The sequence below is a fragment of the Magallana gigas genome, chromosome 6 (assembly GCF_963853765.1).
Source record: "Magallana gigas chromosome 6, xbMagGiga1.1, whole genome shotgun sequence".
NCBI lineage: Eukaryota > Metazoa > Mollusca > Bivalvia > Ostreida > Ostreidae > Magallana > Magallana gigas.
Window position 1 is genome coordinate 28,203,001 of NC_088858.1, and position 131,638 is coordinate 28,334,638.

General features: G+C 32.8%; 2 protein-coding genes across 9 annotated transcripts; one reads left to right on the forward strand and one right to left on the reverse strand.

Moving 5' to 3' along the window:
* Positions 1 to 8,637: 8,637 nt before the first annotated feature.
* LOC105326630 (integrator complex subunit 14) lies at positions 8,638 to 49,653 on the reverse strand. 4 transcript variants are annotated; one of them, XM_066086612.1, is made up of 11 exons: positions 48,927 to 49,010; positions 44,177 to 44,249; positions 39,928 to 40,124; positions 39,612 to 39,782; positions 25,688 to 26,070; positions 24,864 to 25,015; positions 14,810 to 14,930; positions 14,475 to 14,554; positions 10,131 to 10,303; positions 9,428 to 9,493; positions 8,638 to 9,150 (listed from the first exon to the last, which is right to left on the reverse strand). In XM_066086612.1, the coding sequence occupies exons 3-11, from the start codon at positions 40,087 to 40,089 to the stop codon at positions 8,923 to 8,925; spliced, it is 1,536 nt and encodes a 511-aa protein (XP_065942684.1). In that variant the 5' UTR covers positions 40,090 to 40,124; positions 44,177 to 44,249; positions 48,927 to 49,010; the 3' UTR covers positions 8,638 to 8,922. The 4 variants fall into 4 exon arrangements, with proteins under 4 accessions (XP_065942684.1, XP_065942687.1, XP_065942683.1 ...); XM_066086615.1 differs by lacking the exons at positions 44,177 to 44,249; positions 48,927 to 49,010 and adding an exon at positions 49,635 to 49,653; XM_066086611.1 differs by lacking the exon at positions 44,177 to 44,249 and having other exon boundaries at positions 48,927 to 49,018.
* Positions 49,101 to 121,164, forward strand: LOC105342947 (sodium/potassium/calcium exchanger 2). 5 transcript variants are annotated; one of them, XM_066086606.1, is made up of 10 exons: positions 49,101 to 49,234; positions 63,693 to 63,832; positions 85,299 to 85,396; positions 92,794 to 93,649; positions 99,225 to 99,333; positions 99,902 to 100,179; positions 100,787 to 100,915; positions 104,231 to 104,350; positions 119,156 to 119,292; positions 119,788 to 121,164. In XM_066086606.1, the coding sequence occupies exons 4-10, from the start codon at positions 92,846 to 92,848 to the stop codon at positions 120,032 to 120,034; spliced, it is 1,824 nt and encodes a 607-aa protein (XP_065942678.1). In that variant the 5' UTR covers positions 49,101 to 49,234; positions 63,693 to 63,832; positions 85,299 to 85,396; positions 92,794 to 92,845; the 3' UTR covers positions 120,035 to 121,164. The 5 variants fall into 5 exon arrangements, with proteins under 5 accessions (XP_065942678.1, XP_065942682.1, XP_065942680.1 ...); XM_066086610.1 differs by having other exon boundaries at positions 100,790 to 100,915; XM_066086608.1 differs by lacking the exon at positions 49,101 to 49,234 and adding an exon at positions 61,760 to 61,780.
* The last annotated feature ends 10,474 nt before the right edge of the window (positions 121,165 to 131,638 follow it).

Genomic DNA, 131,638 nt, shown 5'->3' on the forward strand with positions numbered 1-131,638 from the left:
TTGCATTTTTATACACTATTTTTTTTCTTTGTAAATACAATGCCAAAGATCTCGGGTACAGGGCAGACTTTAATTGTTATCAAAACACAATTCATACAAGCAATAAATCTGCTTAAAAAAATAGAAAATGTAAAGAAAATATGTAAAACCCCGAACAGTTTATCAGTGTTCTCACTTGCTAAATTGAACTGATATCTTTAAAGGTGCACGTGGATGCTCTGATGTGATTATAATTAACTATGAACAAACGAGAGAAGGGTGAGGAATGTTAGCCAGTTCTATTTTCGTCTTTAATCCAATTCTATAGAAGAGCTGTAATTATGTATTAATAATATAATCAAAACATCTGCAATTCATTTTAGAAATATGGTTATCATAATGCAATAAAAATGCAGCTCAAAGAGGGGTTTGTATAATATTTGTATTTCGTTAGTTGGCCAAGTCCACCATCGACGCACTTCGAATACAAATATAAGACGATATCTGTAGTAGGATCGTTGACTAGAATAAGTAAATAGAATGTCGTTCACACAAGTCATATGCATAAAATTAGAAACAGGCCAGGAAAAGTGAATACCAAAATAGGTGTTTCGAAGGGAAAATAGAAAGTGGGACTCAGAGAGGTATGTTTGTTTGGCCATTACAGCAAAACTCGTTAGAACGAATTTCAAGGAACCATAGAAAAACTTTATATAGCCGTAATACGCTATAAGTTTAAAACGAATTCGTATGTAATATTATAGCGAATTCGTTATAAAATAATCTATGGAGGGTAATCGTGTTCAATAATCCAAACATGTAAACTTGTAAATCTGAATATGCAATCGTGTTGAAGTGTGAGCCTGAGTATGAATGAGTGTAATTTTGATCGTATAACCTAAAACATAGGTAATCATAGATTACTAAGCTCACCGAGACGGAGCATCACCCTTATGAGACATCACCTACATAAGACCACCTTTATCATTTTATATGAAAATCATACTTTATGATCTTGGATATTCATGGATTCTGTTTTGACAAAATATCGTATATCATCTGATAAAATTTTTTATGATAATCATATGTTCATATGTTAATCAATACAATGATATAAAATTAAATATTGCATCATGTCATATTTATAATATATATCATATAATACAATAAAATACCGTAATAAACAATAATGAGATATGATATTGTAATGTATAATATGACATTGTATTGTGTTATACCTTATTGTATTTGATCACATAATACAATATCATAAAATATTATACAATATAGTATTATATTACAATATCATATTCAGAATACATCATAACATTGAAACATGATATTATATTGTATAATATAGTATGATATTGTATTGAATGACACTGAAACATATTTGATACATTATATGATATTATATCATATAATACAATATAATTTGATTCCAACATTGTATCTTATCAAATGATGCAATATCATGTGATAAAGTAAAATATTATAAAATACATTATTATATTATACATATTGTATCATATGACACAATAATATATATTACAATATCATATAATACAATTTCATGTGATATGATAATATATCATAAAAACCAATATCATATCATACAATATCGTATGATACAATATAATATTATATTACAATATCATATAATACAATTTCATGTGATATAATTCTATATTACTGAAACCAATATCATATTATACAATATTGTATGATACAATATTATAGAATATACAATATTGTATCATAGGATACAATATAATATTTTGCAATATCTTATGTAATTGTATCATGTGATAAAATAATAAATTAAAAATACAATATAATATTATACAATATTGTATCATAATATACAATACTATACATAACAATATCATGATACAATATCATAAAATAAAAAAAAATGATACAATAGCATATTGTATCGTATAACTTTTATAATATAACATATGATATCATTTTGTATCATATCAAACAATATTGTTTCATATCATACAAAACTATATCATAGAAATCATGTTATATCATTTATCAACAAACACATCTATCTATCGAGCTGGTTTGAGTGAGGTAGGAGATTTCTTTAGCATCCTTGATAATGGAGATCAGGCTCTGCATCTGAAGCAACCTCTGCATTTAATTTATGATAAAGTTAAATCAACTATGCAAGCTATCATCTATAAAACATGTGACCTGTTCCAAAAAACTAATCCTCATCCAGCATCCGAAACCTATGGCTCAGATTCAGCATTCAAGCCCATCAGGTGCATTGGTATCATAAGACGCATCATCCATGCAAGTTTGGTGAAGTTTGGACCAGTAATAACTAAGATATCATCATCAGAGGGCACTAGCAATTAAAACCTTAACTTCCTCCAGCATCCGCAACCTATGGCTCAGATTCAGCATCCATGCCTGTCAGGTGCATCTGTATATTAAGACACACCATCCATTCAAGTTTGGTGAAGTTAGGACCTGTAATAACTAAGATTTATTTTTTACCATCCTTGATAATGGAGATCAAGCTCTGCATCTGAAGCTACCTCTGCAATTCATTCATATTACAGTTAAATCAACTATGCAAGTTTGAAATAGTACTATCATCTATTAAACATGTGACCTGTTCCTAAAAACTTAACTTTATCCAGCATCCGAAACCAGACTCAGCATTCAAGCCTGTCAGGTGCATCAGTATCATAAGATACACCATCCATGGAAGTCTGGTGAAGTAAGGACAAGTAATAACTAAGATATCATCATCAGAGGGCACCTGTTTCAAAAACTTTATTTAACCAGCTCTTAAAACCTTAACCTCCTCCAGCATCCGAAACCTATTGCTCAGATTCAGCATTCAAGCTTGTCAGGTGCATCAGTATCATAAGACGCACCATCCATACAAGTTTGGTGAAGTTAGGACCAGTAGTAACTAAGATATAATCATCAGAGGGCACCTGCAACAAAAACTTTAACCAGCTCTAAAAACCTTAACCTCTTCCAGCACCCGAAACCTATTGCTCAGATTCAGCATTCAAGCTTGTCAGGTGCATCAGTATCATAAGACGCATCATCCATACAAGTTTGGTGAAGTTAGGACCAGTAGTAACTTAGATATTGCTATCAATGGGCACCCGCAACAAAAACTTTAACCTGCTCCAAAAACCTTAACCTCCTCCAGCATCCGAAACCTATAGCTTAGATTCAGCACTCAAGCCTGTCTGGTGCATCAGTATCATAAGGCACACCATCCATGCAAGTTTGGTGAAGAACGGACCAGCAGTAACTTAGATATTGCTATCAAAGGGCACCTGCAACAAAAACTTTAACCTGGTCCAACAACCTTAAACTCATCCAGCATCTAAAATTTAGGACCCAGATTCAGCATCCAAGTCTTTCAATTCCATAAGTAGTCCAGATGCATCATCCATGCAAGTTTGGTGAAGATAGGACAAGTAATAGCTTGGATACAGGACCTGCAACAAAAACTTTAACCAGGTCCGGACGCCGACGCCACCGCCGACGCCGAGGGTATAGCATAAGCTCTCCTTGACTTCGTCTCGGTGAGCTAAAAACTCAGGGATAAACACTTTATAGTTGACCCCACAAGCCTTCAATCTAATTTTTTATACAGATGCTTAATTGCAGCTGTAAAATGCTGTTTGTTATTTACATTTAACCTGCTACTATAATACACACTTTCCATCTGCAATCCCTGCATTTGTATTTCCGTTTTCTGAAATATCACGGATGACATGTTACAAATTGACAAATGAAAAGTCTACAAGTTCGTCGAATTTTGACATGACCATATATGGAAACAGTGACGTCACTGTTAGAAAAAGGCAAACTGCAGGTAAAGGCATGCCGTAATCGCGGGAATAGGGACGGAGTAAATAAAAAATATATTATGTAGGCCTATGTATTACCATATTATCTCTGAATAACAACATTTCTTAGAAAGTATTTTTCGGAAAATCAAATTATGAGATTGGTGTACATTTTATCAAGAGAATGTATATAAGATGCGAGTGAAGAATTCGACCAGCTTCAGATATCTTCTTAGAACTGAAAAAAATACATTTAATGACTTTGTTTGAATACACGTGTATAAAGATATATACGCCATTTTATTACAGTACATGCAACAAATTGTTAAAGTATAGGCCTCGGCTGAATTAAGAAAATATCTCCAAAAGCATCCTTATCGCTATCATAAAGTTGGGACAAGAACCCCCCCCCCCTCCCCCCCCCCCCCCCAGCGAAAAATTACACGGGATCGGCCACCTGAGTTGCAAAGTTATCGATAAGAAAAACAAACTATATAAACTTAAGGCATTGGTTTTGAGATTGTGATTAATATGAGACATAAGAAGCGACACCCTCTTTAAAAAGAAAATAAATAAAAATTCCAAAGGTAAGGTTAACTGTCGTGAAATTAAAATGTGTATCAATTAAGAAATGTTTCATTGCATTGTCGGCAATATATAGGGAAAAAAGCCTATCATGGAGGTAAAAATTGGCTTTTTTATATTTCAAGCAATTATTAACAGATATGAGCATGACGTCCTGAATGTCGGTTCAATACAGACTCACTTTGTGAAGTTGGTTGAATTTTCTGGAGAGCTATTATAATTCAGCTTTACAGCAACTTGTGAACTAGCTGCATGTCTATAGCTCCCGGTCTGAAAAAATTCGGATGGACGACCTGGGAGCTACAGTGCCTTCCATAATTAAAAACATCGATTTACGGTGCACAAAAATATGCCCTGTTTTTTTTATTATTATTATTGAAGATTGTGTTATTGTTCATCTTCACTTGCACAACAAAATAAAAGTATAAATACATGTAGAGTAACATAAATTTTTCCGCGAAAAATTACCAGATCTTTGCAGGTCGTTTATTCTAACTATTTCAGAAAAATAACAAGAGTAAATCTTGTCAATGTGACAGCAAACCGGTTTTCTTTTGTGTGAACAGTATTCATAATCCATTTGTCAATCCTGAATTGATAAATACTACCTATCCAAAGAAATGAGGTACTCTACATGCAATGTTTTTGCCCAAAAACAGCTGATAATTTTTCATAAATTATCAGAAATCAAAATCATAGCAATTTGCATACCTTTGATATATGTATAATTGATCTGCAAAAGAACACCTTCCTATCTTAAAAACAGTTCGAGAAGTTATCGGAACAATAAAGGTACCTTTTTGGCAGCCACTCGCCCGCTCACCATTTTTACTATTTCAATAATCGGTTAAGGAGGCTGGGGGTCGAAATATAATGTAATATAAAACTATCAGATTTATTTGAAAAATTTTATATACGATTTCCGAAGCTATCAACTACTATTTGATAAAGAAAAATTTCATATATTTTAATATAAAATTTTGATCATTTTCTTTTATTTTTATATGGAGCTCTTCTTTTAAAGGAGATCAATATTGTCTAAAATGGCAGCCACCCCCAGCCCCCTTAAAAATTCTCTCTCAAAATTCTTAGCATTTAGAAGCAATGGAGTTACACCACGGCGGTCTTCGAACCCCATGCCGCTCAAAATATAATTACCCCCTTAGAAAATTTCTTGATCCGTCTCACTTCTAGAAAAGAGTACGCATTAACTTATATTCTAGTTTATTACATGTCAAGTTTTTTTTTTTTAAAGAAATAAGATATTAGGCATTTCCTTTTATAATACCATGAGAATTATATTACGGAAATTAGCGCATTCGTCACATCGGCAACGATTTTTTTTATACATGAACCTCTTCCTGTTTGGTCCGCAGATACATTCGAGGTGTTTTTCCGAGCTCGCCGGAAAGGCCCGAGAAGTTGCGATTGCCTGCTGTAAGGGGCAGATAACTCTTTCAGTAACGATAACTCTAGTTTATGGGAAGACTGAATAGGTTCATAAAAGGAAACTTATTTGCAAATGTAAATATACAGAATTGAACGTTTTCGCTTTTCTATAGGTTCACATAAGGAAAAATATTTGCAATTGTAAATATAGGATATTGTGAAATGTGACCCCTCAGTAGACTAACCAAAAATAAATATCCGAATTTTACACTAATTTTTGCACATACTTAATCTTTGACATTTTTACTTTTATGGAATACCATTTTTACCAAAAATAAGATCATATGCAATATAAATAACTAAATTTTCAGTTGGTGTTCACGGTTAACATCAAGTTCCCTTTATTATAGCCCCCCCCCTGCCCCCATCACTTTATAAACGATTAAAATACATGAGAGCATAAAGGTACATTTTATCCCTCCACTACTCACTATACTCTGTCCCGATTCTTTGCTTCCACCACTTTTTGCATGATATTTCGATAATGATAAATACCTTTGTGCTCAAACTATGTTCATCCACTAATATGAAAAATGTCCAGATTATCTGTTTTGAAACGTCCCCTCTACTGCTTTAGGTTTCAATACACATCCCAAAATAAAAAGTCCACGGGGATTTTGCATTGCATTAGCCATTAACTAGCCCGGATGATAACGTTAAAAATTTGCACAAGGTGTCCCGAGTACTTCCGAACGGAGAAAAGATGTAACTAAAACATTCCCCATTATAAATCTCTGTAAGAAATTTGTTTACGTCCCTGTAAACTTTTATGAGAGAAAAAGGATAATTTGTCAATGAAGATATTTTCGATATTTTCCATTTCATCAATTACAACTGAACTTCTTTCACATGTATGTGTATTCTTATTAAAAATCATCAACAAGTGATGGAAGCAATAACTTGGGACAGACTATAGTTATTGTATTTTTATTTTTAAAAACCCTATATGTGAGAGAAGAAAAGTGTACCTCAATGCACCAGAATGAATGCACTCAATTCCTCAAATTAAAAACATTGAAAAATTTGATAGGCCTTCTCCATTGTAAACGATCAAATCTTTACTCACTTGATTGATGAATAAACTTAACTGAAAAATGTTGTCACATATGTTAAAGAGTTATAATTCAAATTTATGTATTGGCAGGCATGTCGCTCAAATGTACCAAGGCCCACCCATTATTTTCATTTTATTGCTGAAAAAACAAATGTTTACAAACAAAGATGATTTTCCGTTGCAATAATTTTTTTAGAACACGGATAATGCTTTTATCCTCATAATAATAATGTGTCAGGACTATGGAAACTGTTTAAAAGACGTCGTTTTTATTTACTTGTGTTCGAAAAACTATCAAATATTTGTGCAGATTTTATGCAATTCATCGTTGAAGAAGGGGCACCAGAAAGTAGTTACAGCATATCATCCTTTTAGCAAGACATTTCTATTGATCAACCAAAATTTCAGCGTCAATTGTAGAATTATAAGAAAGATACATAGCTTTGTTCAAGTCATGTTCACATGAGTTTATTACATTCAACTTTAAGATTTTTAAACTTGGTATTTCCTATTCAGCATAGCTGCATTTAAAATATAAACGAACTAAAGCATGGCCTCAGCTTTAAGTACAAACATACAGTAGCATTGTGAGCAATTAAAGCTTGCTTTTAACTCGAAGATTGACTCTCAGGTTAGTAAATAGAAATTTGTAAACAATTAAAACAAGAGAAAAATGCACTAAACAAAGAAAAAACACAATTTATTTTTCATCTTATATATACTTATATATTTCTAGCAACGAGAATAATCACCGTTTAGATTGAAATTGATGAGCATTTTAATAAAACATGGTGCATTAATCAACCATTACGTAGAGATCGTACCGAATTACATGTACCCACATAATAAATATTATTCTATTATACTTACATGTTTTAGTGACTTTGCCTGTGATAACACTACGTATCGATTTTGTACTATACAGTCCAATAACTTCAATGGGGCGCCAGCGGGGTTTGCTTTTTTATATTTAAACATTTAATCGAAGAGTGGCTGAAAATTATGTAAATATAAGTAATAAGGAATCATTCGTCGAATATTATGAGATGATTATTTTGGTCGGGGCTTATGGACTTCGTTTCCCGAAGTGCGATGATACTCTTATGAGTATTGCACTTTATTGGAAGACGATGGAAGTCTTGTTGTCTTTATGTATAAGACATTTAAAGATGAATAAATTTTCACCGATTTTAACAAAAAATATGGTCCTTAATAGTAATAAGGAATGGAGGTCATGAATTTAAAAGATCAACGTCCATTCTTTCCATGGGCCTAGAACCTACTTAATAAATTTGGTCAGAATAAACCTAGTAGGTTCTGAGAAGAAGCTGAAAATGTTTAAATGTTGCCAACCATGGAAGATGCACCATGAGAGAGGTAGCATGAATGAATTATAATGAACTAACAATATTGTTACAAATTACTTTAGTGACTTGAAAATACTTAAAATAAAGAATTTGATTTGACCATGTAACATTATCCCATTGAACATTCATTCAGCCATAAACACAGTTGTTGAAAAACAATCACTCATCATAAATCTTTTACAGATAATGTAAGACTAAACTAGTAGACATAATGAATTCATATTTTTCTCTTAAACATACTTTATCTTATGTGTTATGTTTAAGATATAAAAAGATTTGCAGTTATGTGTCTGTCTATTATGAAATTTTTCTTTAGAATACTGTTTAATGCTACCATCATGTTTTCAAACAAACTGATAAACAATAATGTTGGCACTGTAGCATTTTATTTCATTTTGCCACATGAACATCTGAAGAAAAAAAAATGTTAGGTCATTCAAAATCAACATTTTATGAGGTTGCAAGCAATTCTTCTCATTCTACCATACTTTTATTGAAGAACAACTTTTATCTTCATATTTGCATCGTTGAATGCAATTTTGCTTCCCACCAATTTGACCAAATTTTCAGTCCAAATAGAGACAAGGCTGAATATGATTGATTCAGTTTTTCTTTCTGTGATTCTGCACCTTTCTATAACACTAGGTTCTAATCATGTTGTATCTTGATTGAAATTGGTCCTCAATGGAAGAATGACTTGTGCAATGTCTGTAGCCATCTCACTCCTCAGCACATTAGCAGCATGGGTCAGCTGGAGTGCAGCGTCCGGATGTGCTGATCCAGGCAGCATAGTGCACTCTCTATCCAACATGGACGCCATGGCTTCAAAAAGGTCATGAAATCCAAAGGATAATGCAGCTCTCCGCAGTCTGTTTAACTCCTTCAATCCAGCAAAGAGTTTACCATTCATTAGCCAAAACTACTCTCCAATTTCAGAATCATTGAATAAAAAAATTGAATTGATAGGCTTTCTGAATATAATTCAAGCAAAACAAATTTCAATAGAACTGTGAAGAAACCCTGCACTTACTTACTTCATCACCTGTATTAGCTAGGTCATACTATCTTTTAATCCAAACTTTCAATTTTAATGTGTACAGCTGTTTATGCTGTGAAATAAATTTTGATATTTATAGAACAAAAAACAAAGAATTCACCTTATAGAATTGCTGATGTTTCTCTGGTAACTTTCTGGCATGTCTGAGTACTTTTTGTATGTCAGCCTAAAAGGTGAGATGTTTCACTATTGGTAATCATGTTAGATGGCATTCTTTAAGGTATTCAATGTATAATGAAGAGATGTTGAAAATTTTTGAATCAGTTTAAACTAGTTAAATATGTGTTTCTAGATAACAATAAAAGTGAAATTAACCAAATTCACATGACTGACAACATGTAAGAAGCCGGTCATTTTGAACCTTAAAACTTTTTAAAGAGTTATCTCCCCTTGTTAAAAAGAAGAACATTTTAATTTCGTCAAAATATCTGCGGTAAATGTTTCATTTTATTTCATATTTTAAAAGAGAGAAAGTTTATGCATGTATTAACCAAGAGAGTTTTACAAATTTTAAGTTACTTTTTACAATATCTTATTAAAACATACGTTGTCCATAGACTCCAATGCAAAATTCAAGGTGTAATTAGTTGGACCATAATCAATATTTTGAAAATTCCTTTGGTGGAGTATTTTTATTTTATAACATCTTCAAAATGATATCATGTTTAAGAATATCGGACCATTCATTTATTAGGTACAAAACATGGTCGTTATACATCGAATACCTTAAGTTTTTTTATTAAAAATCTTGAAAGGATTTTATGGGTTGTTTTTTTTTTTTTTTTTTTAGATAATCAGCTGACCTGGAGTCCAGATGGTTTAATCCACACAACACAACTCTGTGCATAGCTGTGTTTCTCTGCGGGTCGGATTGGGAACGGAGTCTTGTTGTCATCCTCTCCATAGGGTGGTTCAACAAAGTCAGAGATGGGAGCCAGGTTTTTTATATTGCCAATCCAACTGACAGGCTCTCGACCTGTAAATATGTTTCATATCGACGACAGCTCAAACGCACCGAACAGATATAACATAATAAAACATCTAAGTGATTTTCATTCCCTGCATTTTTTAAACATATCCTGAAATTAATGGATTTATAAAAAGAATTGTGTTTATAACTAATCAAAGGAAAACATGTGGTATTGTGCATTTCTTGCCTAAGTTCTATAGAAAGCTTCAAAACAAGTTTGAAAATAGTTGTAAAATGAAAGCGTACTGTATCGAAAACAAGTATGTACAGGTTATCATCCTTAGGATGTCATAATCAAATAACGCCATAAAGATTGTTTTATTTTCCGTTGATAAATTAATGTTTGTTAGCAAAAATATGGGTGTTTTCCGATGGTTGTACAACTTGGAAATATCAACTGCAAGCTTGCTCAAGTACCATTGTTAACTATGATGTGTATAATTATATAAACGAAAACTTTTGTAAAAATTGTACTTGAGCAGACTTGTGCTCTTTTGCTTCCATAGGCAAAAATATTTAAAGAAAAATGACAAAATTTCAAATGTTAAATTTAGAATAACATTTGTTTGATTGCAGAATAAGTTATAAATCCCTGAAAATTGCTCATTTTCCTTTAAGGTGGTATGGTAACACTTCCATATTGTGACATACTGTTTATCAAAATAAACAATAAAATGAAGTGTAATTATATAAGTCTTTTCTTTCCCATTATTGTCACCTAACAGCGTAGCACAGTGGGTTAGTGGGTTTATTACGAATCTGTAAGTCATGAGTTGAATCTCGCTTGGGGTTTTACAATTTTTACCTCTCCAAATATTTTAAAAAGCTATTTTTTGGTTTAATATTGTAAATATATAGGGATGTCAACGAGTACTGAGTATTCGACTATCGCTCGGTCACACTAATCATCGACTAAAATTTTCTTAGAAGATTACTCGTAATAAAGTAATATATAAATTTAAAAATATTATCAATTTAGTCTTAACACGGCAGTTTTTGTTCTACAAATGTTGAAAACAGTTTTTCTTTTATCGACATGTTTGATTCGTAAGTTACGCTTTTTTCTTTGATGTCTCTTGTATAGTTTTGAAGCGGCTAATAATTAATCTCTTTTGTTTTACTTAGACAGACATTTACCGTTACCTGAGAACAATTTGTGTTTCTTCTATGTTATTTATTGGATTAGATGTTTGTATAATCAAAACTTTAATCACATCAATAATTATATCTTAAGGACATTGTTTACTCAGTGTTGGAGTTCTCAAATCCGGATTGTTAAAAAGTTCAATTTCATGAGTATAAATTATTATTGACATAACAATCGATATTTTTACTAAATTATGGAATTAGGCTCTGACAAAGTTTGACTTTTAGCAAAACAGGAAATTCGGACTAAATTTTTCAGATTTTGTTTTCCACTGAAATATTTTTGGTAGTACTATTATATTTAAAGCTAAGATTTAATTTGATAGTCAACATAATTTTGCATATTTTCTGTTGGTTTTATTTTGCTTTTTCATTTAGATAATCGTATGGCACACACTACAAAAGTATTTAAAAAAATGCTTAAAAATGATAAAAGACATCATATCTCAAAATTTTGATCATTGACCTCATTAAAATTTTTTGCCAGCAGAGAAAGGTCAAAATACTTAGTTTAATACTATAAATGTTTTAGCATTATCATCATTCAGTTTTTTGTTATAATGAATCAAAACTGGTTAGTAATTTGAAAACTGATAGAGGAAATTTGGACTAGAATATCAATGAAAATTGTGAATGAAAACTTAATGCTACATGTATGTATATATTTAATGTCACTACCATTCATAAACTGTATTTCATTTGTTGAGGAGTTAATCAATTTGTATTATTTTCACAATTAAGAAAATCTCAATCATAGTGTAAAATTTTTATGGATTTTTCTTAAATTTTCAAAAAATATTCAATGGCCATTAACTCAAGAAGTAGGTCATTGACCTACTTTTTTGAAAGTGAAGAATAACACTACCATGTAAGGTCTATAACACACAATAGTTGGTTTTTCATTATCATTAGTGGAATTTTTTTTCATTCTGAATAAACATCATCCTTAAGGCATTTGTTTTTATAATCATTAAACTTTGATTATTGATCAGGCAAGGACAATGACTTAGTACCATGGAACAGGTCACATTTGATTTGCCTATGATGATACGGAGCTAAATTATATGAAAGAGTCACAGGAAATCAAATACATTTGGTATATGTTATAAGTTTTTAGATGTTCTTTAATTTAAGATAAGATAAATGTGGCAATAACATTATTTGATTAAAAACAGACTCTCAGTTTCAAATATGCTAAAATCATCGAGTACTCGACTATCACTCGACTAAAGCCTCCAATTAATCGACTAAGCCAACCGAGTAAAATTGACATCCCTAATTGTAAAATTTGAAAATTCTAAACCAGTGAAAGTCTGTCAGTTATAATGTACTTTAATCCTCATTAATATTGAAAGATGTCCATACCACCTTTAAGTTCAAGAGGCATAACTCTGTCAAAAATCAGCGGACCAAACTCAAATTCGAACTCAGCCTGTATATTTATAAGATACATCCATATATCAAATTTGAGTTGAGAGTGGGCAAAAGTTGTTGAGATAATGATTGGAAAGTGAATGATGACAAAATGACAGAAGGGCGGAAGGCCAGAAGGACAGAACTGGGTAACACTATATGTCCCAGCCATTTCATGACTATAAAGAATGAATATAAAGATCAGTGTGATAAACATCGATCCTCTGTAAAATGTTTTATGAAGATTTGATTTTGATACGATACTATTTAAAAGTTGGTTAATTTAGGAGGCAGATATTTGACCATATCAAATGTAGTCTGTTGTACATTTCTGGTATATTTCTATAAGGATAATTAATATTGTTCTATAACTGTGCAATTAACAGTCCTCAATATTTTCACTTATGTGTTCAGCTAGGTTTTGTTTTTCATGGTTGGTGGATGTATCCATTCAATTTTACAACATATGTAATCTATATCACCTCAGTGACTGGTTATCTGGTGTTAGTAGAATTCTATTTCCACACACATGTATTTATCAGGTAATCTGACTACATTTATAGGTCTATTTCCAATAATCCAATAAGAACCTATCTTATTTACTTTAACATTAAGAAAGCCAATATCAGTCCAAGAGTGCAAGGGAAAGTGTGCTGGAATCGAACAAAAATTTTTCATAAATTTATCATTTCCTTTTCCCATCTCTTTCAGTGTTGGCCTGAATGCTTAGTTTTTGGTTTTTTTGTGTGTTTTTTACATGTCAAGATATTAGTAAAAGGTTAAACCAAATGGACTGGGGAAGGGGGCTGTATTTCATTGGAATTGTCATAAATAATGTATGCTCACTTAATTCTGCAAGATTAATGTTTTATCTCTACTTGTCATTTCCATAAATTCCCACCATTGTCATAATTCTCTTCTAAATATTGACATTTGCAATTTTGTCTCCAGGTGTTTTGTTTCAGTAAAACACTTTAACAAACTGGGATTATCTGACATAGCTCTATGGTCTTTCCATAGCACAAGAACTCGAATTTCTCCCAAAAAATACCTCAATGAATCAATAACATTTATATAATCACTGGTTTTATATTCACTTTTTTGTAGAACTAACATCATTTACTCTAAGGACTCAATCATTTTCTGGTATGATACATTTTGTCAAGCAATGTGTTTCTTCATTTTGCATGTTTTGTGGCCCTGTTATGACATATTTGCTTGTCATTTCTACTATGGTTTCATCAACATTCTTTACGGATTTAACAAAATCACAATTTCAAGGGTACCAGTACTTCAATTCATGGACAGTTATCCTGTCAATTTACAAAATGTTACACGTATTAGAAATTGCACTTCAATAAACATTTAATTCTGTGAATCAACTCAACAAAATCTACAAAAATTGGCATACACCGAATATTGAGGAAACAACAGGAAACACCCAAATCCTGGGTGTTAGGCAAATGCTTCTATCATGCTCTGATTGAGTGTAATATGAATGACTATAGGCTATTTGTTAATAACTAATTAATGAATCTGAATTTACCTCTTATTTATTTAAATATTTAAGGTTTTCTAAGCCACTGATTGAATCGGTTGAATCAATGATAATACCTACCTGGTTCCAACAAACTCAGCATTAGATTGCTTTTCTTTTTGCTATCAGCCCAGGAGTATAAAATCCCATACCAATTTTCTCTAAAATTTAAAATTTTGCATATAAATATGATATCAAATTATAAATTTTAATAACATTGCACTGACATTTTTAAAAAATATTATCAAAATAAATTTTCTTGAAAAAGAATTGTACTATTTTTTTGTTTTCAAGGAAGTTTTCTTAAATTGACCATGCAGATTTTCACATTTTCAATGCTGGCAGGGCAAGTCCCTAAGTGTTATAATTCACGGACCCCGTCTTCTGATACATATACTTGATGCCCCAATACTTACGCAACATGTGCAAGGGCCACCATGCCTTCTACTTTCAAACTTCCGTGAAGAAGAACAGTAAAGCTTGGAATCTTGCCATCTTCTTGTGTTGATTCTTCTTCTTCCTTTTTATTTTCAGAATCTGGGCCAGTAAAAGAAAAATCTGTTTATCTTTCATTGGAAAGAGTCATAGCACTTTCAGTCAATTCAGCTGATTTTCAATAAATGTCACTTTGATATAATCTTGGTACATGTATTACAATTGAAATTAATTGCCCTTTAAAAAGCCCTTTAAATGCCCACGTAATATTATCATTGAGTTCAGAGGTCCAGAGTTGTATAATTTGACACGTACCAGGTACCGTAATGTATCGTGTATAATACGCACTCGTGTATAATACGCACCCCCCAAAGTTGACCATAAAAGGGCAAAAAAACAGCAGGTGCTATGTATAACATGCACCCAAAAAATGGCGAAATCAACGGCCGCCATTTCCCCCCAAACTATCGTTGTTTCATGATAATTTTATAATCCATGCGCAATTTCTTTAATTTTGTGATTGGAACATAGCACAGTGATGAAAAATGACGGCCGCCATTTTTCCAAATAACTATCGATGTTTACTGATAATTTTATAACCCAAGCGAAATTACTGTAATTTCGATCGTGATCGGAACATGGCCCAAGCGATATTAGAGTAAAAGTTCTTACAATTTTACTTAAAACAGACGCCATGATTTACATGGGCGGTATCAAATATCATTAGACGCTTCGTAAAGAGTTTCTTATACAACAGCAGAGAAGTTGCATGAAGATCATCATAGGTAGAGAAGAACGGCAACCGAGCTTAGTGCTTAAAAGTAATAATTTAATGTTTGCAGATATAAACCAAAACATCAAAAGAAATGATTTAATCGATTAATTATAGTCAAACTCATTGATCGTTGTTAAATAAACATTCTGAAGAAACGTGTGTATGTCGTATATCGTCATTATCAAGTCGTACAAATGATCGATGTATTTTTAGCAGTGTCTATGTAAAGCAATGACGTTTTACTGCATAACTGGACACGGAGTAATCAAGTTTAATAAAATCAGAATAATCGCTAATGTACTTGAAAAAACCCTAAGAACAGCCAATAAAATGATTATGTGCTGATTCATAAGGGACTGTATGTAATCATTGAATACATCAAAGAAAAGAAACAGAGATTAATCCAAAAGTAATGTCACACAATGCATCACTTTTATTATGAGTGCATGATATATCAAAATTTACACAATAATCATAATTTTAATTGACTATTTGATGCAATTTCAATGAATAATCAAAATCATTAATGATATAAATTCTCAAAACATTACACATTGTTTAGGTTGAGGTTTTTAGTACAGAGTAAATTACACAGTTCAAACATAGGTAATCACAGATAACAAAGCTCACCAAGACGAGGCATTACCCTTATGAGACATCACCTTTATGAGACCACCTTTATCAATGTTAATCAATACAATAATATAAAATACAATATTAAGTCCTATCATGCTTACAATATTTATCATATAATACAATAAAATATCGTAATAAACAATAATGAGATATGATATTATAACATATGATATGACATTGTATTGTGTTATACATTATTGTCACATGAAACAATTTCATAATATATTATAATACAATATAGTATAATATGATACAATATCATATAAAAATGTGATAAAATTATATTGTATAATATAGTATAATATTGCATTGTATGATACTGATATCATATTTTATACATAAAATGATACTGTATCATATGATACAATATAATTTGATACAACATTGTATCATATCAAATAATACAATATCATGTGATAAAGTAAAATATTATATAATACAATATCATAATATACATTTTGTATCATATGATACAATAATATATATTACAATATCATATTAACAAGTTCATGTGATAAAATAATATATCATATTAACCAATATCATATAAACCAATACCATATGATACGATATTATATAATATTACAATATCATATAATACAATTTCATGTGATATAATTCTATATTATAGAAACCAGTATCATATTATACAATATCATATGATGCAATATTATAGAATATACAATATTGTATCATAGGATATATTGCAATAACATATGTAACAATATCATGTGATAAAATAATAAATTAATAATACAATATAATATTAAACAATATTGTATCATAATATACAATACTATACATTACAATATCATGATACAATTTCATATCATAAAATATCAAAAAAATTGAAACAATGTCATATCGTATCCTATAACTTTTTACAATATAACATATGATATTTTATCTCATACGTGTGATGTATATTACCCGTGTGCTATATCAAACGGGTGATGCTTTATCAAATACTTCCAGTCCGAAATATTTGTGACACAACCCCTCGCTTCAACGTTTCAGTGACCTATTTTCGGAGAGTTGCTAGTACTTTCAACATAACTCTATCTATAACAAAAATTGATGTAAAATGGATATGTCAAAGATTTAAATTAAAAATATGAAGGAAAACACATAATTGCGTAGCATTAGTGTCAGAACCGGGGGCTATTGTGGGGGGGGGGGGGGAGGGGGGGGGGGGGGTTATACGTAACCGTAAAAACAAGACCCTTTTTTCTTTGTTTGTCAAGATTTTTTATAAGTTTAGCCCCCTTCCAACTTTCAATTTTCTTTGTGTAGTTTATAAAACTGCAAATCACATTAACTATCAAAGAGTTCATCCTGACGACGCGATGAAAAAAGAGCGCTCTGGTTATGTTTATATACAAGAACTTACTGAAATAATATTTCATAAGACTTTTATTCCACCACTAGTAAGCATCCTTATTCACTATTTTCAATTTCTAATCATAAGGCTAGTGTTTGTTTTATAAAACCTTAACAACTGTTCTTCGTTCGAGTCAATTCAAACTAACGAGCATTCGCAACTTTGTGTATGTCAACAAACTTGATTATTTTTAAAAGTCTTCTGATCAGTATTTCCACTTAATAAATTGAATAAGCTCTAAGAAAAATTATTTAGAGCTAAAAAATTATTTCAAGGCTTGTTTCAGTGAAACTTTACTTTAAAAGAGTTAGAATTTACATGTATCTCAGAAATGACGTACTAAATTGTATTGAGCAAGGTCACAATAACCGTAAAACACAACATAGCATCATCGCTTTTAATCTTTGAAAAAATCAATTCAGGTCATATAAGGGACTGTCTCAAAAGATTCATTATATAAATTAAATTGTATGAGATAAATAGAACATCTATAATTGTGTGATTTTATATTTGCTTTATCCAACTCGTTGAAATGGTAATATTTGCTCGGCAAGCCTCGCGAATATATACACCATTTCAACTCGTGGGATAAAGCAAATATAAAATCACACAATATAGATATCCTCTATATATTGTATCATATTAAACAATAGTGTTTCATATCATACAATATTATATCATAAGAATCATGTTATATTATTTAACAACAACCACATCTATCTATCAAGCAGGCTTGAGTGAGGTAGGAGATTTCTTTAGCATCTTTGATAATGGAGATCAGGCTCTGCATCTGAAGCAACCAGTGCGTTTCATTTATAATATATATATATTCTAGCAGCCAAAACAATCGCTGTTTATACTGAAAATGCTGAGCATCTTAACAAAACACGTTGTATTCATCAACCATTATGTAGAGATCATACCGAATTACCAATAGAATGTATCGTATTTATAATAATTATGTTGTAAGTGCATCAGATTTTGCTCATTTTGCGCAGGTTAACAATCAGCTGTCTGATTTACCGAAGTCTATATTTGATTCGATACGTTAAAATTCCAAAATACAGGTGATAGTTCCCCTCAAGTTAAAAAACATAGCGAAAATGAAACAAAAATCAAAACAATCTAAAATCACTGTCACAAGTGAAAATGTCAATGTATTGAAAGATTTAACCTCTACTTACTTCACGAAATCGGCACATATATATTTGGCATGTTTCAAGTATCCCTTCGCACATAAACTGTTGCACAACAAGCAAATTCATCTTTTCCATTTTGACCCGTTTGTCCCCGTTTGTCATTCAAACATGGCTGCTTCAAACAAAGAACTTTCGTTTTCGATATGGAATACCGAACCCGAAGTTATAAACTGATTGACCGCGATTATCTCTTTATTTTTTTAAATTACTCAAATTTGAAACAGAATTAGCCCTTAATTTTTGCAATTTATATTTTCCTTTCCATAAGGATTATTTATGCTAAATTACGTTGAATTTGACTCAGTAGTTCTTGAGAAGAAGATTTTTTTAAATGTACCCCCCTTTTTCTACAGTTTCAAGGTTTTCTCCGTTTTAAATAAAGATCAGTCTTTTATTTCTGCAATTTATAATCACCTTTCCATAAGGATTCTCTGTGCTAAATTTGGTTGAAATTGGCTAAGTAGTTTTAGAGAAGAAGTTTAAAATGTGAAAAGTTTACGGACAGACAGATGGACGATGGACAAACTGTGATCAGAAAAGCTCACTTGAGATTTCAGCTCAGGTGAGCTAAAAACTACAAGGCTGATTGCTACCATTTTTGGTGTGAGGCATCCCTATGGTAAGAGGAATCTGAATTGTGAAATTCATGGCTCTACCACCCCCGGGGCGCCACATGTGGTGCCAAATATGCAAAAAAGGCCAAATTTTCAAAAATCTTCTTCTCTACTCCCACACATATGAGGAAAAAAATGGTTGCCTAGTTATGATGTCCATGAAGCCCTCTACCAAAATTGTGAAATTCATGGCCCCTGGGTCAGGGGTTCAGGGTCTAGGGTGGGGCCAATATGGCCATATAGTAAAAATGTATAAAATCTTAGAAAATCTTCTTCTCTACTACAATATACAGCCTACTCCGGATAAATTCAAATTCAGGGGACCATGCAAATTATTTCAATATATCCGCATTTTAATATAAGCGATATTGACTGATGTGAAGCCGCCATTTTTGAAAGTTCAATCCCGATGTAAGAATAGAAAACCAAACCCCAACAAATTATTTGGTCATCATTCATTTATAACAGTGGATTATTACATTATTAGTCCTTAAAAGTTTGATTAAAATTATATCCGTAAAATTTGTAAGTTTCATATTGTTACTTTCTTAAAGCTCATCCTAATCTCCGGTCGCATTCTTTTACGTTTTAGAGAAAAATCACCAGACTCAATTGCTTCAAAAACTGCTGAATGCTGCTTATATATCATCATACGTGTACTCGCGATAATCTCAAAATCCTTAGCTTTTTCGAATTTAGGCTTTGTCCTTTTATCAATAGCCATAACTAGTTCGTATTTAGTGCCCGAAGATAAGTTTTCTCTTTTCCGTGGGGTTTCCATATTACGTCTAGCCTCAATACATCCGTATACGTAAAAAAAAAAATCAACAGTGAATAAATTTAACTATTTAAAAGAAGTATAAAAACACAGATGATGAGAATTTATCATCAATTCACACCTTTGTATATCAACCAGTCAGTCTAGCATAATTACTGTCACCAACAGTGACGACAGCCGCCACGGAGTACTTCAATATAACCGTTATAAAAACAACTAATTATCACCTATGGGGACCGATCAGTGGCTTCAATATAAGCAATATTATATAAATAGTGCCTGTTTGGGAGGGTAACAGTTGAAATTGACACCCCGAGAAAACCATTGTCAACCGACGCGAAGCGGAGGTTGACAATGGTTTTCGAGGGGTGTCAATTTCAACTGTTATCCTCCTAAACAGGCACTATTTATTTTGTTATACTGAATGTCTTAATTTTTAAGAAAATTTTACTGCTTTTATATAGGAATAACGTGAATTCTACAGCGAACCGTACGCGCATAATTTTCGCAAATGTAACAATTTGTAATGTTACCCGTTGCTAAGTGCGTTGCTAAGTGCGCTGAGGGTAATAGAACGGATTATGAACTGTGTCTTAACCAATCAGATTTCAATATTTAACATGAAAGTATAACAATTCAAAATAGTCGATTTTATTATATCCGTTAAATCAATGCAAAGAAAATGAGAGGCAAAAACTGGGGATTAATTTCTATTTCAAAATAAGCGGAAGTTCAAAATAAGCAATTTCAATATAAGTGGAGAAAGCTGTATATTTGTTAAAAACTAAATGCATGATTATGATGTCCTTAAGGCCCTCTACCAAAATTGTGAAATTCATGACCCTTGTGTCAGGGATTCAGGCTCTAGCGTGGGGCCAATATGGCCATACAGTAAAAATGCATTAAATCTTCAAAAATCTTCTCTACTCCAATTTATATTTGTTAAAAACTAAATGCCTGGTTGTGATGTCCATGAGGCCCTCTACCAAAATTGTTAAAATTCATGACCCCTGGGCCAGGGGTTCAGGCTCTAGGGTGAGGCCAATATGGCCATATAGTAAAAATGCATCAAATCTTAGAAAATCTTCTTCTCTACTCCCATATATATTTGTTAAAAACTAAATGCCTGGTTGTGATGTCCATGACGCTCTCTACCAAAATTGTGAAATTCATGACCCCTGGGCCAGGGGTTCAGGCTCTACGGTGACTGAATACATGGTTATGATGTCCACTAACTCCTCTACCTAAATTGTGAATTTCATCGCCCCTGGGTCAGGGGTTCAGGACATGGGAGGGAGGGAGCAATAGAGTGTTAATGCATATAATGTTTAAAAATTTTCTTCTCTATTCTCACACATCTGTATAAAAAACTGACCTATAATTATGTTTACCAGGAAGTTCTCTACTGAAATTTTAATTTTCATGTTCCCTGGAGTATGGGTTTTGACTCTAGGGCAGGGCCAAAATGGATGTATAGGTGTTAATGCATATGATGTTAAAAAATTATCTTCTTTTCTCCCACACACCTGAAAGGAAAACTGAATTCATGATTTTGTAGACCAGATCTGTCAGTTTTTCACCAAAATTATAGGTTTCACAGTTCTTTTTCAAAGATTTCAGGCAGGGAGGTGGTCGTCATTACAAATTTATAATTTTTCTACTCCAGAATGAAACCTACCGTAATTAATTAAATGCATATATGAGACTCCTTGACAAGTTTGTGTAAGGGTTATACGCTACTCAGGTGACCGTTAAGGCCAATTGGCTTCTTGTTTTTTAAATTGGGTTATATATAAGTCAGGTTGCTTAATGTATTTCATAGAATCAGACAGCAAAATTGCTGCAAATTTATGAATTTAATGATTAAAATGATTAAAACTGTTTTAAGGTATGTATTCTTATCTCAGTAATTAACTAAAGCCTATATAATTGTCACCAGGATAGGAAATTCCTACTTTCTACTTTACTTATGAAGAAGCATATGATTATCCATGAGACAGTAACTTTTTTTAAGCCACATATTTTTTTCAATGTGAAAGCCATGTGACGTCAATTTTTTTAATAAATATTTTTATTTGTACTGGTCCTATCATTGTGATAAATTTTGCCTGGTCCCTTAAATTAATAAATAATTAAATTGATAAAACATCCACAACTGAGTGCAAAGCTAAGCTCAAACCATTTCTTAGGAGTTAAGCCAAAACACACCACAAAGAGTGATGAAGTCAAGGTTATCAAGAAAGTCAAATTTGCCCATGATGGATACCATGGAATAAATTTTAAAAAAGAAAAACAAGAGGCCCAGGGGCCACATTGCTTACCTGAGCAACAATTGCCTTAACTCTGATCAAATAAGCATAATTACAGTATCAAAATATCTTAAAATTGACAACTAAGTACAGTAGATTTTACTCAATATTTTTTAAAATCTGTGGATTTTTATCCACATATTTTTATGGTAAATATCAAGCCCCTTTTGTTGTTGTATCTGTAAAAAAAAATTCTATTTCTATATAACACCCCCCCTTTATGGCCCCACTTTTCTCTAGGGAATCATGGTTTGATCAAACTTTAATCTGAAAAACCTGTGCTTTCATACAAGTTACTGCTTTTTGGACTGAAAACTTTCCCAGAAAAATACTTATCATAAGAATTATTTTTAGCAAAAGGAATCGTTAGAATAATATTTAGAAGTATTTTGATCATTTTGCCGCTTCTTCAAAATCGACATTATCCACTTCAGAGTCAATGTCTTACGATGACGTCAGTTGAAACTTTGAAATAACAACTGACAAAAATAAATGTAGTGCATTTTTATTGCAGCGTCAATAATTAAAATTAAAAACATTACTTGCAAAATAAAAACATATGCAAGATCCTTTCAAGTTCTGTGTGAGTGGAAATTAGGTATCTTTTTATCTATTACAAATAAAATTAAATTTGATATGTAAACATCCTTTTATTCTATATAACTCTATATGTAAAATGGCTGTCACGACAAATTTATAGGACCAAACTATCTGACAGGACATATAACATAAAAACTATCTGATCAATTTTGTTTTTATTTGGCAGAAAGTTAACTTATATGTTATCCTTCCATTGCTGAAAATGGAAAGAAAATCATATGTTTGTAATTTTTTACATATGAAACTAAAAATGAAAACCCCCTTTTTCCTATATAATCTTATATAAAACGTCAGGGATGATTCAAACATATTACCAAAATTTGAGCACAGCAAACAGATAAACTATCCGTTTAATTTACTTTATATTTTGCACATAGTTTACTCAGAAGTTGACATTTATTTCACTGTAAAAAATTAAAAGGAAATTGTATGTTTGAAACATTCTCCCCCGAGACTCCTTCACATTCATTATAATTAACACCTACTGCCCAATTGTCGAGCGTCCAAGCTAGAGCTCAGAGCCAGCCTGGGGTTTGAACGGTCTCAAATTTAACTTGATTAGATAATAGTCTCAAAAGACAATAAAATAAAATTTATTATGAAATAGAGTTTAAATATTCTTATTTTTCTTTTATACGACCGACCGATTACTGATTCTGAAACCGGTTACCATAGTTCTGACCAAGTAATCGGTTAACAAGTTAGAGATTGCCATCCCTACTTCTTAGAAATTTTGCTAAACACTAAACTTAAAATAAAAAGTTACTGAAAGGCAGCAGGAGAGAAGATAGACAAACCGTATACATGACTAGGGATGAAAAAAGCTTTGATAATTCTTCCTTTAAGGTAGTCCATCCATAACAATCACATTTCATATCTAATAGATTGCAAGTTCAATCACTAAAATCTTAGTGTGATTTTAAGGGGTTTATTGAATAATAAAGATTCCCCTCTGAAATAAAAAAAATAATATTGAATATTGACAAATTTATCATATGTTGATGTGGAAGTCTATAAGAAAAATGCATTTTTAAGTATATTTTTTAGTACAAGTAATTTCTCCACATTTCTCTTGGTAAAACGTTGCAAAAATTTACCCTTTATTTGAATATGCTAAAATAGTTCATAATTTATAATTACATTACATATTTTCAAAAAATGATGTTTTAAAATTTTTGTAAAGGGCAGACAACTCTTTTTAAAAGTTTTCAGTGCAAAAAGTTCAATTACTTGACTACATACATACCCCCGAGTTTGGTTTTTGTCAGCCTCATAATAACTTTTAAAGATGTATTTGATGTAGTATAGATCAATCAAAATTGTTAAATTCGTCTTAGTTATGGATGGACTACCTTAGACAGATTCTAAACATTACCAACTTAAGGTGCCTCACTACACCGTGAAATTGTTTCTCAAATCAGCAGAAAATTACTTGATTATGACAGAAAGCATGATGGATAAAAAGTAAATATGTCAAATAGGCGAAAAAATGTACAATTTTAGATAAAAAATGATGTTTTCAAAAATTTCATTCAGTAAACATAAACAAAAGCCCCAGGTGGATTCGAACTCATGACCTGCGGTTCACAAGTCTGATACTTTAACCACTGAGCTATGACAATATACATCTGAATCGATTGATACAAACAGTTTAACAAAACATTTAAATCGCCATCTTGTGACGTAGTGTCTTAAAAAGTATAAGTCTCGGTGTAGTGAAGTACCTTAAGAGAGAATACCCACCATTGTCAGCAGCCTTGAGTTCTTTCGAGGGGAGAGGGAGGACCAGATGTCGGGAAAGGGCTTGAGGACTGGCGACGTCGGCGATGTCCACAAAGCCCAGGATCTCCAGACAGGAGCCCACCTCCTGATGCACCTCTTCAAATTCCTCCACCCTGTGTCAGAACAAACACTCAATCATTGCGCTCCTTAACATGGCATTGATTACTTAATGGTCTTTGATTTGTTTGTGTTAAAGAGTTAAGTTGGAAAATCAATGAATATGACCTATGAGTGCAGTGTAAGTTAAAGGATGTTTAACTCTTCCTCACCAATTCTTTGCATTGAAAAATTATACTAAAATTTTAAACAGCAAAAATGGGGTCCCAGCTTACATGTATGTCAAAATTCTGTATGTGTACATATTTATGGTCACATCTCATCAAAATGATGTTTAACGCAAATAAGATTTCAAATCCCAAAATGAATATTGCATATTGGCATTTTACTTGCTAAAATGCTTTGAAAATTTCTATCAGTTGGGGGTCTCTTAATTACATACACCGTTTTGACTTTCAAATCTGCTCAAACAAGATTTCTGCTGAAAAATAACATCCCTGAATTGTTCTAACATGTTATTTTAATACTAGTACATGTCCAGTAAAACACAGTTATAAAGAACACATTTATTATGAATTGACACTTACAGCAAGTGATATTCATTCCTCATGACTTTATTACATGTTGTAAACTTGACGGATATGACAAAATTTGCTTATAACTAAGCAAAACTGCCTGTCCTTGGCACTTAATTATAACCATGTTTTACTAATTATTTAAAAACTTACACATTATATGGATCTGGGGGAGGAAATAACTGAATTGAACATTTGAAGTTTCCACATCTCAATATTCCATTGTATGGTTTGAAGTACTTCTCCTGCAGTCTTGTAAACATGGCTTCCACTGACTGTAGGGTTAGGGCATTGTCTGGTACACACACCTCTCCTCCCTGTCCATTCATCTCTATCAGTTTTTCAAACAAAGGGAAAGAACTCTTCAGATCTGGGTCATTGGGATTACTGATGACCATGATGTGTAATTTACAAGGAAATTTGAAGGGAAGAGGGAACTTGTCCTCTCCACTTGATTCCCTTTGATCCCAGGTCTCCAGGGAATTTTTCAGGGATCTGTGACCAATGCCTGTTTTGCCATCTGTGACAAGGATCACCTGATGTGTTAAAATAAATAAGTTCATGTCAAAATGCAGACCATTTTCTAAATTTTTGTATACTGTAAAAGTGGTTATTTACACATGGAGTAAATATACACTAGTTTCTCGGTAAGATTAAAACTTTGTAAAACACTTCTTGCATGATGTAAATCACATATCCGCGTAATTAATACCCAAGCGTATTGCTTGACTCCAGAAAACGCGTACTTTATCACCTGTGTATTTAATTAACACTTTTGCAGTAAAGATTCAGTGCACAAAATAATTAAATTCAATTAAAATAAAATGAATATTAATTTCAGTTGATATGCAATGAGTGATTTAAAAGTGATTAGTCAGACAGGCAGACAAACAAACAGAAAAAAATGTTGGTTGACAGGTGAACCAAGTCATGTTGGTTCAGGTGAGCTAAAAAAAAAAGCATATAAAATGACTTTTTTGATTGTCACTGACATTATTAAGCTTGTAGCGAGTATTTGAATTGTCATATATAAAAGTTCTAAAAAATACAACTCAGATTTGTAAATTATATCATGTATTATTTTGCATCTTTCAGAGCAAAAAAATAAAAACCTTAAAAAACAATAGATGTTTGTGAAACACTTATGCCCCCTCCATTGAAAACATCCACAAAGAAAATGAACGTTGACTGCAAATAATTGGAATTTTTCTAAATCCAAGGGACATAACTCTGTCGAAAATTGCTCTATCATACCCAAAATCAAACTCAATCTAGATATTTTTTAAATAAACCTGTATACCAAATTTCATATCAATATGTGCATCCTCTGCGAAGAAAATAAACGAAAACAGCAAATAAATTAAAAAAAATCTACGTCCAAGGGACATAACTCTGTCAAACATAGGTAATCACAGATTACAAAGCTCACCGAGACGAGACATCACCCTTATGAGACTTCACCTTTATGAAACCACCTTTATCATATTAAATGAAAATCATACTTTATGATCTTGGATATTCATGGATTCTGTTTTGACACAATATCGTATATCATCTGTTAAAAAATTGTATGATAATCATATGTTCATATGTTAATCAATGCAATAATATAAAATTAAATATTGCATCCTATCATATTTATAACATATATCATATAACACAATAAAATACCATAATAAACAATGATGAGATATGATATTGTAACGTATGATATGACATTGTATTGTGTTATACGTTATTGTATTTGATCACATAATACAATATCATAATATATAAAACAATATAGTATTATAGTACAATATCATATTACATAATACATCATAACATTGAAACATATGATATTATATTGTATAAAATAGTATGATATTGTATGATACTGTATCGTTTTTTTATAATACATAATATGATATTGTATCATATGATACAATATAATTTGATATGTACAACATTGTATCATATCAAATGATACAATATTATGTGATAAAGTAAAATATTATATAATACAATATTATATTATACATATTGTATCATATGATACAATAATATATTTTACAATATCATACAAAACAATTTCATGTGATGTGATAATATATCATATTATAAACCAATATCATATTATACAATATCGTATGATACAATATTATATAATATTACAGTATCATATTATACAATTTCATGTGATATAATTATATATTACAGAAACTTATATCATATTATACAATATCGTATGATACAATATTATAGAATATACAATATTGTGTCATAGGATACAATATTATATTTTGCAATATCTTATGTTATAGTATCATGTGATAAAATAATAAATTTATAATACAATATAATATTATACCATATTATATCATAATATACAATACTATACATAACAATATCATGATACAATATCATAATATAAAATATTTAAAATTGATTCAATATCATATCATATCATATAACTTTTTATAATAATACATATGATATTATATTGTATCATATTAAACAATATTGTTTCATACCATACAATTCTATATCATAGGAATCATGTTATATCATTTATCAACAAACACATCTATCTATCGAGCAGGTTTGAGTGAGGTAGGAGATTTCTTTAGCATCCTTGGTAATGGAGATCAGGCTCTGCATCTGAAGCAACCTCTGTGTTTCATTTATAATATAGTTAAATCAACTATGCAAGCTATCATCTATAAAACATGTGACCTGTTCCAAAAAACTAAACCTTATCCAGCATCCGAAACCTATGGCTCAGATTCAGCATTCAAGCCTGTCGGGTGCATCAGTATACATAAGACGCATCTCCATGCAAGTTTGGTGAAGTTCAGACCAGTAATAACTAAGATATCATCATCAGAGGGCACTAGCAATTAAAACCTTAACCTGCTCCAGCATCCGCAACCTATGGCTCAGATTCAACATCCATGCCTGTCAGGTGCATCTGTATCATAAGACACACCATCCATTCAAGTTTGGTGAAGTTAGGACCTGTAATAACTAAGATATATTTTTAAGCATCCTTGATAATGGAGATCAAGCTCTGCATCTGAAGCTTCCTCTGTGATTCATTCATATTACAGTTTAACCAACTATGCAAGTTTGAAATAGTACTATTATCTATTAAACATGTGACCTGTTCAAAAAAACTTAACCATATCCAGCATCTGAAACCTATGGCTCAGACTCAGCATTCAAGCCTGCCAGGTGCATCAGTATCATAAGACGCACCATCCATGGAAGTCTGGTGAAGTTAGGACAAGTAATAACTAAGAAATAATCATCAGAGGGCACCTGTTTTAAAAACTTTAACCAGCTCAAAAACCTTAACCTTCTCCAGCCTCCAAAACCTATGGCTCAGATTCAGCATTCAAGCCTGTCTGGTGCATCAGTATCATAAGACGCACTATCCATGGAAGTCTGGTGAAGTTAGAACAAGTAGTAACTAAGATATAATCATCAGAGGGCACCTGCAACAAAAACTGGTCCAACAACCTTAACCTCCTCCAGCATCTGAAATTTAGGACTCAGATTCAGCATCCAAGTCTTTCAAGTCCATAAGTAGGTCCAGATGCATCATCCATGCAAGTTTGGTGAAGATAGGACAAGTAATAGCTTAGATACAGGACCTGCAACAAAAACTTTAACCAGGTCCGGACGCCGACGCCGACACCGACACCGACGCCGAGGGTATAGCATAAGCTCCCCCTGACTTCGTCTCGGTGAGCTAAAAATTGCTCAATCATACCCAATATCAAACTTGACCTGGATATTATCATGATAAACCTAGGCCTTTAACCAAATTTTATTTTATATCTGTTCATCCTCTACGAAGAAAATGAGTGGAAACTGTAAATAACTGGAATTTTCAAATGTCCAAGGGCCATAACTCAGTCGTAAAATTGCTTGATCGTACCTATTATCGAACTTGATCTAGATATTATCATGAAAAATCTGTATTCCAAATTTAATTTCAATATGTTCATCCTCTGTGTAGAAAATGAACGGAAACTGTTGGTGGACCAACCGACCGACATGCAGACAGACAGCAGCAAAGCAATATGCCCTCCCTTCTTTGAAGGGGGGGGGGGGGGGGGGCATAAAAACGAATCCACTTTGTAGATCAATAAGCCTACACACCTCAAAGCATTACCTAGTAGTGTGGCATATGAACCTTATCACATATCAATAAAGGTCCCTTAAAAGTGTCATTAAAACTGCCTTCAAAATGTTGTAATGGAATCACTTCTTGCAGATAAAAAGATCAAAAGAAGAAAGAACATGAGAATAATGGCTCATAAATTATATGAACCACAGAAACAGACGTCAACAAACTGTAATTAAGGCATGGAAAGGTTTCAAATAATTATCTCATTTTAAATCAAAGTACTGAAGAACTGACGGGAGTTGATTTTGTCAATGTTTATTTTAAAATCAATGATATGTTATTTTGCATGACAAGTACAGGTAGTTTCTGATATGTATTTGAATTACACACATTTTTATAATATGAATTTTTGGACTTTTTCGACAAGAATGTCGAGAAACCCCCATATGAATCATGTTAAATAATATTTAAAGATAAAATTAATTCAATCAAACTATGTATATCAGTCATAGAAATATTTCTTGTATGGATCCAAGCAATATTGAACTCTAGTCTGGTTCAAACAAATGCTTGGCTGACACTGTAAATCTCCGACAAGTATTTACGGAGACAGCCGAGCGTCGAGTTGAATGAGACTATATTCAACTCTGGCGTAGGAATACATACGACTATAAAAAATATTTAAATTGTTCGTACCATTTAAAATCTGACTATTTTCAAGGTATTTATAAATAATTTTCCTTGAAAAACAATGCTTTAGCATACATTTCATTGAATTTATCAATTATTTTCAATAACTAAGTCTTGTCAGCAGCAATGATTTGTGCTGAGGTCCAAACACTGTTTCACTTTCGGTTTGTCTGAGTAACTGCATAGGAGAGTTGATTAAATTAACTCCCAAAAATGTCAAAACAGTAGTACATTGAAAAAGGTCTGCTAAAATTAGTTGGTGGTTTTTTTTAAAGGGAGGGGACAGCTTATTTATATAATCCTCAAGTTTTGAATACTATGCACCAAAAATCATTCTTTTTTCTGTTGTGTTATTTAATTATACCCGCACTTTCTAAAGAAAGGTCGGGTATATTGTTGTTACCCTGTTCCGTCCGTCCGTCCATCCGTCCGTCCGTCTGTCACGTTTTACTTTCTCAAACTGCTCTTACATCTTATAAACCAGCAAACTGAACTCTTGGAGTTTGATTTGGGGTATCATGTTGTTTTGTAAAAAGGTTTCAAAAATTCTCTGTTAGTCCTGGGGGTCAAATAATTGGTAAAAAATGACGTTTTTTAAAAAAAAACCTTCTTCCTCGAACTCCTCCTACATTTTCAACAGTAGACAAATCATCTTTTGGAATATGTTTTAGGGTATCCTATAGATGCGCAATAAAGTTTCGGAATTTTCAATTTTGTCCTGGGGGTCATTTAATGGCTAAAAAATGACGTTTTTTTTTTACAAAAAAACTGGTTTCAAAAACGTCATTTTTTTTTTGCAGTAGCCAAATGATCTTCTAGAATATGATTGGGGGTGTCATGTTGAGGCGTGATCAGGTTCCAGAATTTTTTTTCTATTAAGGGGATCAGTGGGCAACAAAAAATGATGTTTTTTGGCCAAAAAAATATGGTTCCCAGAACTCCTCTTACAACTTTTGGAGTTGCTACGTCATCTCTTGGGTTATAATTGGGGCTGTCCTATAGATGTGCAATAAGGTTTTAAAAATTTAAATTTCATCCAGGGAGTCAAATAGTAGCAGAAAATTGACGTTTATCACTCAAAAAAACCCATAGATCCCAGAACTCCTCTTATGATTTAATGGAAAGACACATCATATCTTGGTATATGATAGGGACTGTTCTATAGATATGCAGTAAGGTTTTAAAAATTTAGATTTCATCCAGGGAGTCAAAAAGTAGCAGAAAGCAAAAAGAAAATGACGTTTTTGAAACAGGTTTTTTTGTAAAAAAAAAACCATCATTTTTTAGCAATTAATTGACCCCCAGGACAAAATTGAAAATTCCGAAACCTTATTGCGCATCTATAGGATACCTTTTTACAAAACAACATGACACCCCAAATCAAACTCTAAGAGGACAGATTGCTGGTTTATAAGATGTAAGAGCAGTTTGAGAAAGTAAAACACGACAGACGGACGGACGGATGGACGGACGGACAGACAGACGGATGGAACAGGGTAACAACAATATACCCGACCTTTCTTTAGTTAAGTTAACATGCAAGATAAATATGTTGACATGCAACATATTTATGTTGACATGCAACTTAGTTATGTTGACATACAACTTATAAGTTGCATGTCAACATATTTATCTCGCATGTAAACATAACTAAGTTGCATGTCGACATATTTATCTCGCATGTCAACATAAATAAGTTGCATGTTAACATAAATAAGTTGCATGTTGACATAAATAAGTTGCATGTCAGCATATTTATCTTGCATGTCAACATAAATAAGTTGCATGTTGACATAAAAAGGTAGCATCTAGCATCTTGGATGTCACAGATGGGCGATATTTGAGATTTTTTATAATTCTTATCTAATTGCAATTTTCTTGCATGTCAACATAATTATGTTACATGTTGACATACATGTAATTATCTTGCATGTCAACATATTTATCTTGCATGTCAACATATTTGATAGAAAAATAACTTGCACACAAGGGGCAGAGATATGCCACCATACATTTTCTAATGGTCAAATAAAATTTAAAAGTCAATTGTTAATTTATAAGCAAGATACAGGACTTACTATTCTTTGTCATGTAAACATTAAGGCTTGTGTCCTGTTTTTGTTTACATAGGTTCAATATCCCAGTAAAAAAAATTGTTAAAGCTGATTTGTCTATCTTTTTATTCATTTTAAGCATAAGTAAACAGTTTCTAACCTTTAACACATTCATTTTGGGTCTATAATCGCAAGTTTCACCTCAAGATTCAAAATGTTAACAAAAGTTTTGTTTACATAGCAAAGAATTGTAAGCTCTGTAAATTTATTATAACTCAGCAAATGACACTAAAATTTTGGTTGCCTATTTAAAATACATTACTAAAGCATTTTAAACATTAAAATCAGAAAAATTATTTTTGCCCGAAATCGTGACCATACCCCTTTAAAGGGAAGGTGAAGAGTTGTTTAATGTCGTTTTTGGAGAGACTGTAGGCATTCTAGATATATTTTAAAATGTTAGTCAAAAGTGGACAAAACTCCAAGATTTGTTACTTATTTCCTTCATATTACATAGAAATTGAGTTAAAAACACTAATTTTCATTGTGTCTACTAAAAATTTCAGTCACAGTACACCTTTTCAAACAAAGCTATTGTTATAAAGCATCATTAAAAGAATTTATATCTTGAATTTTATAAATCTGTAGGTATATAACTATCATTTACTAGAACTTGACCTTAAAGGAACAGCTATGGGAATGAAAATGACCCCAACTTATGCCACCCTCACACTAGGATACTAAGGAAAGAAAAATGTACGAAAAAAATTAAACAACAATTTAATCAACAAACCACAGATAATATAAAAACTGGATGGAAAAGATGTCTTGACAACTGTTTTATTATTTGGAATGAGGGTGACACCAATTAATTTAGCACTATTTTTAGATACATGTATTGTGAATAATCGGGATCCTAGAGGAAAATACACACTGTTTTCTTTTTCTGGATGATCTTATATCTGCATTCGGAGAAAATATAGCAACAGACATGCATATTACGAACCAACAGATACCCATCAATACCTTCATTTCAGTTCTGGCTATCCCATTTATAATCAACATGCAATTCCATACACCTTAGCAAGGCGTGAGTGTACCATGGTAAATGACAATGAAAGGAGAAATGGGCGTTTACATGAATTAAAACCAAGCCTGATTAAATGAAGTTATCCACAAGGAATCAGAGAATGGTATTACAAAAGTGATGGAACAAGAAAACCCTATTAATCCTCCTAAAAGCAACAGCTCTTATCCAATTTTAAAAATATTACCACAAGTTACTACAGGTAATCATAATACATGTAATAGAAATATAATTCATCTTAACAACATTCTACAAACTGATGAAAAAATGTCCAAAGTTGTGAATAAATACAACTTCATCAACAGTATAGAGTCAACTCACTTTCTTTAGTAGATAGGTGGGTCCCAGTCTTATTCACTCTCATTATTCACTCTCATCTTAAGGTATCTCACTCCTAACGTTTTGAATTCATTGCGCAGATGTTCATTATAAAATATTTCAAATGAATATGATTTTATTAATTTAATTCCCACAGAAAGATCATCATTTCATAATTACACAATATTCATAAAGAAAATCAATTTGAATTCAAGAAACAAACAATTAAGTTTTGGGGGGAACTATTTTCTCGTGCTGAAGGTTTTTATGACAAAAATGACAATTGTTTGAATTTTCAATATACTTTTCTTTTTATTATACTATATTCATTATTCACATTTTGAACATTTGATAGGTTTGTGACATGTTCTATAGGTTCTTTGTGACTTGTACAAAACTAAATTTTGAGAGAGTGACAGATGTTTAGCATAAAATCAAGCAAATATATATATAGAAAATGTCTGAATTTTATGAAGCCAAATTTTGCGAGAATTTTACCTTTGAAGCCATAATCCCAAATATAAAAGGACTATGTGTGGTTTTATGCATTTTTTGCCCCCCAAATTAAAGTTTTATGAAGGGCTTTAAAAATAAGGGTGAAGATAGTTAGAATCATTTAAAAAATAAGGGTGCAAAAGGTTATCACCACAGTGACGTCATAATGTAGAAATGAAGTCATGAAGATTTTGATAAATTGATGTTTTGAAGCAAAATATGGGTGTTTTCCGATGGTTTTTCGACTGGGAAACATTGAGCGCAGGCTTGCTCAAGTACCATTTTTTAGTATAATGTGTATAATTAACTGAAGAAAAACATATGTTAAAATCTTACTTCAGCAGACCTGCGCTCTATACTTCAGAATGCAAAATATAAAGCAAAAATGAGAATATTTTCATCTGTTTGCTTTGCGGGAATAAGGTCATATAGTTGACGTCATAGATTAATAGCAAATGAGCAATGGTGGTTAAAATCAAGATCAAAGTGATAGGCGTCCACTGTACAATGATTTTTGAAGATTTGATTTTTATAGGGCACTACCGTATTTTTCGGGGCATATGTCAATGTGGGGCATAGGCCGAATTGCTCATTTTTAGACAAAATTCAAGAAAAATCCTTAGACTAGCCTAATTGGGGGATAAGCCGATTTTCAATCGATGATTACTATAGTGAAAGTATGACCGCTGATTAAGAAAGTCACCGTATTAAGCATATACTTTCAGAATATCGATGTAGAAAGTCAAAAGAGTAATTAAAGTTATTAAATTTGCTTAACATATATATTTCAAGCAATTTTTAAAAATTAATCTGTGTTTTGTGGCTGTTTGGTCTCTTCCGTATTCGTCGGTGTATCGTTGTGTATCGTAATTTTACATAGTGTAAATTTAATTGCAACACCAACCTCCGTGGTTCTGTCTGGTAGAACTAAGTATAATATTTTACCAAATCTTTTATATTTTATTAATACCTTATTGCTAAATCTCATTTAATCAAGTTATACTTTGAAAGCTACTTGTAAATACGGGGTATGGCGTCCATTAGCTCAACACATGGTTTCATATTCAAATAGAGTTATCATCCGTAATCGCTATGAATGAGAAAACGAAATACTAAACATTTGTGTTCTTTCCATTAATTAATTAAATAGTGACTTGTCGTTATGCAGAGAAGTTGTAATGTTAAAAACACAGTTAATGCAATGAAGTGTAACGGTGTTCACTAGGCTACGTGCCCCCAGGCTGTGTTTTAGTCACGGGTTTCACACCTTTGTATATACACACGACACCAGAATACCGTTATTTCATCCAACAGAAAATTAATTGTGAAAACACATAGCATTTGATTTATTCTACACCCAAGACCAGTGATTCCTACGAACGCAGACATGAAGAATTCACCAAAATTCAGTCATATTACATTCTACTCGGTTTCGTTTTCTTTTTTACTACGCAATAATAGTTTCCAGGGTTCATACACGAACGTGGGAAAAAAATTCTTTTGATTGGGATTTGATTGGGATTGTAAAGAAATACCTTGTACAGTGCTGCACATTTTATTACTCACGATGTCATTACAAAAATTATCAACGGGACAACTATCGAACAATAGTTCAAACGGATGAAAAAAACCAACCCTCATAATAAATTGCTACAACAGTACAACGGATAAAAACAGTGGATTTTATATTTTACTGTTAAATTTTTTTAACTTTGAGTCTAAGAATAGCCGATCCCGGGGGATAGGCCGGGGCTCGCTCATCGGAGGAAAAAAATACCGGCCTATGCCCCGAAAAATACGGTATTTAAAAATTGGTTAAAATTGGGGGCAGATATTAGACCATACCGCACATAGTCCTTTGACATCACTGACCCCCATGTTTTATTATGTCAAAATGATACTGAATACATATCTAGGCAAACTGGATTAATCTTATAAAATTCTTGATATTTAAAATGTTTTTATTTCAAATTAAAATGTAACTATTATAGAAATTATCTCTTTTAAGTGCAAAAAGATCACACAAAAATTTCTGCATCTTAGTATAAATTTTATTCGTAATCCGGCCTTCTATTCAGTGTGACCATGCATTGTGCATATAATTAAAAACGATATTTCAAGAAAAAAAGTCTGCTTAATCACGCGGGTAGGTTAAGGCAACTCCGAGTTTAATGACCTTCAAAATTATGATCAATTTAAAAACTGTTTATTTTCATGAAAACAGTGCTGAATATTAATACCAAGTGAATGTGTTCACCAAGATTTTATTTTTCTACTTCGGAATCGACTCGATCTTTGAAGCTGCCGTACCATGGTATCAGGTGACAGTTAAAAATAGATCACTTTTTTACCTTAACAAAAAATCAAAAAGTGTAACACTACCCCGAAGTTCATTTGTATGTTTGCTACAATAATTCGATCGGCAATTAGTTCATGTTTATTAGTATTACTGCTAGAATCCTATTGTTAATCGCATAAAATAAATATTGTAAATATTAATCGGAAACCCTCTCAACTTCTATAATTTCATTGAAAATATTCGTATTTTTCATTTAAAACAACGAAGCACAGGATTCTAACAGCACTTTTCAAGTAGTTTAGGTCATATACCGTTGATATTTACTAAAGTCATCTTTCATAATATCCGGGGTAGTGTTACACTTTTGCCTTTTTTTGTACACTGCACTGACAGAGGAAAGGCTGGTCAAGCCATATAAATGTTGATCTGCTTACCTTATAAAACTCACTGAATAAACAAAATATCCATGTCTGTATTATCCTGATTATATCCTAACTGACACTCATCTAAATCTTAGGTATCTGTATTGAATAAATCTTATTTCGGCATTGTTTACACTGCATTCCGATGATTTGTCTCCCGACATTATCTTCTCTATTAAACATGCTTGTGACGTCATCAATGATGATTATACGTAATAGAGAGAAATCGAAGATATATTCAGTTAGAAGAGTGTCTAGTGATATTTTATGTCTGTAGTTATTGTAATTTAAACCAGAGATAAAGTTAAAATCGACAAGTTTCTGTCAGTGAGTAAAATATGACATTCTGCTGCTTATTGTGACGTCATATTGATCAGAGGAATTTGATCGCTGAGAGTTGCCTTATCACACCCGCGCAAAAATACTGACAACAAATCCTAATCAGGCTGAAATTGCATTTTAGGTGCAAAAAGGTCAAATTAAATTGGCCATAACTCAGAGGGATGAACACTGACCTCCCATTATCTTTGTATTTTTTAAGTATGTTTTGTCTACAGATTTCAATGATATACTTCTTAAGAATTCTTGAAACAAGAACATTGAGGAGTGGGATACCTTAAAATCATTTCAATTATGGTAGTTTCTATATTAATACGGTATACAATTATAGCCATTTGATAAGTCAATACATGGTTTTATAGGCCTGATGAGAATATATCGACCAATGACAAAGTCTGAGATTGATCTACTCTCATCAGGTCTATAAAACCATCTATTGACCACTATCAAAAGGCTATAATTGTTTTATTATAATAAATCTAAAACTTACACTCCTAAGAGTATATTAGTAAAATATATTAGTAAAATATTTGGTTCATGCATATAAATGTATAAGCATTGATTTCACTATTGTGGCATCATAATGTTGCATATGCCAATAACTGTATTTAGTCATGAAATTCAGGTCATATACAATCATCTGTGAAAAATGGTCGAATAGTTTTTGAAAAATTGTGTGCACAAAATTTGAAAAAGAAAATAATAAACAGTACGAAAACAACGAGGTCTTTTGCTGGAAACGGAAGACCTTAATGAATCCATAGCATCCACTGCAACACAATAAATATAACCTTCAAAAAAGTAAAATCACACCTTTTTAGGTCAAATGATTTACTCAGATGACCTATTGCTATCAATAATTGTATGTTGTCATGCATCACTATTAATTTTGAACATTTTCAACTTATTCTCTAAAATTACTGAGCCAATCTTGTGAAGGCCACAGCGTTGGGGGATCTGGAGTTTTGCTGGTCATAATGGTAATATACTGTGGCTACATAAAATTAATTTTTAGATTCTCATCCTGATATGAAAAAATATGGGGTGAATGGACGGATTTTAATTATTAATTTTTTTTTAATACCCTTTTCACCGTTCATGTTTGAGAAATAACAACTAGCTGCTGTATTCTTTAAATTGTAAATGCTTATATGAGTACACAAGCCCACATTTAATCTTTGAATTCCATTTTTATTTCAACTTAACTGTTGAAAATGCATAAAGACATTTGTATCCTTATGATAATTTTAACAAACATGACTAAAATCAAACGTAATCCACATGTTTAGGCAGCCATTAAAATGTTTTTTATTTTTTGTATACCAAGTCCAATTTTATTCCTGAAATTTTTTTCCACACAATTAAAAAAAAAATAAAAATAAAATGCATCGGGGCGGGCCATTTTCAGAGGGGCAGGCGGAGATGGCAATCTAAAAATTAATTTTATGTGGCCTTAGTGTTTGAGGTTTTGTAGAACATGCAGATTTTTGGGAAACTTCATTTCTTGGACAATGAATATTGATCATGGATGACAATTCTTAAGAATTTTATAAAACATGCAATTTTGTGTAAACCTTCCAATTTGTGGACATTAGACATTGACTGTACCTGTTATGTTTATTACTTGCCAATAATTACAGTATCTGCAACATTGTTTTTTTTTTACAAAACTGTCCCATCTTTTAGTGTGTATATCCCATTGTATTGTGCCTTTACTATTCTTTCCTATCATGCATGAATCCTATTATTTATTATTCGACTTACTCCTTTTTCTGCTGATCATATCATGTTTTCCATTTTTCAGGTACCATGTAGTTCGTTTAGTGTGTAAAGAGGTATAGAGATTTTTCCCATTATTTTGCCTATGATATAATGAGAAGTCCTTTTTCTATATAAATAGATATTGGTACCTGTAACAATGTGACAGTATGACAACAGTACATTACCTGTGCCAGTGTGACAGTGGGAGGATAGTACATTATCTGTGAGAGTATGACGACAGTGTGACAACAGTAAATTATCTGTGAGAGGGTGACCGTCTGACAACAGTACATTACCTGTAAGAGTCTGACAACAAATTGAATACATTACCTGTGAGAGTGTAACCACAGTACATAAACTGTGAAGGGGTGACAACAGTACATTACTTGTGAGAGTCTGACAACAGTACATTACTTGTGAGAGTGTGACAACAGTACATTACTTGTGAGAGTGTGACAACAGTACATTACTTGTGAGAGTGTGACAACAGTACATTACCTGTGAAGGGGTGACAGAGTTCCACTCTTCAGTGACCACAGATGACACTCCTGTCAGTGCAGCCTCAATACAAGACTTGTTGTACTCCTCCACATTATTTAGGGCAGACTTAATGGACTCATAATTTCTTGTAAATGGAACAAGCTGTTCCCACAGATATGAAAACACCAACTACAATGTCAAAATTGCCCTCGTTTATACACAAACCATATTTGATTTAAGACTAGAGTTTTCAAACGTATTTCAAATACAATATTTAAATACATATCATGGTTCGCTTGAGTAACTTAAGGAACATCTGATGTCATAGTCTTACCAGAGAGGTAAACTCCAATTTAAAGTTACTAGATAGGTAGTCTAAAAAGCTATTAATTCCATGAATAGCTAGATGCTTTCTTTGGTATTCTTCAGTACAGTCCGGAATTACGACAGGTCTGCTCATAGACAGAGACACATCAAGAGCAATTACAGTAGGCATTGTCGCCTTTTATTATGGAGTGTTTTTCTTTCAGCCTGCAAAGTGAAAAACATTCATTTGAAATTAAATTTTTAAATGAACAATATTATCATATACATGTATAATACATTCATATTTAAGAGGACTGGATGGTCATGGCCATTTTAAGGTTTTATTTACCTCGATATGAAGAAGAGCTCTGTATAAAAATATACAAAAATGCTAAAAATTTAAAGTCAACATATTTGGATTTTTATTTACGAAATGTTAGTTTATGGCCAAAATTATCATATATATCAGGGCATATCTGATGGTTAATTTGTTGGCCACCTAGCCTCCTTATTATTAATCTATCATCCTCTTAAAGGGGGCATGGTTTATACTTTTTTTTCAAATTTTAGTATTCCTAAGTGGAATGTACTTTGTTTAAATGAAAATACATTATTTCAAAATAAAAATTTGTAAATAAGAAGTTAAACACTAAAAAAATTTAGATTATATGTTCACTATGAATTTGCAGATAGAAAATTTAAGGAAAACCAGAACTTATATAAAACCGAAGTTAACAAAAACATGGCATGAACTTTGATTAAATAACAAACAAGATCCCAGGGACCACATTGCTCATCTGAGCACTAAGAGCCAACAAAAGCTTTAGACTGTATTTAGAGTATCATATACAAAATACAGTAAAAGTTGGTTATAGCAAAGTCCTACAGACCAATGGAATTACTTTATTATATCTGTAATTCGTTATATCTGTATAACGAATTTGTAATAATATCTAAAGCGAATTCACTATTAAAATGTTTCACCACACTATAATTTTTGCTCATTGAGGCTTAAAATAAAAATGCATTACTTTTATACTTAATTATTAATCGGATTGTGAATTGAAAAAAATATATGAAAATAAATTCATTCAATTGAACTATTTAGTCTGCAAACTTTTTTAAACTGTAAAGAAATTCTTTATAAAGATGTTAAATTTGGTTATTATTCACCTCTACGGGACTCAAAATCAGTTTGCTATATCCGTAAATCCGTTATTTCCGAATTCGTTATATCCGTAATATTTTGCAAAGATTTGTTACGAATTTTATCGAGTACTCGAAAAACTTCGCTATTTCAGAGAATTTGTTATATCTGTGCTTGTACTAAACGAGTTTTTCTATATTTAGAGAATTTTGATTTTCAAAGATTTTCAATTCTTTCTCCAACATATAAATTAAACATTCAGCTCCTTTTGTTGATTTACTTTTTAAGAGGGAGATTTTTGAAAGATTTTTCCTTATCTATTTCATGAAAAAATATGAACCCCCATCCACAATTGTGGCTTCACCCTACCCCTGTATTAATGAATATATTCAACAGATGATATTATTCATAAAAGTCATAAATTCCTCTATCTTTATGCATTAAAATAGTTTTTATAACAATTTCACATTCTGGTAAATATGATTTCTCTAGGAGAAAACGTATCCTAAGTCTAGGGTACATTTTCTCTTGGTTCGTTTCCTCTTGTGTAGGTTTTCTCCTGACACCCTCATTCCTACTCATTAGCTATATAAACACACTTTCATATAAAATCCAGGGAGTATATCTTAGAACAAGAGTCCCATGGGCCACATCACTCACCAACAATAGGCATGATAAAATCAGCTTCATGGAGTCATAATACAAACTATCTGGACAATGTAGTATAATACATGTTGATCCTGTATAAATAAAAATCAATTTTTTCCACTGGATATTTTATGTTTATTATCATTCCCTTTTTAGTCCCTTTGAAACAGGATGATTTTACAGTAATATCACATGTTGAGCATTGCAGCTCTCAAAAAGATCCCCAAAATTTTTTTTTGTATGGGATATAAACCTACATCAAACTCTGAACCCCTTGTGAGACCCAAACATCCAGGAATCATCCAGAAGCCAAAATCTAAAAACATTAAATAATCACCTGGCTGATTAGTTTCTGAGAAGAAGATTTTTAAAGATTTACTCTATATATTCCTATGTAAAAATTCCACCCCATTGTGGCCCCACTCTACCCCCAGAAATCATCATTTTTACAACTTTGAATCTAAACTACCTGAGGATACTTCCAAAAAAGTTTCAGCTTTCCTGGCTTACGGTATTAGTTTCTGAGAAGACAATTTTTAAAGATTTACTCTATACATTTCTATGTAGAAATTTGATCCCTAATCATGGCCCCACTCTACCCCTGGGGGTAATGATTTTCACAACTTTAAATATACACTACCTGAGAATGCTTCCACACAAGTTTCAGCTTTCCTGGCTAATTAGTTTCTGAGAAGAATGTTTTTAAAGATTTACTCTATATATTCCTTTGTAAAAAGTTGACTCCCACCATTGTGGCCCCACCCTACTCCCGGGGGTCTTGATATTTACAACTTTGAATCTTCACTACCTCGGAATGCCTCCACACAAGTTTCAGCTTTCCTGGTCAAATGGTTTCTTAGATGAAGATTTTTAAAGACTAACTCTAAAAATTCCTATGTAAAAATTCGACCCATCCCCATTGTAGCCCTACCCTACCCTCGGGAGTCATGATTTTCACAAATCTGAATCTATACTACCTTAGAATGCTTCCACAGAAGAAGACTTTTCTGGCCAAATAGTTTTTGAGAAGAAGATTTTTAAAGATTTACTATATATATATTACTATGTTAAAAATCGACCCTACATTGTAGCCCTACCCTACCCTCCGAGGGTCATGATTTTCACAAATCTGAATCAATACTACCTTAGGATGCTTCCACAGAAGAAGGCTTTTCTGGCCAAATAGTTTTAAAGAAGAAGATTTTTAAAGATTTACTATATATATTACTATGTAAAAAATTGACCCTACATTGTAGCCCCACCGTACCCTCTGAGGGTCATGATTTTCAGAAATCTGAATCTATACTACCTTAGGATGCTTCCACATAATTTTCAGCTTTCCTGGCTAAATGGTTCTTGATAGGAAGATTTTTAAAGATTTATTCTGTATATTCCTATGTTACAAATCGACCCTCCCCATACAAGGCCCACCTTACCCCCCAAAGGGTCATGATTTTCACATGTTTGAATCTACACAACCTGAGGATGCTTCCACATAAGTTTCAGCTTTCCTGGCCAAATGGTTTCTGAGAAGAAGGTTTTTAAAGATTTACTCTATATATTCCTATGTATATATTCGACCTCCCATTATGGCCCCATCCTACCCCCGGGAGTCATGATTTTCACAACTTTGAATCTACAATACCTGAGGATGCCTCCACATAAGTTTCAGCTTTCCCGACCTAATGGTTTCTGAGAAGATTGAAGATTTTTAAAGATTTACTCTATATATTTCTATGTTAAAAGTTGACCCCCCATTGTGGCCCCATCCTACCCACAGGGGTCATGATTTTCACACTTTGAAGCTACGCTACCTGAGGATGCTTCCACATAAGTTTCTGCTTTCCTGGCCTAATGGTTTTTGAGAAGAAGATTTTTAAAGATTTACTCTAAATATTTTTATGTAAAAAGTCAAACCCCCATTGTAGCCCCACCTTACCCCCAGGGGTCATGATTTTCACAACCTTAAATCTACACTACCTGAGGATGCTTCCACACAAGTTTCAGCTTTCCTGGCCAAAAGTACCATGATAAGACGATTTTTGAAAATTTTTCGAAAATTTTCATGAATTTTTAATTATCTCCCTTTGTAAGAGGGCTTGGTACTTTGAATCCCCTTAGGGTAAGGATGCTCTGTGCCCAGTTTAGTTGAAATAGGCCCATTGGTTCTTGAGAAGATGTTGAATACATGAAAAGTTTACAGACAGACGACAGACAAAATGTGATCAGAATACAGGTGACTCTCGATGGCACGAACTTCAATTGCTGGAAGTTCATGATCGCTCAAAGTGAGTCTTGGGTCCCGATTTTTTCCCCTATATAACTAAGCAAATTTACTCTTGATTTCTCGATCTCTTGATCTCTCGAAACCCTCTATCTCTCAAAGTCATACTGCAGTCCCGTTATTAATAATCGATAGTTTTTTACTCTCGATACCTCGAAGTGGTTGTTTATATCCAAGCGTTACCTAATTAACACCTACTTGGTCATTTAAATGGCTCCAGGTGTTAGACGCAGGAACCATGTCACGGTTGTTTATTCAGGCAGCACTAGCCCTGCAAGGTGATAATTGTTTGATGATTGACCATGTAGATACCTAATCTATAATTATCACTGACCGTTTTACGATAATTTGGAGATGAAGTGAAAATTAGAAGTAAATTCAGAGGAAGAGATAATTTTTAGCCATGGTCAAAATTTTAGAATTATTAAACTGTAGAAATTATGCTTATCAGCATCATTGGCACTACAATGATTATTACTGATTCAGAACAAGTTCTTACAGCTAGTGAAAGACCCGTACAGTGGGAACAATGGGTGATCATGTTGATACTCATTTATCTAATTTACGACATGTCGTCTCGCGGTCAAGTAATACTGAGCAATCGGTCAATTAGTACTGAGCAATCTGATCATCATAAAATACCGTATATAATTATAGTGTATCATGAATTTATTCAATATTTGTTTGTATATAGTTTAAATATATTCAGGTCTGTATATTGAACTGAAAAGAAAATGTTGTTTAAGCACGTGCGTAATGTTAGCACTGAATAAATGGCTTAACCATAACATCCGGTAAGACTAATTTCAAAACCTTTCGGTAAACCCTGAAAATTCCGAACTCTTGAAAGCTCGAACTCTTGATCCCTCGAAGTTTTTCCCTGGTCCCATGGACTTCTCAATTGCATAGTAAAGAGTTTTATCTTTCAAGTACATGAAGTATGCAGAACTCAAAAACCATCCAAATTTTACGCCTGCAGAATTTTATGAATTTAGCATCTAGTAATATAATAGCTCTTTAAAAAGCTGGCAAATGTACTTTAAAAATACTATGAAAAGATTCCTTAGGACTTGTTTTGTAAATTAATGCACAGAACTTGAAATGGCTGATTAATTCCGCTGTAAGGGGGGCCTAAAATGCATGGGTGCACTGCATTTAGAGGCATCCTTTTGCCTATTTTCCTCATGTTATAAGGACGACAGACCTAATTCACAATGCGCAGATACATTGCGCACCTAAAAGTAGTGATTGTAATGAACACTGAATTCTCAATATTACGTCACAATCACCAAAACTCAATGAAAAATCACTTATGACGCAATATATAGCTGTTCAACGTCATCAATACACACTTTGATATTGAGTGTAGTGGGCGACCTTGCTATCATTTAACATGCTGAAGTACGCTTTTCAACATTATTTAGCATGCACAAATTTTGTAAGGGGATGTCAAAGTTCTGTAATGAGTTTTATATTAGCTCATGATATTTATAAGCATCTACATAGATTATTTAACAGAGTTTGAGCCAGTGAACAAATCATTTACATTCCGATCCGCATCAATACTCGTATTGAGAAAATATACAGTGGCCTTCGGGTATAACGAGATGCTGGGGACATAGTTTTATATCTCGTTATAACCGATACTCGTTATATCCGAGGTTGACATTTTCCAAGGTGGCACATGATCATTGTTCTTTACATTTCAAATAACGTTTATAAACAAGGGATAATAAAATAAATAGTATAATTTATTCTAATTTTGTTGAAAAATAACATACTTACAGTGTATTCATGTAAATGACCATGGAATAAATACGTGTACAATCTATAAACACGTGTTACTTTCACTTCACAAGAGACAAAAACTGTGTGATGGTCGGTTGCTTTTTTTAAAAATTAATTCTTCGGTAAGTTTTAATAACGTCAATCAGTTTTTGTAAAGCACTTAATGTGGAATCTTCGATGTCTGTTTTCTGCATGAAGAAGGTTTGAAAATCGTTACCGCATTTAATGCATCTTTAGTAGAAAATTCTCAAAGTTTTGCCAACACACCAATGTCATCACCACCATTTTCGGTTTCTGTCTCGTCATCATATTTAATTTCAGCCTGAATATAACTAACTTAGTATCTCTGTCGAAAATTAATACCGTAACCAGTGAATCAACACCGACATAATGGGAAGGCTCAATGTCGGTATCGCTATTTTTACAGTCACACGCTTTCTCCACAAGTCCGCTTACTCTTCCAAACTTTCTAAATCTTATTTTTTTTAATTGTAATAAATGTACTCGAAGTTAATCCATAGTCCTTTGCAATTTCACTCTTTATTTTTAATTAATTGTTAACTATTTATAAATAAGTCCTATTACTTTCCTTTTCTTTTACTTCGAAGCCATGACTGTGAACATTGCAGTAAAACAACTCATCATTATTTCTGAATACTTTTAATCTATTGCCCTGTGTATACATACCCGTGAAAATTACATGGCCATACCGTTAGTTACCTGGTACCAGCGTGTGCAATCAGGCGTGCCGCGAGTACCTCGTTATATCCGATAGCACTTACAACTAATGGGCACAAATTTTACCTCATAATATACGGAGTCTCGTTATAAACGATCTCATTATATCCGGAATTTTTTAATAGGAAATAATAAAGAAATAATTTGGGACCAAACAATCATCTCGTTATAAGCGGTACCTCGTTATATCTGAGCTCGTTATACCCGGAGGCCACTGTAGTAAAATTGTCCCTGTGCTTAAGTTTTGAAGTACAGTGTATCTTTTTAAAAAAAATGTGTAGCAAACTCTAATAGTCCTTCGCTTTCATAAATCACCTTCGAAATGATGTACAAATTAGCCTTTTTCTTAGAGTTTGCACAGTACTTTAATGAACAATTGATGCATCGCACTTTGACATGTACCCCAGTACAAAGAAATTTGATGACATGGTTATTTTTTAAATGATATTTATTCAAAATCATAATGGGCGCGCTTGATTTAGCTTAACTTGGTGTACACCAGTGCACATCGGTGTAAACATTTTGTATTAATTTTTGTATATCAAGTGCACTTAAAATGTTTAGTGTACATGGTGTAGGGAAGATAAGAAATATAAGAAAAAGGATGCTGTTTTAACAGGGAATTTGATGTTCAGCAACAATCCAAGGTTTTTTTTTTATTTGAAAATAAACACATTTCAAATTAAATGGCTTTCATACAAAAGACAATTAACTTGCAACTTCTATTCCGATATACTACTAAAAATCATTTGTCAAATTTCCAATCATATTGGTTTCAGTGCTACACCCAACAACACATGCCCCTCACTCGGTGTAGAAAAGTGTACACCCGGTGTACACCTAAATGCTACACCACTGCACTTGATTTACAAAAGTGTACCCGGTGTAAACCTTTTTGGAAAATCAAGCACGCCCAATATAAGTAATGTATTTCAATTTGGATAGAAAATCTATTGCAGATTTTTTTTTAAATTTTTAATTATTTTTTTCTCTGACAAGAATGCTTTTCCCCCTGATGTTCAATTGAAAAAGAAAAGTAATGCACATGTAATATTTTTTGTAATGTTCCCTACTAAAAATCTAATAGACCCCTTCACGGTAACTGCGGTACTGCTCTCTTGCAGGGCAAATTGATATACTTTACCAAAATTTTAGTGAGTAGATAATTAAATGACGTAATTGAAACAATTGACGTTACGTCATATTTCACCAAATTATGTCATTTTGCCCTGCAAAAGAGCAGTCCCGCAGTTACCGTGAAGGGGTTAATTCGATTGCCATGTTATGTTTTGATTGATTGATATATCTTTGGTAACTCTATCTCCTTAATTGCCAAATGAATTATCTTAATAAGTTACAAGTGCATTATTCTCAAATATTAACAAAATTCACACACACACACACATATATATATATATATATATATATATATATATATATATATATATATATATATATATATATACACACACACACACACACACACACACACACACACACTATATTACTTATTAGGTTAGTTACTGACTCACTACGGAAATATATTGGGTTGATCAATCTCATAGATGGCGAGGCGAAGCTGAGCCTTCTATGAGATTGATCAACCCAATATATTTCCGTAGTGAGTCAGTAACTAACCTAATAAGTGTTTTGTTTTCTCGAGGACTTTCAAGCGACATATTTATTCACAAATAGCGATGATCTACGCAAAGCCATGTACAAGATGCCTTACATCTCGTCCAATTTAACTCATTTAAACTCTTCAAAATTTTCAATTTCACCTTACAAATACTCTTTCAAAATCTTTGCTTCACCCATGTTTACTTACAATGTTTTGTTGCTATTCAATTTTAAATGTTTTCTCCCTTTCCTCTGCAGAGATTTGAGCAAATTTCGACGCTGCCATTTTGTTCTGCTCCAGACAAAACAATGTGACGTCAATATTCGAAGGGCAACTACTTTAATCTTAAAGAATTTCAAAGGGCAACTACTCCAAATACTTTAAGAACTTACGGCATGCAGTTTATGTATAAAATACTACGAAATGTCGAAATGAATAAGCGAAGCGTCGACCAATGACGGCCATATTGCCTAATATTATTTCTCACAGAACAAATATAGAGATATATGAGGCAATCACGTGCTATGTTTAAACCAATGAAAATGTGACATTTCAGTCCAAGGGAAAACAAATATATATATATATGTTAATTTTCTTTATAATATATTTTTATAGGGGTCAGTTCTGCTTGTCCACCATCTAAAAACTTTCCTGTAAGCTGGTAAGTACATATAGGCTATACAACTTTGACGTTAAAACTTTTGCGCCCTAATCAATTTACGGCGCACAAAATCTTGCACTACCTTTAAACTAATTATAATCTTATTAATCTCAAAACACCTTGTGCATTTTCTTACTTACTGGCATATAGTGTGTTAGTCTAACGTTGTTTCATCATGTTTGAAACGGAAAAAAGAAACCGGCGCTTCTAAAGTGAAAGTAGAGAGATGACTAAATAAGGGAAGATTATGAAGAAGGGAGTTTTTTTCATAACAATTAATAAATATCTTGATTAATTTAGATTCTTGTGTATGTTTTTACTAATTATTTACCGGTAAAATATGATATTATCGATCTTGCTTAAAAATACCCGAATTTATGCTCTGAATATATTCGACAAATTCCTGATAATAGTACCACCTGCAAGATGCTGAGTAGTCAGCACTCAGGTAACTTTGTTGTAGATGCCATTTTTATTGTTTTCGTGTCTATGAACAAAATATTTAAATATCACCTTGTGATTTTAAGTAGTGACTGCAAAATATGCCTTACTGTCAATATGAATCGTATGATCAACACGTTTCAAGCCCCTGTGTTTCAAGTCGATATATTTTGTTTGTATATACAGAGGCATAAATGTATCTGGTATATATACTGCAGCAACGATTTGTGCATACAAATTTATGTAGCAGGTCAGTGCCGTATAGGTTTTTATCAGTACTTCGCGTTGTGTTTATTTTGTTTTGAGACTGAATTTGACCTTTACATTAAGAATTAAACTTTACTATACTCTGTCCCGAGTTTTTGCTTCCACCACTTTTTGCTTGATATTTCAATAATAGTAAATACCTTTGTGCTCAAACTACGTTCATCCACTAATATGAAAAATGTCCAGATTATCTGTTTTGAAACGCCCCCTCTACCGCTTCGGGTTTCAATACACATCCAAAAATTGAAAGTCTACGGAAATTTTGCATTGCATCAGCCATTATTAAGCCCGGATGATAATGTTAAAAAATTGCGCGATGTATTCCGAGTGTATTCCGAATAGAGAAAAGATGTAAACATTTCCCATTACAAATCTCCGTAAGAAACTTGTTTTCGTTCCTGTGAAATTTTATGAGTGAAAAGGGATAATTGTTCAATGAAGATATCTTGGATATATTCCCTTTCATCGATTTCAATTGTATTTCTTTCACAGGTATGTGTATTTTTATTAAAAATCATCAAAAATTGATGGAAGCAATAACTTGGGACAGACTATCAATTATAAATAAGGTATGAAAACGACTTTACTTTCACTATAGATAAACCAGATATAATAAACCAAAAGTAAATGAAAACCAAGATTAACAATCCTTTATAAATTTATTATAACAAAATAAGAACATAAGTTTACAAGTACTCAAAATCCCCCAACCCTAAAACCTTACCTTAACAGGGACCTCAAATAGACAGACGAGAAGGGGACTCATGAGAAAAGTAGCTAGCAAAACCAGCTGTCTCCCTCCCTCTCTCTGTCTGGAGAAAAGTAGCTAGCGAAACCAGCCATTTCCCTCCGTCAAATAAGGACTTACACGAGTTTATATACAGAAAAGAGAACAAAGACAACTGTCATTAACGTTATTGGCTATTGTATAAAGTGGGCGTTACCAAAGTAATAGAATAAAATCAAATCGGGATCGGAATACTAATAATAATAAATATAAACGAAATCCCGATCTACCACATTTACATGGACAAGTCGGGGATTAAACCAGGTAAAGCTGAGATAGAAGTTACAACTAACCACCAAATAATGTATCATTGGTTAGATGATAGTTTTACAATGCTGGGTTTCCATTGCTTAAACCTAGCTGTTCACTTCCTTCTCTCTTTTTTTTTTTTTTTTTTGGGGGGGGGGGGGGGGGTTAATAAATACAGCATTGCGCAAAGAAATAAAAATTCAGTATTTGTTTTAAACCAAATGGAAGAATTAAATACAGAACTTTATATCAGTTTATAATGATATATGTTTCAGTTGTGCAGTTGGTTCCAGAGATTTACAGTTCTGTATGCTCAGAACTCTAAATATCTATTTTTTTTGTTTTGGATTTGATATTCAATTATAGTAACTGTTCGTAGTTCCAGTTGCCTTCATCAGTTCATGAAAAGCATTTACTTATCATATATTAAATGATCATGCCAAAGAAAGGCAATTTAAATCCTTCTTTCACATTAACTTGGAATATTCAATATTGCCTATACCTTTGTAATTCTAGTCTCTAATAATGTTACTGTAATACTTTCAATATTTTTAGCAAATTTTAACAAAAATAAAAATTACTGTGGTACATAAAAAAAATCATTTTCCTTCGCAAAGATTATTTTCATAAGCAAAACTATAGAAATTCATTACATCAATATTACGGTTGATTTTTGTTTCATAATTTGATTTTTAATTGTTTATGTCATGATTAAAATTAATGTCCAGACTCCATCAAATTCAATGTTTCTATATGTACACAAAAAACCAATGAATGCTTTTCCATGTCAACAAGAATATGCTTTGCAATCTGATGCAGTACATATTATAGCAGCTTTATGAATTGAATGAACTTAATTTTTTTTTCTAAATAAAAAAGTGACCCCATTTTGCATGACTGCATTGACAAGCCTCCTTTTAAACCCTATAAAAGCTTTGAATTAATTTCCTACTTTCAAATTGAGCATTAAGATTTGTAATTACAGCAAAACACCTAATAGATTTGATTGATTATAAAATGACATTGGTAATTGCTGATTAAGAGGATTTTAAGGTTCCTTTAGATAAAATAAAAGATAGAAGACATGTATATTGTAGATAAGATCGGTTATCAGAGCATTTGTATAGATTGTGGAGTTTACAAAGTGGTCTGCTCTGTTGGCCTCATTAACCCGGATTGTTACTGGTAATTACAGGTACCAACAGAGCATTGGAGTGATTTTTACATCATGTATACGTATCAAGGATTATCCTTGTTGGTTCCTTAGCCTACTAAATCTACCAAATCAGTTAGTAGTGTGATTATGAAATGATCAGAAGAAGTAAATATGAAACTTTAATCCCCCCTATTAATTTAATCATTTGATGATCAGACATTGAACCAATATGTGTCTAATTTGCGGACATTGATTAACACTCAAAACAGCTAATCATTTGGAAAGGAAATGGAAATATTTGTTCCATTGACTACATCCAGGGTGTTTTTAGCTCACCTGAGCTGAAAGCTCAAGTGAGCTTTTCTGATCAAAAAAGCTAGAGCCAGGAAGCATTAAAAACTATAATGCTTCAGCTTGTGAGATTACTATGCAAGCATCCTTAAATAATGTAGATTCCAAATAATTAAAACTTTAGCACTGGACTAATACTGTGGCCCCAAGAGGGGTTCAAAGTTTAACATAGAAAGATACATTGAAAATGTTTTTAAAAAGTTTTTCTCGAGAACTATAATGCTACAGTTTGTGAGATTACTATGCAAGGATCCTCAAATTGTGTAAACTCTAATGTAGTGGAACCAAGAGTTATCTTTCTTGATGTTCTGTACAGTCTGAGAGTTATTCCTCTTGAAGTGGAACTCTTCTACGTTCAGTTTTTCAGGCTGTGTACATGTGGTCCCACCGCAGTGCTACACATTTTCATTCCTATGTTACTATTTATGTTGTTCAAGCCAACCATAAACCTCGGACCAATACTGGGTTCCCAGAAAGGGGTTCAATGTTTAAAATAGAAAAAGCATATGCTACGAAATGCAATGTTACAAGGAACTGCTGTTCAGGTGAGCGATGTGGCCCATGGGCCTCTTGTTTTAAAAAGCATGGTATTGCACACGAAAAGCATCAAACATGGCTATGATTTTATTAAGCAACCCAATGTTTATATTTTCAACCACATTTAGAGTGGTTGAACACAAACGATAACTCTATTCTGAATATCATCGCTTAATTCAAATAACCGCTAGATGATTAAATAAGACATATATCTTAATAGATTTTCATGTTTTATCATATATCAAAGTAGGATACCTATAAAAAACAACTAGTACTTATGTATTTTGAGAATATTATCTGAACACTTAAACTTCCGATCGAAATTTCACAGGAACTGAACAAATCTTGGGTTAATCTCGTGAACTCTCATTCGAGCACCTCTAGATTTATTGCTTACTTAACAACGATAAAGAAAACATTCCGCACACATTCGCAGTGGCGAATATTGTAAATACTGGTAATGGTCTGATATTAAGATGCTCACTAATATCAGACTGTCACAAGTAAAATTTTTGACTGCTGGAACAAAGGAATGACATCACAGCAGTGTTTTAATGGTCATTAATTGAACGAATAAAAGAGTATCAATTTCTCAAAAAATATTTTTATGAATTAATTATTCCTTTGAATGCCGTAACATAACATCTTTAAAAATAAAAACCACAACTAGCCACTTAAACATGCTATTGCTTATTCTACACGAAGGTATAGGAATATTTCAGTACTTATTTTTCGCCTTCGACATATGTACAATGTTAACTTTGCAATTAATTTTTTTCTGTTTGTTAGCAATGTTCATGTATCTCATATTCTACTGCAGTTGAATAATATCGTGCTACAGCCTACATAGAAATAATGCTTTTAAAAAATGCAGACTTTACTGGTAAGTTGTAATGGCAAAATACTGAAAGAACTCAAGGCTCTGTTCCATGTACAGATTCAACTGACGTCACAAACGTCAAACAGTTTATTCCCACTTAGCAAACATTCTGAAATTCTCAATTCCCACCTGGCCAACATTTTGATTTTCACACCTGAGTGATCAGGAGGCTATAGTCTGTTTTCACATGTTATGTATTTGCAATCAATTACCTGAGAATAGAAGAGCATTTAATTTTTCCTATAAGATGATTATCAGAATAAGTAAATAAAAATAACCATTTTTTTTTAAAATATAGATTAGCAATTTTCTGCAAGATCATTGCCCTAAACATTTTAAATGTTGAAACCAATACGGGCACTTGCATGATTAAAATGTTTTTGTAAGTAATTTTAATTGGTTTAAATTGGATGTATATAATATATATTCATAAGAATAGACTAGAAACACATATTACTATGTTGCTATATAATGTAATATTTATAATAAGACCCTTGACATTACAATTTAACGCAAATAACACAATTTTGTATCTCATGTTCATGTGTATTTAAATGGTTTGAGAGAATAAACAAATTGAAATTGAGAAGCATTTACTTTTATTATGGCCATTCATTAACAGAATCAAAAGCCTGAAAATTATGAGTTCTTGATTGTTTATGGACTGTTAGTTGAAAGACATAAAAAATCAAAATGCCCAATCTTCAGGTGCAGGTCAACTTTATAGAAAATGACAACGGAAGATTTTATCTTCATAACTAATGATGTATTGATCATCATACACGATTGAAAATATAAGCACTTTACTCTAGTGTTTTTGTGATTTGTTAATTTCATATTCTGTAGATTGGAATTAATCAAAATAATCATAGAAACCAAAGAAAATTGAAAAAAAATTGAAATATGACCCATATATGATGTATAATTAAAATTTTAAATGTGATTCTTATAATTACAAAATTTTTACAATGCAAAGTTTAAGTTTAAAAATCAGCTTATATAATTTTCTCAATTTATGATGAAAATAGACAAGCCATGATATTTGTACCCTATTTAAGGGCGTGAATTATAGGGGAATATGTAACAATTCATTTTTAAAAATTAACATTTTCATCTGAATTAATAAAATAAAATACAGTTCTGGGATAGAAGCTCAATTCATATGTATTCTTCTGTAGGCTAACAATTAACAAATATATATTATTTCTTCTACTTTCATCTGAAAACAGACTATAGCTAACCTGTAATTAAATTCTTTTGTTCTCCACCTGCACTCTATTCCCACTTAGCCAACACAAATCTACCTGTATTTTACCTGTATTTTTTCAAAATGTTGGCTAAGTGGGAAGACACCCGTCAAACTATGACGTCATTGATGATGCACGATGTTAAGCATGAATACACAGTAAAAAATTACTAGATAAAACATGCTTAAGTTCAGTTTATATGCATTTCTTCCTCAAATATTCAATAAAATGATGATTTTGTAAATAATCACAAATAATTACCCTAAAATAGAGTGGTCTGTTTTATTTTCTGTTACTAAAATTTTCAAAATTTGTAAAATACATATTGGCCACACTTGAGTATCTCTAAGAAATTTTGCAGGCAGATGCATTTATGCAATATCTCAGTTTTAAAAGTTTCAAAGAGGTACTCAAGTGTGGCCAATCGCATTCAAATTTGGGAAATACTGCAGTAAAACTACAATTTTCAGCTTTTTTTAACAACCATGGTATGTTTGATGATGTGCTTGTGCTAAACAGGCCCGAGGTGAAAAAATTTCATATATATGCATAGAAGTAGAATATTGTGCCCTATATTATAAGTAATTACAATTTGTATTGTTTCAAACTTGATTTTTGTGGAAATTTTAAGGCACATTTTGATGCCTTGTGGCTCTACCTCTTTGTCTATTGTCTGTTGTTGGCGTTGTAAACTTTTCACATTTTCATCTTCTCCTCCAGAACCACTGGGCAGATTTCAACCAAACTTGGCACAAAGCATCACTGGATGAAGGGGATTCAAATTTGTTCAAATGAAGGGCCACACCCTCTTTAAAGGAGAGATAATTTAGAATTATTGAAAAATTGTCGGTATTTTTCAAAATTCTTTTTCTCAAAAATATTAGGCCAGAAAAGCTGTAACTTATATGCAAGCAGAGAGGTGAAGCGTCCAGATATCTGAAATGTGTCTATTGTTGTCATGAATGATAATGTATTTGTATACAATGGCTCCCTGGTGTTGATACTGGTTTTTTTGTCGTTCATACCAATTTGCAATACATACTAGAATTGTCCGTTGATATGAACATTTTTAAATATAAAGAAACACCCGCTTTATTTTATTATTTTGTCATGAAATATTAACCGGACTATAATGATAACCGAATCTAGTTAAATACTATGTGTAAGTGTGATATGTGCCCTGGCATTTACCATGTTTACATGTACGTAATGTTTTTAACTACCTATTAATTTCTAGAAATGACAATTTCCACAATAAATAATTTATTATAATTTAAAATTCATTTTCTTTTTGGGTCACCTGAGTAAACCCAGGTGACCTATTGCTATCCGTTTTCGTCTGTCGCGTGCGACATGCGTTAATAATTTTACATTTTTAACTTCTTCTTAAAAACTACAAGGCTGATTGTTACCATTTTTGGTATGAGGCATCTCTATGGTAAGAGGAATCTAAATTATGAAATTCATGGCTCTACCACACCAGGGGCGCCTCATGTGGGGCCAAATATGCAAAAGAAAGCCAAATTTTCAAAAATCTTCTTCTCTACTCCCACACATGTGAGGAAAAAACTGGTTGCATAGTAATAATGTCCATGAGGCCTTCTACCAAAATTGTGTATTTCATGGCCCCTGGGTCAGGGGTTCTGGCTCTAGGTTAGGGCCAATATGGCCATATAGTAAAAATGTATTAAATCTTATAAAATCTTCTTCTCTACTACTTTGTTAAAAACTAAATGCATTGTTATGATGTTCATGAAGCCCTCTACCTAAATTTTGAAATTCATGACCCCCTGGGTCAGGGATTCAGGATCTGGGGTGGGGCCAATATGGCCATATAGTTAAAATGTATTATGGTAAATCTTAGGAAATCTTCTTCTCTACTCCCATATATATATTTGTTAAAAACTAAATGCATGATTATGATGTCCATGAGGCCGGCGGGGGGGCCTCTACCAAAATTGTGAAATTCATGACCCCTAGCTGTGTCAGGGGTTCAGGCTATAGGATGGGGCCAATATGGCCATATGGTAAAAATGTATTAAATCTTAGAACATCTTATTCTCTACTCTCATATATATTTGTTAAAAACTAAATGCCTGGTTATGATGTCCATGAGGCCCTCTGCCGAAATTGTGAAATTAATGACCCCTTTTTTAGGGGTTCAGGCTCTAGGGTGGGGCCAATATGGCCAAATAGTAAAAATGTTTTAAATCTTCAAAAAATTCTTCTTCTTTACTCCCACACATGTGGGCAAAAAACTAAATACATGGTTATGATGTCCACTAACTCCTCTACCTAAATTGTGAAATTCATGGCCCCCGGGTCAGGGGTTCAGGGCATGGGGGGAGGGGGGCAATATGGCAATATAGTGTTAATACATATAATGTTTAAAAATTTTCTTCTCTATTTTCACACATCTGTATAAAAAACTGACTTACAATTATGTTTACCAGGAAGTTCTTTACTGAAATTTTAATTTTCAAGGAGTATGGGTTGTGACTCTAGGGCAGGGCCGAAATGGATGTATAGGTGTAAATACTTATAATGTTTAAAAATTATCTTCTTTACTCCCACATGCCTGAAAGGAAAACCCAATTCATGATTTTGTAGACCAGATCTTTAAGTTTTTCGCCAAAATTATAGGTTTCACATGTACAGTTCTTTTTGAAAGATTTCAGGAAGGGAGGTGGTCATCATTACAAATTTACATATGTATAATTTTTCTACTCCAGAATGAAACCTAATTATTAAATGCATATATGAGACTCCTCGACAAGTTTGTGTATGGGTTATATGCTACTCAGGTGACCGTTAAGGCCAATTGGCCTCTTGTTTTAAAATAAAGTCAATTTTATTGATAAAATTAACGTTTATTAGTTGGATCCACCAATGCACTTCCAATGAGTTGACATGCTTTCATTTTGTTTTCTTCTTGTACTTCCGGTTTTGACTTAATCTAACAAAGCATTCATGGGACAATTCGTTTTAAAAAGAATGTTTGAATAGGTAGATGATACAGAAAGCTTTGTAAAAAGTTCCAGTTTTCTTGATTAAGGTCAAGATCTAGTAAATGAAAGGTGCCTACAGGTTTATGAAATTCAAGATAAAAATTCTTTTAATGATGCTTCATAACAATACAGTGAAGTCGCCATTTCCGGGTCACGTCAGGCTGTTTCTTTGATTTTTTGCAAAGGTGTTCTATTTAAAATCTTATACTATATGTATATTGTAAGTACATTTTGTGTGTTATTAAAGTAGTCCGAGTATCGCACTACGTCATAATACGGATTTTACAATATTGGTTCGACTTTTACGAAGCGTTTTAGATACCCGGTATTTATTTTGCTCTACATCGCTGTTGTAAACAATGGCAATAATAAGCAATTAGAACGGTAATGTATGTATTCTATGAGAGATAGAAATGATTAATGTTGAGAAACTCGATTCCGTTAAAGTAAAATGAAAAACGAAGTGTCTGATTAACCAGGATCTCAGGTATGCTTATGTCTTCTTTGTTTTGATGCCCCCCCCCCCCCCCCCCCCGAAATTTTATTTTTCTTTTACTCAAACCAGTTTAAATTTAGAGACAGAAGCTATTTCGAATTTATTCAATCGTCAATTAATTAATGTTTAAATGATATCTAACATTGTTGACAGATCAAGTCAGAAAACTGTAGCAAAATGTGATTTTTACGGATTTTTTCGTCAGGGTCTACTTGGTTTAGAGCTTATAGCGTGAAAAGTAATCTGTCAACATATAATTTATTTTACCAAATCTTTTTTCTAAGATGTCAATCTATAGAATAAACACCATAAATTTAAGTTTGAGTCCATAAAATAGTTTTAAAAAATTACCAAACGCAATACTAGCATTGCATTTTTTGTATTCTATTTTGATACATCAGGTCCATAAAGCGTACTTACTTACAAAAATTTGCGCAAAATTATTGATGAGATATGGCTTAAATAAATATTTATACTCTATTTTGTATGTTCTGTTCTAATTTTTCCAAAATTGGTAATTATTTTTAGGAAAAATGGACGTCTGGCAAATTTCATAATTGTCAATAATTTTCGCAAGGGGGTACACCCGTCTGAGAGGTGATAACAAACAAACTAGCATGTAAACATGCATATTTTCTTTTGTATATGTATTGCTAGAAAGTATATCTATCATTTAAAGCTAAGCTTTTAATGATTGAGCCCATTTGGTGCCGAGTATAGGACTACCTTAAGCATTCATTTTGTTTTTGAATATAAATTCACGGAAACAATATTTACAGAGGCATTTCAACAAGGCATGGTTTCCCCACTTTCGAATCATTTTTAGTTCACCTGAGCTGAAAGCTCAAGTGAGCTATTCTGATTACATTTTGTCTGTCGTCCGTCTGTCCGTTCGTCTGTCTGTCTGTCTGTAAACTTTTCACATTTTCAACATCTTCTCAAGAACCACTGGGCCAATTTCAACCAAACTTGGCATAAAGCATCCTTAGCCTAAGGGGATTCAAAGTTGTGAAAATTAAGGACCACGCCCTTTTGCAAAGGGAGATAATTAGGAAGTTTTACATAGGAATATATAGAGTATATCTTTAAAAATCTTCTTCTCAGAAACTAATCAGCCAGGAAAGCTGACACTTGTGTGGAAGCATCCTCAGGTAATGTAGATTCAAAGTTGTGAAAATCCCGACCCCCGGGGTAGGGTGGGGCCACAATGGGGTGTCAAAGTTTAACATATGAATATATAGAGTAAATCTTTAAAAATCTTCTTCTCAGAAACTAATCAGCCAGGAAAGCTGAAACTTGTATGAAAGCATCCTCAGGTAGTGTAAATTCAAATTTGTGAAAATCATGGCCCCCGGGGGTAGGGTAGGGCCACAATGGGGTGTCGAAGTTTAACATAGGAATATATAGAGTAAATCTTTAAAAATCTTCTCAGAAACTAATCAGCCGGCAAAGCTGAAACTTGTGTGGAAGTATCCTCAGGTAGTGTAAATTCAAAGTTGTGAAAGTCGTGGCCCCCGGTGGTAGGGTGGGGCCACAATGGGGTGTCAAAGTTTAACATATGAATATATAGAGTAAATCTTTAAAAGTCTTCTTCTCAGAAACTAATCAGCCAGGAAAGCTGAAACTTGTATGAAAGCATCTTCAGGTAGTGTAAATTCAAAGTTGTGAAAGTCGTGGCCCCCGGTGGTAGGGTGGGGCCACAATGGGGGATCGAAGTTTAACATATGAATATATAGAGTAAATCTTTAAAAATCTTCTTCTCAGAAACTAATCAGCCAGGAAAGCTGAAACTTGTATGAAAGCATCCTCAGGTAGTGTAAATTCAAAGTTGTGAAAATCATGGCCCCCGGGGGTAGGGTAGGGCCACAATGGGGTGTCGAAGTTTAACATAGGAATATATAGAGTAAATCTTTAAAAATCTTCTCAGAAACTAATCAGCCGGCAAAGCTGAAACTTGTGTGGAAGTATCCTCAGGTAGTGTAAATTCAAAGTTGTGAAAGTCGTGGCCCCCGGTGGTAGGGTGGGGCCACAATGGGGTGTCAAAGTTTAACATATGAATATATAGAGTAAATCTTTAAAAGTCTTCTTCTCAGAAACTAATCAGCCAGGAAAGCTGAAACTTGTGTGAAAGCATCCTCAGGTAGTGTAGATACAAAGTATGTATTATGTATTATTGTGCATTGTCCAGATAGTTTGTATTATGACTCCATTAAGCTGATTTTATCATACCAATTGTTTCTCAGATGAGCGATGTGGCCCATGGGCCTCTTGTCTCCATTTTCGGGTCGTGTAACTTCAAAGTGTTAGTAATGTCGAGTAATCGTCTCAGAACACAATTTTTTTAAAATTTGCAGCAATTAAAAAATAATGCCGATCAGAAAATATATTTACAACTACCGGTACTGATACTTAAGTAACAGGGACCAATTTCCGTATGTAACTGACAGTCGTAATTCACAATGAAATGATCATCATTATGTCATCATGGTGACAAAAAGAAAAATAAACCTTAAGAAAAATAACAAACAAGATAAATAAAATGACACCTGAGCTGGATGGATCATTTTATTCAATTGATTCTCATTTATATCTCTTTCACGTTTTCATAAATCCGCAGAAAAATATGTTTCAGGCATAGTGACCCGCAATTGGGGAAATTCCTTCCGATTGATCAATTAATTGGTGTAAATTTATTTGAGCAGTTATCATTATGAATAATTGTTGACATATAACTGAATGTATGTGAAATATTTTTCATCCATTAACGCCCTTCCACAACTTTTACATCACCTGTGCTGCAGCGTAAATAATGAAAATAGCATGTCAAGATGTGTGACAATCTCCATCTCGAAAGCGCTTGATTTCTAAATTCGTTTTTCGGAGGGTCTGTGAATGTTAATTTGCGAATATCATTTAATGATCAATGTATTTATTAAGTTTGTTATGCTTCAATTTAAACAATGTGACATGAAATGCACACCAGTGACCCAGAATTGGAGATGACCTGGAATTGGCAACTTCACTGTATCTTTGTTTCATAGGGTGTACTGGCGCACCCGGCTTACATTTTTGGTAAACACAATGAAAAATCATGTTTTAAACAACCATTTTCTATGAAATATGAAGGATAAAAGTAACAAATCTCAGAGTTTTATCCATTTTTGAGTTTTGACTAATGAAATATATCTAGAATGCCTCTCCAGTCTCTCCGAAAATGGCATTAAACAAGCTCTTGACCTCCTCTTTAAAATGATGTTAAATTGAATATAGGTACTGGGATTACTTTTCCTGTGATTAAAGATAGAATGTCAAAATATTGTTTTATTTTCTACATACCATAATTCCTTTAAATCCATAAAATACGGGAAAAAGATTCATCAAATCAATTATGACGTCGTTCTAGCTCAAAAAGACAATCTGGAGTCATTTACTAGATCTTGACCTTAATAAGCATATTTTTTATTTGAAATACAGGGATCTTTAAAAAATGCGATGGCACTTGACAGGTGCACAGTTTAAGATATCCAAGCCACGAGCTGTGAGGCGTGACTTATCCTGTCTGGCCAGAACTCTCGGTAATTTTAAAAGTGATTTGGGAAGTCGGTGTTTATACAAGCTACTCATGAGTGTCTAGCACGTAAAAAAGGTGTAAAACTTAATTGACAGGGGTAATCTGTTGTACTGAGTGGGATATCATTAAATTCTAGGGTCCGGTTATATCAGGGACGTGTATCCTAACAGTTAGTATATATGTCCCTGTTATATGAAGAAAGATTAGTAGTGAATCGGTGTTTTGTGGTAAAAACAAACCGTCCGGATCTGGAACGAGGAATTCCGGATAAATGAGAAAAAACAGTGTATAAAAAATCTGTTCCCAAATAAAATAATCCGTAAACTGAAGCGTCCGGTTATCTGGCATCCAGATATCTGAGGCCCCACTGTAGAGTCAAGTTTGTTCTAATCATGGTCCCCTGAGGTAGGGTGCGGCCACAATAGGGGGGTGGATTTTTACATAAGAATGTATCTAGAGAAAATCTTTAAAAATCTTCTTCTCAAAAAATATTTGGCCAGAAAAGCTAAAACTTGTGTGGAGGCATCCTCAGGTAGTGTAAATTTAACTTTGATCAAATCACGGTCACTGGGGGTCGGGTGGGGCCACAATGGGAGGATAAATTTTTACATAGGAATATATAGAGAAAATCTATAAAAAAATCTTCTCAAAAACTTAATGGTTAGGAGGGCTAAAATTTAAGTGGAAGCATCCTCAGATAGTGTAAATTCAAGTTTGTTCAAATCATAGTCCCTGGGGGTAGGGTGGGGCCTCAATGGGGGTATGGATTTTTACATAAGAATGTATCTAGAGAAAATCTTTAGAATCTTCTTCTTAAAAACTAAAAGGCAAGGAGGGCTCAAATTTAAGTGGAAGCATCCTCAAATAGTGTAAATTCAAGTTTGTTCAAATCATAGTCCCTGGGGTAGGGTGGGCCCACAATTTGGGGGGATGAATTTTTACATTGGAATATATTGAGAAAATCTTTAAAAATATTCTGGGAAAGTTTTCAGTCCTAAAAGCAGTAACTTGTATGAAAGCATGGGTTGTGCAAGATTACAGTTCGATCAAACCATGAATTCCATCCATAGAGAAAAATTGGGCCACAATGTGGCGGGGGGGGGGGGGGGGGGTTATATAGGAATAGAGAAAAATCTTCTTACATGTACAACAACTAAAGGGGCTTGGTATTTACCATATATGTATGTGGATAATCAAAAATTTTCAGCAAGGTCTACTGTACTTAGTTGTCAAGAAATTTTGATATTGATACTGTTATGCTAATTTGATCAGAGTTAAGACTCATGTGAGCGCTGTGCCCCCTGGGACTCTTTTTATAATTTAAGAATGCATAAAAAATTGTAATTGCACGGTATGAGTCTCCATTCCTACTGAATATGTATGTACCGGTAATATGTTTTGTATTATCTGCTGTCAAAGTCATTAAATGTATACTTTTAACAAATGTCTGAATGCCAATGTTCAATAAAAGGTTGAGGCAAATATTTTTATGAATGGTTGAACTTTGAGATGGTGTTAACACTTTAAAGTTAAATGCATGATTACCCGGTAAAAGGACAATCACTTCTCCACCACATTAATGTCGTCCCAAAATCTAGTCTTAAAAACTGTAGTGTCTGGAATCGAATGTTAAACAATCTCTCTATAATCCTGGTTGGCAGTATAAACTTCAGAGGTTAATAGATCTCAGAACATATACAGGATTTTTGTCTGTTGATTAATGTTTTATCATTGAAGCAGGATTTCATTCCTTTTATACCCATACTTCTCCCTCCAAATGAAAAGTGATCTTTGCATGATAAGAATGGCTTTTTTCCTATGTTCTTTTGCACAGCAGCCAAAGTTCAGCAGATTAATTCTCTCCCCCTCTTCCTATTGTAATGCAACATTTTAACATAAAAAGATCAACATTGCAGGTTCATTTTCATCATCGGAACATTACTGCTTGCTTGATTAAAGCGATGCTGGGACAATCAAGGAAATTGGCTACTTTATGGCTTCTCCTATACAAGGGCTGCAGTCCAGCCGGAGTCAGTTAAACAAGGAATAAGTCAAGGTAGGATCTATATATAATTATATAGTTCTTCTACTGATTGGAGGTGGGTACTGTGTATATCTCGAAAATGAAAACAGTGATGTTTTATCAAAAATAATTTTTATCCCCTGTTCTGGGATGGGGAGAGGATGTTGATGGATGAAATATATAGTAATTAGCTGGCAAATGTACTTTGGACATCTTGAGCATGAGCCATGAACGATATCTTAGAATTTGTTCAAATCAGTCATAGTCAGAATTGATTTTCAAAATTCTAACTTGTGGTAAACATTTTCATGTTTTGTCACACCTGAGAATTGTTATTCATCATCATGATTTTATGAGGTATATTAACAAATGGTTTTGTCTGTGTTACATGTATTAATTAATGCCTTGGTTAAATGAAATCTGAATCTATATACAGTTATTAAAAAGCTTATGTTTATACAGATGTGGACCTATTTAGACATTTAATTAATTTTGATAAACAAAGGGATTAAGATTGTTATGTCACTAATCTCAAAATTTCTTTAGGATATTTATATTTGATTTGATTTGTAATATGTTTCTAAGACCTGAGAATAATACCCTGAATTATTTGGTTTATGGCTCCACTGAGACCAGCCTTCACAATACCCAATCTAACCAGGAGAATACATCCCGAGAGATTTTCACACAAGTGTCTTGAGAAATGATTTAAAGTCATTCAAGGTTGAGTTTTCTTTCATTTAAAGAGCAATAGTCATTGAATATATTTTAAATTCATTGCAACACGCTGCATCTATGGATTATCCTCCAGCTTTTCAATAATATTGGTTTTATATTTGACTCGAACCAATAAGCTATTGTAGATTTCAAGCATATATGACCAACTTAATATTCATAGTTTAGAATTGTTTGAAAGTATTTGGAACTGTCCTAGGTTACGCATCCTTTCAATTTCTGCTGCTTGTAAAGCATGGCAATATTAATTTATTTTGTCTATAAATATATGGGTATACAATGCATGAATGCAATGCAATGAATTTCAACATGCAGTTTACAATATATTTTGAAATACACACAGTGCTTAAAGTAGATCAATGTACTTTCATGACGTCAAATCGGGTATTGCAAAAATAGACGTAGTCAAGAGCTATTGTTTGCCTGGATGTTAAAATTAAATAGCAAAGGCTCAACGACTACATTGTTGGAGCTAGATTAAAAAATTAAATACCCCCAACTTAATTCTGCACATGTAGAAATACTTATTAGAATTGCCATGTTCCCTCAGTGATTTTCAGGCGACTGTGCTTTAATGGAAAGGAGATTTCGATTCTTTGCTAAAAGGATAATTATCTCTGCAGTGAATAATCAGGTAACAGATATTATTTTTATATTGATTTATTAGAGAAGCTTAATCTGCGATGATGCATTTGAACAGTATTAAGGTGGCAAGATTGAAAAATTGATAGGCCTACAGCTACAGGACCTGGCTTACATAGAAACCAGCAGTCCTCACCAATAAGACAAGATCCATTTGGACAATGCTGATTCACTCTTATATCCCCTCATGCATGGCTATATCAGCATGAAAAAGGGTCAATGTAGTTTGATTAAACTATATCACTGTTTGAAAAATACCAGGACAAGCATTATTAATTATTGGACTATTCTCGATCACCTGCCAAGACATGAGAATTTCATTTACAAAATGATGTACTTCTGTGGATTAATAAGATGAATTATCATTATATATGAAAACAACCTACAATGTTTAAAAGTGAAAGAGTAAGGGTCAATGTAATTCATAAGTAAACAATATTGATACTACACTGAAGTCTGAAGTGTGTCAAATGTAAAACTAAAGTTATTTAGTGATTTAACTTTTTTTAAAGGATGACTGCACTAAGCGCCAGGTTTAGGACCCTTCTTCAGTCACTTCTGTTGCGTTATTTCTTAACCTAATATCACTTTTGTTTAATTTTTTTAAGGTGGTATGGGACATCTGTCGTTATTAATGTGTAATAAAGTACTATATATATAATTGAAAAACTTTCACCGGTTTAGAATTTTCAAATTTTACAATATTTAACCAAAAAATAGATTTTAAAAATATTTGTAAAGGTAAAAATGGTAAAACCCCCAGCGGGATTCGAACTCATGACTTACAAGTTTGTAGTAAACCCTCTAACCCACTGCGCTACAGTAAGGTGACCATTTTTGGAATGAAACTACTTATATAATTACACTTTATTGTTTATTTCGATTAACAATACGTCACAACATGGAAGTGTCCAATACCACCTTAATAGTCTAGTCAATTTCCAATTATAAGATTTGAGACTGTGATACATTAAGCTCATTCTATGTTCTTCTCTTTACAACTTTTGAGAAAAGGAGAAATTTTCGCTTATATGCCCTTGATCAAACATAAGATTGAAATTAATATTCATAAGAGCTGACATTAACAAAATGGTTCTAAAATTAGACTAGCATGAATAACAATACCATGTATAAAATTTTTGTGATCACTCTTTCACCATAACCCTATCTATTATATATGGTACAAGTATAACTATTTACTATCGTTTCAAAAAATAGACCATGCCCATCTTAGTACAAAAGACTTTAAATCAATGCTAAATGACAACTTAACATGTTCGAAAACATTGTCCTAGTTAGCACATAACATGCCACCTTACACGTCATGTGATAAAATTTTGTATTCACAAAGTTACCTGAGGTGAGAAATCATATGGTGAATTATAATATTCAACATGAATCAGCCCTTGGTTACAACAGGGAAAGTGAAAGTAAGAAGAAGCAGTTTTTAGCTCACCTGAGCTATAAGCTCAATTGAGCTATTCTGATCACATTTTGTCTGTCGTCTGTCTGTTTGTCTGTCCGTCTGTCTGTAAACTTTTCACATTTTCAACATCTTCTCAAGAACCACTGGACCAATTTCAACCAAACTTGGCACAAAGCGTTTTTAGCCTAAGTTTTGAAAATTAAGGACCTAAAAAAAATTCTTCTTATGAACCATAAGACCAGGAAAGCTGAAACTTGTGTAAAAGCATCCTCAGGTAATGTAGATACAAAGTTGTAAAAATCATGACCCCCGATTGTAGGGTGGGGCCACAATGGGGGAACAAAGTTTTACATAGGAATATATAGAGTAAATCTTTAAAAATCTTCTTCTCAGAAACTAATCAGCTAGGAAAGCTGACACTTGTGGAAGAATCCTCAGGTAGTGTAGATTCAAAGTTGTGAAAATCATGGCCCCCGGGGGTAGGGTGGGGCCACAATGGGGTGTCGAAGTTTAACATAGTAATATATAGAGTAAATCTTTAAAAATCTTCTCAGAAACTAATCAGCCAGCAAAGCTGAAACTTGTGTGGAAGTATCCTCAGGTAGTGTAAATTCAAAGTTGTGAAAGTCGTGGCCCCCGGTGGTAGGGTGGGGCCACAATGGGGTGTCAAAGTTTAACATATGAATATATAGAGTAAATCTTTAAAAGTCTTCTTCTCAGAAACTAATCAGCCAGGAAAGCTGAAACTTGTGTGAAAGCATCATCAGGTAGTGTAGATTCAAAGTTGTGAAAATCATGATCCCCAGGGGTAGGGTTGGGCCACAATGGGGGGTCTAATTTTAACAGAGGAATATATAGGGTAAATCTTTAAAAATCTTCTTCTCAGAAACTAATCAGCCAGAAAAGGGACTAATGATTATAAACATAAGAATATCCAGGGGGAAAATGGATTTTATTTATACAGGATCTACATGTATTATTACATGTATTACATGTACATTGTCCAGAGAGTTTGTATTATGACTCCATTAAGCTGATTTTATCATACCTATTGTTCCTCAGGTGAGCGATGTGGCCCAACAGCCTCTTGTTTCTCATTTAAACCATGAGCACATGTTTTTCTATAAATCTCCCTTTGACATAACTTTGATAATGCAAATATATAACTACTGTTAAACATAGAACAATAGACAAACATGCGCTGACTATGTATGAAGTCAGTGGGGTAGGATGAGGTCACGATGGGGTCACAATGGGGGGGGGGGGGGGGGGACAAATTTGTACATCGGAGTGTATAAAGAAAAAACTTAAAATCTTCTTAATGACCATTTGCCTAGAAAAGCTGTAACTTAGGTGAAAGCAACTTCAGATAGTGTGGATTCAAGTTCGTTAAAATCAAAATTTTGAGTAGTAGGGTGGGGGGATAGACTTTTTAGGTCACCTGAGTTTACTATCCGTTTTTGTCCGTCGTCGTGTGACATGCTTCGTGCGTTAACAATTTTACATTTTTAACTTCTTCTTAAAAACTACAAAGCTGATTGTTACCACTTTTGGTGTGAGGGATCTCTATGGTAAGAGGAATCTAAATTGTGAAATTCATGGCTCTACCACCCCCGGGGCGCCACATGAGCTCGAGGGCCCAAATATGCAAAAGAAAGCCAAATTTTCAAAAATCGTCTTCTCTACTCCCACACATTTGAGGAAAAAAACCTGGTTGCATAGTTATGATGTCCATGAAGCCCTCTACCTAAATTGTGAAATTCATGACCCTTGGGTCAGGGGTTCAGGCTCTAGGGTAGGGCCAATATGGCCATATAGTCAAATTGTATTAAATATTAGAGAATATTTATCTCTACTCCCATACATATTTGTTAAAAACTAAATGCATGATTATGATGTCCATGAGGCCCTCTACTAAATTTGTGAAATTCATGACCCCTGGGTCAGAGGTTCAGATTTTAGGGTGGGGCCAATATGGCCATATAGTAAAAATGTATTAAATCTTAGAAATCTTCCTCTCTACTCTCATATATATTTGTTAAAAACTAAATGCCTGGTTATAATGTCCATGAGGCCTTCTACCAAAATTGTGAAATTCATGACTCCTTTGTTAGAGGTTCAGGCTCTATGGTGGGGCTAATGTGGCCATATAGTAAAAAAAAAAAAAAAAAAAAATTTAAATCGTAGAAAATCTTCTTCTCTACTCCCACACATGTGGGCTAAAACTGAATACATGGTTATGATGTCCACTAACTCCTCTACCTAAATTGTGAAATTCATGGCCCCTGGGTCAGGGGTTCAGGACATGAGGGGGGGGGGGGGGCAATAAGGCAATATAGTGTTAATACATATAATGTTTAAAAATTTTCTTCTCTATTTCTACACATCTGTTTAAAAAAACTGACTTATAATTATGTTTACCAGGAAGTCCTCTACTGAAATTTTAATTTTCATGTCCCCGTAGAGTACGGGTTTTGACTCTAGGGCAGCTAGAGCCAAAATGGATGTATAGGTGTTAATACATATAATGTTAAAAAATTATCTTCTTTACTCCCACACACCTGAAAGGAAAACTGAATTCATGATTTTGTAGACCAGATCTTTAAGTTTTTTGCCAAAATTATAGATTTCACAGTTCTTTTTGAAAGATTTCAGGCAGGGAGGTGGTCGTCATTACAAATTTATAATTTTTCTACTCCAGAATGAAACCTAATTAATTAATAAATGCATATATGAGACTCTTCGACAAGTTTGTGTATTGGTTATTTGCTACTCAGGTGACCGTTAAGGCCAGTTGGCCTCTTGTTAAAACATTATTAAATATCCTGCAGTCATTTAGTGCACAATTTTTAAAATTCTACCAGTACCCAACTTTTTATTTTACCTCGTATGAATAGTTGTTTTCATTGTTTTCAATGTAACAGAATTTAATCCAGAGGGTTACCATAATTGGTTAAATTAGTTTTGATGCTTTAGTATTAACTATTGAATTATACATGCATTATCTTAAACATTAAAGTAGATTTATAAATAGATGGAACCCCCCCCCCCCCCCTCCCTAAAAAAGCAAAATAATAATTACATATACTCACAGAAATGGTTAGTTTTAATTATAATATGATACGTTGATTAAAAATCAGATAGCATTTAAAAAGTCAAAATTCTCAGTGTCCATCTTCCTGAATCATGACTGTGCTTACTTGTAGTCATGGTAACAAGGAAGACGAAGAAATATTGATTTTAAAGTTGAATTACAGACAATTAACATAGATAAATTTATTCATCTAGCAGGTATGTAGCCTTAGAGATTCAGAGGAGGCAGTGACAAACTCAATTCATATTCAAGGATTGTTTTTCCCATTATAATAAATCCTTTAGGAAAATCAATTTTTTCTGTAACAATGAATATTGGCTTGATTTTATAGATATGATCTAGGGGAAATATCAGTAGGCCTATAGAGAAAAAGTGGCATTGTGTATCTATTCAATTGCAGACTGAAGTGAAATATGTACATTTCTAAATTTTTACATTAAGTAAATATAGATTTAATACAAATATTTAAAACTACCAGTACCCATCAGACCCAACCTAACACCAAGGTAAACCCTAACTAAACCCCAGGTTTACTTTCGGGGTTTACTTGGGCTGGGTTTACTCTGAGTCATATGGCATTACACTCAGTGGTTTGGGGCGTTAGGCCAGTAACCGATAGATCGCTTGTTCAAACCCTGCTGTGGTAACATGATGTTATGTGTTGTGTACCTAGACAAGGCACTTAATGTACATTGTCTCAGTCCACCCAGCTGAAATTGGGTACCAACCAACGCCGGGGGTTAACCTGCGATGGACTGGTGTCCCATCCAGGGGGAGTCAAGGACTATCATCCCCTTAGCACTATGGAAACTAGGATGAGCGCCGACCCTATGTGTCTTCATGGCACGGAGATGCTTTAACTAACTAACTAAACTAACTTACTCTGGATCTGCTTTTTACAAATTTGCATCCACTTGGGAGTTACTGTGGGTTAACTCGCCAGTCGGGGTTTAATTTGGTTTACTCTGGATTTGCTTTTGGGGTCAACTGAAGTGTAGAGCAGACCTATCTTTTATCATGTCTTGCTGCCTGTAATATCTGTCCTTTGTATATTCCAAATACATGCAGGGTCTGATTTTAGGGGTATACTTCTGACTGGTGTTTACTCTCTGTGTCCACTCTAGGTTTACTTTGGTTTTACTCTGGGTTCACTCTAGAAAACCCAGGGTTATAACCTTGAAAGTAAACCTAGGGTTTAGTTTGGGTTTACTTTCTGTTAGGTTGGGTCTGATCGGTACTGTTTGTATTATGGTGTATTATGATTGAATCAGTAACTACTTCCGTAATTTTTTTTTTTTAATTTAGTTAAATATACCCATAATGAAAATTCAAGTTTTGAAAAAGGCAAACAAGACTTTAATAAAGAAAAAAGGAGAAAATCAAAAATTCCCATAATTGATCTACAAATGTAGTGTCATATGTTAGATTTCTTCGGTTTTTTGGATTTAAAGTAGATCCAGTGTTCTGTGACGTCACACTTTTTTGTAAAACTTTGAATTCTTTAAAAATTGTGCAAGATAGTTTTATTTATTTCATGTGAATATAATCACATGGATGTAATTAGAATTATTGGTAGGTTAAAGATATTTTCGCACTTAATTTTATACTAAATTTCCAAATTTTTATATATTTTATCTATGCAAAGGGGAAATAACTCTTTTTCTGACTCTTCTCTCAGTTGTATGTCTAAATGCTATAGTTTTTCTTATTCCAACGATTAATTTTAAAATATTTTTGTAATTTTAGTTTTCTGATAAAGTTGACATTAAAATTAAACAAGAAAAACAAATTTCTGCCCACAAGATTTTACTTTTAACAGAAAAAAAATACATTTTTCTAATGCTAAAATATGCTTTAGTTTATGTTTACCTGGCATCTCAAAAAGTGTGATGACATGTATATTTTTTCTAACAATTGATGACATTTAAGTCTATTAAGTCGAAATCAGTTCGGTTTTTCAACTTTCCTCAGAGAATTTTACGAGTATGGAGCTACCTTAATTGAAATTGAAATAATATGCTTAAACATATGACATGGTATATGCATACAAACGTCTCTGTTATGATTATAAAAAATACAGTAAAACTCAGTTATAGTGAAGTTCTAGGGATCAATGGATTTACTTCGTTATATTTATATTGATTTCATTATATCCCTTTAACAAATTCATAATAATAACTGTAGCAAATTCGCTATATACATGTTTTCATTCACCAGACTACAATTTTTGCTAATTGGGGCTTAGAATGGAAGTACTATGAAAACTATTATGGTAGTTCAAACTATTTTAATTGTAAAGAATTTTTTTATAAAATTGTTAAAATTTTGTCATTTTTCACCTCTACTGGACTCAAAATTAGTTCGCTATATCCGTACATTCTTGTATCCGTACATACAAATAATATTATATAACCCCAAAGTTTTGCAAAGATTTGATAAGAATTTTACCGGGCATTCGAAATAAACTTCGCTATATATGAGATTTAGTTATATCGGTGTTCCTACCAAACGAGTTTTACCTTACGTAATGATAAAGATGGCTGCCTAAACATGTGAATCATCTATGATGGTATTGACTCAAATATGCTATATGTTCTCATAGTGTGAAATAAATATATGATTCCTACCATAAATTGCATTAAAACCCAGAAAAAGTACTCGTGGATTTTCCTTTTTTATTCTGGATTGCATTTTGTTTTTATACATTGTATTCGAATACAGTTCTAGTCTCTTCAGCCCTGGATCATATTTTATATTAAGCTCTTTAAGGTCAAGATCTAGTAAATGTAAGGTGCCTACAGGTTTATGAAATTCAGGATATAAATTCTTTTAATGATGCTTCATATTTATTACTTTATTTGATAGGGTGTACCGGGGCTTAAATTTTTGGAAAAAACAATGAAAAATCATGTTTTAAACAATCGTTTTCTATGCAATATGAAGGATAAAAGTAACAAATCTCGGAGTTTTGTCCATTTTTGACCAATGAAATATATCTAGAATGCCTACCGTCTCTCCAAAAACGGCATTATACAAGCTCTTGACCTCCTCTTTAAAATGATGTCAAATAGAATATAGGTACCGGAATTACTTATCCCGTGATTAAATATAGAATGTCAAAATATTGTTTTATTTTACACACAATTCTTTAAAAGCCGTAAAATACGGGAAAAAAATTCATCAAATCAATTATGACGTCATAATAGTTCTAGCACCAAAAAGACTGTCTGGAATCATTTAATAGATCTTGACCTTAAAGACTGAGAAAATAAGCACCGCCTTCAAATTTACTTGGTCAGTGTGCCCCTGACAATCAACTGAATTGAGGCCCCAGGTTACCTACCTACCTAGTCCTTGCTATGCCCAGGGGCACATAGGGCAAGGACTAGACTCCTCCACTTGTCTCTGTCTTGAGCCACCTTCTCAAGTTCTCCCCAGATTGGGTGTTAAAAAATGATTGACATTCATTTACTTGTCCTGTGTAAACCATGTCTATTGCTCGCGACTATCATGCAACTCTTGTCTTTTGATGGATACCGTGACGATGAAATATAATCAAAAGAAACTACTGTTGACAGCGATTAAATTAAATTAAATTTTCTGCTCTTGAAAATTGTGAAAGATTTGAATTAAAAATTTACTCGAACTCCATTTATTTACCACACTGAAACGCGCTGATCACCTGCAGTCTGTCAAAATCATGTGGCGCCAATCATCTATGAGAACTTTCTTTTATTAATAAAGATGTTTGTAAATAATTGAGAATACAGAATTAAATTAAATCAATTATTTGGTCCACGATTTATAACTTTAATTATCATATTTCTATGAGAATTTTCACGAGCCGAAACCGGAAAAGAAACAAGTACAGACAACTCTAGAACATGTGCAGCAGGTAGAATTATGTGTACTTTAGCAACTGATCGGAGAAGTAATACAAACGTATATTGTATAAATGTTGCATTAGTATTTGAGTAGGTACGCTGATAACATATTGCATTAAACATTGCGATAAACTCTCACTGGATCTTGTCAGAAACTTGTTTAACCAAACGAAAGATTTTGGCCATGTCGCACGCGGTTATTTCATGCTTTTATATTCATCTCAACGATCGACCATTTGCTTTTCCAAGTACATATTATAAATACAATATTTTTCTAGATCTTGAAAAATCTCTGTTGAAAGCATTTTAACACCCCGTGTTTATAGACATGTATACACAAGCAAATGTGTTTCCCTCGGGGCTTCACACCTTTATTGATATAGGCTCCACCCCCACCTGAACTTACCTGAGGTAAACCACCCGGTTAAAAAACTTGGCCTTTAATACTGTTACACATAGACAGTTAGGGAAGCCTAAAGATAGAGATAATCAAAAGCAGAAATAAACATTGGATTTTGCTCATAGAAGAAAGTGAATATTCAAGTGCAAGATTAACTCATTTCCTCAATTAATGGTTGTTGAATTCTTAAATGATATTGAATATATACCAGTGTATGTATTTAAGCTACAAAAGACATAGAAATATTTTTTGAAGCAATGAACCCATATTTTCTTGAAAGCCACTAGCTCCTCCATTAAGATATAAATATATCTAAGTAAACATTTCTTGAAACATGAAGATGAAGCAAAAAAAATAAAAAAAGGAGATGGCATCAATTAGACCTGAATGATAGCTGGATAAATTATGTGTATACTATATCATAATCAAAATATTTTCCAGAGACTTCAATGATGTCATTGACTCCACTTAGTAGGATTTGCAAGTGACATTCACAACCTCAGATTTGTGTGATTTTCTCGTCTACCTAGAACCAATAAGACCATGTGATTTTATTCCATAATATAACACCTGCTGTTGTGAAAAACTAAATGTATAATTATGACGTCCATGAAGCCCTCAACCAAAATTGTGAAATTCATGACTCCTGTGTCAGAGGTTCAGGCTCTAGGGTGGGGCCAATATGGTCATATTGTAAAAATGTAATATTAAATCTTAAAAAACTCCTTCTTTACTCCCAAACATGTGGGCAAAAAACTGAATACATGGTTATGACGTCCACTAACTTCTCTACATAAATTGTGAAATTCATGGCCCCTGGGTCAGGGGCAATATGGCAATATAGTGTTAATGCATTTAATATTTTAAAATCTTCTTCTCTATTCTCACACATCTGTATTAAAAACTGACTTAATAATTACCGTATAATGGGTAATTTTTACTGCCGTGATTTTCACGAATTTGTCATAAAATAGGGTGATTTGAATTTTTAGGCGTAATTTTTTTATGAATTGGACATGTCTGTAAAAATTAAAATCATCTGTGTTAAAGGGGGGAAAATTTCACTGTGACTTTGTTACAGTTGACACACATGTACAAATCAGAAAATTGTTTTTCTGTTAACGATTCTTTATATTTATGATTGTGTTTATACATTTACCTTTATTTCATCTGTGATATACACTTTACTTATTCCTATTTATCTGGGTATCATCATTGATGTACACCATGTGCTTGTCTCAGTTCGATTTACCTGGAAAAAAAGAAAGACAACTCCATTTCAAAAAAATTTTCTCTCCCTTTTTTTTCTCTCCCAACCAAAAAAGACATCTAGCTACTAACGTGGCATTATACATAGTTTTAAAAAATACTCAAGACTGAATAGAAAGATCTGAACTGTTATCACAAAGTGACCAAAAACGCTCAAATATACCTACATATACAGCCATAAGGGACTGAGCTGAAGGTAATGAACATTAATCTCATACGTACAATGTAGAAAATTTAAGTGCGGTGTTTTTTTTACTTGTCTGAAAATTTACGCATTTAATTTTTACGGAATTATAAAACTTGTAAAAATTAGCAGCACGTAAAAAATACCCGATATACGGTATGTTCACCGGTAAGTCCTCTACTAAAAATTTTTAATTTCATGTCCTCTGGAGTATGGGTTTTGACTCTAGGGCAGGGCCAAAACGGATGTTTAGGTGTTAATGCGTATAATGTTTAAAAATTATCTTCTTTACTCCCTTACACCTGAAAGGAAAATTGAATTCATGATTTTGTAGACCAGATCTTTAAGTTTTTCACCAAAATTATAGGTTTCAAAGTTCTTTTTGCAAGATTCTAGGCAAGGAGGTGGTCGTCATTACAAATTTATAAATTTTCTACTCTAGAATGAAACCCAATTAAATGAATATATGAGACTCCTCGACATGTTTATGTATGGGTTATATGCTTCTCAGGTGACCGTTAAGGCTTGTTGGCCTCTTGTATTTATACAGGATCAACATGTAATATACCACATTGTCCACAAATTTTTTTATTTTGACTCCATTAAGCTGATTTTATAATGCGTATTGTTGCTCAGGTGAGCAATGTGGCCCATGGGCCTCTTGTTTTAGTTCTTTTTGAAAATGACCATTTATGATTATCCATTTGCTTAACCTTGACATTTTTAAATGGGATTGACATTCCAAGGGACGTCATAAATTGTGTTTTGCAATTCATTATATTTCCTTATAGCAAGCTGTGAGAAAAGGAAGTCAAAGATGGAATAATTTCCTGTGATTCCAGAGATATTTAGCAAATAGTAGAGCTTCCAGGAGAGCATAAAATACCTTCATTAAGCCCACCTGTTTCCTACCATGCTGAAAAGGCATTCATAATTCATTTGAATGATTTCCATGTGTTTATATTTTATATGTCTTCTAAAATATTGATTTGAACATTATTGATTCTAGTCTAACAATTGGCTGCAACTGAATTTCACTGCACATCTTAATGATCCTGAAATAAGAAATATAATATTTGTATGATTTGTTTCGTTTAAAGAGAAATGAACACAAATATTGTGTAAAATGCATAAACAGTGGTCAATGTCTTCAATACTACACTGTATGTATATATATCACAGATCGGTATAGAAATTCCAATTCCTATCTCTCAAAACTTCAAGTCTTTTGATATCTCATAATTTTATTTACATAATTATGAGCCCCTTTCCATTTGAGATAATAATTTGACTTCTGGTATATGTGGCAAACTGAGTCCTAAGGTGGACAGGTATGGGATACAGAGAATTATAATGTGGATGAATCATATTCATATTTTAAGTTGCAGTTTTAAAATTTGTACAATTGCATTTTAACAATCTTTTAAAATTATAAACTCTAAAACTTTTACATAATTATGAGCCCCTTTCCATTTGAGATAATAATTTGACTTCTGGTATATGTGGCAAACTGAGTCCTAAGGTGGACAGGTATGGGATACAGAGAATTATAATGTGGAGTGAATCATATTCATATTTTACATTGCAGTTTTAAAATTTGTACAATTGCATTTTAACAATCTTTTAAAATTATAAACTCTTAAACTGATCTACCCTTTTGGTTTTAAAGTAATGACTTACTGATCAAATACTGAAGCTCTTATCAATAATGTCAATCTGTTTGACGATGAGATTGTTGAAAATAAACATAGGACACATGTATAAAGATACATGTATAAGTAAAGACAGAAAATTAATTACCTCCAGCTAAATGGTACTTCTTTGGATGAACAGGTAGATGAGTGTAATGGGACAACTTTTTATTTATTGGTAAGCTAGTGCTGGACCTTTTATATTTTAATTAAGATTAAAGTTTGTATTCTACTGTGGTGCATTTTCTTTGTCAACTACTGTGTTGCCTCATACAAGTGCTATTCATTGGCTTAGTCTAACCAAGAGTACCAGGGTTCAATTAAATTGTCAACCAAGGTTATTCTTTTAAAGTACAGGTCTCCAATGCAGACTGTGATTTTCCTGCGTATTTAAAAACGGACCTCACAATGGCTTTGAAAGGTTTGATCATTTGAGAAAAACTTAGTATTGCAGTGTACTGTATTTAAAGTTTTGTTTGAAGAGAGAGCTAATCAAAAATATAAACAATAGTGAAAAAGTAAAGGTTAACGATCTCCAATCCTCAGCCATGTTTGATATCTCTAAATTATCTGGAATTTTTTTGTTCATACCATAAAATATGCGGTTTATGTAGACAAATTTAATTAGTCTTGTAGTGTTAATATTGCGCAAAGCCATTCAACGAACTGCTTGGCTTAGTGGCTCCACAGAGACCTACAACCTAAAGGTAAAGATGTTTGAGTCATCGATGCACTGGGATAGCTGTTTTTTTTCCTAATTTGAACTCAACTTGCATACGTTTATTCCAATATATTCATCATGCCCAGAATTGCATTAACTTCATTAATGCATGGATACCATCAAAAAATTTTCTTTTTATTTTATTTATAAAGTTTCAAGGATGAATAACATTTTTATGATGAGAAAAATACTTTGAGGCTGAGGATCTGAGAACCTTAAATTGGGGAAAGGGGAAGGGGTGGAAATTCGGACCTTAATTGACTGTTGAAAAATCACTGCCAGAGGTTCTGTATAAGCTGTCCTTTATTTTCTTACTTCTGTACATTTTTGTGTCCAAGAGTTTTCATTTTAGCAGAATCTTAAAGGGGCTTGGACACGAATTGAGATCAAAAATTTTATTTTTATTTATTATGTATAAAATGGTTTAGTGGTGCATTTTAAATGATTGACCAAAATATTGAATGTTAAAGTCCAGTTACAATCGAGATACAGAGGAATATAAACAAAGCTCAAGTTTAATGGTTGTTTACAAAAAATGTAATGTAGAGAATTACCATTTTTTAGAGAAAATGACTTATATAAAACAATTTAAATTTATTCAATCTCTTCATAAATACTATTATCAACAAACGAAAATTATTTTTTATTGAAACTTACACCAATACAACACATATTATGTAAACAATGACGATATTAGAGCTTTGTTCACAAACAAAAAATTATAAAATTTGTATCTTGCTTATAACTTGATATTTGACTTTCAAATTTTGACATAGCATTATAAACTTCAATATTTATCATTATAAACATTGAAAATGGAAAAATAAAATTTGAAAATTTTAAGTCAAATCATATCTAAGTCCCTTTAACTATTGAATTTATTCCTTTAACAATGCAGAAATAGGGAGCATGGAAATCTATTTACTAGAGAACCTCCAGAAAATTATTGCAGTACTTAAACCATTATCAATTACCAGGTATTGTCGAGTCATCCTACATACAAATTATCACTCTCACATCATAGAGGTGGAAACTAACCTGAGGAAGCTTAGTATACAACTAATCACTATGACAGAATTTAAAGAGAAATCTATATTTAATTTGAACACTGTCAGGTTTTAAAATGAAAATTAAAAAATGACATGATTTATTTCTAATCATTGCATAAATTGAAAATTAAAGCAAGATGGTATTTTTAAATTTTGTTTGATGAAAATGTGTATTGATTTTCCAAAGACTAGATTGATTAAAGTTTATTGCCCCACAAATGATTTCCGTGGAAATATGACTTGAAAGAGTTGTATTATTAATAAGATGCATATTATTAATAAGTTTTCCACTCTTGTTTTACTGACCTTGACCTTAGTATCCTCAGCTGATGCTGTCAACCCTGTATATAATTTTTATCCAACGACTTCATGTTTTTTATCTCTGAGCCTTGGCAAGGATATAGAAAACACGCAATGGGTTCGATAAAAATCATTACCATCGCAAATCATGAGAGATTTTTTTGTCTTTTATCGCCGTCTTTTATAAGGCGCCAACAACTTGATGCATGGAAAAAAGTTTCTTGAAGATTTCATTTTCTTACATATTTTAATCAATTTATGAATAAATATGAAACAGCATTAAATGCTTCACATTTCTAATTCTACACTTTCAACTGAATTATTTTCTTACTTTTTCATTCTACGTCAATCATCCTCTTAAGCTACATAATGTTTAATTATGATGTCATGTGGCGTAAGAACAGTGTTATATCAAAATTTATTACATGAGTCATATCCAATGCTTATTTAATAGATAAACATGTGATAAATTTACAATATTGAATGTTTATTCGCAAAATAATTTGCATTATATAATTAGCATACATGTAGACTAAGTATATATATTTGAAAAGCTAAATGAATTACTGGTATTATTTAGCAACAAAAATAAGTTGAATTGACTTTGGCAGAAATATCATTTCTGCTTGTGGTTTTGTGTATACATGTATATAGCTGATTTAGGACTAATTACATGTAGGTACTTTCTTATTATGGACTATAATATGATTTAAGACAGTATTAATCATCAAAAGGGGGATATCTTGAAATAATGCTTTCCACTATACCAGTAATCATTGAGAGGGGAAATGAAACAAACAGCACTGGTAAATAGTATGATGCTCTGAGTCTTATAAATTCTATAACAATGTCATTAAATTTCACAACTTGGGAATGTTCTTTCTAGATAACTATTTTTTTTCTCAGTAGATCTATAGATAACTTATTTCAAATTCTGGATCAGCTAAATGACAGTAAAAAACTTAGAAAAAACCTCAAAGAACAAAATTTTTGTGGAATTTTACTGGAACATGTAATATGAGGACAGTTATCTAGATAAATGCTAGAAAACTTTTTCTTTATATGGAAGATCAAAATAGACACATTTCAACATGTTTAAATGGTCTAATCTATGATATAATAAGTATGTACTAATTACAAGTAGAATCATCTTTCTAGAATTCCCACTTGGCATCTTGCAAATTAAGGTATTGTTTTCTTTACAAGCAAACTAAGTCTCAAAGTGTTGTATCTTAGGTATAAGACCTTTAAAGTTTGAGTTGTGATGAAAATAAAAGACCTTAGTGTGTTTACAAAAGTTCATGTAAAAGGTCAGAAACAAATACCCAAGTCTGTGAAAACAATACATATAACTGTTATTCAACAAATAATAATGAAACTGCATTGGATTCAGGATTGCTTACATTGTTTACATTTTGAATGTTAAAGTGAAAACTCCAGTTTTAGATCTGAAATGATTGTTTTAAACGTTAGAAACTGTTTATTTATGTTAAAATGAAAAAGAATTTTAAGATAGACAAATCAGCTTGAAAATGATTTCTACTGGTGTATTGAACCTATAAGTAAACAAAAACAGGGCACGAGCCTTGTTTACATGACAAAGAATTGTGAGCCTTGGATCTGGCTCAAAACTCTACGCCTGACTCTCAAATTTCACATGATCATTAGAAATATATTCCTAAAGCATCGTAAATAATAAAAACATTAAAACTGAATTTGACCAAAATCGTGACCATGCCCCTTTAGGGCTGTGGATATTTTTATAATATATTGAGCTCTGCATGTACATGAAAATATGCAAATTTTAAAGCTAAATGTATTGATTTTTCTGTACCAAATTATAGTTTATATAGCTTAAAAAATGATTTCAAAAAATTAATGGTATAGATCTGTTGGGTAATTTGATGACCACATTGAGCACTGCAGCCTCTTTCATATATCAAAATTAAAAAAGTATTTTCAGTACCATAGATATGCACAGTGTTCTCTTCAGTCATATTTCATCCATTTTAAAAGAGGTTAAGACTAATAAAGACAAACCAAGGAACCTTCAGAGGTTGAATAGAGAATATTTCATCGGCATGGTAACTCCGAAATAAGATGATGTCACTAGAATGTGTTGCTTTCTAATTGCATTTGAATATTTCTTTGATGCAGATATTTGTGTTGCTGGCATGGGTTTTTAATTTTAACAGAAATCAATTGATGTCAGCAGTAATTGGGATGCTGAGGCTTTAGTGTTCTCTGTTTTCTGTAAGGCCCAGGTTATTATAGGAAGAATGCAGGGATAAAACCTCGGCCTTAATTGCTTGCGATGTTCAACAGTTATTTTCATTTTCCACATCAAATGTAAAACTTTCGCAGACACCAAAGTTGAAAGACAATGACTATGCAAATCAGCTGATTCTATCACTGTTCGGTAATTGGCTAGAAAAATAGCAGCTTGGAGAAAGTTCCACTGTGACTGGCTCATGATCGAGATACTGAGTTAAGGGGGGTGGTAAGGGATGAGGCAAGAGAATTATATAGAGAGAGCAATTTACCTGTCAGGTGATCTACCAGTAGATAGATGAAGTTAAAGAATTATCTGTGACTTAATGATCACTATAAATAAAAATGAGATATTTAAGTGTAACATAACTTTAAAAATTCTTATTCATTAAAAGTTCACAATGTATATTTGAATAATCTGACATTGTCTGAATCATTGTGAAAAAGTAAAAAGATTGAAAGATATATTTTTTAGTCCTCTACCAGTGAAACTATAGTCTATATTTTGGTTTGTCAGTCATTCTGTCCCCACTTCATTTTCCAGAATTCTTTTTCGATATGGTGTTGTGAATTGATTTCAAACTTTCTGTCATACTTTATAGGAATAAAGTATGAATATTATAACTTTTAATCAACAGGTATTTATGTAATTAATTTTTAATTGTGACTAGCTCTTATTTTAAAAAATTGGATTACCGGTAGTTTAAGCTTTAAATAAATGAATGTGAGAATAAAAGAGAAGGCAGAACTTTTTCATGCAGATGTTACTGTACCATTCCATCCTACACAGAAATCACCCATCATGTTCAACTTGTATTACTTTTTATCCTTTGGTTTTAAAGTTATTAATTTTTAAAAAACTCTTGTATTCATAATTGTGTTGCTAGTGCTATGCCAGTGTGTATGTTTACCTTATTGTAACCAATAATGAACCCAAATGGACCCAAAGATAATGAGGAAATTAATTTTTAAATGACTTGTTTTTCATAAGGGTTAAGTCATTTTTACATAGTTTCATCTAGTTTACAGTTGACAGAAAAATAAAAGCAAGATTTTAAAATCTCCAAGATGTGCTTGTATAGTTTCCTTGTGTTTAATTAAAAATCTACAGTCCTTTAAGGTACCTAACTACACTTACACTTTTACTTTTTAAGACACTACGTCACAAGATGGCGATTTAAATGTTTTGTTGAACTGTTTATATTGTTCAGTTGTGTTGTATATCATCGTAGCTCAGTGGATAAAGTATTGGGCTTCTGAACAGCAGATCATGAGTTCAAATCCATCTGGAGCTTTTGTTCATGTTAACTGAATGAAATTTTTCATCCAAAATTGCGCATTTCTTGCCGATTAGACTTAAATACTTCTTCATTATAATGTCTATCATAATCAAGTAATTTTCTGCTGATTTGAGAAAATATTTCATGTTGTAGTGAGCCACCTTAAAGTTAAAATCTACAGTCCTTTAAACGGAAGTTATGTATAATACAAAAATTAATGTAGTATGTTAAATATTCGCAATAAAAGAGGGTAACAATCATTCTTTTAAGTGAGTATATATGGAGCTATTATCTATACTACTATATTAAAATAATAGACTCAAATTTTTGGTCTTTAATACCGAGAAATTGGAAGAATACTGTCTTTTGTTTTATATATTTTAAACATCATTGGTACTTGAAGATTACCAATTTGTTTTTATTTTTTCTCAGTTAAGCTTCGTTAATTAATAATCAACGAAAATTCCTGGAAAAATCCCGGAAATCACCTGGATTTTTTGGATTTTACAATCTTGCGCTTGCGCAATACATTCACGCTAACGGGATCTTTAGTTTATGTTTCCACAATATCACATCTGTATGAATAAACTCAGATATGATGATACAAATACAGGTAAATTTCCACTGGACTTTTGCTATATATTCTGTTCATATATATTAATGATTTCTTATGAGAGAAAGTATAAAATAACAAACATACATTTTAACTAATTACTTACTTTTGTCTTCCTGATGACAAAAAATATTTGATTACATGCAAAAAAGTTGCATTATATTTGTTAGGAGAGTGAAGATAGAATATGTTTTATCGTAAAAATGAATAATGTCCTACGGACTCAGTTTGACAAAAAAAATACGAGTACGTTCGTGAAAAGGTGTTGGATTCTTCCATTCTATGAATTCAATTTTTTAGTTGAAAGGTATTTGCAGTCTCAGAAAGGTTTGTTGTGATGAATATGACTGTTATTTTCAAGGCAACTTCATTAACTTTCTCCAAAATCATTCCGGAGCGATTCTGCAATTTTCTGCTACATTACGAGTATAAGGGAGGCATTCTAACTGTGGTGAGGGCCTTTCCCGAGACACAGTTAGATTATTCAAACTAAGGAAAGTGTAGTGAAATTAATAGCATTATTGTAGGCTTATAGCTTTGTTATGTAAATGTCAATAATAAGGTGTGTTGATGTACCTATTTCGTAAATGTCCGATATGCAATGTCAACCCGTGCACGCACGGGTCAAAGTCTAGTATCATAGATAATGTTAGATCCAAGTTTGTTTGTGTATAGTTTCATGAAATATGACTATAGATAAAGTCATAGGTAGCACTTTCCATTATATTTTGAAGAAAATTTTTATACCCCCGCTCCGAAGGAGAGGGGGTATACTGTTTTACCCTTGTGTGTCTGTCTGTCTGTCTGTCCGTCTGTCTGCCCATCTGTCTGTCTGTGTCCGTCCATAACAAAAATTTCTGTCGCATTTATCTCAGCAACTATTTATCGCAGATGCTTGAAATTTTAACACAGTGTTTGTTAAGGCATGCCATATCGTGGGATGTATTTTTGTACCAATCGGACGTCAACTTCCTGTTAAATGACGACTTTGCTTATTTTTTAACCAAAATTTTCACACAAATTTTCGTCAAAGATTTCTCAGCAACTGTTTATCACAGATGCGTGAAATTTTTACACAGTATTTGTATAGGCATGCCATATTGTGGGATATATTTTTGTACCAATCAGACGTCAACTTCCTGTTAAATGACGACTTTGTTTATTTTTAGCCAAAATTTTCAAACAAATTTTCGTCGAAGATTTCTCAGCAGCTATTTATCGGAGATGCTTGAAATTTTTACACAGTGTTTGTTAAGGCATGCCATATCGTGGGATATATTTTTGTACCAATCTGAAGTCATCTTCCTGTTAAATGAGTACTTTGTTTATTTTAGCCAAAATTTTCAAACAAATTTTCCTCAAAGATTTCTCAGCAGCTATTTATCGCAGATGCTGGAAATTTTAACACACTATTTGTTTAGGCATGCCATATTGTGGGATATATTTCTGACCAATCGGATGCCAGCTTTCTGTTAAATGTCGACTTTGCTTATTTTGCATATTCACATCAGAGTGGGGGTATCACTAGTGAGCATTGGCTCACAGATATCTTGTTGAAAAACCAAACATTTTAATAAATCACCTATAATGAATTAATGGTGCTATACAATTTAGAGAGTGATGGTTTATCAGATGATTGGGACGTTGATCATTATATTATGGCAGATCTTTTTTAAAAAATGCAACTCATCTGCTTTTCTTTTAATGAAAGATATAAATTCCAAAATTTCCTGATTTCTAGTGAAAAAAATAATTGAAGAATGACATTTTGATTATTAGAAAATTAGATTAATCTCGTATAATAGAGAATTGAAATTTCCAACTACCATCTGCTGCCAAATATTGACGAATCTGTGGAGCCCAGCCTCTTTACTGCCAATTTAAAGGAAGCCATTGCTGATATGTACAATCATATATGTGGCTATTGATTTTTGATGCAGGTAGAAAACCATAATTATTGTGACGTGACAGAGTTGGCATCCAACATCAATACAAGCAGAGACAGCGGTGAATGGTCATCGTAGGAGCGTTTACAGAGGTAAGCACTGCCAAACAGTCGATTGAGGGTCATATAGTGGGGCCAGCTTTCCCACTACCTGTTTTGTCATACATATTTGATATGGCTGGTCTTTGATTTGTTGATGTTAAGTATAAATAGAGGAAATAGGGTTTCAGCTGTTTGAATTGTGATGTGACCTAAGAATTGGAATTTTATCCCTTAGTATTTCATGGTAAGTGTCATATTTTCTCTCTCTCTCTCTCTCTCTCTCTCTCTCTCTCTCTCTCTCTCTCTCTCTCACACACACACACACACACGCACACACACACACACACACACACGCACACATTAAATGGAAATGGAAAACAAACTAATCATTCTAGATTAATAAAAACAATTGAAATTTAAAATGTTTATTGTATTGTCATAGAAACACAGGATTTGCATCAATTTTTTGGGACATTGATTGAAAACCTTATCAGTTCTATAAATATCTTTTCATAAAGTTATTATAGAATTTGAAATGATGTGTCCAAATTAAGTAGCAATTAATAAATTGAAGTCTTTTACTCAAATCAAAAAACATGGTTGTATTATGATATGAATTCATTTTTTTTTATTTGTGGACTTAGTATATTATATTAGCGGCTTTTATTTCTTTGATTTTAGATTCAAATCAATCATTTCCATGGTGAAATTCCAATTAATATATTTCCTGTTAAAATGAAATTCTAAGTAATACATTCCTATTTGAAGACCTTTGTTCTGTTTTGGATTAAATTTTTATATGGATATGGAAATAATGCAATGATAACCATGACATCAGGGAAATAAATTAAGTGTGTTTTAACTTGTTTACAAAATATTTGAAATATTTTACAAAAAAGAAAAACGTAGTACATGTGTACTAGAATTATCCATGACCAGTTAAGCTAGAAATATGATTAATGTATACATACTGATCAAGGTATATCAAAAATTGTTTAAACTCTATCATTCTTTGAAATAACTCCATCCACGGCAAGCTTGATAAGCAGTTATCCTACGTGACAAATATAAGTGCAAATAAAAAAAATGGTGACAATAGAAAAAGCAGTAAAATGTTTTCTGGGCAATTTTTATGAGATTGATATTAATGCTCATGATAAATTGATACAAAAGTGCCAATAATGGAAAGCAAAATGTTTACATGGACTGTCAATTGCCATGGCGGCAGTGTTTCATAGATATTGATTCTCAGCCACTTGGTGTTTATTGGAAGTAAATATCCCCCATCTAATTTCGGGAAACCTCTATTACTTCTGTTGATTAAAGAAGCCACACAAAAAATCCCCTTATAGTCTAAGATATTTTTTTTTGCCTGGAGACTTCTTGGTAATATCAGTAATGTCTTCCCCTGCTGTGAATCCAATTGATCAGTGATGCCGATTGTTAAACGTATTGTCTTGTGTATCAATTGTGTTGACAGTCTCGAATCCTTGATAGCATGGGAAATGGTAAATTAATCCATTGAAATAATCTATTAGATAACTGAACAGCATTTTAATATAAGGATCTAAAACTGATTGCTGTTTCCTTGGTTAATTAACACATATGTTTTAATACCAAAGAGATATTTATTAAAATGAATATCATCTGTTAATTTAGTTTGACATAGATATTTTGTTTCAATCCTATTTATTTATCACAATTCATTGATATCTAACAGTTTGATATCATATGCTCAGATATTTTTCTTGGATTTAATAATTAAGTTAAGTAGTTTATGCATTTTATGACTTTTCATTCTTTGATCAGAATAACGTGTGTAAGTGTGGTATGATAATTTGTCTGCATGGCCTGTTGTGTTATATAGCCATTATAGGACTGAAAATATCCAAAAATAATCATTCTTTGGGGCATATTTCTTGGGGAAAAAATGATCTTATTGGGTAACCATATGTATCTTTTATGGAATTAAACCCATGCATTTATTCTTAATTGATGTTTCCAGTTTTATATGAAATAGCTTTTTTAATGTTGAGAAAACATCCATACCAGATATGAAATTACAATTTCATTACTGTATCATTATAGGGTCTTCCGTTTCCAATGACATCATTTCCGTTTCCGATATATTAACTTTTAAGTGATTTTTTAAGGGTTAGTTTGTCCATGGAACTCCTCCTAAACTATAAAAGATAGCGAGTTCAAATTTTCAGGAATGGTAGACAAAAGATTGTAGCTGTGTATAATGTCAGTCTTATCTGTCTGATTAAAAAGGCGTCAAAGCTCGCCGGGACCTGAAAATATACTAAAGAAAAGCCCTGTAATTTTTCCAGGTTTTTTCCAGGTTTTCCAGGTTCCATATACATGTATTGCAAAAAGACTTTATATTTTCAAGAGCTTATGATTGATATCAATAAAAAGGGGCTGGCCCCTCAAATTAGGGACCCAGATGGATCTTAAGTCTTTTATCTATAGCCATTTACTGAGGGATATTTTGTAATAAGTTGTAGAAGCAAAAATGTTTATCTTATAGTTATGTACCTTAACAATATAATGAGTTTTTCGAATGTTACGTAATTAGGGGTTTTTAGAGGCTAAAAGTCCAGAAAAATATTTTGAAATGCAGTATAGAAGAAAAAAAACTCAAAATGATGTACTAAACAATATGTTATCTTCAAAATTTTGTTAAACGGCTCTTATAAGGAGATAAGGGATCAGCCCCTAAAACATTACCGTATTTCCCAAATATCTTAAGAACAGTAACGATTTTTTAAACACTTGTTGAACAAAATGTGTTGGGATTTAAATGACCTTTTATTTGATATCAAGAAAAAGGGGCTGGCCCCTCAAAATAGGGGACCAAAGGGCCCTATATTAAGTCTTTTATCTGTAGCTCTTTACTGAGGGATATTTAATGAAAGATTATAGAAACAACTAGACACGATCTCGTTGCGAGCAACGAGGAGGTCTTCCGTGCGATTTTTTGAAGGTTATATGACCTTGACTTTGATATTTGACCCTTTATCTCCTTATTTGGGCAACAACAAAAAAAATTGATGGTTGAATTTTGTTAGGAACATCATTCTCAGCATTTAATTTTATATTGATTTTCAAAATGATGCTTTTAAAAATATTTGTTCTGTTTGAGATATGTTATCAACGTTTTGTACTTCTGGCCCCTTAAAACCCATTAAAAACCCCTTAATACGGAACACATGATAAAATAATTATAATATTTTGTTAAATAAATGTGAGATGAACATTATTGCTTCCTAAACATATTACAAAACATTTCTCAGTAAAGTGCTATGGAAGAAAGACTTTAGAGCCCTTTAAGCCCCTAAATTGAAGGGCCAGCCCCTTTTTCTTGGCATCATACAAAAGTTCTTTTGATATTAAACATATTTTGTTCAACAAGTGTTTAGAAATTCTTTGCCGTTTTAGAGCTATCTGGGATAGGACGTTTTAGGGGCCGACCCCTAATCTCCTTATTGGGGCCAGATAACGAAACTTACATGATTGAATATTGTTTAAAACATCATTCTAAGCATCTTTTATTCTATATTGCTTTTCAAAATATTTGTCCTTTTTGAGATATATTCGATCGAAGTTTTGGACTTCTGGCCCCTTAAAACCCCTAATTACGTAACGCATAATAAAAATTTTATAATGTATAGTTTTATTAGTAAAAGATGAACATTTTTGCTTCTTAAACATATTACAAAATATTTCTCAGTAAAGTGCTATGGAAGAAAGACTTTAGAGCCCTTTTGGCCCCTAATTTTAGGGACCAGCCCCTTTTTCTTGTAATCAAACGAAAGATCTTGTAAATATAAATTTTATTTGCTCTATATGTTATGGTAAAATATTTTCAGGAAAGGAGATAACGAACGAAAACCATTAAAAATTACGTTGTTTTTTCAAACTCCATTTTCGGGTCCAGGCGAGCTTCGACGCCTTTGAAGCCAGACAACCATAAATGCCTTTAAACACATCTACAATCTTTTGTCTACAATCCCTGAAAATTTAAATTCAATATCTTTTTTCGTTTAGGAGGAGATAGCAGGACAAAATGACCCTCTAAAAATCACTAAAACGTCAATATCTCCCGAACGGAAATGACGTAATTAAAATAAAAAATTATATATAAGCTTTTTATCAATATCTACAAGATCAGAAATTTTCACGAAAATCAGTCAAGTCGTTTTCAAGAAATCGCTTGTACAAAAAAGCGTAAGAAAAAAAAAAAATAATAAAAGGGAAAAAGAAACAAAGCAATAACAATAAGGTCTTCCGTTGGAAACGGAAGACCTTAAATATGCTTATCTTACAGTTATGTATCCAGGCAATGTAATGATTTTATCATGTGTTACGTAATAAGGGTTTTTTAGGGGTCAAGAGTCCAAAACTATGACCTCCCATACCTCAAAAAGGAAATATATTTTGAAATGCAGTAAAGAAGAAAAGATGTTCAAAATGATGTACTTAACAACATGCAACCTTTAAAATTTGGTTCAGCAGCCCCATTTTGGCAATAAGGGACCATCCCCTAAAATGTTTTTTTTTCCAGATATCTCAAGAACGGTGACGAATTTCTAAACACTTGTTGAATTGTCTTAAGAATTTCATTTGATAGCAAGAAGAAAGGGCTGGTCTCTCAAATTGGAGACCAAGTGGGGTCTAAATTTTTTCAACCAAAGCTCTTACAACTGAAACAAAATATTATCTGGCCCTTAAAATGTAGACCCTGTTCTATTTTAAATCATGTTAAGCTGTTAAATTGCAAAATCAAAATCGAACATATACATCTCAAATTTTAAAATCAGACGGAAGACCTCCTCGTTGCTCGCAACAAGATCGTGTCTAGTTATTCTTTTTTTCTATTTCTGACTTTTTTGGAGATTTATTTCAAAAAAACTATTCAACTGATTTGCATGAAATTTTTAGGACTTAAATAGAACATCATTGTCGCTACATTTTATAAAATTTTCAAATTATGACGTCACTTCCAGTTTCAGATATTGACAATTTTAAAAAAAATTAAGTTCATTTTGTCCTCTCATCTCCTCTGAAGCTAATCAAGGTAGAATCTTAAAATTTTTAGGGATTGTAGATGAATGTATGGATATGTACCCACATGCTTCCAATTATGAAAATTGCGCAAGGCATTGAAGCTTGCCTGAACCTGAAAAGTAGATTTTTTCACGAAATTTTCGGACATCTTTAAAATTTGATCTTTTGATGTATAAATATTTTGTTAAAATATGTAATGCAAACATTGTTTCAATTTTTATGGGCTTTTGTTTGATATCAAGATAAAGGGGCTGGCCTCTCAAATTAAGGGCCAAGAAGGCTTTAAAATCCTCTTATTGTAACTCTTTACAGAACAATAATTTGTTATTAATTATAGAAGCAAAAACGTTCATTGTACAGCTGTTCATATATACAGTACTATACCTAAGTCATATGTTACGTAATTAGGGGTTTCAAGGGGCCAGAATTCCAAATCTATGATCATTAATATCTAGAAAAGGAGAAATATTCTGAAAAGCATTGTACAGCAAAAATTGCTTAGACCAATGTTCCCAACAATATGCTACCTAAAAAATTTTTGTTGGTGGCCCCAGTAAGGAGTTAAAGGGTCGGCCCCTAAAACACAGTTATTAAGATATCTTTAGAACCGTCAACAATTCCTGAACACTTGTTGAACAAAATGTGTTTATATTTACAGGACCTTTTATTTGATATCAAGAAAAAGGGGCTGGCCCCTCAAATTAGGGACCAAGAGGTGTCTAAAGTCTTTTTATAATAAATCTTTACTGAAAAATAATTTTTTATTGATTATAGAAGCAAAAATGTTCATTGTACAGGTGCTTATCTATACAGTTCTATACCGAAGTCATATGCTACGTAGTTAGGGGTTTCAAGGGGCCAGAAGTCCAAAACTTTGATTATTATACCCCCCCAAAAAATAGGGGGTATATAGGAATCACCTTGTCCGTCCGTCTGTCTGTACAAAATTTGAGTCCGGTCCGTATCTTTCTTATGAAACATTGGAAGTTCTAACTTCACCCAAAGATTGCTTATTGCCAAAGATTGCTTATGACCTAAGGGTGTGTCATGACCTTGACCCAAGGTCATTTGGGCAAGGGCAAGGTCACTGGCAGAAAAAGTGCAAAATTCATGTACGGTCCATATTTTTCTTATGGACAAATATTGGAATTTCTTAATTCACATAAAGATTGCTTGTAACCTGAGGGTGTTTCATGGCCTTGACCCAAGGTCAATTAAGGAAGTTCAAGGTCATTGTTTTAAAAATGCTTAATTCCTGTGTGTGTTTTGTCTTGTATTAATGAAAATAATTAGGAGCTCACATTTGACACAAAGCTTGCTTGTCTCAGGCCACATAAAATTATTTTTTAGATTCTTATCCCTGTCTCTCTGAAAATGGCCTGCCCTGATGTTGTTGTTTTTTTTCTGGGAGGAAAAAAAATTTCGGAAAAAAATCGGGCTCAGTATACCTATAATTCAAAATGTTTATATTAAATGGTTGCTTGACATGTGGATTTTTGTTTCAATCGAGTCATGTTTGTTAACATAAGGATGCAAATGTCCTCATACATTAACAGTGAACTTGAAATAAAATGGAATTTAAAGAATAGAAATTGGTTTGTGTACTCATATTAGCATTAACAGTTTTAAACAGTTAACAGTTTCCCCCCAAAATTTTGTTGGTGGCCCCGGTAAGGAGTTGAAGGGTCGGCCCCTAAAACACAATTGTTCTGATATCTCTAGAACAGTAAACAATTCGTGAACGCTTTTTGAACAAAATGTGTTTATATTCACGAGACCTTTCTTTTGATATCAAGGAAAAGGGGTTGTCCCCTCAAATTAGGGGCTGGGAGGGCTCTAAAGTCTTTGTATAATAACCCTTTTTTGAGCGATAATTTGTTTTGAATCATGAATGCAAAAAGTAGGAGCCTTTTTAGCTTAATTTAAAACTGAAATCTGTTTTAAAATTAGACAATGCATTACAGAGATATAGGGGTTAAAAATTTTAATTTTCCGAAAAATTTGATTCCACATTTTCTTGTTAAGAAAATAGTATAATGTTCAAAGTTAAATTAACTCGTACCTTAAATAATTCGATAATTGTTAATTCATTCTTAAACATATTCGGATTTTGTATTTGCTAAGTGTTCTTAAAATCAATAAGGTGTTTGTTAATTTGTACATCGAATCATTCACAATTTGTTAACTCGTACCAAGAATAATTCGATTTGTTTCTTTTTGTTTTAGTTACTGATGTTTATTGGTTTAAGAACACTGCTTCATTGCAACAAGCTTTGCTCTAGTTCTTATATATTTTCATTGAAATTTAGCTATACCTAAATTTATAGATATATATTTGTTGTAACTTGCTTATAGAATATTATGATGTATTTCAGATTGTGACAAATAAAGATGTAACTATCCAAAAATCGATTCTTAATCAACAAGATGAATTTAGACATTATTATGAAGCGGCGAGCCCGCAAGCTGCGGCTGTGCATTTTGGTATCTGGACTTCTCAGCTGTTACTTTGGCAGTTTTCTAGTATATAACAGAGATGCCATATTTGATATGGCAAAAACTGGTGACTTCCATCATCTAGAGGGGATAGAACTGGGCAGCCACAGTGGACAAAGACATCTCCTGACCACCAATTCCACTACAGAGGATGAAGCCCTGTACCCTGAGGATGCCTTCACCGAGGATCAGTTAAAGTCTGGAGCTGTGATCTTACATGTGATTGGAATGATCTACATGTTTATAGCGTTAGCCATTGTCTGTGATGAATTCTTTGTGCCCTCTTTAGGAGTCATTATTACTCGCTATGGAATTTCGGAGGATGTGGCCGGTGCCACCTTCATGGCTGCAGGGGGCAGTGCTCCTGAATTCTTTACCAGTCTTATAGGAGTGTTTTTAGCAAAAAGTAATGTAGGAGTGGGAACCATTGTGGGATCTGCTGTTTTTAATATATTGTTTGTCATTGGAATGTGTGCTCTGGTCAGCAAAGATGTTCTTCAACTAACTTGGTGGCCACTCTTCAGGGACGTGTCGTTTTACAGCATTGACCTTATACTGTTAATCGTGTTTTTCATCACAGACGAAAAAATTTACTGGTATGAAGCACTGGTCTTGTTTTTTATGTATATATTTTACGTTATATTTATGAAATTTAACCACAGAATAGAGAGATGGGTGAAATCCAAGTTACCGAAGAAGAAAACCAAAGTAGGAAGTTCTAGTCAAATTGAAGAGGTAAGTCATTTATAGACAAGAGCTTTCAAGATCTGGACAATGTGCAGAGTAAACGATATGGACAAATAAAAATCAATTTACTGACATGGCATTGCTACAAAATTCAAATATTTTTTAAATAGCAATAAGTGTAGTTCTGAAAACTTTTTCATTATTAGTCCTCTACCGGTTTCACCGGAGGGTACTATAGCTTTCCTCTGCATCTGTCAGTCTGTCCCTCTGTCCATCCGACAGTTCGACAGTATATGACGTCAGTTTAAGTGACGCTATTTTTATAATTAAATCAAAATCAATCAAAATATTACATTTTTCTTATCTTTTTTCGAATGGGAAATAAAGAGCGACTCTTTGAACAAGAACAAACTTCTTGTCACTTATAAGTAGTGGAGAAATACATCTTTGGTGAAAATATATTGTTTGTTCAAGCAGTCGCTCAATGTTTCCTGTTTTATGCTAAAAATGAGAAAATGGCGGAAAAAGGTAAACTTTATGATGTCATATTTTTTTTAAATTGTGGGCACGAAAATCAAAATGAAAATTATGAAAAAACTTCAAATGTATTTTTGTACAAACTAGACTTTGACCCGTGCGTGCACGGGTTGACATATAACATATGATATTGGACATTTACGAAATAGATACATTGAAACACCGTATTGTTTGCATTTACATAACCAAGCTTTAAGCCTACAATAATGCTCTTAATTTCACTACACTCTGCTTAGAAAAATCTAACTGAAAAACCTTGGGACGGGCCTTAACCACAGTTAAAACGCCTCCGATATGTTCACTTGTATTAACGTAGCAAAAAGTTGCAGAATCGCTCCGGAACAATTTTGGAGAAAATTAACGAAGCTGCATTGTAAATAATTAACAGTCAAATTATTCACCAAAAAAAAAAATTTCAAGGCTGTAAATATCTTTTATCTAAAAAATTAATTCATACTAAAGAAGAATTCAACACTTTTTTCCTGGCTTTGAATTTACACACCATGTTGACATTCGGAACTCTCGGATTTTTCATATTAAATGCACTGAGTTAGAGTTATCTTTCGTATTTTCTTTGATGAATATATGACAAATTTTTTATTTCAATGAAAATTTACACGTATTTGTAATATCGTTTCTGAGTTTATCCATACAAATGTCATATTTTGGAAACATAAACTAAAGAGCCTTCCGGGATTTAACGTGAATGTAATGCGCATGCGTAAAATTGTAAAATCCCAAAAATTCAGATGATTTCTGGATTTTTTAAAGGAATTTTCTTTGATTACTAATTAGCAAAGCTTGATTGAGAAAAAATAAAAACAAATTGGCAATCTTCAAGTACCAATGATGTTTAAAATATATAAAACAAAAGACAGTACTTATCCGATTTCTCGGTATTAAAGTTCAAAGAATCGAGTCTATTATTTTAATATAGTAGTATAGATAAAACAAAGAATTACAGTAAAATGCCAATGTTCATTTTAGGGGGCAATTTTAAGGCTCAAACCATATATAGTCCTTTGCTGAACAACTTCAAAATGTCAAACTGCAGATCAAGTTTAAACTTTTATAGCGTCTGGTTGATATATTTTCGAGAAAATTAGTTTTTTATATTTCATTTTTTTATGTTTGGGTTCGCTATCATGTTCATTGTGTATTGAATTATAAACGGCCGGGTAAAGTATGTAGTCAGTAATCATATCGTGCATTATTTGTACCATTCCTTTTATTGTTTCCAACAAACAAATAAGTTCTGTTACCGGTAAATAGTGTCAAGCATTGTGTTGTAAATTTAATCAACAGGGTCTTTTGTATTATTACAATTGGGTTCGTTATAGGGTTGGTCTGTTGATTCGGGGTACAGAAGACGGTTAGAAATGATATTCTGCATAACAGTGCATTGTTTTCACAAATTTCTACCAGCAAATACTTAATGGATTTGGCGAAATTACAGGAGATAAAATAAAGAGTATTATTTTACCCATTTTTTATTTAATTTCTATATCAACTATGTAGTTTGAATTTCCTCTGTTTTTTTATCTCTAATTAAAGCATAACATCTTGTTTATAATAGTTTTGAAATAGATGTATGCTTTGAAGCTTTCATAAAATATTACAAACCGGTAGGGGACCTGTATGGCTTATGCAATACTCTCAGAATGCTTGTTTAAAAAGTGCTCTAGATGTTAGTATACATATACATGGAGTGGTTTAACATTTGTAGATGGGTACGTTTTAATTAACACATGAGAATCAACCATACAAAGCAATATCAGTTACATGCTAGCATCAGAAAGCAAGGACTGACTGCATCAATTTTTCTACATCCAATGCTAGGAATAGGTGGTAGGCACCGATGTTTCTAGTTTTACTTTTAATGAGTTTTCTCTTGTCTCTTTGGAGGCATTGATTTTTTGGCTTTGCATGCAGCTCCAGTACACTGTCATATTGATCGCTAATTTCAAACTTCATCCTACCCCAGAAGCTTCAGCTGGAACAAAAATCTATATTTTACCTTTTTTTCTTGTACGATGTATTTACCAGATATTAAACTTTTAATGAAAGCTCAGGCAGGAAGCAGCCAGTCAGTGGGTTCTTCTTATTTCATTTGATTAAATAAATTCAATTTCTTAAGGGGTAAAGAAACTTTGTGATCAATGACTGCTATACATGTACATATAATGAGGAAACGAGAAACAGTTGGATAAAACCAGTTCTTAATGAATTAGTTGGGGGAGAAATGTATTCATTACCTTTATACCAACATAAAGTGCCTATTAATGCCACATGACTTTCCTTCTTTTCTTTTTTTCTATTAAAATCTATTCTTAATCAAAATTATTACACCATGAATAACCAAGAGTCCCTGTAGTGAATTTATCAATATTCATACATGTACTAGTATAATATTTATAAACTAATTTTTTGTGGTAATCTGAGGAAAGATTTGTCTTTTGTTACAAGATCGTGTTTTGAACATAGTGTACTAAATTGTTTTGATTTTTTGTTTTTAATTGGAATTGATTTTGTTTTACTGTACTATTAATTAACTGATTATAATAAATAAATATACTGTAACTTCTAGAGATCCTGTATTAAAACTGCAATTGTATGATATCTCCATAAAATAGCCTCCACAATGTAGGGAATCCACATTATTAGAGATTAGATAAATTTCCTGAAGTGTATATACAGAGCCTTTTCAAAGGAAGATTTCATCTATGATGTCCAATTAAATTTGAAAAAAAGAGGGGGGGGGTGAGTGTTTTTATAAGACAACCAGGAAGATCATCTTTAATTAGTTTATAGTTAAGGAGTATATGAGGCATTTGTAGAAAGACACCACTGCACACATACATGTTTTGTTACTGTAGTAGGAAACTTGCTCTACAAGCAAGGTGAATGGGAACAACATGTTTTATGCAGATTGACTACCTATAGAAGGAATCTTTTCTGATTCAAGTTTTATGAGAAAAGAGGGTCTAGAAAGTAGTGTTTATTAATTGATACATGTACATATACAATTCATAGATTTATAAGTTTGGGTAAAGGGTATGTAGTGATCAAAAATCAAGTTTCTATAGGTGAAAGCTGAAGGTCATAGCATGACCTTTGTGTAAAGCATATACTGTGACCTTAAATCTTTGTTTTGACCAAATCTGTCACATACTTAACCTTCAAAGTTTCTCTGTGTAAAGGATGTTCATACATGTGATTAGTTGAAGACTCCAAAACTGTACAGAAGCCCCCCCCCCCCCCCCAAAAAAAAACTGGAATTTTGGTGAAAAAAACACTTCCCATAAAAAAAATGGTACAAAATATAACTTACATTCTTTTATATGCAATTTATATTGTCACAAATGTCTTATTTTAAAAGTTGTAATGGGGTTTTGAATGCTTTAAATTTTCATACATTGTGTTTTATAATTACATTTTTTCACAAATCAATACATAAATTTCAGCACAAACATAACTTAGAACCATTTCCTTTATTTCAGCGTAATAATGGTAATAAAGATGTTTAATCATCGTAAATATTATGTACGGAGGCTGGATCAGATTAATGTATATTAATTTCTAAGGTTGGCTAAATTTTTTTGATCAAGTTACGAAACATAAACAGTTATAATCAAGCACCCCTTCAAAAACAAAGGTACATGTACCTAATTGGATACCTTGATTCAGATTTATAGCTATATATGTTTATCCCAAAAGGTAGTTCACACCTTTACGTGCGACGGTTTGTATACACCACACAAGTATTGAAAGGTCATGTGTCAAACACAGGTGATATTTTCTAGTGTCTCGCAAGTGAGAATGAGAAGAAAAAGGTGGCATTTTAGCAAGAAATTAAAAATACTGTACAAATTTCCGCTGGTACACCGTGAATGGGGTTGTAAAAATGGTACATTTTGCGTACAGCCGGTATATATCACATGTATGGATTGTTCAGTGACTTTATTTACACCAAGTTTTTAGATCAAAAGTCATGGTCAAAGCAGGTATCTTTTCCTTGTCAAGAGGATGTTGTTTAGACCTTTAATTTTTATATTTTACTAAAAATGACCATGAGCATTTCAAGGAAGAAATCTAGGGATTTTTTCATAGTATTGAATGAACATTATTTTTCAGCCAATTTACTTGGGGCTGTATTTGTGTATCAAATTATTCAGTGCAGGAAGTTTCACATTGCATCACAGTAAAGGAGTCAAATGATCTTTAGGTTGAAAAACACAGGTGTTTTGCTAGTGCAATTTTAAAGATCTAAAGAAGTAAAATAAAATTTATGGAGACAAAAGCATTGACTGATTTGTAGAAAAGGGTGCACAAAGAAATTGTGGAAATGTCTTTTACTAATCATTCTTCAGGTGTACAAAGACAGTATTCTTTTCAAGAAAAATCAGCTTGGTATCAGCAAGTTATGCTGACTTAAAACATCAACCAGGGCTGACTATACCTTTGATTATGTGGTATTTGTGTAGGATTTTGGTTGCATGCAAGGAGTTTGGTAACTAGCTGGTTTGATTTGATACTAGTGTGTTATCAGATTTAATGGAAGCACTAAACCAACAATCTACTCAGTAATTGACTGTTTTTCCCAGATTTGCTGCTGATTACTCAGTCATGCCTCAATGATTTAATACCAAGTAATCACAGTTCATCAAGTTTATTTGAACAGATTCGTCATTGAAATTCTCACAGATAGGTTCATGCAGGGGAGTTACATGTACATGCACACATTATTTTCTGACATTTTTCATATTGTGCACTCAGTTCCCAGAAACTCGCCTTTTTCCTTTTTTTTTTAATTCTGTTAAAAATTTTATTCACTTAACATTTCTGATGTTGTGAAATTGACATTTTTTTTAAGAAGGGGAAATCGGTTCATAGGAAAATCAATTTACTTTATAGTCTTAATATAGATTAAATGGGGAAAATGTTGGTTATTTGTTTTGATGTCATTGAATATGCAAATTGTAAATTTATTATTCATCATAATTTGATCACAATTAGTGGTAAACTACATCAATACATTGATGAATATGTAGATATATATTTTTTGAAAAAGATATTTCTTTTTCAGAAACCAGAACGAGTTTTAAGTATGCCAATTTTACACTCTGGAGGCAACCACTTTAGGCCAGGCATATTGGAACTAATTATTCATCATATAGATCCCCTGCATAAAGACAGTAAGAATATGTTAATATTTAACAGAAGTATTGATTGCCTAATAACTCTTCATGATAATAGCTCAGAGACCTTGTGATACCTAGTAAGGTAACAACAGACAGAAAAATCCATGTGACAGTTTGATGTTGAATGTTGTTATAGTGATGTGCTCAATCATTTAACACTGGTGTGAAGATTTATGATAGTTATAAAGGCTGGCATTTACTGTCATTGAAGATTCATGCTGAAATGTGTTATTGATATTTTACTGTGAAATCCCAATTTTAAAAAAATCATTCTGTATACCAAAGGAATTAGGACTGATAATTGAAACTTGTTTTAAAGAAGCTTCAGATGGCTGTTATAAAAAATTACTCTAAATATGACTAGGTATGAATAAGAGCTGTTCTGTGAATTTGATTTTTTTTATTGGTAGTTTTGTAAATGACTTTCAACATGCAAAATATCATAAGATTATACCAGAGACCCTTGAAAAAAAGTTCTTCATCAACATGATTGTGTACTTTTTCTTTGAGAGTTTTTCTTCTCTTTAATGCAATGTATTAATTAATGGTAATGTATATTTAGGTAAACCTCACAACAAGGCTATGCACCTGCATGCCATTGCCACCTTAAAGGTCATCATAGGAACTACCCACACAGATGACCCAAATACCATTCAGGTAGACAAGGACAATAACACCATACAAGCTAATGGCAAAGACCCAATGGCCAATGGCAAAGCCATAGATCAGAACAATACAGGCAACAGTGATGGGGACAAAGTGGTGCTGACAGTTGATGGAACAGCTAAACAAAGTACTGATACTGCATCAGGCTCCGGCGATAATTCACACGAAGTGGAGGTGAGTGACCCAGTTGTAGGCTTCTGTGGATTGAATAATTCTGATTTCAAGGATTAAACAATTTTGATTCTGCTGCAGGGACTACCTGTTGTAAAGGGAAAATTCAATAGTTTGTTACTTCAGAGACTGGACTAAAAGCAATACAATTAACTGAATCACTGTATTATCATGAGTTTATTAATTTACCTGTCTAGATAAACTATTTATTATTCAAATGACATATACGATGAGATCTAGAATGTCTCCTTAAGAAAAAAGATTGTATATGAGTGTAAATTTTCTTGTTGTTTCAGTTGTTAATGCTCTTTCATATGTAACCCAAATCAAAGACAATGCATGTATTCATCTATTTTTATGGTCAAAATTGTGCAAAATATTTGATGGGGATCAGCTTTTGCAGATGTTCATTTTTTATCATACTATTACGTAAATAATATATCCAGGAACTTTTAATCAGAACTTGGCCATATTCTGTTGCATTTGTGTTTAACAAAGACATCTTTTTTTTGTTTTTGATAATATAAGAGCCCGTCGTTGTTCTGACTGAAAGGCCAATTTGAAAAAGGACATGCCTGTCATTGATGAGTTCTACCGTATTTACTTTTAGCAGTTGGAGGAGGAGGAGGAACCTTTAGACCTGAGCTGGCCCTCGGGATGGAGAAGTCGGATCTCCTACATCATCCTGGCTCCTCTCGTGTTCCCCATGTGGATTACTCTACCTGATGTCCGGAGACAGGTGAGGCCAAAAATCTCATCATAGGGCACTAATCTTAGTGATAGTTATAATAAGAAAAGGGCTAAAGAAACAAAGTATCCTGCAGGTTTAATAATTAAAATAATGCACACACACATGTAATAAAGCTTACATGAATTCATAGATAGGCTGTGTTATTCCCCTCTTTTTTTCTAAATCTTTTAAATACCATTATATCATTTTCTATTTTTTCTCTAACCTGATGAGGGCTCTATTCAATGCTTCACCATGCACAGATACTTCATTGAAGAATATTTCATTATACACAGATTTGTAGAAATGTTTTTCAAGAAAAATAACACACAACCATTGCTCTGGTAGAAAAATTCCAATAGCATATCCTTTTATGTTGAACTTTAAAATAGTCAATCATGAGTCAAACATACACTGAAGTAGATTGTATTTAGTAGTCCGTGCAAATATGGAAAGCAACCAACCTTAATTTTCTGGACAATTTTAAGTTTTTATACCCCAGTTGCTGTTAAGAATTGATCAAAAATAATATGGCCATTGAATATGTCATCTTTTAAGACATGCTTAAATTTACAATGTATAGGTAGCAACTTCATATCAAGCACTCAAAAAGAAAGGCCTAAAAAGAACTTTCAGAGTATCAAATTCTTATACATGCATGCAGGTCCCCAACAGTTAAAGGGTCCAGAAAAAAGTAAATGGTTCAGAATCTGTAACCCATTATAGGCAATATGGGGTAACTTCAAATACAGACAAACTTCGTTATCTCGAACTAGATTGGACTGTTTAAAAACTTCAAGATATCCGAGTATTCAAGATATCGAGAGCAGAATACTTAAAAAATAAGTACCGTAATATATCGTGTATAATACACTCTCGTGTATAATATGTACTCCCAAAGTTGACCAAATTATGGTGAAAAAACAGGAGGTCCTATGTACAACACACACCCAAAATATGGTGAAATCAGCGGCCGCCATTTCCCCCCCGAACCTATCGATGTTTCATTATAATTTTTATAATCCATGCGCAATTTCTTTAATTTTGTGAGCGGAACATAGCACAGACGATGAAAATCGACGGCCGCCATTTTTCTAAATAACTAGCATTGTTTATTGATAATTTTATAACCCAAGCACAATTACTGTAATTTCGTGATCTGAACTTGGCCCAAGTGATATTAGAGTCAAAGTTCTTACAATTTTACTTAAAAAGAACGGCATGATTTACATGGGCAGTATCAAATATCATTGGACCTTATACAACATCGGAGAATTTGAAGATCATCATACTTAGAGAAGAAGGGCAACACAGCTTAGTAAAGTAATAATGTTTGCAGATATAAACCAAAACAACACCAAAAGAAATGATTTAATTGATTAGTTATAGTCAAACTCTTTGATTGTTGTTAAAAAAACATTGTGAAGAAACGTATGTATGTCGTATATCGTCATTATCAAGTCGTACAAATGATCAATGTACTTTTAGCAGTGTCTATGTAAAGCAATAACGTTTAACTGCATAACTGAACATGAAGTAATGAAGTTTAATAAAATCAGAATAATTGCTTATCTACATGCACTTGAAAACACCCCGTGAAGTCCGACACAAGACAGGTGCATGCTTCTTACACCGGAAATTGTTAAACAAACATTGACCAGGCGCCGAGTCAACAGGTGGCTTATTATGTAATGGCAATACACTGGCGATATTTTAACTTGTTTGATGCAAGGAATATAGTGTTGAGAGAGGATAAATATTTCAATACATAGAAGTAAAACTAAGAATAAGGTATTTCTGATGCAGTAGATTTAGTATACTCATACAACTTGCATAACACGCTATATCGGCAGTCACTACTCCCGTGGTATCAAGAATCATGGCTAATGGGGTAAAATTTTAGTCCTATGTACAACACACACCCCCCACTTTTGATCAAATTTTGGCTGAAAAAAAAAAGCGTGTTATACACGCGACATTACGGTAGTTGGGATTTACAAATCACTTTAGCATATCCATTGTATTCAAGATATCAGTGTTCAAGATATTGAAGTTCAACTGTACATGTAAAATATTCAGCTAATGGGCTGCATACACTCAATCATTAAGAAACAGAGAAAGGGAATTGTGTCCCTCATTAGCATATACATTTATTACATGGCTTATAGTTAAGATAGGACACAGTGGCCTTATTTAAATATATGTACAAAGGTCGACCTGATTGTCATGGGAATTCAAAATCTTGTGGGAGAATCAAGTAGACTGTTTAATAATCAAGACTTGTAAATGAGAGCATTGTATCAGAATCTTCCTGGTTTTGGTGTCATGATGGACACTTATCACAGTTTCTGTGTGTGCGCTGTTGTCACCACTGTCATTCCGCTTCATGAACAATAGTCTAAAGCACTGGTTTGCACACCTGTGTGAATAGGCACTCGTATGATAAAATCTCACTGCTGCTCATGAACAGATGGTTATATACACTTACTGGTTGGCTGAGGCATTGATCAATTATCAAATCTATAGCTTGAATTGAATTTCTTTAAATACATGCACTGACCCATATGCACTATTGTCCACTCGTTGTCTTGCTGAATCCACGTTATTGATCAGTATCACTTTTATTAGTTTCTTTACCACCATAAATGATGCCATGGTCAACATCATATTTGATATATTTGGTGCTGCAAAACACATTTAGAATAACCCTTATCAGCCTTAATTGCCAGTATTATAATGATTAGAATGAATCGATATTGGAGGTAATGACCTCTAGCTATGAATGATTGGCTTTACAGAACATTACTCTGTAGTCTGTATATCGCTATTGATATGATCCAGACTATTGCTCTTCCATCATCTCTCATGGATGACATACATAGAGAAGTCAGATATCTTATATTAAAACTTATATTGATTCCACAGAACATTGAATTTTCATTTGTACAACTAATTGGTCAAGGACCTTTTTATTTTAAAATTTGTAAAAGGTATGCACATACTCATTGCTTGGGCTTTCAATAAAAATCAATCGAAATGATTGGTCATGATGTCACTTCTTTATAATATAGCTTATTGATTTTATTCCTATTTTTATCAGTTAATTATTTATGAAAGCGTATGGTGATAAGTTGAAAAACGCATAAATACACAATTCAAAATAACATGTTTTAAACTACTCTGTACTTTAAATTTGAGAGCAAACAAAAATAAAAAACAAACAATTTTAAGCAATTAAGATCATTTTGTGTGTGATTCTATGGAAGATTTCATTTCTAAAAGTATTATATGTCAATCGTATATAGTTGATGTTTCAATTTTTAGGATAAGAAAAAATGGTATTGGGGGTCCTTCTTTGGGAGCATTGTGTGGATTGCCATTTTCTCCTACTTACTGAATTGGTGGACAAACACTGTGGGAACAACTATTGGATTAACGGATGAGGTCAGTCCAGAACAGATTAACTCGAAACCTTGTTTACTTGCACTTTATTTAATGCATGCATTAGCTTGATATAGCTGCAGATCCATCACTTGTACTGAAAAAATCTGATGGACAACCTTGGACCTACAATTTCTTGCTTGTAAAAAACTTGCAATTTATGGTGCTCAATAACTTGCGCAGCTTTTGGACTGATTTTTATTATAATATCCTTATCGCAGACATAAACTTTCTCTTCAGACTTTCTCTTAAACTTGCAAACCGACCTTGGAAAATCAAGTACTGTAAACATATTATATTTGGCATGTTCGATGTTTGGTAAAAATGATTTTTCAACAAGTTAGCATGAGTTTAAATAATGTTTTTCTGAATGTACCTATCTATTTACATATATTTGACATTTAGCAATGAACTTGGTTTAGCAGATGCCGTTTTCCACCAAAACACTAAATAGAATACATGCAGCCATATGTACATGTAAATACAGTATGTTGAATTCACATACAGATCTAGACTCCCCATTTTTATATGTAAGCAAACTATATGCTACTTCACTTTATAGGGACGATGATTGTGTTTAGAAGAATATCAGAGGCAAGTAAAGTGATGATATTGGTTGTAAAATGTCCTAGGAATTTTTTGGGATCGAAAACTTGTACAAGATATTTAGAGAAATTATGTTATTGAGTCCAAAACTTGTGCATTTTTTATGTGACATAAATAGCAAGGATTTTGAATGATAGGAACTGTTACCCTACGGTTTGCTAATCTGAATATTCTCTGTAGAGCTACAGATCTGCAGTTAAGCTTGATACAGCTTGATATGCATGCCTCGATATGTACTGGTTATGTACATATTATCATTAATTGATTAATATTTTGTTCTATCATATCAAATAAATTAATATCAGAATGATACCTAGTGCATATACACTACGGCAAATGCGGATCCCGTATTTTTCCCACGACACTGTGATGGTGGTTTAATCCTTTCCACGATACACCGTCGCGGTATTGTCACCGCGGTGATTGCAGGGCCATGATTTTACTGCGATGGTGTAAGACACCATAACAGGTGTTTGTTCTGTACAATTTTAATTTTTTAAGTTTTAATCATTGTTAGAATTTAGATATATATGTATTATCAGAAGAAAAATTCATTTTTTTTCTTTGAATTGTATTAAACAAAAACTTCTAGAAAACTATTGCTGTATGTATTTTGTTAATATATTGTACAAGAGCCTCAAAGATAGCATTGTTTTACGCAAATCATGCATATACATGTACTTGAAAATTAGTAATATTTTAAAGTATTATTTTTTTGCATATGATGAGCTGAAAATATGCCGCAGATTTTAAGAAGACAAATATTACGCGACATACTATTATGATATTATGAGGTTGCTACCATAGGCATCAACTCAACTTGTATGTTTTCCCCTCAATCTGACTCTTATTTAACTCATTTAACTACTTTTCAGCCTCTCTCTCTCTCTCTCTAAATAAATTTTATGTACATTTATGTAAACTGTCATAAGACGATCAGTGTTAATTATAGTTCAGGCAACAATATGGTCAATCATGGAACAATTGGTGTGTTCCCATTTTGCACACATTTGATAATTGGGTCTAGAAGAATAGGTGTGATTTGTGTTGTGATAGCAATTATAGTCTGCTTTCAGTCCAAATTTTTCCTGAATTTTTACCTGTGTTTTATCAGCGCCTTAATGATAAAACAAGAAGAATATAGATATTTTGTTGTGTTTTCGGTGTAATAATTAATAATTATCACAATTTTTTTCTTTTGATAAAATAAAGATAAAAATATTTTCAGTCTTAAATACTGATAAAAAAAAATAACGATTAGATGAATTGACTTTTAATTGACTTTTACATTTTTGTCCATTTACCTTAAATATAAAACAAAATGAATTAAGGAAAAAATTTTGGTCCCAAGCCAACTGGAAGCTGATTCAATGGATAATGATGTGATGAAGGGGAAAACTACATGTACACTCTGTCATATGGACTATTCTGTGTCTCTTTTTACAACTTAGTTGCAAAATATGTAAAACACATGTTTATAATTGGTTGTTTGGTATCAACAGAAAGAATATTATGGAAGGAAACAGATCTTTTTCACAAAATATTTTAATCTTTGAAGAAGTGACTTTGACGGTCGTTCTTATAACATCACCGCATTAGTTTAGTGCAGGTCACTTTCTGGTTTTTCAAATCAGTAGCTAAATACATGAAGCATAAAAAATTCCGACAAAAAAATAATTTTAATATTAATTCGATATACCTCAAACTGAAGAAGGTTGAAAATGCATGAATTAGGTCTACATTTGATAGGTTTTGTGAAAAAATCTTTACAGTTTTTGAAGCATATAAAATTGCCGATTTATCATCAAATCATCATACTCATAGTTTTTCTGTTTTCATAGATTATTCGAGCCACAGCATAAATGAAAAATATTTAGCAGCTTTTTCACTCCACACATTTCCTCCATTTATGTCAGGAAAGGAAAAAATTTATTAATATTAATATTATTAACATATAATATTAAATTCTTCCAAACGAATTTTGGAGACTTATTGTTTTTGTACGGTTCTTATTATTATTATTAAGGTCTTCCTTTTTTAATCGGAAAAACTTATTGTTTTCATTCGGTGTCTCCTGTTATTCTATGGTTTCTTTTTCTTTATTAGGGTCTACGTTTCCAACCGAAGACCCTCTTGTTTTTCTTCGGATTCTTTTCCATAATTATTATTCCTCCTTTGACTTTTTTGGTGGCTTATATCTCATAAACTATTCAACCCATTTCCACGAAATTTTCAGAACTTGTTTGATATTGTAAATACTCGAGGTTATTAAACTTTGAGCTTATGACGTCACTTCCAGTTTTTGATATTGACGATTTTGTTAATTTTGGGTAATTATGGGTCATTTTGTCCATGCATCTCCTCCGAAACTAATCAAGATTGAGGCTTGAAATTTTCAGGGATTGTAGATGAATGTCCGTAGATGTACCCCATTGCCTTCAATTATAAAAATTGCGCAAGGCTTTGAAGCTCGCCTTAACCTGGAAATTAGCACCAATTTTTTCAAGAAATTTTTGCACATTTGCTGTAATATCTTTTGATGTATAAATATTTTGTTAAAATATGTAATGCGAAAGTTGTTTCAATTTTTACGTGCTTTTAATTGATATAAAAAAAGGGGCAGGCCCTTCAAATTAGGGGCCAGAAGTGCTCTAAAGTCTTTTTGAAATAACTCTTTACTGAACAATAATTTGTGATCATTTATAGAAGCAATAATGCTAATTATACAACTGTTTATCTATACAATTCAATACATAAGTCATATGTTACATATTAAGGGGTTTCACAGGGCCAGAAGTCCAAAACTTTGATCATTGATATCTAGGAAAGGAGAAATATTTTGAAAAGCATTGTAGCAGAAAAGTTGCTCAGAATAATGTTATTTCAACAATGTGATACCTTAAAATCTTTTGTTGGTGGCCCTGGTAAGGAGTTGAAGGATCGACCCCTAAAACACAGTTGTTCGGATATGTTTAGAACGGCTCTCAATTCATGAACACTTGTTGAACAAAATATGTTTATATTTGCAAGACCTTTCATTGAATGTCTGTAGATGTACCCCCATACTTCCAATTATGAAAATTGCTAAAGGCATGAAAGCTCGCCTGAACCTGAAAAATAGCACCAAATTTTTTCACGAAATTTTCTGTAATATCTTTTGACATACATGTAGAAATAATTTGTTAAAACATGTTATGCAAAAGTTGTTTCAAATTTTACGGGTTTTCATTTGATATAAAAAAAACCATGGCCCCTCAAATTAGGGGCCAAGAGGTCTCTAAAGTTTTCTTACAATAACTCTTTATTGAACAATAATTTGTTATCAATTATAGAAGCAATAATGTCCATTGTAAAGCTGTTTATCTATACAGTACCATACCTAAGTCTTATTTTACGTAATAAAGGGTTTCAAGGGGCCAGAAATTTAAAACTTTTGATCATTAATAGCTGAAAAAGGAAAAATATTTTGAGAAGCAATGTAGAACAAAAGTTGCTCAAAATAATGTTCTCAACAATATCATACCTAAAATTTTGTTGTTGGTGGCCCCGTTAAGGAGTTTAAGGGTCGGCCCAAAAACCCCAGTTGTCAGATATCTCAAAAAACGGTTAACAACTCGTGAACATTTGTTGAACAAAATATGTTTATATTTTCAAGACCTTTATTTGATATCAAGAAAAAGGACGGACTCCTGAAATTAGGGGCCAGGAAGGCTACTAAGTCTTTTTATAATAACTATTTCCTGAGCAATAATTTGATATAAATTATTAAACAAAAACAAAGAACTTTTTAAGCTTAATCTTACGCTGAAATCTGTTTTAAAATCGGACGATGCATTACAGAGATATTGGGGTTTTAAAATTGATTTTTCCGGAAATTTTGATTCCGCATTCTTGGTTAAGAAAATAGTGTTATGTTCAAAGTTAAATAAACTCGTACCAAAAATAACTCGATTTTTGTTATGTCGTACTGTGACACATTCGGGTATTTTTTGTTAAGTCGTTATTGAAATCGTAAAGGTTTTTGGTAATTTGTACTTAAAACCATTTGGATTTTGTTAAATCGTACCAAGAATTATTCGATTTTTTATCTTTTTGTTTAAGTTGCTCTTGTTATTAGTTTAAGAACTCTGCTTCTTTCAGGAACATTAAGCTTTACTCTTGACATTAACGGAAGACCAACTCGTTGCTTTGCAACGAGCTTTCCTCTAGTTCCCTATTATTATTATTTTTTTTACAAAACTTGTGCAGGCGATTTCTCGGAAATGGCTCAGCCGATTTTCATGAAATTTTCAGATCTAATAGATATTAATCCGAACTTAAAATACATTATTTAATGTTGATGACGTCATTTCCATTCTTGAGATAATGACGTTTTAGCGATTTTTAGAGGGTCGGCTTGTCCAGGGATCTCCTCCTAAACGGTAATAGATATTGAGTTCAAACTTTAAGGGATTGTAGACAAGAGATTGTAGGTGTGCTATTTGGCATTCATATTTGTCATGGTCAAAAGGAGTTAAAGCGCGCCTGGTCTCTTACAAAAGTCGTAAATTTTCATGGTTTTCTTTATCTCTTTTCTGAAAAATATTTTGTTAAAACATGTAATGTAAAAAAAGTTTATATTTACATGTGCAAGACTTTTCATTTGATATCAAGAAAAAGGGGCTGGTCCCTCAAATAAGGGGACTAAAGGGCTCTAAAGTCTTTCATCTGTATCCCATTACTGAGGGATATTTTGTGAAAGGTTATAGAAGCAAATATGTTTATCTTACAATTATATGTCTAAGCAATGTAATGATTTTATCATGTGTTACGTAATTAGGGGTTTTTAGGGACCAAAAGTCCAAAATTTTGATCACCGATATCTCAGAAAGGAAAAATATTTTGAAATGCAGTGTAGAAAAAAAGATGCTCAAAATGATGTACAAAATAATATGCAATCTTCAAAATTTCGTTAAACGGCCCCTATGAGGAGATAAGGGATCGGCCACTGAAACATTCTTTCCCATATATCTCAACGAACGGTAATGAATTTCCAAACACTTGTTAAAAAAATGTGTTGAGATTCATATGACCTTTTTTGATATCAAGAAAAAGGGGCTGGTCCCTCAAATTAGGGGACAAAAGGACTCTAAAATCTTTCATCTGTAGCCCTTTACTGAGGGATATTTTGTGAAAGGTCATAGAAGCCAATATGTTTATCTTACAGTTATGTATCCAAGCAATGTAATGATTATATCATGTGTTACATAATTACGTAAAAGGGGCTGGCCCCTAAAATAAGAGACCACGAGGAATCTAAAAGTTTTCAACCAAAGCTCTTACAACTGAAACAAAATAGTGTCTGGCCCTTAAAATGTAGACCCTGTTCTTCTATTCTAAATCATGTTTAGCTGTTAAAGAGCAAAATCAAGATCGAACATAAAAATCTCAAATTCTAAAATCAGATGGAAGACTTCCTCGTTGCACGCAACTAGATCGTGTCTAGTTATTAAGGTCTTCCGTTTCCAACGGAAGACCTTATTTCTTTTTCCCTATTATTATTCTTGTGTTTTTTTCTTACGCATTTTACTGCAGGCGATTTCTCTAAGATGACTCATTGGTTTTCATGAATCTTTCAGATCTGATAGATGCTTATTTAAACTAAATAAATATTTTTTTATTTTGATGATGTCCCTTCCATTTTTGAGTTTTTGACGTTTAAGCGATTTTTAAATGGTCAGCTTGTCCTGGAAACTCCTCCTAAGCCATAAAAGATATCAAGTTTAAACTTTCAGGGATTATAGACAAGAGATTGTAGATGTGCCATTTGGCATTCATTTTTGTCTGGCTCAAAAGGCGTAAAAGCTCGCCTGAACATATAGATTGAGATTTTAAAAAGTCTTGATTTTTTTTAGGTTTTCTTTGTTGATCTCTTTTCTCAAAAATATTTTGTTAAAACATGTACTGTGGAATCATTAGATTTCGTTGTGGCTCAATTTTCGTGGAATTCGTGGGTACCTCTCATCCACGAATTAACATCCTCCACGAATAAATAAATCAAGGTAATAAAGTCATATTTCTTCTGTAGGTTTAAGAGAATACACGAAATTACGTCCCCACGAACCTGTAAAATTTAAGCAATCCACGAAAACTCGCCCCCACGAAAATTTATGATTCCACAGTAATGCGAATTAGGTTTATATTTACAAGATCGTTCGATTGATATAAAAAAAAAAGGGCTGGTCCCTCAAATAAGGGGCTGAGAGGGATCTTAAGTCTTTTATCCATAGTACTTTACCGAGAAATATTTTGTGTTATAGAACCCAAAATGTTTATCTCATATTGATTTAACTATAGATTATAAAAATTGTCCCATGCGTTACGTAATTAGGGGTTTTTAGGGGCCAGAAGTCCAAAACTTTGATCACTTATATCTCGAAAAGGACAAATATTTTGAAAATCAATTAAGAATAAAAGATGCTTAGAATGATGTTCTAAATAATATTCAATCATCAAAATTTTTTTATGTGGCCCCAAAAAGGAGATAAGGGGTCGGCCCCTAAAATGCTCTTTCCCAGATAGCTCAAGAACGGTAGCAAACTCCTAAACACTTGTCGAACAAAATATGTTTAATATCACAAGACCTTTCACTTGATATGAAGAAAAAGGGACTGGCCCCTCCAATTTAGGGCAAACGAGCTCTAAAGTCTTCGTTACATAACATTTTGCTGAGAAATATTTTGTAATAAATTATAGAAGCAAAGATGTTCATCTCACATTTGTTAAACTATAGATTATAAAAAAAACTTCATGCGTTACGTAATTAAGGGTTTTTAGGGGCCAGAAACAATGGAATAATAGTAGGGTCTTCCGCTGAAGACGGAAGACCATAATAACAATAAATAGAATAATAGAAGGATCTTCCGCTGAAGACGGAAGACCTTAATAATAACAGTGTAAAATAGAGAAAAAGAAACCTAACGAAAACAATAGGGTCTTCATTTGAAAACGAAAGACCCTAACAATCAACTCCATTTATAAAATAAAGGAATATGAATGAATATTCATTAATTCCCTCAATCATATTTCCCATATGAGAAGAAATTGGGGAAGGTAACTCGCGTCAAAAACAAGAACAGTTTTCACCTAAGACTGGTTTCACAGTACTGCGACGGTGTGGACAAGGTGAGAAGCTGTACCACGAGGATGTGCGGTTTTACCTGCGTTACCTGTGCTTAACCGTGATTAATTTCATACCACGAGGACTTGCGATGAATATGCAAACCGCGTAGGCCGTATTGTAATCATTGGACAAATATATATAATCATTATTCAGAATTTAAATAGTTCTTCACAGTTCCTGTAATTAAACATTTATCATTTGCATCAGCAGTTGCAGGTATACTCCATAATTGCAAGACTGTTTTCCATAAATCACTGGTTAAGTCATAAATCATATTTCCAAAGTATGCACTATGTGGAATATTTACACATCAATACATTAAGATTGTTTTAAAGATTCTTTCCACGCAAAGGATTGAAGTTATGGAATATGACTTAAAGGGGCATGGTCACGATTTTGGTCATTTTTTTCCCGATTTTAATGTTTACAATGCTTCAATGAGGCATTTTTAAAAGGCAACTAAAATTTGAGTGTCATTTGTTGAGTTCTAAGCAAGTTACAGAGCTTACAATTCTTCGCTATGTAAACAAAGCGTTTGTTTACATTTTGAATTTTGAAGTGAAAATTCCAGTTTTAGACCTCCAACAAATGTGTTAATCGTTAGGAACTGTTTATTTATGCTTAAAATGAATAAGAACATAGACAAATCAGCTTGAAAAAGATTTTTTACTGGTATATGGAACCTCTGTAAACAAAAACAGGGCACGAGCCTTGTTTACATGACGAAAAATTGTGAGCCCTGTATCTTGCTTAAAACTCATCGACTGGCACCCAAATTTCATTTGATCATAAGAAATGCATTCCAAAAGCAATTTGAATAATAAAAGCTGAAAAATAAAATTTGACCAAAATTGTGACCATGCCCCTGTAAGTCTATAAATACCAAACTACTTTATTCAGTTATTGAAGTTTTCATGACCCAGTAATTTATTTAAGCATTGAATGCTTATTAGCTCACCTGAGCTGAAAGCTAAAGTGAGCTATTCTGATCACATTTTGTCCGTCAGTAAACTTTTTTACATTTTGAACTTCTCTAAATCGGCTTGGCCAATTTCAACCAAATTTGGCACATATCATCCTTATGGGAAGGCGAATATAAATTGCAGAAATGAAAGACCGATCTTTATTCAATTCGGAGAAAACCTCGAAACTAGAAAAGGGTGGGTGCATTTTTAAAAGCTGCTTGATTCGATTTTATATCAATTTAAACGATGGTTATGCTATGTATAATAATAGACATTGCAGGTTTTTTTCAGTCAATTAAATCAAATTTCAATGAAGAAAAATACGTACAAAATTTGCTAACAAAACAAACGACATTAAAGGGTACTGCGTTATTTCGCCTCATGTTAAAGTTCAACCCTGACGACGAGACGGGTATGGTTGTATTACGACTTTGACATCCCTTTTATAAAGGTTAAAATGATTAGACAAATTACAAATAAACATGTGTACGTTTTGTTCGCTAATATTTTTGAAGTTTGCTTTCTTTACAATTGATGCATAGCACGCGGTTTGAATAACCCCAATTCTTCGGGGGACGAAACCCTTTCTACACATTCCCGTGATGCACTTTGGTTTATTTTTATTTACTTTGAATGTTTCTAACTTTGAAAGGAGACTGATTCTGCTTGTGTAAATAGGAGAAAGTCCATAACTTTCTAATATAAATGGTTTGTATAGAAAACATTCTGATACTGTAATAACAAAAAAATCGGACCAAGCACTTTAAAAAATCTTCTCATGTACTACTGAGTCAAACTCAACGTAATTTAGCTTAAATCATCCTTATGGGAAGGAAAATATAAATTGCAAAAATTAAGGGCTAATTCAAATTTGAATAATTTACGAAAATATTAATAAGACAGAGAGAATCGAGGTCAATCAGTTTAACTTTGGGCTCGATATTTCATCTATCGAAAACCAGTTTAGAGGACCAGTCTACAGTACAGGCAACGCGGATCCCGTGTTTCCCGCGCCCCGTCACGGTATAAACACATCGAGGTGATCGGCCAGGTGAGACAGGTATACCGCGTTCCCATCACGGTAAACTCATCATCTACCTGTCCCCGCCACGGTAAAATTATTGATGGAAAAGTATCGTATACAAGCGGGAGTTATCTCCCCGAATGACACATAAATTGCATGTTTCTTTATATTTAATGACGATATTTAACCAGATTTTGACAGAGATTATAATCGAAATACTTGGAGTCTTTTTTACTATTTTTTTTATTTCATAGCTATTAAATAAATTATAAAAGTATTTAATTTAATACTTGTGCAGCAATTGCAAATAAAATATTTTCGAGTCCATTATCATATTTTAAGAAGGTCGTTAAATTAAAAATTATCATGAAATGATTTTAATTGCCAATAAAATTATAAATGTGTACGTATACGCAGTGTGATTGTGTTTTCTTAACAATTAATTAGTCCGCCTACATTTGTATTGTTTTTTGTTGAAGTCCATGCGTGTCAACTAATGATGAGCAAGTGATTAAAAATTAGGGCTTCCTATAAAATTACCAACCCGGTATTTTTAGCACGTTCCGTTCATTTCATACAAGGTCTTCTACGTGTAAAGAACATTTTTTGTGAATTCACGTTTTAGTGAATTTGTGTTGCGTTACTTTAGGTACGTGTATGGCTCGTCATTTGTCATTGCGCGAGGATTCCCACTTTCTAGTGCGGTACGTTTGCGACGACAATCTTTAAGTGCGAAGCCGTGTGTTCTTCAAGACTCAGTGTGACTGAGAGAGTAAGGAGCCTTAGAGATACCCAGAGTTGCATAAAATTATGTAATCGAAAGATATTGTGGGTATCCCATGTCATGGTGTCGTGATGGTGTACAAGCTACCCGCCGTGACGGAGGTTAGCGTTCGCTCGCGACCGAGCCCCCCCCCCTCTCTCTCCTCTCTCTCTCTCTCTCTCTCTCTCTCTCTCTCTCTCTCTCTCTCTCTCTCTCTCTCTCTCTCAACAGAATAACTAGATAAAAAAAATTGAGAAGGAAATGTTGTTTAACCGTTCTTATGTTTTTACACATTTCAAAGAAATTAAGAACATGTTTTGAAAGTTTGGCATTTCATGCCGATAAAAAAACATTTAAACATTTCAGTAAATGTATTGATATCATTTTATGTGGGCATGTACATGTAATCTTATAATATATAAAGCTACTACAAATTTGTAAACCCGTTTCCCGTTATCGTAACCATACCCCCCCCCCCACCGCTTTATGACTGTCGAACTTAACTTTATTTGACTTTAGTCCCAATTGCTTTACACAAAGGTGTGAAACCGTCGCACTGACAGAAAATCACTCTACGCTTGAACGCACAGAATACACAGGAATGAGGCAGGTAGATAATCCGTGTAACGATTGACCAAGAAGAATTCTACATGCATATCAAACAATTTTACTAATAGTTATATCAAATAATTTATTCATTTCACTGCGTTCTTTAACCGCTAAACGTGTTGAAGATGTTCCTTCCCGCAAAAAACCTCCATTATAAACTATTCGAGAGATAGAAAAAAAAACACAACGAATTAAACTTTCCAAACACAGTATATCATGCATCACGAACATTGAAAAAAAAACTTAACTGTTAAACATACTTCTTATTTTCTTTATTAAAAATAAAACTAATAGAACGAAACTTTATCATGGAGGAAACACGTGGTAGAGCTAGCGGGTTGATTTGATTGACAGGTGCAGCACGTGGACTCAAATCTGAAATTGCATGATGGATTTAATCACAGTGTACCATATTCTTTTATGAATACTAATTTTATGAATATTTAGTATTGGATATTAGTATATTTCACATAAGTGTACGTTAAATTACGCCTAAACGTCTCTCTCTCTCTCTCTCTCTCTCTCTCTCTCTCTCTCTCTCTCTCTCTCTCTCTCTCTCTCTCTCTCTCTCTCTCTCTCTCTCTCTCTCTCTCTCTCGTAAAGTGTTGTGCGATTAGAAGAAGCCCTACGCGATATAGACTTTTTCTTTTGTCGTGAATAGGTGTGAAAACCCTCAAGGGCATGTCGTTTTCTACCCTGAGTTTGTTAATCATTACATGTTTTCACAGAAAATGATCGCGACTTAAACTTTATATGTATACACAGGAAACGCACACTGATACACGTTATGATTCCATGTGCTTTAACGCAGCACCAACTTTATATATGAATGATAATTTTATTATTGAATGGAAAAATAGATTTGTTAGTTGATTCCCGACATTTGTTCATTTCTCAATTTAAAACATACACAAGTCATGTATTGACAGTTTACGGCGCTATGTGTGTCATCTTATAAAATGAGAAGATGAAATTGCTCTGCATTGATACGAGTTCATCTTATGAAAATATTTAATTTTAAGATTGTTATAAAAAACAGGATTATCAACTTATAGAAATAATAACTGAAATAAGCACGTCAAATACAAAGATATGTGTTCTTATTTACACATCACAAAATTTAACAGCGTAATAATCATGTTATGTTGTAATACGAATGTAGTTTCCGATTTCATGAAATTCTATTTCATAAATATAATTTATCAATTTTATAATGATATGGACCACAATTTATTTACAATGCAGCTGTTATGCTTAAATCTGAAGTCGCATATTTGACGTGGATTTACGCGACCTGCATTGCCTGTAATGTACAGTACAGGTAAAGTAACAACAACAAGCAGCAGCAGGAATAACGGTAAATCACACCGTCGCGGTGTCATCACGGTCGCAATCCATACCGCGATCAAAAACCGCGATGGTGTATCGCGGGAACGATAAAAATACCGTGACGGTAACGCGGGCCAATACGGGATCCGCGTTGCCTGTACTGTATGTTAGAAGCAGCCATCTTGAAGTTGAATGGAGATGAATTTAATTTGGTTGTTGTGTAACAGTTTACGTGATAAGGGAATATTTGAAACATCCAAAATATATTTGTGCCGTTTATGTGAAGTAAATTGAGGTTAAGTATTTCAATGCGTTGACATTTTCATTTGTGACGGTGGTTTTAGCTTGTTTTGATTTTCGCTAAGCATGTTTAATTTCTTTTTATTTTAATTTGAGAGGAAACATCGTCTTTATTTTAGTATTTAAAATTTTTACGTGTAGACCGGTAAATCAGACGGCTGATTGTTTACATGTACATGCGCAAAATCTGATGCACTAACAACATATTATAGAATACTATTCATTATGTTGGTACATGTAAATTGGTACGATCTCTTCGTAATGGTTGATTAATGCAACATGTTTTATTAAGATGCTCGGCAATTTCAATTTAAACGGAGATTATTCTCGCTGCTAGAAATATTGTAGTATATATATGATGAAAATAAATTTTTTCTTTGTTTTAGTGCATTTTTCTCCTGTTTTAATTGTTTACAAATTTTTATTTACTAACCTGAGAGTCAAGCTTCGAGTTATAAGGAAGATGATGAGCTTTGCGCACAATGCTACTGTATGTTTGTACACAAAGCTGAGGTCATGCTTTAGTTAGTTTATGTTTTAAATGCAGCTATGTTGATTAGGAAATACCAAGTTTAAAAATCTTAAGGTGAATGTGATAAACTAATGTGAACCAAAAACATGACTCAAACCAAGCTATGTATCTTGCTTATAATTCTACAATTGACGCTGAAATTTTGGTTGATAAATAGAAATGTCTTGCTAAAAGATATACTGTAACTACTTTCTGGTGCCCCTTCTTCAACGATGAAATGCATAAAATCTACACAAATTTTTGATAGTTTTTTTAACACATGTAAATGAAAACGACGTCTTTTAAACAGTTTCTATAGTCCTGACACATTATTATTATGAGGATAAACGCATTATCGGTGTTCTTTACAAAAAAAAGTGCAAAAGAAAATCATCTTTGTTTGTGGACATTTGTTTTGTTGTTTTTTTTGATAAAGATGAAAATATTGGTACAATACAGCGACATGCCTGCCAATACATAAATTTGAATTATAGCTCTTTAACATATGTGACAACATTTTTCATTTAAGTTTATTCTTCAATAAAGTGAGTAAGGATATAAAACGGCATACGAAATGAATTCATGCCTTGTAAACGACAATCGTTTATAATGGAGAAGGCCAATTAAATTTTTCAATGTTTTTAATTTGAGGAATTGAGCGCATTCATTCTGGTTCATTGAGGTATACTTTCCTTCTTTCAATTATAGGATTTTTAAAAATAAAATACAATCACTAGTAAGAAGTAGAGGGAGAAAATGTACCTTTATGCTCTCATGTATTTTAAACGTTTTATAAAGTAATGGGGGGGGGGGGGTGGGGGGGGGGGGGGGGGAGTGGGGCTGAAATAAAGGGAACTGGAAGTTAACCGTGAACACCAACTGAAAATTTAGTTATTTATATTGCATATGATCTTATTTTCGGTAAAAATGGTATTCCATAAAGGTAAATATGTCAAAGATTAAGTATATGCAAAAATAAGTGTAAAATTCGGATATTCATTTTTGGTTAATCTACAGAGGGGCCACATGGCACATTATCCTTTGAATGCCCATATAAAGCCATCGATCCTCAGGTGAGCGATGTGGCCCATTGGGCTTCTTGTTTTTGGATGTCGTCGGTCCTATGACACACCAAGCGGTGCAGACGAATTGAAAACCGCTCGTTAACGCGGTATGATAATTTGTCTGCACCGCTTGGTGTGTCATATGACCGACGACATCCAAAAATAAGCATTCAATGCTTATATTTATATTTTCATACTGATGTCTATTTGTATGAAATATTGTGTATTGCCGCTATAAAGCCATCATTTGCGCCAATAGTCAGGGATATGAAACATATATGGAACAGCCATATTAACATGTTATTTAGTTAGCTTCCGCGACAAAATGTTATGAATGTAAATATACTTTTATGGGGATCAACATTGAAAGAGACATGCAAGAACAAGGGGACTTGTGTAGATTAAGGTATTAATTTGCATCTTATTAATGATATATCAATATCATGTACCTGTGCTGATAAATTATATCTGACAGATCATGGGACTGACCATTTTGGCAGCTGGAACCAGTATCCCTGACCTAATTACAAGCGTGATTGTTGCCAAGAAAGGCTTTGGGGACATGGCCGTTTCCAGCTCTGTGGGAAGCAATATCTTTGACATCACTGTTGGGTAACTTTGTTTTCTACAAGATACATGCATTGCTTTCTCAAATTTTATTTGTTTGTGTCTTCCATCAAATAAACTAACATCATACGTCATATTGATATTTATTTGAGAAGCTTTCAAGGCTCCAGTATTTTGCAGTAATTGATAAAGGAATTTGAAGAAATGCTTAAGTTATTAAGTTTTTTGTTATATAAAAATCAATAAAATGTGATTGAGTATAGACCAGAAATAATGCGTTTGTGATTATATTAATAGATAAGACAACAGTAATTAAAATATTTCAAAACATTATCAAAAACCGGTGGAGATATTTGATCAAATTTATGAAATGAATGAATTTATGTACCGTAATACTGTTTTTAAAAATCTTATTGTTATGAATTTTGCACAGAAGTATCCATATAAAAAAAATCATTGATATGTATTTATGAATTCTTTTTGAAATTTAAAATAAGTTGCCATGCACCTAGTACTAACATAAGGTGACTTTTATTTCAGCCTTCCTATCCCGTGGTTGCTGTATTGGGCCGTCTTTCAGGAGCCGATCAGTGTAGACAGTGCTGGGATGGTGTGCTCCATTTTCTTACTGTTCATAATGTTGATGGCGGTCATCATTACCATTGCGGTCAATAAATGGCGAATGAACAAGCTGTTGGGCCTCATTATGCTGTTCCTGTATTTGGTGTTTGAAGTCTTAAGTGTCTTGCTGGCACTGAAAATTATCATTTGCCCTGTGGAAGTTTGAATTCGAACATCTTTCATAGTTTTCTTTCTCTCAAAAAAGAAATCTGTTTAAGATGTATGTTTATTCACATTTCTTACTTTTGGATCTGTGGACATAAATATTTTTAAAGGCCAAAACTGAAAAATAACAATAATTGGATGCAAAGAAAAATGTAAAAATCATGATTTATGTTTTTATATGAAATGGAATGAAATTGATGCCCTGGTTTTGTCGCTCAATGTATAAGGTATCTCTGTGTAATCTATTTTCTCTTCAGTTTAGTGAGTGGTCTTAATTAATTTAGTGCTGTGAGCTTGACAAACGTTTCATGAGTATTTTCTTGAAGTATTACACATAATGATCGTGTTGCAATAACTATATTGTGATTTGTGCTAACTTTGTAAGAAACATTTGTGATATAATAGTTATCATTTATGTTATAAACTATTGCCAACGTCACGGATCATGTGCATTGTATATGCATAGGAAAGAGAACGTTTGTGGCAAAAAAAACAACAGAAGGACTGAGCATAATACAGGGGAAAGCGTATGATGCGCATTAGATATCTGTGTAGTGATTATTTGATATTGTGAAGACTTGTGTTTTCTTGATTTAGGAACCCCATGCAAACACAAATCCTAGTCAAATCACATAGTCTTTAGTATTAAAAGCATTTTATTTTTTATTTTATTTTTAAACCAGAGGGAAAAATACCACAATTTATTTTTATTTCATTTATTTATTTATTGTGAAGCAGTGTTGTTTGATATTATTTTTGAAATGTCATTATTGAAAAATCACTGTATTAACCAATGATTTGTAGAACATATATCCAGGTGATAGGAATTAGAGAATTCTTATTCTTTAAACATTTTTATTTAAAATTATATCTACCCTTTCAAAGGGGAGACATATTGTTTTTGTCGATTTTCTTATTCTTCTTATTCTTCTTCATCAAAATGTTTTCCAGGCCGTAACTTAAATACCCTTTGACATTAAGACTTCAAAGTTAGAACATGGGTAGATGGTATTGAGAAGGAGTGCACACCACCAAAACTTTTGACCTTAACCAATTTTGTTCTTCAAGGTCAAGTGTTTTATTAAAAAAAATTCTCCGGAACATAACACAAGACTCCTTCAACATACAGACTTTTAACTTGTATCATATATAGATGGTATATAACCTAGCTGAACCCTACCAAATTTTTTACCTTCACCTAAAATTTTTATTTCAAGGTCAAATTAGAAAAAAACTGCATTGCTCATCTCCTGAATATACTTTGACAGAAGGACTTCAAACTTTAAACAAAGAACAATAATAATACACTTAGGTGTACTATTTTTAATATTTGACCTTGACCTAGTTTTTACTCAAGGCCAAATTAAGAAAAAATTAATTTTGTCTGGGTCGTAACTTAAATACCCTTTGACATTAAGACTTCAGACTTATAACATACATAGATGGTATTGAGTAAGAGTACACAGAACCATAATTTTTTACCTTGACCAATCTTATGTGTCAAGGTAATTCATTTTCTAAAAAGTATTGTATGACTCATAACACGAGATTCCTTAAACATACAGACTTTAAACTTGTATCACAGATAGATAGTCAGTAATCAGATGGAACCTACCAAAATTTTTGACCTAGGCCTAAAAAAATTTCAAGGTCAAATTAGAAAAAACACATTCTCGTCGTTATTTAAATATACTTAGAAGGACTTCAAACTGTAAACAAAGAACCAAAATACCATGAGACATAGTATTGTTGATTGTTTTACCTTGACCCTTTTCCCAACTCGATATCAAATTAAGAAAAAAAATCTATTTTTTTTTCCAGACGTTAACTTCATAATTCTTTCACAGAGAGACTTTAAACTTAAAACGTAGTTTGATGAGCTAGCAAAAAAGTGAACCAAACCCAACTTTTTTACCTTGACCTATTTGGATCTCGGGGTCAATTATCATGAAAATGTTCCTTACAATGATGACTTGTATCATATATGGATGAAATATAACATATATTTGACATCATTCTTTTTCAATTTTTAAACTTGACCCATATTACAATCATTGGGGAGAAGGGGAGATATGCACTTGGTTGGTTTTTTTTACCCATTAGTTACTACTAAATTGCAGGTCTAAACACGAACTTAAAATTCTTTTCATTTTAATATATATATATATATATATATATATATATATATATATATATATATATATATATATATATATATTTTTTTTTTTTTGGGGGGGGGGGGGTGATTATTATTATTAAGCATTCAAACAATGCAAGAAAATTACTCACTTTAGTTGGATTTTTCCCGTAAATCATAGTTATATATATATACAGTAATTATATTTTGGCCCATTCGTTTCTACTAGAAAATTTTTGACAAATTAAATTCAATGAGAAGGAAAGAAATTGACATGCACCTATATTTTTACAAAACTCATTTGGTAATTTAAGTTGCCGAACCAACCTACAAATTGGTGTGTGTACCGTGTGCGTGTGTAGTAGAACTTAGAATTCAATGACTTAATATCAAACACCAAAATGCTGGAACACCCAAATATTTGGGAAAAATATGTAAATTAAAAGTACAGACATATATTGTTTCAATTATGTTTTCTTCCAAGTTTGAAATTAATGTGCACCAAAAACATGTTTATAATACATCTTTTTTTTCAAACCTAAGGGTTAAAATGTCTGTTTAATTTCAAGTTAAGAGTTAATTTGTTCATAAAGGTTGTGATGGAAATTAAGATTAACACAAATTGTGTTGATAATTACTAAATGGATTTCATTATCACCATTGACTTGTATGGAAACCCAATTCTATTATTGGCAAACACTAATATCGGATTAATAAGGAAACCATGAAATTAACATGCATGTTTGCCTTGAGTTTTGTGAGGAATTAATTACTATTGGCTTATGTTGTGGTATGGACTTTATACTGTTACATCTATAACTGCCAACAGTCAGGGTAATTTTCTACATTCCTACAAACTTAAATGTCTTGAACCATTAAGTTTAAATTCATCATATCTCTTTGTTTACATGTTTTTATTTTAAAAAAACACCGCATGACTTTTTTCCGGTACTTAAAATTACTTAAGCATAATATCAATAGTATTTTTGTATTAGAAATGTAATTTTATATGTTCAGTAGAAATTTCTGTGTACTTAAAATATTTCATGTTATCTATATGAGTATTTTTCCTTCTACATATTTTACCATGCATTTGTTTTCTTCATGATGTATACACTTCCACTGTAGAGTACATGTCAAAACCACGTGTAAGGCTTGGTTTTATTTATAAATTAGAGTTAGTATATCAATATTGTAATTTGGACGATTACGTACCATTATAGGAATTTTGTGTGATTGTTTTTTCCATTCATAGCTGAATAAAATGTCATACATGTAGTTGATAATAATTTAAAACAAGAAACCAATGAATGCCACTCTCTGACTACGTCCATGACACTATATATAGATTGATGTGCATTAAAAGAGTTATTCTCTGCGTATTTTGCTCATATATATCTCTGTATGTATAGATATTTAAATTCTAATTTAACTGTTGAGGTTGTTTATTTCAATGTTATCCTATTTGATGTTAATTGTTTTTACATTGAAGTTTCCGTCCTTTTTATGAATAAAATTTTGAATTTGACTTTACTCTTGTCCATTTGTAGTAGCCATTAATGATAAATTTTTATTATCTCTCTGCAATTATATTCTATATTACTATAACAGACACACTTATTGCCTCTGTTGGGGTTTGAACCCAGGTCCTCTGGCATGCCAGTTTTATATTGTAAAACTTTTTAAAATTACTTTTAAATATAAAAGCACACCATGTGAACAATAGTCTATTAATAGGAGCTGAAGTGATACTTATTACATATACTACTACAGTTATTGTAAAGAGAAATGCTGTGTTTTAATGTGACCTTAAAATAACCAAAGATACTAGCTCACAAATGATACCCCCTGCTAAGAAAATATAACAAGAGGCCCATGGGCAACATCACTCACCTGAGCAACAATAGCCATATTAAAATCAGCTTTATGGAGTCGTATACAAAATATCTGGACAATGTACTAAAATAAATCCTTTATAAAAAGATTTTTTGAATTTTCTTCAGATATTCTATAATATTGAGGCACTATGGAAATTAGAAAATTTCATAGTCATATCACATATTGAGCATGGCAACGCCCAAGATCTTAAAAAACTTTCATTAAAACAATAAAATGCTTTCTTTTGTGATTCATGCGGGTAAGAAGGTGGTGATATTGCATAAAAAATACATAACCCGCCTCAGCAGGTAATATAATTTTTTTATTCTCTTTAACATTTTTCTTATAAGAAATGAGTAAAATTAAACTGATTGTAAAAAGTAAGTAAAATCCACTAAAATACTGTTAATATACAGCAGTACGTTAGCTAAAAGAAACAGCCAAATTGTCTCCTGTAAGAATTGAGTCTGACATCATCATGTTTATTTCGTGCAGTTTGTAATTTTTCTAAGGTTGCTGTACATTTCGACCAATCGATAAACAGGGCGTGTTGATTTCAGTCTGGCTGTTTTTATAAAGCTATGAATTAACTAGTATATGTTTCCATAAGAAATGGAGTGAATCAAACTCGGTAGATGTAGATATATGAATATAAACCTACATCAAACTTTGAACCCTTTGTGTGGCCCAAGAATTGTCCACAGTCTAAGCAGTTGATAACCAACACATGTTAAGATGCTTGTATATAAGTTATACCATATATTATAACGTTTGAGTTTTTAAAAATGATCACTTCAATTTTAAATCATGAAAGAGTTTACCCATCCCCACCCCCATTTGTTGCCCCATCCTACCCCGGAACGAACTTGAATCTACACAACCTGAGGATACTTGCAGTTACAGTTTTCCTGGTTAAATGGTTTGTAAGAAGAGGATTATTATGATACAAATTAACTAGATTGAGATGGTGACCATCTGAACTGGCCCAACTTAAAAAGAGGACAAAAGGATGAGAAGAATTTCAGAGAATTGTGCTTTGACCTTGACCTATAACTTTGAAATTTTCCAGCTAGCATAGAACTTCTAATTCAATCTCATTTCCCCTTACAGACAGGCATATTTGTTCAGCCTGAACAGATTAACCAAATGAGAAATAATCTGTGGTCTTGTACTGAAAATAAAGAAAATCTGCTCTGACCTTCACATTGACTTGGTTCAAGATCACTGCACGCCATTAACCAATAAAGCTCTTTTTAAGTAAAGTATAAGCCATCAATCGAGAGTATATATATGCTCTTAAAGAAAGGATATTTGTTTTATCGTATATGACCTTGACACTTGAGCTACAAACATCATTCAAGGTCACTGCATACTCTTTGATCAAAGGCACCAGGTGGGTAAAGTATGAGAGAGAAGATATGCTCTGGACAAGGATTTTTCATAATAATTCTGCTATGACCTTCACATTTGACCCCGAAAACCGGTTCAAGGTTAATACACACCCATTATTTATAAGCTCTGTTTATGTGATGCATGAGTCACAAAGGGATAAGTGGAAAGTATATATACCCTGTAAAAAGGTTTTTTCATGGTCTGATGACCTTGACCTACAAACTTCATTCAAGGTCACTGCACAATCTTTGACCATAGACACTCTGAGTGAAGTATGTGCTCGATTGGACCAAGAAGAAAGAAGATATGCTCGGGAGAAGAATTTTATTTGTAATTCTGCTGTGACCTTAACCATATGGTTTAAGTCAGTGCACACCCTTTACCCAAAGGCACTCTGTGGGTGAAGAATGAGCTAGATTGGCCTAGGGGAGAGAAGATATGCTCTTAAGAAGAATATTATTAATAATTGTGCTATGAATTAAACATATGGTTGCATACAAGTAAAACCATTTATTATAACATTTCAGTTTTTGTATTTAAAAAATTATCTTTGTAAATTTAGATCCTGAATGTGGCCCCACCCTACTCCTCAAGATTTTGATTTTATCGAACTTAAATCTACACTACCGAAAGTTGCTCCAACCAAAGTTACAGTTTTTCTAGGCAAATGGTTTTTAGAAGATTTTTAAAGATTTGTTTCTATACATTTGTCCTCCTTCCACCCTCCCCCCCCCCCCCCTTGTGACCCGCTTCTACCGCTGGGGATCATGATTTTCATAACTTTGAATATACTTTACCCGAGGATGCTTCCACTCAAGTTTCAGCTTTCCTGGCTGATTAGTTTCTGAGAAGAAGATCGAAGAAATTTACTCTATTTATTCCTATGTTAAAATTTGACCCCCCCCCCCCCCCAATTGTGGCCCATCATACCCCCGGGGATCATAATTTTCACAACTTTCAATCTTCACTACCTGAGGATGCTTCCTCATTATAAGTTTCAGCTTTCCTAGCTAAAAACTCGAGTATTTTTCTATTGGAAAGAAATGGATACACCAATTTTCTTAAAGCGACACTGAACTTGCAAAAATGACCAAAGCTCAAGTTCAGGACATGTTTTCAGGTCCTAAGAAATCTTTGTGTAAAGAAGGAAGCGTCTAATCATTTTTCATTACAAGATATGGCCTTGACAGGAAATTTTTTAAAAATAACATAGCACTTGCAGAACTGAGCTTGGGTCAAAATCATGACACACCCTCAGGTCATAAGCCATTATTGTGTGAAGTAGGAACTACCAATGTTTCTCCTTAAGAAAGATATAGACCAGACAAAAGGTGAGCACTTTTATTTCCAGTGACCTTGAACTTGCCCAAAGGACCTTATGTCAAGATCATGACATTACTTTAGGTCATAAACCATCATTGTGTGAAGTAGGAGCTTCCAATGTTTCTCCATATAAAAAAATTAGACCGGACACGAATTATGCACCTTTTCTTCAAGTGACCTTGAACTTGCCCAAAGGACTGTGGGTCAAGATCATGACACACCCTCAGGTCATAAGCCATCATTGTGAGGTAGGAACTTTTAATGTTTCACCATAAGAAAGGTTTACACCAGATACAAATTATGCACTTTTCCTTCCAGTGACCTTGAACTTGCCCAAATGACCTTAGGTCAAGATCATGGCATTCCTTCAGGTCATACACCATCATTGTGTGAAGTAGTCTATTCAATATACAAAATGACCTCAAGAAAATTGCTACAAAAGGTTTTTCTGCTCTAAGTTATTTTACAATACAGTCTTAATAACATTTTAAAAATATACAAAAATATAATTTGCGGAAGACGTTGAAAAAGGGATCTTTAATGTGACCGCGAATCGTAAAATTTCAATTTTAATTTATGGTGCGGTTTGTCCTCCATACACAGAAAATATGACGTCATGATGACACAAGACAGTGACGTATCACTTCACAAGTCCCTGAGACGCTGTGAAAGCATGGTCATTGATATTAGATAGGCTGCAATGATAATTGCATTCAACGTTTTTGCCTATGATTGATTTGAACCCAAGTGATTTGAATTGCATCTTCTCAACGTTGATGTTTGTTTCCAAAAAAAGCTTCACGATATAATCGAACTCCAATCATAACGTTTGATCAACCCTTATACTGGAAAGCAGTTATGATGACAAGTAGTGAGGAATGTAGCAACGTTGTCGTACGTCTTGGAGCTTTCCACGCAGAGATGAGTTTTATTGGCAGCATAGCTAGAATTATGTCAGACTCTGGGCTAAGAGAAATACTAGAACTCATATATGCCCCAAACGCTGTTAGTCATATGTTTAGCGGGAAGGCAGTTTCCCGTTCAAAATATGTTGATCATGTCAAAAGGCACTTTCAAATTCCATCGTTGTAATGGATGGTTACATCGGTACGTCAACTAAAGATATGACTCACATGAGGCGCAGTAAAGGAATTCAAACAAACACAATCACTTTTACTGAGAATATGCCACTGAGAATAAAGAATGAAACTTTTCTTCTGAATGTATCAAACAAGCAACGCTTAAATGCTGAACTCCTTTAACGAAAACTGCAAGAGAGCAATATCAAAGCTATATAAAGTGAGGGTGATGCAGATTTGTTGATATATCGGACATATGTTAATAAGGCAGACGATCACACAGTGGTTGTGTATGGAGAAGACACTAATTTGCTAGTTCTGCTGTGCCATTATGCAAAAGAAGGCAGACAAATCTTTTTCACCACTGACAAACAAACATCAATGAAAAACCACAGAGTTTGGGATATATCAAAAACAGTCAGTTCTTGGAAGTGATAGTTGTCGTCAACTCCTGTTTGTTCATGCTTTAACAGGGTGTGACACAACTAGTCGTTTGTATGGCATTGGAAAACCTGCTGCCTTGAAAAAGATAATGACTGACATTTATCTAAAATCACAAGGAGCTGTATTTTTGCGAGAAAATTCTAGCAAAGAAGATATAATAAAGGCGGGAGAAGAAGCATTAGTAAACTTGTATGGTGGGGTACCGCTAGAGGGTTTAGACATTCTAAGATGGAGAAAGTTCACGACAAAAAAAATGTCATCTAAAAGGAATGCTGTGGTCAAAGTGCAGTCACTTCCACCAACATCTGATGCTGCCATATTTCATTCAATGTGAGTTTACTTACAGTGTCAGTACTTGAAAGGCAAATCAGAGGCAGATCTTGATCCTACAGAATGGGGTTGGACTCTTAAGACTGGCAAACTTCTACCTATTGAAATGTCCAAACCACCTGTACCCGACTTCCTATTGAAATTGAAATTGAAATCCACTGCAATTGTAAAACCAACTGCGACAATAAGAAATGTAGCTGTCAAAAAAATGGCATAGCATGTTCAGCTAGGTGGATGTGGAGAATGTAGAGGAATCAACTGTTCCAATTCAAGAAATACTCCAGAATCTGATGACGAGAGTGAAAACGAAATTTAAAATTAGAAAACTGTTATATTCCTTTACAATAAAAGGATGTTAATTCCATTTCCATTTTATTTTTCATGGTTGTGATGTAAACAATTTGCATCAATTGTATATATTCAATCGTGTTATCAGGTTATAAAATAAGCTCATACCATATTGATTTGATTTGGTTAATTATTAATTATTTTTTTATTACCATGATTCAAAAAAAATAAAAATAAAAAAAATTGCCATAACTTTGACCAATGTTTCATGTTATTGTATTACTTCAATTGTTCAAATACTATATGTAATTTGGAGTGAAGATAAGTCGTTACAAATTGATTTGATATTGTTTTTACTTTTTCCCACATTTCCACAATTTTTTAATAACAATACATAAAAAAAGCAATATTTGACCCTAAAGAATCTTAAATATTTCTCGTGAAATTGTTTCACATGTATTACTCGGACAAAATAAAACTTAAAATGGAGTTTAGAATAAGCTGATACCAATTTATAAAATGTTTCCAGATTTCCGTGATTTTTGGATAAAAATGCTATTTTTTACCCCAAAATACCTTCAATATTTGTTATAAAAGCGTTTTAATCACTTGTACATATGAACTCATTTCATTTCAAAACAGCATAAATTGATACTCATTGATTTAATTTGGTTATTAATTTTTTCCAGATTTCCGCGATATTTCAATGAAAACCCATGTTTTTATCCCAAAAAAACAATTTTTCGCATATCATACAAATGTACATTTTTTAATATGTTATTTGTATATACAAACACCTTTGATATCAGTGGTAATTAGCTTTGTAGCATTTTTCTTGAGGTTTTGCTGAAATTTTGACAGATGAAAACCCATGTTTTTATCCCAAAAAAACTATTTTCCGCATATCATACAAATGTACATTGTTAATATGTTATTTGTATATACAAACACCTTTGATATCAGTGGTAATTAGCTTTGTAGCATTTTTCTTGAGGTTTTGCTAAAGTTTTGACAGATTGACTGAAGTGGGAACTTCCAATGTTTCTCCATAAAAAAAAAATAGACCGGACATGAATTATGCACTTTTTCTTCAAGTGACCTTGAACTTGCCCAAAGGACTGTGGGTCAAGATCATGACACACCCTCAGGTCATAAGCCATCATTGTGTAAGGTAGGAACTTTTAATGTTTCACCATAAGAAAGGTATAGACCAGATACAAATTATGCACTTTTCCTTCCAGTGACCTTGAACTTGCCAAAATGAAATTGTGTCAAGATCATGACACATCCTCTGATCATAGCGCTTATTGTGTGAAGTAACAAGAGGCCAATTGGCCTTAACGGTCACCTGAGTAGCATATATCCAATACACAAACTTGTCATGGAGTCTCATATATGCATCTAATTAATTAGGTTTCATACTGGAGTAGAAAAATTATAAATTTGTAATGACAACCACATTTAATTCAAAAAGAACTGTGAAACCTATAATTTTGGTGAAAAACTAAAAGATCTGGTCTACAAAATAATGAATTTAGTTTTCCTTTCAGGTGTGTGGGAGTAAAGAAGATAATTTTTTAACGTTATATGCATTAACATCTATACATCCATTTTGGCCCTGCCCTAGAGTCAAAACCCATACCCCAGGGGACATGAAAATTAAAATTTTAGTAGAGGACTTCCTGGTAAACATAATTATTAGTTGGTTTTTTTTATACAGATGTGTGAGAATAGAGAAGAAGATTTTTAAACATTATATGCATTAACACTTTATTGCCATATTGCCCCCCCCCCCCCTCATGTCCTGAACCCCTGACCCAGGGGCCATGAATTTCACAATTTAGGTAAAGGAGATTGTGGATATCATAACCATGTATTCAGTTTTTTGCCCACATGTGTGGGAGTAGAGAAGAAGATTTTTTAAGATTTAAATCATTTTTACTTTATGGCCATATTGGCCCCACCCTAGAGCATGAACACCTAACAAAGGGGTCATGAATTTCACAATTTTAGTAGAGAGCCTCATGGACATCATAATCATGCATTTAGTTTTTAACAAATATATATAGGAGTAGAGAAGAAGATTTTCTAAGATTTAATACATTTTTACTATTTGGCCATATCGGCCCCACCCTAGAGCCTGAACCCCTGACCGAGGGGTCGTGAATTTCACAATTAAGGTAGAGGGCTTCATGGACATCATAAACATGCATTTAGTTTTTAACAAATATATATGGGAGTAGTAAAGAAGATTTTCTAAGATTTAATATATTTTTACTATTTGGCCATATTGGCCCCACCCTAGAGCCTGAACCCCTGACCCAGGGGTCATGAATTTCACAATTTAGGTAGAGGGCTTCATGGACATCATAATCATGCATTTAGTATTTAACAAATTATTTAACAAATATATATGAGAGTAGAGAAGAAGATTTTCTAAGATTTAATACATTTTTACTATATGGCCATATTGGCCCCACCCTAGAGCATGAACACCTAACAAAGGGGTCATGAATTTCACAATTTAGGTTGAGGGCTTCATGGACATCATTATCATGCATTTAGTTTTTAACAAATATATATGATAGTAGAGAAGAAGATTTTCTAAGATTTAATACATTTTTACTATTTGGCCATATTGGCCCCACCCTAGAGCCTGAACCCCTGACCCAGGGGTCATGAATTTCACAATTAAGGTAGAGGGCTTCATGGACATCATAACCATGCATTTAGT

Coding starts and splice junctions, on each gene's coding strand:
- LOC105326630 (XM_066086615.1), bottom strand. CDS start 40,089: ATGCCTACTGTAATTGCTCTTGATGTGTCTCTGTCTATGAGCAGACCT. Junction 39,783..39,927: donor AATTGGAGTTTACCTCTCTG/GTAAGACTATGA, acceptor TTGACATTGTAG/TTGGTGTTTTCATATCTGTG. Junction 26,071..39,611: donor ACTCTGTCACCCCTTCACAG/GTAATGTACTGT, acceptor TTAACACATCAG/GTGATCCTTGTCACAGATGG.
- LOC105342947 (XM_066086606.1), top strand. CDS start 92,846: ATGAATTTAGACATTATTATGAAGCGGCGAGCCCGCAAGCTGCGGCTG. Junction 100,180..100,786: donor ATAATTCACACGAAGTGGAG/GTGAGTGACCCA, acceptor ATTTACTTTTAG/CAGTTGGAGGAGGAGGAGGA. Junction 119,293..119,787: donor ATCTTTGACATCACTGTTGG/GTAACTTTGTTT, acceptor CTTTTATTTCAG/CCTTCCTATCCCGTGGTTGC.